At 40.2% G+C, this 144,179-nt stretch overlaps 2 protein-coding genes and 1 long non-coding RNA gene across 3 annotated transcripts in view; 1 reads left to right on the forward strand and 2 right to left on the reverse strand.

Annotated features, from left to right (window-relative positions):
* Nucleotides 1-6,866: 6,866 nt before the first annotated feature.
* On the reverse strand, nucleotides 6,867-66,290 carry LOC126913398 (uncharacterized). Its single transcript, XR_007708618.1, has 3 exons — nucleotides 66,076-66,290; nucleotides 16,744-16,860; nucleotides 6,867-7,120 (listed from the first exon to the last, which is right to left on the reverse strand). It is a non-coding gene; the product is annotated as an uncharacterized LOC126913398 (long non-coding RNA).
* Nucleotides 9,577-26,612, forward strand: CDC7 (cell division cycle 7). The gene is given in 13 exon segments (XM_035538017.2): nucleotides 9,577-9,660; nucleotides 11,475-11,575; nucleotides 12,854-12,904; nucleotides 12,907-12,936; nucleotides 14,775-14,910; nucleotides 15,537-15,630; nucleotides 15,712-15,854; nucleotides 17,220-17,469; nucleotides 18,059-18,154; nucleotides 18,934-19,112; nucleotides 20,413-20,495; nucleotides 23,393-23,542; nucleotides 24,581-26,612. Coding segments are annotated over 12 exon segments (1,683 nt in total). The 5' UTR covers nucleotides 9,577-9,660; nucleotides 11,475-11,481; the 3' UTR covers nucleotides 24,958-26,612.
* Nucleotides 66,291-75,341: 9,051 nt separating the features above from the next.
* The window catches only part of TGFBR3 (transforming growth factor beta receptor 3), a 123,051-nt gene continuing 54,213 nt past the window's right edge, over nucleotides 75,342-144,179 (reverse strand). Inside the window, exons 4-18 of the mRNA XM_035537418.2 lie at nucleotides 128,063-128,200; nucleotides 115,927-116,110; nucleotides 109,996-110,164; nucleotides 107,348-107,495; nucleotides 102,912-103,101; nucleotides 101,362-101,672; nucleotides 100,452-100,601; nucleotides 98,582-98,713; nucleotides 98,131-98,307; nucleotides 94,966-95,265; nucleotides 93,777-93,897; nucleotides 89,370-89,406; nucleotides 88,150-88,217; nucleotides 87,172-87,279; nucleotides 75,342-80,667 (exon numbers count right to left, since the gene is read on the reverse strand). Coding sequence (XP_035393311.1) covers nucleotides 80,549-80,667; nucleotides 87,172-87,279; nucleotides 88,150-88,217; nucleotides 89,370-89,406; nucleotides 93,777-93,897; nucleotides 94,966-95,265; nucleotides 98,131-98,307; nucleotides 98,582-98,713; nucleotides 100,452-100,601; nucleotides 101,362-101,672; nucleotides 102,912-103,101; nucleotides 107,348-107,495; nucleotides 109,996-110,164; nucleotides 115,927-116,110; nucleotides 128,063-128,200 — 2,352 coding nt within the window. The 3' untranslated portion in view covers nucleotides 75,342-80,548. The remainder of the gene's footprint in view (nucleotides 80,668-87,171; nucleotides 87,280-88,149; nucleotides 88,218-89,369; nucleotides 89,407-93,776; nucleotides 93,898-94,965; nucleotides 95,266-98,130; nucleotides 98,308-98,581; nucleotides 98,714-100,451; nucleotides 100,602-101,361; nucleotides 101,673-102,911; nucleotides 103,102-107,347; nucleotides 107,496-109,995; nucleotides 110,165-115,926; nucleotides 116,111-128,062; nucleotides 128,201-144,179) is intronic.

Raw genomic sequence — 144,179 nt, forward strand, 5'->3', positions numbered from 1 at the left:
CAGGCTTCCCAGATCATTGCATCATTGTCCTCCTTGCGCTAGAGCCTCAAAAAGGGCTTCTGCAGTACTCTGACACAAAGCTACATCTGCTTCGAAGCACAGAAGCCACAATGAACTTCAACATTTTCCTATAACAGCTCACAGAAGTTACCACCTCTTCATGTGATCAGGAAAGTCAGTTCATCACAGTTTTCCATATCATAACAATTAAACTTGTTTTCATTTCATTACCTGTAACTGAGAGTAAAGAAAAAAGAAGAAGAAAAGACAATTTTCTTTAAAAATAAATGAAGCAGTCAAGATGCGGCAAACTACTCACAAGAGAATTCATCCTTGGAATTTAATATAGTACAAGCTCTGCAGTGCACCAGTACACACTTTAAATAATGCTTTTCCAAGACACATAATCCCTCCCTATTAATGAAAGCAAGCAAACAAACAAACAAACAAAACCACAGAAGGCCATATATCTAAGTTCAGTAACTATTGCCACTACAGTAGCAGGTACACATTACAGTAGTACTGGAGACAGCTGACTTAAAGGTATGACTACTTTCAGTATGAGCAGACTACAAGAAATGAACTGCTTTTTTCAGATTTTAGTATTGTAGCCCCAAGGAAAAACTGAAGTGGTGACAGAAGAATGCTACAAGTGTATCACAACACACACTGAATAATTGTTCTGATTTACTGCTGTGCTGGGAGATCCTGAAGATCACATCATCTAGTTCCTAGACTAGGTCTTATGGTTCCCTGATTTAAATTTCTGTATTTGCTGCCTTTGGCAAAAGCACCTGGGAATATGAACCAGGAACACATACAATTACAGAGAGCTGCCAGGCTGGAAACACAGACATCAAGGCCTACCTATCTGGAATGCTTTCATGAAGAGCCTCTTTTGTACATTAGCTGTAACAGAGGAGAGAAGTGATGGAGGACTGAGATGGTGATTGCTGGACTTCTTCCTCAATAAAATCCAACAACCACAACATCCCCATCAAGGCACATGGAAAGCTAGCAGCTCTAGTGGTGGGAGTCAGGAAGAATACCCAGGGTGGGTAGGGCAGGGCAGGACCTCACCAGCCAGGAGCAGCGCAGGCAGGTGGGCTGAGCAGGGGAAGCCAGGGGCAGCCCCAGCACCCGCCTGACACCCCAGTGGGGCTGGGAACAGTCCAAGGCCAGGCTGGGACATCAGCCCCCAAGCCCTGCCCAGCTCCGTGGGGCTATGGCTGGGCAGGGCAGGGCTGTGGGGAGCTGAAGTTGGGTTCTGGGCAGTGGGCAGGGTGGGGGAGAGGCCCCAGGTGGGGCTGATCAGAGCCATCTGGCCCTGATCCCTGAACCCTGGCAAGTATGAATGTACACTTCAGAATGGTTTCCGTAATGAGGAAAAAAAACCACCTTAACAATATCTCTGGTTTTCCTCCTTTTAGAGAGCTAGGAGTAAAATTCCCATCCATTTCAGTACTGCATCTATTATTAGCATCTATCCTCTATCAGGAGGGGAAAAAAGGAACTGTCTCTTAATTTCTGGATCTCAGCTCTTCCATTCAGGCATTCAGAATGATTTTAATGTTCAGATGAAACTCACAGTGCAAGATCTTGCACTTACTCTTTCAGTGGGTGAAACTATGTAACTGAAGAATACTCTATGAACATTTTCTGCCCTCATCTGTACTTCTGCTTCCAGCTTTATGAGAATATTGTAATAGTCTACAGCTTTACTTTCTAAATCATTTACATACTTTTTTTCCCCCAATGCTTTTTTCCCCCCAATTTTCAGCCATGTAGGATCAAATGTACCAAAATTAGTGTGCCCCTCAAGATTATTTTTTCTCTCCTTTTACTACTCTTTTTTGCAAATAAAGCTTCATAACAGAATTTGAGTCTATTTTCAAAGATAAAATTTTTGGCTTATCAAATGTCTGTAGACATCAAAATTGCTTTTCTTGCCTACAATTCTGTCACAAACATCCCAGCAAAACAAAACAGATGTTTATACTTATATTACTTTCTGTTTTGACTCTGCTTATTGTGAACAATTCTGAACAATATTGCAAATAGGCAGCAAACACATACTGTTGAAGGAATAATAGCAATCTTCTGTTTAAATGTTTTAGCTAGTATTCAACATGTAGGAGACTAAAGAATCTTGAGATAAAAGTTAACTGTTAACTTTTTTTTTTTTTTTAATTAAAGTCCAGAAATGAGTGCTACATTACTGCTACAATATTGATTCTTCAAAAAGTAATACAGTGAGTACTTGAGGTGTAGTGCTTTCAGGACTTACTCAGTGTTATAATTAGCAATCGAATCTGTGGTTGTACAGGCTAGTGAAAAAAGTGCTTTTTGAGGAATTTCATAAAGGTTGGACTAGATGATCTTAGAGGTCTTTTCCAACCTAAATGATTCTATAATTCTGATCATGTGTAAGATATCACAGAATTAGTGTACAATTAAATTTTGCTCTGGCCAGCATTAGGTATGCCATAATAACTATGCACAGCTGAAAATTTTCAGAACATTCTCTGCTTCACTGATTCTATCAACCAATACAGGATCCTTCAGAGTAGTTGCAAGTAATTATTGAGGAATGCTCATTGTTGTTCTTCTAAATACACATGTGCCTATCTAGCACATGCTGCTATACGCAGCACACAACCCGATTCAATGCCTTCATAAATGTTACATGTTTAAATTCAAGTGCACACATAACTGCTTGGTTGCATGAAGTCTAAGACAGCTCACAGACCCTTATTTCACATGCAAAAAAAAACTAAAAAACTGTTTCAAGAACAATCATGTATACAATTACAGGTTAATTTCTCAGTCTTGCTAACTGTGATGTTGAAAGACTTCCAAAGGACGCTCCATGGTCTTGCTTCCACAGAAACAGTAAAATCAGCACTTGTCTAATTGACAAGGTCAAAATTCAAGCTGGCAATTTTTCCCACAAAACATCTTCAGCTGTCTACAAGAACTTAGGCAGCCTAGATTTACTAGACTACTTCTAATTTACAGTAGTTTTGCTACAGTGGATTTCAGAGGTGCAGTTGATGAAACTAAAATTCTACTTGGATTACAGCATATAGCAATAAAATAAAACTCTGTGGGTTGATCTGTAATACTCAGCAGGTATTTCACTTCTGGCCTTTTTCCCTTAATTTTTCATTGGTTTAGGTCATCTATAGGTACTCAGGTGCTATTGTATCATAGAATTGGACATCTCACAACTGTATTGTTCTGTGTGTCTCATTCTTCAAATCTCCAAGGAGAATTCAGTGCCAGTATTTCAACAAGTGTCTATTCTAAGAGCAATACACATACCTAACTCTGACAAAGCAATTTACAGAAATTTCATTTAGTCTCTATGGATTGCTCTGATTTTGCTGAAGAAAATACTCTGGATTCCTGAAGTCCCCCTAGTGCACACCTGAAGAAGCTGATGTCTTGGCTAAGCAGATCATCAGGGAATCCCTGTTCTGCCTAAACCCATCAGGAAGCTGCAAACCTGGCTGTTCCATACCCAGGACTCAGTGCTGGGGCTCAGCCCCACAGGCAGCCTCATTCACAGCACTGGTAGAATTGATTTCACCACAGGAGTACTCCATGGTCTGTGCTTGAAGGGAAAATTAAATGCTGGGTATTTAAATGATGGTTTAAAGGCCAGCCACTTTCAGGCTGTACACTGTAATGCCACATACAAAGTTATCCTAGGTCTGGAGACATCTCCTCTGCACAGAAGAGAGGCAGCATTTTCACCACACTTGTTTTTCTTAGGCATCTTTTCATTATTCAAAATTATTTTGTTGTGTGTGATCACAAAAAGGTATTAAATTGCTTTGTTTGTTTCCCAGGCAGTTCTTGGAACATAGTGATGGGGATGAGTTTAGTCCATTTTCCAGAAAGTGCCTCTACCAAGGAGAAAGGCACAAAGAAAAGTGTATTTCATCTGTATAACCCAATGTTACCATTATGATCACATAATATCTAATTATGTACTCCATAAATCTTCATATTTTGTTATGAAGCTCATAATAACAAAGTCTGATAAATAGATTCTCTTGCCTGGCCACTACCAGTTGAGTAGAAAAAATACTTATTTATGAAGCTTTATTAATAAAACGTGAATAATTCAAACAGCTTCTTCAGTGAAGAAACAGCAGTAGAGTATATTCTTATTTGCATATAAATGAAATGATACTTTAGTGTCGGAGTGAAGAATTAAATAATAAGAATTTTTACAGTGCAATCCTGACAGCCTCATAAATATCATGGTCATAAGTTGCAGTTTCCTAAAATCTCATTTTATCTTTTATTACAAAAATATGACCAAAGGGCCAAGTCCTCCTCATTTTACATGTGTGAATATTCCCAACGACAACACAATTATTCAATAAGTGAGGTTACTGGATCAGCCTTATGTCAGATAGTGGAAAAAAAACAAAGTGTTACCTACATATCTATTAGGAGAACAGAATCTCTCATTTAACCATGAAAAGAAACACCTTTTATGTTGGTAAAATATAGAGAAGGACAAAGAAAATGTATACTTTCAAACAGATGCTCCAGGTAACGATAATATAGAATATGAGGAAAGGAAGAGCACTCAGCTAATATGCACATAAGATACCAGTTTTCCCTTTAGTCACATAGGTACCATTTTGGCTAGGCACAGTATTCCTGTTAAGCTGTAAGCAACCTCAGAAGTTGCAGAAAACACAAGAACATTCAAATTACTTTAAATGGATTGTTGCTGCTGGAAGAAGCCTTAATTATGTCTATTTTAATTTTGTCTAAAGGCTGAAAAAGTCTCTGAAGCATAACCCCAGACCAGCTATGTTGCTTTGCTTTTGGCTGTACTCTCAATCATTTGCTGAGGCACATTTGATGAACTGACCCAATAAAAGGCTGCAGTAGTAGAGTATGGAAGGACTGGATTTGGATAGAGAGAGATTTGAGCTGGATGAAAAGCATTCTTCTAGGTGGTAAATAAAGGCAAGGGCCAGGGATACTACTTGAGAAACTGCTGAGATATTTAGTAATCTGAGCAGCTGGGACAAGAAGTGGGTGCAGTCATCTCCCCATTATCTGCAAGTGGTATTTTTCTACGCCACAGTGCTGTGCAACTGGGACAGGACAGTCAAAGATGGGAAAGGCATACACAGAACGAAAGGCTAGATGTGGGGTGGAAGTAAGAAAAGAATTATTTATTGAGTTCTTGGAGAGCTTATAAATACAGAAATGTATTTATAAAGTCTATAAAAGAGGGACTATTGGAGTATACAGTCTGCTGTCCTATAAATTACAGGCAAGTGCATTTAACCCAATTAGCCCTGAACTGTGCAGTACTCAAACACAGTATAGCTTGTGTTTAGCTAACTGCATGTTCCAGGAAGGCACTGAGCCCTGATCTGAAAACATCAAGAGCCCAGAAATCAACCACATTATTGTCAGTGGTACTGAACTGGGTACTGAAGGCCATACTGTTTGAACTTGCTTGATTCCAGCTACCACGCATTATTCCTTCTTACATCACTCTGTGGTAAATTCAAAGGTCCTTATATTCAATACTTCTTTCTGTGCGTGTTATGTATACGCTATTATAAACTCACCTTTCAATATTTTTGATTCAGTAGATTTTTAGTTCTTCTGTTACATGGCATTTTCTCTGACAGAACATCCTACAGCTCTTTTCTGTACTCATTTCTTTTTTTTTTTTTTTGTATCCATCTTGCAACATGAGCACCAGAACTATATAAGCTATGCCTGAATCACTCTCCGCAATTTGTACATAGATGTAAAAATTACCACCATTAATATCTGCACTGTGTCTGCACATCGAGGTTTGCATGGACCCTTTGTGCTACAACATCACACTTGGAACCTGTGTTCAGCTACTTGCCATTTGACTTACTAGTCCTTTTCAAACTTCTTCATTGCTTAGGATAACCTGCATTCATTTATTCCTAGGTACATGTCTTCTGTTGACTTTATGAAAGCATACTTTGTTTTAATGGGACCCAGTTTATGAAAGGTCAAGAATTCCTCTGCATCTTTGCCTGAAGTAATTTTTATGTCTATTTTTAACTCACTCTAAATGGGCTTCAGAGGCTGCTATATTCCAGTATATTTTCTGACACCACAGTAATTCTTGACATTTCAGATAGATCTAACTGATCAGAAAATACTGGCACAGACAGTCACTGCCACATCCGAGTGCATTATTCTAGGGCTTCACAGCATTGTGAAGTACTCATTTGCATGTGAGAGCAAAGCTGGCAATCTCAGCTTTCATGTAAAATGGTTAAGGTATGGAAATGGAAAATGAAAAACAGGAAAAAAAAAAACAACCTTCAGTCCCATGGTTTTCAAATCAATCTCTTCATGTTAGTGCAAGACTCATGAGTCCTGAATGATTGAATTTGACAGTATTCCTAAAGGGCACAACAGCATGAAGAGATTTGTCTCAACCTGGTGCTAAAGAGAGAAAAATTTGCCATAGAATCATATTGCTTGACAATAAGAGGAATTAAAAGTTGGGAAGCGTGACATTTAAGCTAACGATGACTGAATAACACATTTAACAGTCTATACTAACATTAAAATAGAATTTTATATATTGGTGTGTGTTTATATATATATACACGCATATTGCCAAGACAGTAATCACTTGTATTTCTTCATTTCTAAGTAGCTTCTAATTTCTCATTCTAAGTTTCTAATTTATGAGCAAATGGTCTCGGTAGCAGGGAACGTAAGGATCTCCTACCTCTGTCTGCACTGGAAACATTCATCAATTATCCTCCTGGATACCTCCTGTCTTTGTTTCAAGGCTGGAGCACAGTATAAACACAAGGAGACTTATGCTGGTTTAACAGGCCTAGGAAGAGGTTAATAGCTATGTTCTAGTGTCAACACAGACTATTTTAGATCTGTCAACAGACACAAAAATTTTGATTCACCTGCAGATTCTGGCAGCAGTGGATGCAATCACACAGCAATGTTTTCATCCTTTCTTGGAGAGCTCCCAGAGGTTGGCTTTGCAAATTGCTTGTCAGCCTTAAGCAACACTCAGCTTAGGCCTGGCTTGTCATTTGGCTTCTCATCCTTTAGATCCAACCTAGAGATAAAGCCACAAAGAGAAAACAGTTCAGCAGTTTGACTTGCAGAGCATTAGACATGCTGCTTTTTGTTTGTCATATTTGGTTGATGTAATTTCTTCTCTTTCCTTCTGAGAAGTTCTAACCTGGTACATTCTTGGAACTGGAAGCTCAATGTTGAGTAAGAAGATGGAGCCTTCTGTGCCCCAACAGCAAAGAAGGAAAGGGATATATACTTACCAAAGCCAACATAAAAGGAATGTTTCTCATGCTTTAGCAAAGGCAGAAGCTACGCCTTAGGCTATTCTACATTCATTCTGAATAAAACAAAAATAAGCTAGAGATAATTAAGTATTAAGGAAATATAGTGGAAATGGTATAAATAATCTATTACTCCTTAGAGAAGATGTACATGAAGAAAGACATTGCTAAAAAGGTGAATTTTGAGAAGATACTCTTATGAGGAGAGTCACAGCCAACTTGACTGATCTTCCTCCATAAATAGATGAGAAACAAGAACGTAAAAAGCCTTTTAGAGATAAATGAAGGTGAACATCAAGGCTGGCATTTCTGGCAGACTAAAAAGAGTAGGACAATAAAATAAGAGACAAATTTAGATTATATTGCAAGTGCAGTTATGATTGTGAGAACAAATAAATGTAAATTTGACATGATGGAGAACCAGAACCACTGGAAAGACAGCATGAGAGAGCACAATTCATTTAGATCAATAGGAAAGGAAGAAATGGAGAGGAACAAGTGATCAAGGTAGATAGATGAGAAGGTTATAAATGAAAAGGGTTTTAGGCATTGTAATGAAGAGAAATTGAGATATTGCAGGGAAGAAAACCACAGCTAAGCAGAGTCTAATTTAGAAGAGAAAATGAAAGGAATTTCTCGGAGAGAAAGCCAGTATTGATATCATTCACAGAGAAATGCCAAGAATGGAAACTTTACAGAAAGGGCGATGATTCAGTAGTTTACATTCTCACAACTCAAAGGCAGGCAGGCCAAGGAGGCAGGCTGGAGTTCTGACCTGGCCAGGAGGCAGCAGAGCTAAACATGTAACTCATAATCACCAACCATTCTGCAAATATTAACTTGAAAAAGTAATGCAACACAGTGCAGTGCAGTATTCAGAAATGAGTAAGATTGTCCCAATCTTAACTTAGCTAAATCTCCAGCTGCTGCACTGCTTTGTTAAAAGCTCTTAACAGAAAGTACAAATTAGAACAACCGTTGGAAAAAAAAATAAAACAACAAAACCACCAAAGTAGCTCAGCAACGTGTTTCAGCACCCTATTTCTAAACGGTGTAATAGGAGACTACACAACTTGATAAAAGTGGTGGAACCTGTTTCTGGTTTTAAAGTTTTTGCTAACCTAGCTGCAGCTTATTATAAGGTAATGGCCAAATTGCAATGCTGCGTTGGGAACTTTGGCAACTTCAGGCTTTGTTGTTATTTACCAAGGGCTGAAGTTAGGCATATTCAAATGCATAAGAGGAGCTATTCTTTAACAACTAAAAAAATGTTTTTCACCTTAAAATGAAAAGAAATAATGACCAAAAATATGAATAAAAGACAAAAAGTTCTAAATTATTCTATTTAGAAACATGCAACTGCATTGGTTTCCCTAATATTCCACCACTTTAAACAACAACAAAGCATAATTCCAATGAACAATCTCTTTTCCTTGCATCACTCAACAGAATTTGAAGCCCAGAAGTCCAGCAACTGATGGGCAGTGGACAGCGAAACCCAGAAGTTATTTAAAACACCTCTGCCCCACCGTGTGCATGCAGGGCTGCAGCTGACTGGCTAACCTACCGTCCTGCTTTGCACTTGCTGGGCCTCTCCTGCAAACCGTGGAGCCACAACCCGTAATGTTCCTGTTTGGTTTTGGTCCTTCAGTAGTCACAAGAACTGTTGATTTTAAACTTATGGCCACTAAAGTTCTGGTTTTCTTGCAGAGTGTAGCTTAGAAGAAAACACCTGCTGTGAGTAGGCTTAAACCCGTTCTACAAAAGTATCTCATGGGAAAGCTTTTAGGATGGCACAAGTCACAAGAATTCAAAGCCAGTGATCTCTGTCCTTGTCAGAGAAACAAAGGCATACGGAATCTTTTCCGTCACTGTTTCATGTTTTCCAGACACACTGTGATCCTGTGCTTGCTTGTTCCACAGCCAGTGGCTACAGCATAGACCGAAACCAAAATGCACATTTAATTTTGTATGCTGTGCAATCCCTTCTGTTACACAATTAGGTAATAAAACAACGGAGCAGGCCAAGCTATGTTCGCCCCGCGGCCGCAGCCGGGCTGAGGGGACGCTGAGGGGACGCCGAGGGGATGCCCCTCACGGCCCCTCAGAGCCACCCCGCTCGCGCCACCACTCGCCCCTCTGGGGTGCGCCTCTTCCCGCCGGCTGCCCAATAGCAGCGCGCCTCCCTCCGTGCCGCCGCCCCATTCGCCGGGGCCGCGGTTTCCGTCGCGGGCCTGGATTGGTCGCAGAGGGGCGCTCGGCAAAAGGCGGCAGCGGGCAAAACCCCGGCGGCAGCCGCGTGAGTGAGGTCCCGCGCGCGGCTCCCCCCTTCCCTCACCCCTCTACCCCCCTTCCCCCCCCCCCCCCGTACGGGGCGGCCACATCGGGCCTCCCGCGGCCATCCCCGGCGGGCAGCAGCGCTCAGCGGCGCCGGGGGCCCCTCGCCGGGCCCTGGCGGCCCGGCCGGCCCCGGGTTCGCCCCGTAGCCTGGGGTGTCGCCCGGTTGTCAGCTTGCGCCCCGAGAGGCGCCCTGCGTGGCCCGGCTGCGGGCGCTGCAGCAGGAGCCGTGCCACCAGGAGCTGCCCCCCAGAGCCGTCCTGCTGCCACAGGCCGGGGTGATCTCCTTTTGTCCCAGGCTGCCGGCCTTGTCCAGCCCAAACCGAAATTCGGGCTGTGCGGGCTCGGCACGGCTCTGCGGCGTCAGCTCGCTGCAGGGCTTAATCCAGCCGCGAAACTTGCTTTCCTTAAATAACCAAATATATATTTATATATATAACCGTTCTAAGTGTTCAGTTCTGCAGGTAGTAGCTTGTGTTTAACATGAACTGATGGAAATGACAGCCCGGGTGATAGAGCACCTTTACACTCGTGTCCCCATGGGGTTCTGCATGCAGCGAGGAGCTCTCATCCCCTGCTTGCCACAGCAGCTGCCTGTGGCCAGCTGAGAGGAACAGGACGAGGCCCAAGCTGAGGCCGGTGCGGTGCTAGGTCGCAGCGAGTGGGCTGCAGGAGGGGCCGCCAGAACTATTTGTGCTCCTGCCAAGGAGGCCGTGCCATTCCAGGTTTGGAACAGGCTCATCTGCCTACTCAGCACTAGCAGAGGGAGTGTTTACCTGTGAAAGAAAGACTGCAGAACCATCTCTGGTTCCTTCCTTTAGTTTCCAAGCCGCGCTCTCCAGCAAAGTTACCTCACAGAAAGCAGCTGTTGCCTGCCCCTGCTCTGTTGCATGCGGATGACAGACTGAAGGCAACCAGAATTCTTTGGGGACAAAACATTTACAGCTCCATAGCTGGAGCCGATAAATCCTTTCATCTGAAGCTTTTCAAAATACTTTTCTACCTTCAGCCAGAACTTTGTAGGTTTGACACTTACAAGCAAGGAACGTCTTCAGAAACTGTAGTGCAACTGTGCGAGGCGGTGCTTCTAATCTTGCTGACCGCTGGTTATCTTTCCCTGGTGTGCTCTCTTTTCTTCATGAAATAGATTATCTTTTTTTCTTTTTTTTAATTGTACAATATTACTACACACAGTATTAGTACATTGTAGTAATTTACAGTTTTATTTACAAGATTTGGCAAGAAGCATTTCAAATAAGCGTGTCCTATTATTGAGGGAGGGGAACAAATACTTAGGCTTTTTGTTTGTCTTCCCTAGAAGAGAGAGAAATCTCACATACTGAGCAGATTTTTTCCTCTTAAAATTGGTTTCAAGTTTTTTGTTTCTGTGTGGATGCTGCAGTATGCAATGCAGCTAGTTCTGTGTGGATCAGCTCCTTGCTTTTCAAAGCAAGCTGCAGGGAAAAGATAATACTTTAACGTGAATGAGCAAACACACGAGATAAAAATCATTTGTGTCTAAGCTTACCATGCCGTCTTCCTTCCCTTCTCCCTTTTCTCCTTTTACTGGGGATAGAGTGGGTTTACTGGTTTAGTTTTTCTCTGGGGTGATGGACGAGTCTTTGTTTTTTTAAAGTAGCACAGAGGAACTCCTAGACTCCCCAAATCTCATCTCAGAAACTGAATGCAGGGCAAGGAAGTGTAATATCAGATATGTTTGCTCCCTGAGGTGTCCAGAAGCAGTCCTCAGTCTTGTTTTTTTTTTCTTAAGGTTAGTTTTGTGATGGAGACAGCGTTGAGGTCTCATTGTGATGAACAGCACCCTCATCAGGCTGAAGACATAAGCAGGAAGCACGAGCAGAACAGCAAGCTTTCAGGTATGTGCTAAAACAGGGACTGGTAACGTTACATTTTGTTGCTGATGTGCTTCTTCATCACTTCAGGAAGTTTCAGCATCAATTATAAGTTCCTATCAGTCAAACTCAGGTACAAGCATTGAAACCGAATTGTTAAGCTGCTTTATTTGGAGCAGTTTGCATAGCAATCTAGTTCTAAACAAGGTTTGTTCTGACAGAGCTGTTAGAAATACATCACTGTTGAGAGCCATTTTCTAACTCTGTCTGATGGCTACTGGCCTCAGGATGAAGTTTGTATAGGATGTTTCAGAACTAATTAAGGTTAATATTTTCCTGAGAGGAAACGCCTACGTCTTACTAATCCATACTTTGTTACAAGTGTAACAATGATAGTTTGAAAATAATTCTCCTTGCTTGTGAATTATTGCCCTGGTAAAGTACAGTACACTTTTATGTACACAATACAATATATGTGTTTGTTAAATTGAATTTATGATTAGTTTTTAGGATGCAAAATGTATACACATTCTTTTTTTTTCCTCCATTTGATTGACTTTCCAATACCAGTTTTTGCATACTTCTTTATAATAAAATATTCTTTACGCCTGCTTTACAGAAATTAGTCACAGCCTCTACATACTTCATACTTGGCTTCAAAAGAAGTGAATTCTTAAGCAGGCTATAGAGAACACTTAAAATACAAGGATTCGTGACTTGAATAGAAAATTACATAATCTTTTGGAAGAATACAGTACAACATCCTTGTCATGCCATCTAGTGATTGCAGCACAAAGTGCAAAAATTCAAACGCAGAGCAAATGTTTTTGGTAGTTTCCTATTTGAGTAACAATCTATGAGAATGTGTTAGTAATCTTGATAATTTTCCTACATTTTTGATCCTTGATTTGCATCCCATGGATGTGCTCCTGTGTTTACGTAAATTACTATTATAGTTTTGTCTTTTATGAAATCAACATTGCACATCTCATGAAAACATTTATCAATGAGATGGAATGTGAATTCTTACTAAAAAGGCTTTTCCTGTCTCAGGAATTGCTAGGTGGCAGGTAAGTAATTTTTTTTAAAATGCTGCAGCATATAAGGGAATGTGAAGAAGGAGATGATCTTGTATGCAGCTATTAATGTCAGCAGGGATAAGTACCCCTCTGCTGTTTTTTCCTCTGTTTGTCGATTCACAATACTAGGAATTAAAGTGTGATTTGTGATCTGAAATACAGATCGGATATTGAATCAAGCAATAATAGTCCTAACTCATTTTCCTCATTCTTTCCAAAGCAGGAATAAAAAAAGATATTGAAAAACTTTATGAAGCAGTGCCACAGCTTGTAAATGTTTCAAAATTAAGGAAAAAATTGGAGAAGGTAAATGTTTTAACTTTCTTGAACTTACTTTTTTTGTTGTTGTTTTTATAACTTAAAAGGTATAAATCTAAGATGCCAATATATATAATCTAAGCCAGACACATTTCTGATTTACTTTTTGGTGTATGCAGTAATTCTAATAAGTTACTGAACATATAGGTGTTTTAGTTAGGAACATTTTCAAGAGATCTCCTTGAATATCCAGTGTATTAAAGCCTTTCATAAAGCCAGCATTCTAGTTTTGACAACTAAAATTTTGGGGGATGGATTCAAGCAAGTAAGTCTTAACATCCATTCTCTTTCCCTTTCCAACATGGGAAATCTATATGCATTTGTTTTGACGTATTTAACTACTGGTTTTGTTTCCACTGAAATCCTTTGGGCAGAAGTGGAGGAGGAGGCTGGAATATTATAACTGCTTTAGGTTTTTTTTTTTGGTTTTGTTTTTAAGACATACAGCATGGAATTTTGGAGCACTTGTGTACTCCTGATACTCAACAGATACTTCTTTAATAGAAGTTAGGTATTACTATAAACAGATTCTTAGTGGCTTCCAACTTAAGCACTTTTTAAAACTTTACCTTTTTGATCTCTGAAATGTGTAATGACACTCCACACTTCTAAACGAATATGTTTTTGAGAAAACAGGATTGCTTTATAGTTGTTTTGCGATGGAATACATGTGATGGCAAACTATGTAGATAAAAGTCTGTCTCTCCAAAAAAGAAGCCTCCATTCAGTACACTGATCCAGAATTTAAAGAAAATCTGAAGTTCTGGCTATCATAAATAAGATAGTATAATTAAGCAAAATCTCTAGTTATGGATAGTATTCCAATTTTGCTCTTGGGAGCAAACAATGCTCTTGAGAGCCAAAAATACCACCAGCAGTTCTGCAGCATTATGAGAAGACAAGCTTCAACTTAAGATTCTGTTCAGGAGTCTGTTTTGTTTTAGCAGTTCTCACTACCAAAACTAAGGTCTTTGGTCAACTTGGTAACCCGTGTTGCTATGAGCAATTCTACTGAATTTATGGGACTCTAGCTTTTTTATGACTGAAAGAAGTATTTAGAGTTTTTGCTGGCATTTGATGTATGTATACACTTACAGACTGTTAAATTTAGCACGATGCAAACACAACGCTTAAAATATAATCAAAAGTAAATTGAACTGGTTATTTATACGGAAGAATGTTTCAACTTACATTTTCAGATATCTCATATCTTTAGAATAAATTAACCTTCTCAGAGGTATATTAGGATATCTTTAAAACTATAACGTGGGAGAGTTTATTGTACAGTCTGAATAGTCCCTTTCTCAAATGAATCTATCTTGTTCTGTCTACATAGTCATGCTGGGGGCAAACAAATAGTAAAGTAGACATCAAGTGAGAATCTGCCTTACTTTATAAATAAGGTAACAGAATTAAGGGAGTGTAGCGATTTCAGAAGTGCTTTGAATAGCAAAAGCAGTGCTTTCCAGGTTAGCATTAGATAGCCCATTTACATTGCAGGGAGAGAAGAGCTGGATGTCAGATGAAAGTGAGCTACCTAAACAAGAAATCAAATCAAAGATAGGAAATTTACATTCAAAGAGCTCTATGTCCCAGGCAAGTTAGACAGTGTTACATTTGCATTTTTACTGACATAAAAAAGCTTGTACACAAGATCACTGAATTCAGTAATAGAAAAAAGGAACTGCATATTTTCTCTTCTAGAATCTGCTTTTGACGTAGTGTCAAGTGCACTGTAAGACTGTGAACAGTTGGATCATTTCTGTGAAAAGTGAATTGACCTAATTAAAGATGCTGAAGACAATGTTTTTCTCCCTTCTTTACAGGTACTTTTAGTTCTGTTTACTTGGCCACAGCACAACTACAAACAGGATGTGAAGAAAAAATGGCTCTGAAGCACTTGATTCCAACCAGTCACCCTCTGCGAATTGCTGCTGAACTTCAGTGCCTCACAGTAGCAGGGTACATAAACAAAAAAATTTGTGATTGTCATGAAGTACTGAATATTGTCTTGCTGTTCTGCATTTATTTATTTAAAGTTTTGGCACTTCACTTGTTCTGTTTTTTTAACCACAGAAATGTATGATCTTTATAGCAAGATCAAATAAGAAATGGAGTCTTATCTATAATGAATGTTCTTTCCTGCTAGTCTCAGTTTGCAGATGGTGCTATATTTTCCATCTGATTCTATAATGTATCTATGTGATAACACATACTGCAGTTCTGAAATGGTTGGAAAAAATAACCTCTTCATCAGAAAATACGTTTTTAGGAATGAATGCTTGTTGCCAGAGTGCTGAATAGCACCTTCAGAAGGAAGCTGGTATCATGAAGGTTAGGTTAGCTTTAAACACAGCAGTAACTACAAACCATGGCCCCAAAACCTGTGGAGCCCTCATTTGCGAATTGCAGAACTTAGATGGAACATAACAATGACATGAGAACAGCATAGTTATTCGCTGCTGGTAAGATTGCTGTCAAAGTATAAACTAGATATTAAAAGAAAGCCTGACTGAAGTTTATAAGAAATAAAGGAATATCAACATTAATATTCTGGTCTTTATTCAGTAACATTACTTCTCTTTTAGGGGACAAGATAATGTTATGGGAGTTAAATATTGCTTTAGGAAAAATGATCATGTGGTTATTGTTATGCCCTATCTGGAACATGAATCCTTCTTGGTGAGTCCCAGAATTTTATGTGTAGTAGAACCTCTTAGTTGAAAGTAGTTGCATAATTACAGTATCCAAATAATCTTTCAGGACATTTTGAATACTCTTTCCTTTGAAGAAGTGAGAGAATACATGTTTAATCTGTTTAAAGCATTGAGGCGCATTCATCACTTTGGTATTGTTCATCGTGATGTCAAACCCAGTAACTTCCTCTACAACAGGCAGCTAAAAGAGTAAGTGTGTCCAGATGACCATATTGTGATCTCATTTGGGGATGTGTGCCTTGGCAGAACAGAGTAAATCAGGCTTTTTTTTTTTTTTTTTTTCCTTTCAGCTGCATAACATGTGCTTAAGTAATAAAGCTAAAAAAGATATTTTTTTCATTTGTAAAACTTTTATTTCTGTGCTCAGGGATTTGAGTATGGAAAGATTTTTTTTTTTAATATTTAATGCAGTATCTGCCTTATAGAGTGACAAGTACCTGAAAAAATGAAAATTTTACTATTGAGTAGAAGTGCTACGCTTTTTGAATAAGAATTAAGAGAATAAAATCATTAGTTGTCTGAATAAAGCTAATGGTGACTTGGAGTGCATAGAGTAATGTTTGTAACTTTTTGCTCATGGACAGAGTAAAGCTGATACAGATGAGACTGTTGAATTTGGGTTTTTATCTTAAATTGAATTAATTTTTATAACTAGCACAATTGCTTTTTGTTTTTATCCTCTGCAAGTTACAATATCTAACGACTGTAAAAAGCAAGATACTGCTTTTTTGTGAAGAACTGGTATAGATAGATTAAAGTACTGTGTCAGTGCTAGCAGTCCTATGGCTGCACTGGTGAGTATGTGCAATTAGTTAAAGTTTGTTGGAGAAACGTGATTATATTTTGTCAAGCTCCAAGCTTTGAAATTTGAAAAATACTGATTTTTGTCTCTCAAAATGAATTCCTACATCATTTTGTTTTTCCAACTTTGTTTGAACCTTAATCTCTACTTAAGATGTGGAGGCTGTGGAATTGAGTTTGTCTGAGACCCAGGGACGGCTGGACTGTTTCAGTAATGGTTTTACCAAAAATGATTATTCTAACGACAAATCTGAAATATGAACTAATGTAGTCCTACCTGTTTGAAGAGTGAAGTAAATTCCAGTAGTAGTGCTTTAAGTTTGGCAAAACTCTCAGCATTGTTATTGTCTCATCTGTCTTCACTGCTGCATTTGTGCCTCTGTCCAGGGAAGTCCTGCAAGTATTGATTCATTTTTACTTGACTGTTTGCTGAGGTAGTTCAGAGCCATTGAACCAGAAGAACCCAGAAAGGAGTTGCTGGGAATAGTTTTTAAAACACCAGTGGAGAAATTTATACACTTGAAAAGCTTACAGAACAAGAAAAAATAAAGTAAGATAGATAGGTATAGGGTAAAAACAGTGGGAGACAAATATGGCAGGACAGATAGGACAAAAGGAGGAAAATAGCATTGTGATGCTGGCAACATGACAGATAAGCAACATATTGAGGAAAACACAGATAAACAAGTAATGAATAGTAGATAGAACTGGTTGATACTTTTTGACTTGTAATTCTAAATTTTTGTCTTTTAGGTATGCCTTGGTAGATTTTGGCTTGGCGCAAGGAACCCCGGATACAAAAATTGAACTTCTCAAAACTGCCCAGTCTGAAGACCAGCAGGGAAGTTGCTCACAAAGTAATCCCAACACAGCCTTGGGAAATGGGGTTTCTGTCAGTGTCACAGCACCTAAACAGATAGCTCAACAATCAGCCTCAAAAGCGTCTGATAAACAGTCCAGCTCACTTTCAAAAATACAGATTAAACAAGGAAGAGGAGGAAAGGTTCTCAGTCCTTTTCATTAATATTGTTGCATGTTTAATGTATTGCTTCATCCAACAGGGGGAGATGTTATACTTGAACAAAAGCTGTGCATACTTATCTTGTAGGGTCATAATCTGATGCACAGAATCACAGATTTTACATTGAAGTAGTGAGTTTTATATAACCGCTGGCATAATTCTGTAGCTGGTAGATATAATGCATGTTGAAGACTGCATAAAACTCTAGCATGGGTTTCTCTAGAAAGCCCTAAATCTTTTTCTTTTTTTTTTTTTTTTTAAATCCCAGGTGCCATGGAACTTCTCCCCAAACCAATAATTATTCATGTATGCTTAGTTGCATAACAAATGCAATACAGATGACATTTCAAATTGTCTTGGGGCACTTCTGAGGTGTGATTCGTTTTGTAAGCATGTTTGCTGTTCTGTCTAGATGATGTTTTCTACATCCACAGTAAAGTGATGCCTGAAAATGACTTGCCATGCAGCTGCTCTTGTTTTATGTCACTTCACGCTTTTTTTTTGAACTGTCAGTATCCAGCTGACTGTGTATTAGATAGGATCCTTATTGTCCTTTTTGTTGGTATTGTAGGAGGAATATGTGCACCATTCTGTCCAACGGTCTGTCTTTGGAGAGAGGAATTTCAATGTCTATAGTTCCACATACCAGGAGAACTCAAATACAAAAGTAAGAAATATGACTCATCAGTAAGAGCAATCTGTTACATATTTGAGAAATTATAGAACTGGTTGTTCTGTATGACTGGACACTACTACAGGACCCTGTGGAACTAAAAGTTTTGAGCAGAATATTAAAGCGTGTCTTTACTGGAAGGCTTGAAGATTTCATTTGTTTCAGTCCCTTTTGAAACTCTTAAAGAGCTAGTTACGTAGCTGTCTCCCTAATGCTAATTAATATCTTTTCTATATGTGTATCTGTGCAACTAAGATATACTTAGCCTTCCTTTTTTATTTTGCAATTTAAGTAATAAATATTTTTATGTATTTTTTATAATTAGGATTTAATATGACATGGGGAAAAACCCCAAGTAAATTAGAGGGTTGGTCTAACAGTGATCATCTTATTGTAGAATTAGAGTTAGTGCCACTGTGCTGTTGTGGCACTATTTCATACATTTTTTATTCTCATATTGAATTAAAAGAATGCTTGAAAAGCACTAACTTGAAAAAAACTTGTCATGTATTTTTAGAATATCTAATGGATATTGATTTTTGTAACCACTGAAAAATGTTTTCCAAAAGGGAAGGAGGGGAGATTAGGATACTTAGAAAGCTCTAGGATCTGTTTTATAGATGTTATAATATTGGTAGAAAGAGTTGCTATCTTCTGCTCTTTTGTAGCTCTTTGCTGATGAGAGCCTCTTCAGTTGTTTAGGGACTGATATATCTATATGAAAAGGGAAACTTCTTAAATATTTCACTGTCTCAAAAATATCTGTATTGCAGCTCATGAAACAATCAAAGGTGATCGATGTTTCATCTAGGAAGCTAGTAACAAAGAAGAAGATTATTTCTACCAGAACAGTGAGCAATGGGGTAGGCAGGAAAGCTGCCAGTGGTTGTCCATCAAACCTGACCTGTGACTGTTACGCAACGGATAGAGTTTGCAGTGTTTGCCTTTCAAGGTAATTTGCTTCAATAATGTTGTAAAATTGCTTACTGTGCTGTCAAACAAGGTCAGAAACTTAGATTTACTAGACAGCTGATGTAGTAGATGAAAGATAGCATTTGATCCATGCAACCCTTAAAACACTAAACATACTCTTTTGAAAAAGAATAGTTTGTGGAATTCATGGAGTAATTGTTTCACTGCTATCTGTGCCACAAGAGAGATTCACTGTTAATGATTTTCTGTTGCTGTTGTATTTAATTATCCGCCTACATGTGTTGTAGAACATCACTTGAGTTAATTACAAGGCTTAGAGTAGACAATACATCAATCTGTATTTAGTGGTTATCTTATAGGCCTAAATTATGCCAACTGCATTAAAATTCAGTGATCAGACTCCTGCCTTCTGAGGACTTTATGTTAAAAAGATTTCTCAAGCTGTTTGCATTCTGGAAGTCACAAAATGTAGAATAAAAAGGAAAGATGACTGTTCTGTATTTAATTTAAAATATGTTTACATTTTAATAGTAGATAGGTTAGAGAATCTGAGTAACTCCGTTCAAATCCATTCCTCTGCAACTGATTTCAGTTATCATCTACCATTACTTTTTATCCCAACATTGGGGAACGTGCCTTCATGCAGCGAATTTTGCTTGGTAGGCATAGTCATAAAACTGTGTGGTTCTGCTCTTAGACTGTCAAAATATGGTGATAGCATTCATTTCAGAAATTAAACATGAGGAATTTGTCAAACTAAAACGAAAAGTGGCCCATAGAAGGAAGGCACTTCATATTATATGCAAGAAAGCTCTGGAAAGATCTTAGTAATAATCACACAGCTTTTAGTTAACCTAACAAAAAGTAAATTATTGACAACACTCAGAAATAGTGAACCTTAGTTTGCTGTGGATTAATACAGAGCCAGAATGTCCACACCCAAAAATCCAATGCATTTTTGACCCTTAATTAGTCTTAACTTTAAAGTTCCCTTTGAAAACAAACTTTTAGCAGAAATTATGTTACCATTGAATGAAACTAAAAATGATCATTGTGACGGGAGTATGCAGTATTTCTGTGATGCTACCTTATGCTAGATAATATAATAAAAACATAACAAGTAATTATAATTAAGCTATTATATGAAGTAATAATCATACGCTAGATAATTATAAGATGCTTCAAAGCTCTAAAAACTGAATCAAGAAGTCAGGGTTACACATCTTACAGAAGTATATTCTAAAAATATTAAACATTATTACAGTTAGAACTAATTTCTCAATTTTTATATTCTAAACGTATTTGTCTCTTATTACAAGGTGTCAGCAAGTTGCTCCCAGAGCAGGAACACCTGGATTCAGAGCACCAGAAGTATTAACAAAGTGCCCCACTCAGACAACAGGTACTACACAACAGACAAAAACTAATGCCTACTTTCACCTTTCAGTCTTTCTCACTTATGCACACTACATTGTCTTTTTTAATGTGAGGCTTTCTTTTTACATAGGAAATTCAGTTTATCATCCATTCTAATACTTAGCAAGTATTTTCTAATTTTAATTAAAAGTTTATTACTCAGAGTAAGGACAAGTTAGGAGTATTTTCATCGTGTTTGAAACTTGAATGTGTCTTCATTCATTTGAGGAGTACGGCCATATGCAGGAGGTCAATAGCACACATTTTAAAAGAAAACAAAACATTAGTTTTATCAAGTTTCTTGGTTTATTGGCTTATTTATTCAAGAAAAATCTTGAATAAATCTTGGCAGGATATGCTTTAGACTTTTCTAGACAGGTTGTCACATTTGCTGTCACAGCAGACATAAGGAATAGTATGATTGCAAATGTGTTCTAGAAAATATTGGTTAATCAGTACTTTTAACCAGATTTTTCCTCTTTGCCAGTGCTTTAAATAGCTGATCTGTAAGTTTTGTGATTTTTTTTTTTACTAAGTTTTTTAATTACTCAGGGTTAAAACTTATCAAATTCAAAAGTTTCAGTAACCTGGTAAACATTGGAGCAGAACAGCAGGATGGTTAATGTATTAGCTGGTGAAAGTAGGATGGGAGAGGTTATGCATACCTGCAGAATGGAGGACCAGTGAAAGCAAAGTTACCTATTATAAACATCTGGTGTATGACCAGGAGTTTTGACTAACAAAAAAAAGGGGATAAATACAATTGTTCTCAGAACCTGTATTTAAAATAACTTTCTAGCCGCCTTTTTTTTTTTTTTCTGAATACATTCTGAGAGAATAGTCAATTTTCAGTATTTCACTTAAAGTGCTTATACTGGAATAGGCTTACAATACATTTGATTGTCATATCTCTAGATAGCTTAATGCTGTTCAAAACAGCATCTGTACTGTGAGCATGACTGGGATTTCAAGAGGTATGGCAGCCTGTTTGGAGTTACTGTGTCTGTGCTGTAACAGCCAGCTTCACGGACTAGAAAACATCCAGAAATCTAGGACAAGTTTAGACAATCCCTAAATCTGTCTAGACAGAATTTAGGCAGAAGGAAGACATACCTAGGAAATTTTGGACAAAGGGTAGTCTTAAATAAACTTTCAGACAGTGTTCTGTTCTCTAGGGTAATGGAGAGCAGGATTACAGAAAATATGGGTAAATCTGGAAACCCTGGGTTGTGACACAGCCCTAAAGGTACTGAGTCAGTGGCGCAGAGCTGTTGTAATATGTCAACAAAGTGCTTAATTAGAACTGGGTAGACTTATACTAATATTTATGAGATAATGCTATACTTGAAGTAACAAATTTCCTTATCCACTTCCATTTGGGACTGCTGTAGTCAGCTCCTTGTACTCCTGCCAGTCTTGCTACTAGTTTTGGTCTCTGCGCTGTGACCAAGTTACCAGCTGGATCCAGCTGACTCTGTCCAGAGCTACCTTAAGTAACCGACCTAGGTTTACAGCACAGGGAATACAGCCCAAACTCCCAACTTGGTCCTAAACACGTCCAGTTACATTTTTAACTTGGTTTGTCCCTCTGCTCCCCTTCAAGTCGATGTGCCTCACTAGTTAGATACTAACCACTAGACAAATGCACAGAAAGGACTCGTGATGTTGAGGTGCACAAGATCTTACAGTCTGCTGGTCATCCCAGCCCTACCAGAATTGTAGGGGTAGGATTTACTAGTTGTTCAGGTATATAATGTCAGTTAATTTCAGCAAGAGTTAGGTAAACATCTTTAAAGGCCTTGACCTTAATGACTGTCTTTCCTATACAGGGAAACACCTCAAGCATACATAACACCTCAGATAGTATGGTCAACATTGATACAGTAGTACTAAAACTTATTCACAAGATAAGATGAAAAATGTTTGCACTCTAAATTGTACCCATAATTAATTTGGATTTTTATTTTTAAAAAGACTTAAAACCTGGTTTTACAACTGAAGTCAACTTAGTAGTTACAGAATCCTGTGCTGATGGTGTTTCTAGCTAAAATATCAAAATTAATTACTGAAAATTTACCACCTATTTCTGAAAGATAAGTAGAATAACTATGGCTTTATTTCCCGACTGTTAATTTTTCTCTCTAGAGTTTGAGAATTCTTCAAACTCTCTCCTTCGCTTTCCTTGCCATCTCTCAAAATTTTCAATTTATTGAGCCAAAAAATTATGGCAGACAGGTATTCTCATAACTTTCAGTATTAAAGTTTCCATCATGCTTTGGCTTCTTTCTTCAGAGTACTCTGTGTACTCTTTATAACGCAATGAAAGTGATGAATAATTTCTAACTATTACAGTTCTTAAACTGGCTATCTTGTCAAGTGATTTCATATTAAAGAGCAGCAAACTGTAGTAGGATGAATTTTTTAGTACTGCCTAATTGGCACCCTGAGTCCCTGAAAATTAAGATTCGTGTTCATTTCTGAATAGTTTTTTTATTTGTGATCTTTATATAAGGCTTTCTTAATCTGAAGCAAACTTAAATGTTGAAACTAGCAGTTTTTCCCCTTTTCAGCTCCCTGAGTAAAATAACTTGAACGTTGTTTTGGTACTTTATTTAGGTTTTGCAAACTAATGAAATTACTCACATGAGAAATTCTATGGGAAAACTAAAACACTCCTCTGTATGAAAGCAGGAAACTTTTGTATATAATTATAGCAATTTACACTGTTTGCTGACATGTTATCTATGTGACCAATGTCAGTAATTCAGAACATTACTTTTTCTGATAACATTTCTGGTCATAATTTCTTTTTGAAGAAAGTTGGGATTTTGTTTGTGATGAAATTCTACGTTTACTTGTTACTGAGTTTGCTTTCGATTGCAGCAATTGACATGTGGTCTGCAGGAATTGTATTCCTTTCTCTGCTCAGTGGACGGTATCCATTTTACAAAGCAAGTGATGATTTAACTGCTTTGGCACAAATCATGACAGTTCGTGGATCCAGGGAAACCATTCAGGCTGCTAAAACTTTCGGTATGCAAACCTTAATTATGGGGAAAAGGGGAAAATGTATGCTTGGTCTGCTATTTCATACAGTGACTTACAGTCTAGTTGTGAGTTTTAAATTATAAATATATTTTTAAGTTCCGGGAGTCACTTTAGAGGTAAATCACACTTTTTGCATGTAAAATGCTATAACACTACTAATCTGTACATGCAGTTTTAAGAAAATTTTGTATTTTTCTATCTTTTATAATTTGTACATGGGGTACCTCATGCCATAGATTTCCCAACCTGTCCACAACTTTTCAGTAAGTCAGGGCCGCTTGAGGTAAAATATGCCAGTTAAATGCTTTCTACCAGCATTTGGTTAGAATTTTTGAGGCAATGTTTCTACTCCTGCAAAATCTGCCTTACAGCCTTAAGTCAATATGATTTAATATTTAGATGTTGTAAAACTTGCTTTATTATCTTCTCAAAAAGGACCAGTAAAAAACAAACAAAACAAAACAGAACAACAACAATTAAAAAAAACACAACACCAACACAAGAGAGGGTCTGTTCGGAGGGGGAAAAAAAGCACAAAAAATGAAACAACCATTCCCCTAATTGTCTGCAAGCCACATGTTAAAGCACTTGATACCTGGAAGTGTAAGTGACAGCATCGATTTTCATTCTCCAGACACGGGTGTGTAAATCAGTAATGTCAGTAATAAACTGAACTGGGTTTTTAATTTTCAGTTTTGTAAAGTTAGTTGACAGTGAAATAGAAAAAGATGCTGTGTGGACTGGGTGACAATTTGTCAATTCATAACTTCATGAACAAACAGAGATAGGTTTGCTCTGAGCAGAACTGAGACTGTACTTCTGGCTTGCTGGGGCCATCACTGTAAAACATAGGTGGTTGGTTCGGGGGGTGGCTCTTTTGTGTGTTTTTTGTTTGTTTGTTTTTGAACTAATGTCTGTCATGCTTCAAGATCTGAAATATTCTCTGAAACAAACTTAGAAGCTATAATTGCAGAGCAAGTATAATAAAATGTCATTTTCTGAAAAAAACAATTTTTTTCCTAGGTAAATCCGTTCTGTGTACTCACGTTATCCCAGCACAAAACTTAAGAGTCCTTTGTGAAAAGCTGAGAGGAACAAATAGCAGCTGTAGCAGATCCCTGCCTGATGTACCCATCAAGTCTGTAAGTGACTCAGCTTTGCCAGTTGAAATAGACAAACAGTGTGCCCCTGAGACACTTGGAAAAGAAATTCAATACTTAAAGGGTTGTCAGGAAGGTGATGGTGCTTCTGAAATTAAGGCAACAGACATGAAAGGATGGGATCAGGTTCCTGATGAAGCATATGACCTACTTGATAAGCTACTAGACTTAAACCCTGCAACAAGAATAACTGCAAAAGAGGCTTTGCTGCATCCCTTTTTTAAAGGCATAAGACTATGAGAACATATCCTGTTATTGCTTTGATACGTTATGTGAAAATGAGATTCTGAAGCAGTTTTACCCTGTTGCCATTAATGTTTACACTCAGTGAAATACCATGACATTGTGCACAGCACTACTGAAATTGTCTTGTGCAGCTGGACTGCAAATGTAAGTTTGCATTAAGAAATACTTACAGATGTAAATATTACATAAACATCACTAGCGTGGTCTTATCCTAAGACACTTTTGAGGTGTTATTACTGTGCATACCTGTTCTCTAAGAAAATTTTCCTTGACTAACAACTAAAAAGAAGAGTTTCTTGCGCTCTAAGCTTAATTCTTAAGATTCTCCCTAAAAACATACAAATTTGTGTAAAGGCAGGACTGAGATGAAAAAGTGCTTGAGAGGCTTTTTTCCATACTTTCATATCTCTGCTTTGTTCCTGAGTAGTACATGGGAGACTGAAAGTGGAACAAACTGCATTAATTTTGTTCAGACTATTTTCAGACAACAGTTTTACTTTGGGAGTGTTGCTAGAAGAAGGGCCAGGTACTGGAGGTTTTATCATCAAAAGAAATGCATAACTGTTTTTAAAGTACATTTTCTCTCCCCCCATCTGTTCATTCCTACTTAGGTAATAGTGAAAAATGCAGATACTCATTTTGCACAGCCCATATTTCCTCTGTGCCATGGGTAGCTGTCAATATGCAACAACTATGGCCTACGGAATGTCTTGTGTGACATGTAAAAGTGATTTCTGTTATGGAAGCTGATCTTCACAGAATATCTTTTAAATAAAGGATTTGTTTTTATAACTTCAGAACTGTGTCTAGAGATGCTTCTATAAAAATAAGATTAGTCGAGTGAAGTTTTCCTGTGGGACGTTCCTGCTCAGGAAGAATTATGCAGATTTGTTTCCTGCATAAATTCCTCAGTAATGTAAAACACTTTTCAGATAGCACTAGTGTATATAGCTGTCATAGTGGAAGTATCTTAATTATCAAGGAAGTCTTACACAAAGTTAAAAACTAGCTATTGTCTAGTCTTAAGTAGGAAAAACAACCTTAATAACCTCTACCCCCAAGTATCATTGTACAAAGAAATTTCCATTATGCTCAGCAGAGGTGCTTCTTTAAAAATGCATGATACTTATGGAGACTGAAATTTAATACAATGTTTTTCCACTTACATTTCTTCAAATGCTAGTGGAGCTGTTGCTGTAAAAGGTTACAAGCCATTCTGTGAAAAGATTACTGCTTTGATAGCTTTTGTACAAGCCTTCTCATAGAAGGTGTTTGTAATGTTAGTGCAAAGGTCATGACCAGTGCTGTGGCTGAACAGCAATTCTTTCAATATATTCAAAATCTTTAATACATACAAAGTGATGGTAATGTTGCTCTGTTCCTGGCATCAGCTGTTAGAAAAAAATATTTGCAGATGTCAGAATATTGATTGCAGAAAATCTTGAAACCCACAAAACCCTGGGGCCTCAGTCTTAGTAACGTTTGCTGTTTATATAATTTCAACAAGCACATCGCTGAGAAATTATTTATCTAAAGGAACTGTGGCCAAATTTGGCAAGCAATGCTGTCTGCCAGTGTCTGCAGATGTATTGTTTCCTCCTACGTTCACTCATGCTGTCTATGGTCTTATGAGAGCACTAGCTGACAACAAGCAAAAATATGTCAACTATCCATTATGAACTTTCTAAACCACTTCAGCTTTTTAAGCTTTCCTGCTAGTCACTGCACTGAGCAGCTCCTTGCAGCAGGCACTACAATAATTAACCACTGCCTAGGTTTAATACAGCAGGAACATCATTGCTGATGGTGTTTTTACCATTACTAAGAGTAAATAAACTTCTGTAAGAAACAATTCTAATCTCAGTATATTCAATAACAAGCTAGAAGAATATATTATTCTTTTCTCAGATACTTAAAACCTGAGTGATTGGGGGCAGAGGCGGGTGATAAAGTGAAAAGAAAAATGTTCAAAAAAGCACATGCCTACAAAGTACTTTTTTGCAGCATTCTACAGAAGGATGAAAACCTCAAGTAAAATATTAAATGCAATGGGATCTTAATGGGGAAGGAAGGAATAATAAAAAGGGGGAGGGGAAGGAAGGAGGAGGAAGAGGGTATGGTTAGGCTGGTTGGAAAACAGCAGGGAAACACTAGAGGTGAGCCATAGCTGCCACTGAGCTTTCTCCTTATCTCTTCATTGGTTCTAAGATTACAGAATCACAGAATCATCTAGGTTGGAAGAGACCTCCAAGGTCACCGAGTCCAACCTCTGACCTAACACTAACAAGTCCTGCACTAAACCATATCACTAAGCTCAACATCTAAACACCTTTTAAAGACCTCCAGGGATGGTGCCTGAACCACTTCCCTGGGCAGCCCATTCCAATGCCTAACAACCCTTTCCATAAAGAAGTTCTTCCTAATATCCAACCTAAACCTCCCTTGGTGCAACTTTAGCCCATTCCCCCTCGTCCTGTCACCAGGCACATGGGAGAATAGACCAACCCCCACCTTGCTACAGCCTCCTTTGTCTCAAAGCTTCAGGTAAGAACTGAGTACATAGATTCCTTTAAAGTTTAATAACATGATTTGACCCGTTTATAAACTGAATGTGAATCTGCTACCATGATAGTTGCAATTGGAAGAAACTCCAAGCAGAAACGAGTGCTACAACACATGTTCAACTTGTTGTGAGGCCACAGCTGGACTTCTGTTAAGTTCTAGACACAGTGCTATGACAAGGATATTAATAAATTGGAAAGAAACCAAGAAAGACAGCAAAAATGAGCATGGACTTGGAAAGATGAAACTGATAGGAAGAATCCTGAGAAAATGCTGGGAGCAAATCTAAATACATCTGTGTATCTAGTACAGCAAAGACAAGGTTATTCTTGGTACTAAGCAAGGCTAGGTGAGGAAATGGTGGCACATTTTAAGCGTACAGTATTTTTCCTATTTGTAAATGATAATTAGGAAAGAGGAGGGCATATAATTAGAAGTATTTAAAGAAGCATCTGCAGAACAGCAACAAGATTTTCTGTATAATACTGACAATAAGGTATACATGAATTTCTAAATCCTCCTGAGATTGCAGTCCTCCCTCTTTTGAGATCAGATTCAACGGCTTTTGAAATCGGACTCGAAGTGTTGAAGGGTTTATTTAAAAGTGAAATGTTATGGGGATAAGAAAATAAATAGTGCATCAATATTCTGAGAATATTCAGTATCCTTCTTATTTTATGCATTTGCCATACCTAGACTTTACATGTTCTTTGCTCTCCAAAAGGTAAAAGCAATGCAGAACCAATATGCAGCCAAGGCTTCTAGTGCAGGTGCAAAAGGATCCCCAGAATCTTTTTAGTGGCCTCTTGAGGCCACCAGGTCTGATGAGATTCTAAAATATTTCCATAGCTGTCCAATATCTAGCCAAGTTCCTAAGGTCAATTACTAGATTGGACCTTTTGGTTATTAAATTGGACCAATTAAATTTCCAAATTAAAGAAATTTTCATACCATGGCACCTCTGACATGGGTTATCTAGCAATCAAGGTATTGTGATTTTGCAAGAAGTAAAAAAAAAAAAAAAAAAAAAAATCACATCAAACTCATGGTGGACTTTGTATTCTATTCTGGCTACTGTGCAACATCTTATTTTGGTTATGACCGCCAAACAAACAAACGAAAAAAACATTTCTTTTACAAAGATGATATATTTTCTTAGCATCTCTCTAACTAGTCCTACTAATTGGCAAAATACAAAGAAACAAATATAAATACAAAAAAAAACACCTATAGAGTTTGCCTCAGAACTATTTGATGATGAATAAGCAGCATGTTCTTCTGAACTGATGACGTGTAAAAGAATGTTTGCATTTAGCAGGGTACACCTGAAATTTTCTTAAGTGCTGGAAACAATGTACAATACAATGGAAATAAAAAAATAATAATAATAAAAACAAACAGATTTCTCCCATTTATTTGATTTAGCATCTCATTTAAAAGACACTTTTGCTGGGAAGAGAAAGTCCCTAAACACTGAAGGCACCTAGGAGAACAACAGCATTTTAAATTAAATTAATACCTTGTATGGCTACACAAATCCTGTTTCTATAACCACACAATATTATATCTTGATCAGTAGGCTTATAGCAAGGACAGCTTTCTGAGACAAGACTCAAGCAATGATCTTTATGCGATACATTGCAATATGTCTTCCTTTATTTGCTTTTTAAAGTATATAGCCTAAAGTCATTTTTTCTACTAATGTAACTTCAGCTTCATCATGTCCCTTTTCCAAAAACAGTACATGTACCAGGTCCAATGGCAGTACATATGTGGTTCATGCTCTTTCTACTGCTGTGTTCCTGGCTGGCCAGTTCAAAGGGTAGTAAATATTTAAATTGGCAGCCTGCACACAGTGGGTGGAAATTGGATAGTCCCTTCGATCGCATGCCTGCGAAGGCTAGCATATAGAACTTTGTTACTCTGAAAATTTCTGGTACCAATGCGGTGAGGGCCCAGTAAACTGGGTATTTTGCAACAGAGGGTACAGCACAACTGAGGTAACAGGCATATTTAAAGAACTTTGGTTAGGTATTTAATTTTGCCTCTCCGTGACTCAGCCCTTTTCACTTTCATGTCCTTTTGACTCTGCAAGAATGTTGTCCCTATACAGTGCTTTATTGTGTCATGTTAAAAAACAAACCACCATGACCATTCCTGACTATCCCCAGAGAATTGTTTATTCCATTTCTGGAAAGACTTACATTATCCTGTGGGGATATGGCAGGGAAGACGGTGTTTTTATTACATGTCATTTGCTTTCTTGCATAAAGTTCTTCCACGGTTTTCAGAGAATGCAGATTTTAATCTAAGCCTTAATTATGCATTTGTTTCAAAAAATACTAGAGCTAAGAAGTATTTTACTTAAGGTATCCATTCTACAGTTTTCCTTTATATGGCATAATTAAACTACTTAAAACAACTAACGCATAAGCAGTTTTACTTCTTAATGCAAAGAGATAGGGATGTGGCCTAGCAATTGAAGTATTTGAAGAGAATTACCTTTTTGTGATGAAAGGTTATACAAACTGGTTTAACCAATATCTAGCAGGAGGCATCTTACTGATAAAATCTCAGGTACTTTCAATTCCTGTGTTTCCTCACCAACTCCCTCAAAAAGTCCTACCATATCAGGTTCCCCACACTGTGTTGCTGTGAGGTATTGGTCTTTGATGATTCTTTTGTTGCTCTGAATGTTACTGGGCATTATGTGTAAGTCCCCCAGTTATTTTCATTTCCAATTGTCCTATGGGTCTTCTCTCGAGTCCTGTTCCTGTGCTGCTGTCCGTTTGCTTGTTTAGATTTCAGCTCTTCTCATCAAAACCCCTGACTTGGGCTTGGCAGTGTAGGTAAGAAATTCTAGAGTTCTAGTGTTACATTTTTCTTATGTCTGTACTCTCATCTTATCTGATCTTGGAATACCAGTTTTAAACAAAGGAGGAAATCTATCTTTGCTGAAATGTCTACTAGATGTCTACACACCTGTCTGTCTTACACTGGAACAAAGTGGTAAAATGAGACAGTAACACTGAATTCAAAGAACACAGAACACAATGCCTTTTTCTTGTTTCTATAAAAAAATCAGCAGCTTCTTTTTCCTTCACCACCCTCCTATTTAGCTATAAAAGTCATATCAAATTCTGCTCTCTGATTCTCAGCCCACTCCCACAGCTCCTCGTGGGGCTCCTTCCACTTTTCAAAAATGAGGGGACTGCAGTTGCTGACTTACTGCAGGAAGGTACAAGACTTACACCAGGGGTCTTCTTGTTCCATTAGTACTTTTTGTTTTATTGAATTTCACTAGGGTAGTTTACCACGGAAAATTCATCACTGCAGATTTGTCCTGTATGCAGTTATCACGTAAGGGGATCTTTCATGTGTGCCATTGGGCCTACATTTTCCATTGCTGCTCTGCTTGCAACTGGCTCTGTAACTCAAGTCACATACACTACGGTTGCTTCATGAAAAAATCACATGTAGTTTGAATTTATAGGTATTGCCCCCAGTTGTCCTTGTAAAAAATCACAGTATTCTGAAATACTCACATAAGTGAGCACAGCCCATGCTGAGAGGGGAGAGGCTCAAGTTACTTCCTGATTGCTAAGCTTTTCTTTTGTTAAAATCAATGACTTCATTAATTTGATGCATAACTTAGATATGGTAAATGTCCTAACAGCTAGCAAAATGAGGTCTGCAGAATCCTTGGTAAAGTATTTTGGACATGGATGAGGATATACTGCACCAACACTGCTCTAGAACTGCAGTCCCTGGCCTTCTTTCAGAGCATATAAAATGAGACCTAATGTAGGGCTTTTCCTTGGAACATTCCCATGAAGATTCATCATCTATGCATTTCATAGAGCACATAAAGCTCACAGTTTCTAGACATATTAGATCCTAATGAATTTGGAATGACATTACTGTGCCACTTCAGCGAATCGCTGCTTCTGCAATCATGCCGCCTTTAGGACTCCTGACTGGTTCTGGACATGCTTTACTCTGCCTACAGCCTGCCTATAAAATTTAGGGTAAAAATTAGTACTCTGCCAAATCAATTACTTTTCAAGAGTTGACTGTTCACAGTCGTAGAACAAAACAATACCATTTCACAAACTATCGTGTATTAATTATTCAAAAGAAGGAGCCATACCACAGTGCTTACAACTCACTGTTTTTATCTCTGAAATATTCACACTCCATGGTCGTGAAAGGCTGACACATACTGCACTCTTAAGCTGTAGCTTGTAAATTGAGACTGGGTTAAATCAGCTTTAGATTTCTCTACTGTTTTTTGTAGTTTTATGTGCCCAGACTGAAAGACAACCAATGTCCACAGCTCTCTGATTTGTCTGGAAGGCTGAAGGACAGGAGGGGCGTAGCCTTACGCTACCTGTGCCAGTTTCAGGGTTTGGGGCAACTCATGGTCCCGAGAGCACTGCAGCTGGCACAGGTTGGAGTGTCCCCAGTGATCGCCTCCCGCAGCTGCCCAGGCCTGGAGAAGGCCCCGCTGTCGGGCGTGGGTGCTCCTCAGGCCTGGCTCTGCCCGGTCACCGCCAGGAGATGCCCAGGGCCCCCAGCCGTCTCGCTTGGTGCAGCAGCCTCTGCCTCCCCACCGCACAGCACAGGCGGCAGCCCTCCCTCTCTCTTCTAGCTGATCTGTTTCAGTTTATAAAACTGACAAACGGAGTAATAGATAGCTTTTTAAGATACACGGCTTATTTTTCAGGAGGAGCAGAGCTGGACACAACAGCGCAGGATTTTTTCCTTATCGAAGCAGGCGAAGAGCTGAAAGATGGATGTTACCAGATACCACAATAAATTCCAATTCCCATCAAACAGACTGTAACGAGCCATTAACATCCCCGGCTCGGAGGGAGGGAGATCTTCCTGTTGGTCTGTGCTCCTACACTGGGGTGACTTTTTCCTTGAACTGCACCACACAGTCAACAGAACATAACTCCTGCTGCTAAATGACAGGAAAAATTATCTGATTTAAGCCTTATTCCCCTTGGTTCAGAAGGAAATCTTTACAACAGCAGTAAGCAAAAGGGTTGTTCCCCCCTCTCCTCGCTCCCACCGCCTTGACTTCTACATTCTCCTTCCCAAAAACGTGTTTATTGAATTTATAATACGCGATTCAATATACCAGACCTAAGCACTGAAGGGATCTTTAACAACTTTTCCCAAACTTGCTGGTAACCAGAGAGTTGGAGGAGGCCTCCAACCTGAGCTCCTTGATCCGGGTGGAACAAAAGAACAGTTCCCAGTGCCAACGAAAAGCCTTCAGACTAGCCCTGTTTGGCCAGTAGCTTTTCTGCTTTCCCATCAGTGTCAAGGCAAGGATGTGATTTCCTCCACACATTTTCAGCCACAGTTCTGCAAAGAGAGCATCTCAGTTCTCTTTGGCCCTGCTATCATGAGAGCTAGGACAAGTGAGATTTTAATTCGGAAGTTTATTGTAGAATAATATAAAAAATACATGTACACAAACTATTCCAGTTAATAATCAGTGTGAGTACAGGAAGAACCTGAACAGACAACAAGCAGAAAACAGATGAGAGCAGCAATAAAATGAAACTGAGATGGAGTTCAGTGCAAAAGGAAGAGCTATTTGTTTTGATAGTTTAGAGGAGTAAGAAGGAGCAAGCCCACTCCAAGTTTTCACAGCCAGTCTCTCAGATAATTGCAGAAATACCAATCAGCCTAAGCACCAAGGTGTTACTGAATACATTACACCATCTGAAAGTGCAAGGCACTACTCTCACGTTGTTGGCTATTTGCCTACTAGTGGCAGACCTGCACCCGGCAGCCCTGTGGTCCCAGTCCTTATCTGCCCAGATTGCAGACTTACATGGCCAAGCTACAGCTGTTAGGCTGCGCCACCCTAGGTTCCCCCCCTTCTAAAAACCTGGCATATGGGGAGACAGAAATGGAAAACAGGTTTTGGGACTGCATGCCGGCATCTCACCGCATTATGTGAAGGCAGGCTGAAGCTAGGGGAAAAAAAACCTTCCATCCTGGTTGAAAAGTGCTTCCTAAGCATAACCTTGTGAAGTAAAGCACTCTGAATAGCGATTAAAAACAAAACACCCCCTGACTTAGAAGCTCATGTCAAAGAAGCTTAAGCACATGCCTCGAGTTAAACAGATGTTTATTAAGTTTTAGCTCGAGTGGGGCCTGTGCTGACTCGGCACTATTGCAGATTTACAGGACTGGCTAGCAGCAGCACCGTCCCGTAACACTGCTGGTACCTCTGCTCTACTGATATGTGCTCCTTGGTATGCACATACTGCAAACACTGACTCAGATGCCAAATTTCTGTAACATACACAAAGCCATAAAAGTACTTTGCAATCTCTAGCAGTGTATTTGACTCAAATAAAGCATCTGCATTTCTTGATAATGAAATACATATATATATTTGTGTGCTACAGAGGTACAAAATGTTTTCATAACCTGATTACTGACCCAATGAAACTAGAATGCCACATGAAACCAACAGTGGGCAAGGAAGAAAACACAGGAGGAGGTGAAAAAATGTAGTTTGTTACAAGATACTTTTCAACTACTGACGTTAAAAAAGCATTGTATCCACAGCATCTAGAAATGAATACATGTGTTACAAATACTAGACTTTTAATTTCTAAACTTTTCTTGAAAACTCTGCCCTTTGCTAGCCCAAAGCGCCAGGTTATTCCAAATGGACTTTATCTGCTTTAGAGACAAACTCCATTGCAGGGGGAAGCTCTAGTTGCCAAGTACTTGGCAAAACAGCCTTGCAATTAGGTACTTCCCTCTACCCTAGGGAACCTGAACTATAAAAAGAGAGCAGGAGACAGACCCAGATTTAACTATATGAAGTGCACTTACTCCAAAAGCAGCATGCCAAGTTTCAAAATATTCTGGCTTGCAATAAAGCTTTAAAGATAAGTTTCCAACAGCCATCTCAGAAGCCTGCTCAATACACACACAGTTTTCTTACAGAAATACAGTTCAGAGTGAGGCCTGGGTACTGCAACTTTTGCCAGAATCAGGACATATATAGAGAATGTGCTCATGCACTGTCTGTAAAACTCAGCCCATTAATTACAGTTGGCAAATAACACATATAGGAGGCAAGGGTGATTGTGAAATAGATTGCAAGATCTGCTGTTTTTTGTTTGTTTTAAAAAAAAGTCCATGTCAGAGGTAGATAAACATTCTGTGAATAAATAAGCATATCCCTGCAAAAAGTGACTGAGAAGACACACTGGCACGGAGATCCTCAGCTGGTGCTCCATATGCACAGCAACTGACTTGCTAATCAAGTTACACTGAAAATACCTCTTTCTTACAGTGTTCTTTTCCAAAAAGTTGCAGATGCACATATCCATTGGGAGAAAGCAGCAAGAGGATCACAAGATGCTCAAGTCTTGCCACACTTTAAAAAAGTATTTTTTATTCCTTACTAGTTTCTCAAGCATAGGATGAAGAAGCAAGTAAAATGATCCACTTAAGAGGCATCTGTGGAAGAAAGCCTAAGCCTTTATCTTAAAAGGTTACACGAATTTACTCCTTTTACAAGTGAGGGCTGCAATGAAATGTGCAGTCCCTTCCTTTCCTACCTGGTTGAGATTGCTGAAACAGACTGGTCCCCCAAAAACTCTGGCTGCACCAAATAAGATCATCCATCAGACAGCTAAATGGACACACACAAGTGTAAGCAACCTAAACAGTTCTCGGAGCATGAACTTTAATCCCACTGTTTTCCTCCATTAAGTAGTGTTCTCTCCCCTCTCCTTTCCCAACACCAGAAAAGCTTCCCATGAAACTCCATGCAACAGTGATTGCAGACAACAACAACAAAGAAAACGAGCATTTCTCACAAAATGGCAAAGAACAACAAACGCTCCAGCTGACGGGTAGCTCTGCCAGCCAGCTGCATGCCAGGGAGCTGCAGGAGTGGGACTGCAGGGGTAGGAGGATGAGCCAGGGTTGAGGTGCCACGGTGCAGCAGGGGAAGGGACCTTGACAGCCTAATGTACGGCAGCACTTGCATTTGTAGCTCAGCTCCACAGTGCACGTCAGGTTGAAGAGCACACGTTTTAAGAGTCAGGAATACACCCCAGGTAGAAGCAAACGCAATACGGAGCACTGAAGTGTACTGGGAAACTTTTTCATTTATAGTTCTAAAAATGCAGACCAAACAAGAAACACTCAGCTGTTTATGTAAAATTCCTTCTATTAAATACTCTAGACCAGATTTTAAAATGAGATCTAAAAGTGATCCAGCAGCCTATATATGTGTTGGCTGTACCTATCCGGTCAGGTCAGGGTGAAAGACCAATGCACAGCTTGACAGCTCATACAAATTGTACAGCTTTTATACGAAGAGAACCTGCAGCAAAATACAAGGGAGGAGACAGAAGATCTGTAGCAAAAGGATTAAAATTCTTTATGAAATTGCTGAAGGCCCCTCTAGTAGCAAACAATCTGAATATCTTTTCCAAACCTGATTTTTCCATTAGCTTTCATAATAACAAACAGTGCTAGAAGTGTGTAAGATACCTCTTCTCATCCCTGGAGAGCCACAGTTTTTAAGTGATCCCTCAGATGAGGCAGCACCTGAGGCACCAGAGTTCTCCAGCATCTGGTTAACAATCCTGTCACAGGAACTGGAGAGTTTACCCCAAAAGACACGGGCAGTACCTCCTGACCTTCTCAATTCCATAAATGTATTTTAGCCTGTTTTTGTTGTTATAAAACTGTGATACAAGAAAAGTTTACAAAGCATCCTTCTTAGGGTGTTGATGATGATAGAAGTATGCCATTTCAAAACACAAACAAGTTTAGTTCATCCTCAAAGAATGTACTATTCTGATAATAACTATCTCCAAGTAAACTGAGGAACAACTGGGAACCACAGCTCCGCAAAGCTCATTCTTCTCTTAAATCCACAGGAACTGTTTATTTCTTCATGTGCTCAGATGGGATCTGGATTTCCATTTAGCTATTACTGTAGCAAAGTGAAATGAGAGCTATAGCATCCTGCTAAATCAATTACGGCCCACTTTCCCCCACCTTTTTGTATCTTGACCACTGCTACGGGGTAGACTGGCTGTTCGCTCCCCCTGCTATTTCCAGCTAACCTTCAGAAAGGCCCACCTTGTGCTTGAGGATTCACTGCAATACCAATTGTCCGCAGGAGCCGTGTTTTACCACATGCTCCGTTCAAAGCCCAGACAGCATTTACTCACTGCTCACCAGATGAAGCCCAGCCGTACCGTTGGGGCTGCAAGCCCTGCTGCAGGTCAGGCCAGCCTGTCTGCAACACAGCGGCAGGACCCCGGGGTAAGCACGGTGTTAGGAAGCTCGGGTGGGCTGTGCCAGGAGAGGTGTCACCTGCCAGGACACAGAGGCTCCGGCCGCACGGCATCGGGCAGGGAACACGCACACAACACCGGCTGTTAGTCCAGCCTGGCCTCACCTCCACCTGCAGCAGCGTGGGGGTCCTCGGCTGCCACACTTGCTCATCTGCCTTTTTTTTAGGTTGTTCATGCCTGAAGCAAGCAGGCAGGCACTGTTATTTTTGCATTCCAGCAGAAGAGACCACAACTGTCCCAACCCCATATGGCAGAGGGCAAGCGTCCCCCAGCTTTCACACCAGGTATAGAGGCAAAAGAAGTTTCCTCCTTGTATTGTCTCCTCTGATTTATTTGTTTACAAAACCAAGACTGAGGCATCTTGGCAAGAGACCTGTCTTCTCACGTCTAAGATGTCTACAATATAGCAATAGCGCGAGGCCAACTCCCACCAGCTCCTGCTGCAGCCTGATGCAGCGCAGGAGAGGTCAACGGGCCGTAAGCAACACGGTGTGCCAGCCATGCCAGCTGTCCTGCACCTCCCAGCCTGAGCCCCAGGCATGATTTAGCAGTCGCTAGCAAGGAAATACCCTCTGAAGGCAAGGAAAGGAGTGGTCAGGGAGAGCAATGGCAGGAGTTGCAAGCAGGAGCTGAGCTGACCACAGCACACACTGTCCCCTCGCCGAGCCCGGTGAGGAACAGCAGGAGCTGGAGACGAGGCCGCGGCACAGATGCAGGGCCCAGGCATTAGGCAGGGCCAGGCTGGAGACAAGCACACGTGCGGAGGCTGAGCCGAAGGGCAGCCCCAGCTGTGGGCAGCAGCCTGGGAGGCTGGTCAGGGCCAGCAAGGGCAGTTGGGAACCCACCGCTGGGCTTCCAGCCCCCACTGCCCCATCTCGTTGCAGGGTTTTAAAACTATCGCAGTCCTATTGCTTTTATCATCATGTCTCCAAAAAGAAAGACAGCTGCATCAAGACTTCTGTCTCTCTTAGAACGGTTTCTAAAACAGCTGTTCGGGTAATTTAAGCTCATGCTGTCAAATAAATTGACCATGAGATTTTTGAGGTTTACCTCATTTATACCTTTTAAAACCAGCTTCAGGGACCTCGGAGTTGCTGTTCAAAAGAGTATTCCATCGCTCTAATTTAGTAATGAACACATGTTACTGCCACCTTTCAACCTCTATTTGTCCCTGTCACACAAGCCGCTTCCTGCCACATCTCACTCGGTCACTTCTGGTTTTCTGCACAACGAATGTCACAAGCCCCGCGTCCTCCCGTTACGTAACCTCCTGCTACCCGGCACAGGAATTTGGGCTGCTGAGCAGCTGCACTTGGCAAGCTCGGATTTTGCTTCCTGTGAAAGTGGAATGCAGAGCAGCTCTCTGGGCTTCGGAGTTTGTACAGCAGTTACTGCATTAAAGAGTTTGTCTGGGAAAGGAAAATAAGGCAGGCGTTGAAGCAAGGCTACTGCTGGGTCTGCAGAGCAGGACTCTGCCAAAACCCGAGCATTGTGAAGGAGGGCAGCACACAGTGCTGTCGATACGAGCAAGTGGCCACCAGGGTCAAACTGTTCTTGGGTCACTGGGCTGCAGCAAAAGGCCTGAAAGCAGGGCTCCGACCCAACGCGATCTGGAAGAGTCAAACGTCTTGTGACAAGGACCAGAGCGGAAATACGTGCCTGTCACTTCATTCTTTTCCCTTTCAGGCTATTTATTCAAATAAGACACAGTTTTTTAACAGTAATGGAAGAATCAAAACGCAGGAGCAGTCCTAACTTGCATGAACAGCCTCTCTGGTGGCTTATTGTATCCAAGATAAAAACTTCCACAGTTTCTCCTGTGGTCTCGGCTTTATGGAAGCATCAACCTGGCCATAACAACTCTGCACTGCCTCATTCTCCTTCTTTCATTACTATTTTTTTTTCCTAAATAAGTCTATTCACGTGAAATAATTTTATATTTCTATCATTCTGATTTTGTGGTGGTCTTTCTCTGAAAGAAAACCAACCCCAAAGTTTTCCTCACACAGACCCTCAGTCAGCTGGACTTGACCCTCTATTTCTGCACGCATAAACATTTGAGCCTTGAAGCAGCTACAGTATATGAATTTATGTAAGTTTCGTGCAGAGGTATGTTGAGATTCTACCGCTCCTGGTTCAGCATCATCTCCCTTTCTAATGAGCTTCCATCCAACCTGCCTGGCTCCTCCTCTTCTCCTAACTCCTGTCCCAGCTTCTACGTGCCCCAAATACTTTAACACTGCTTCATTTCTAACCAGGCTACTGCTGTGAGCAAGGAAAGGAGAGGGAGTTTGCTTTTGGGAGGGCTGAAGCTACACAGAGGTGTCTGGTGCTCAGGTCCTGGTACCAAACACCCCAGAGGTTTCCAACGAGCAGAAGTCACTGCAGGACAGCCTGCTTGGCTCCAGAGTCCCAGGTTAGGACCCGGACACGATACCTGCTTTCTCCCAACACCTAGTAGCAGTGTGGAAACCGAGCATATTAACCAAAGAAAGATGACAGAAGAGGATTCAACACGCTAAATTCAACGTGACAAATACTTGCAAACTGAAAGAATTGTGCTGACCTGCTGCACCCAGCTGTGAACCGCTCAAGATTCTCACAGGTAATGTCCTCTCCCCTACACCAAGTCCCTTGGTTCATTTTTTTATTTTTTTTCCCCATGAAAGCCCAAGTATAACAGGGATGGCGAGTTTCAGACTGGCCATCTAAGGCAGTGTTACCTCCACCATTGGGGACTCTGGAACAGGGAGGCTAATTGAACAGATTTTACAAGCAAAGTTGCAAGAACAGCACGTTATTCTACATTTAAGCTAGTACAGGTGGCACAACAGAAGTGTCTCATTCAAACACCCCTGCAAGGGGGTTCCTGTTGTACTGGTGGCACTGGAGAATCCACACACCTGCCACCCCCAGGAAACTAGACTTCCTGAATTCCACTGCCCATCGCATTTCATCCATTTCATGCCTGAGGGAGTGCTCGGGTTACCACCAGTGCCTCCTGTTCCTTACTAAGTAAGCATTAGTGCTCATTTCTGCCTCTCCAAGCAGAGACCGCTTTCCCTGAGAGCTAAAAGCCACAACACCTCTTCATGACAGAAAAGTCTGTAGCAGGATCAAAGTGCCATAATTTCTTCATGGTCTGAGGGTTTCACCTCTCTGCAGAACCCAGCAGGTTGCTGGCACACAGCATTTCTGCTCCGCTCTGGCAGCGAGCCAGTGATTACCAATTAAGGGCCATGAACTTCTCCATTTCTGAAAGGAGCTGCCCGGTGGCTGGAAGTGAAAGGCAGCACACAGCCACCCTGGCTCACACCTGCCCCCCTGCTGCTGCCCTCTTGGAGCAGGAGTCACCACCTGAGGGCTCCTACTGACTTCAGGCACTAGGTGGGTGGGAAGCTCCTCCACCCACCACATTTTATTCATTTAAAAAATCCTAAGAAATAAATAGTTCCGTTGATTGTGCTACAGTTAGAAATGAAATCCTCAGAGATTTCTGTTAGATCAGCTTTTCTCTGTATTTTAATAAATTGATGTTGTAAGGGACACAAGTAATTTCAACTTCATTCTCCAGAATTCAGGATTTTCTCCTTCCCCCTTCCCCCGACAATTAGGAATATAAATACATCACTAGTTAGGGACAAGATCTAGCAACGGTTAAATAGTCCTCATTCTCCTGAAGATAATGGGATTACTCATATGAGACCATTTTGAAGCATAGCAGATTTTTTTTGGCTTAAAATATTTAGAATAAGATCTCCCAATTTTCCAGGAACACAGCTGTTTTATGTCTGGCTTTAAACCCAGATTTGTTTGTACCATACTAAGATTCCCAGTGAATAGCTGCCTGAATAACTGCAAAACCTCAAGGCTGATCTTCCTCAGCATTGATTATTCATCTCTTAATCAAGGATTTTTTTTTCCCCACTGTGGACTACTTCAGTTAAAATTATTTTCATTTTATAGCAGTCCTTTGAGGATGCATTCTGTCAAATAGATATTTGCTAAGATTAGGGGTAACTCAAGTCTCTAGTCCAAAACCTGAAAATGGTAAGATTCGCCTAATGTTTCAGCAGGAAGTTTTCATTTGAGGAGAAAAAACAACCAACCAACCAACCTGATTTATCAAGAATTCCTCATAGAGAAAAGCTATTTTTAAAAAAACGTCTTGATCAAAAAAACCGTGACCACAAATAAGCTCCCTCCCCCCTCCAAAACAAAACCAACTTAGACATACCCAATTTTGACATTTCAAAGTCAGAAAGTATAGTTTGGGTCCAATGTTATATATACACTCTGAATTTTTTGTTTTGATTTAAAAGATCAAAATATATACTTTTATTGACAGAATTTCATTAATTTTTCTGATCATCAGCATTCAAAAAATTGAAACTAATGAATTTGTATCTACAGTCTCATGGAGAAAATCAGGGTGGGAGATTTTAACTTCTCTAGACATTTTCTTGTGCTTCTGGAATAGATTTTCTGGATTCACCACGTCAATTTATTTCTTTGATATACCAATAAAAAGGAGAAAAAAAAAACCACCTCCCTCAGTATTGCTCTTCTATCTGTATGCAGGAGAAATCAAATTTATCCAACAACCTGCAGACTGCGTGAAAGCAGTGGGAAGTACTTGGCCATACTGATTTTTGTTCCTGACTTAGTACTTGTACTACTTGTCCTACTAACTTAGATTATTAAAAACTAGGATCTGGGCTTGCAAGCTTTTCAGTATCTTTACTTCCTTGGGAGCTGAGGCAACCACACAATGAACTTTTCTTCTTAGTTTAACTTTACCAATCATTTAATTTTCTAAAGTTTAGTATATTTGACCACGCCTTAATAAAAATAAAAAACTCTAGGCCATAGAAGAATCATGCAGAAATATTCTGACCAGAGCAGAAGCTCCACAGATTAACCATCTCCTGCACTGACTGGAATTAAAACTATTTTGATCTACATTAAATAAAATGACAACATAAACAAATAAGATACCAGCATACAGTAGGGCATGTGTTTTGCCCACACTAGCAGCCACCATGGGAACTGGTCTCAACTTCCCCACTCCCCCGGTGACTATGCTGCTTCAGCCCACCCAGGTGACACACAGAACACATGCACCTTCACCACAGTAGTCCCATCTCTCTGAAGGTGTCACAGGCAACCAGAAAGACTACAAAGGTGTACAGTCAGGACCATTTTCCAAACCCCGCACTGCACTGTCTCATCTCCAAGTTCAGCTCACTGAGTCTGCAATTCTTGCCAGGTTTCCTGGGCTAGGTACAGTATATCCCACATGGAAGCCATTTCCCCATCCTCTTAGATGATAAAGAGGAGTCATAAACAATGCAGATTTTCTGAATAAAAATCTGTCTTTGAACAAGACATCCAGGGTTTCTACATCTCAGAGCATGTAGCACTCCAGCCATCACAAAGAAGCATTGCTTCATGGGATATTTTCAGTCAAAAATACAAAACAACAATGCGGTCTTTCAGCTATCGGTTTCTGACTCTGTGGGGCAACACTGACTCCCAGATTGACTCACTTGTGCCTTCTGCTGTTGCTCCTATTAATGCATCTCTACAACTGTGCAGTTTCGTAACTCAGAAGTTCCCCTTGCAATTAGCGTATTACAGACACGCCAACAGCCTCCTGGCAAACTGGTGTAACTAATCTGCTAATTTCCTTGCTCCAAGACTCTTCGCAGAAGCATCTTGACTGAGCTTTTTGTGTTTCCTGACTGCAATTCAGTTTCAGATTCAAGTTAAAACTTAAACAAAGTAGGAATTGAAGGATAATCTCTCTGTCCTAGGGAGAAATGTCATAGACCCTTAAGGCCAGAATTCAGCACACAACTTCTAGCAATATTCCTGAAATCTGTTGGAGGGTCACTTAATTTTTTTTTTTTTTTAAAGGGGATAGTGAACTGTAAGGAGAGCACAAATGGGATGAAGGGACTAGAGTGTGGGAGAGCCAGGATATTTTTTCTAGTCATCTTTGCTAGAAAAGCAGAAGTATCAAGCTATATTTTCAAGTTCATTTAATGCAAAATAATGGGCAATGCACAGCCACTGAAAAGGGCACATCAAAGTCCCAGTCTGTTCTCAAGAACATCTATCTAGAGTCCTGCTTATCATTTTTTAAATACAGAATCTCTCTTCTGTGTGGCTCTATGCACACTCAAGTCAAGTTTTACTGGAAATTGGGTACTACAACTGCAATGGTGTTGAGTCTGAAGGTCAAACCAGAAACATCAGATTAAATGTTCAGCTTTTGGAGGATGTAACATTGCCAAGGTAGTTTATAAGCAGCTCACTTTCCCATCCATTCTTGCTTTCAGAAAGACAGCAAAGCAGCTTTACCCAGATTATAAAGTAAGGATTTCCACATAAAAGTAAATATGCAAGGAGTATCTCCTCCATTGTAGGGCACTGGCATGCTTAGAGTTGCTCTACTTTGGTTTGCTTCAGGCTTTCCAATCTCTGCATTTCCGCTGTAGCTATGATTTCCACCAATTTTTTAAGAAGTTTGCGTTGTCTCAATTCCAAATATACAATGCAGGTTTTTGTCACGCTACTTTGGTGTGTTTCCACATTTTTTTGTCAAAATATACTGCATGCCTATCAAATATTTGCTTTCACATCGTGTGGAACTTGGGGTGCAGAGAACTAATAGAAAACAGGAATTGATGTCATCCGAATAGTATATTTATAGTGAATATTCTGGAATTTCCTCATCAAATATCATTTGCTGGAGCATATCTAGATTAAAGTCATTTGGCTGATGCTGTTTTTCCCACTATTTCATTCAAGTCAGCAGATGAGGATGTTCTCTTGAGAAACTCTCAGCTTTGCAGAAATTCTGACGCTATGGTCTGGCGTTTTGAGTGTTACAATTAAATGAATCCCAGCCGTTCGTTCCCCTGTCCAACATGTTCTTTCACTCAACTCAACACACCCTTCAGTTCAGCAATGACACATTTCTCTCCGCATTAGTTAGAAGGCCTCGCTTTTTGTTCTGGTCTCCTACCATAAGGAGGCTTTTAGTTTTCTTTTAGTTTGCACTGTTCGTACATCTACCATTTGTTTACTTCTACACAAAATGTCTTTTGACCTTTTCTACCGTATCTGCTAAGGGGCAGAAATCTCCAAGATTTGTTGATAGCTGGCTCACAGGCAGCAAAGCCACCTACATTCGTTGCCCATGAGAAGACCATCTGCAGCATGTACGCAGTTGCAATACAGGACAGCAGGGAACCCACCCAAGAGCATGTAAAAAAACCTGTGAGCAGAAACTCTGAAGCCTCAAGTACAACACCCACGCCCAGCTGGATTCCCACATGCCCAACCTGAACTCTGAGAGTACTGACAGGTATAAAACACATTCATGCTTTAAAATCTGCTGACATTAAGCCATGTAGAACATGCTACTGGCAAACTCCCAAGGCCTTGACACACATTAACTGAGTTGCACAATCTGGCTGTTCGCTTTCTTTCCTGTTGTCTGTTTTCAGTTTTTTCTCCTAATTTTTCAAACCCTTTAAGTTTGCTGCTATTGCTTGTCTTCCCTTTCTCCTACTAAAACAACACTTCATTTTGCCGTTGTATTTCACACTGCCTTAGCACTGGAATTGCCTCTCATGTAAACAGCGTCACTGGTTAGGGACAGCCATTTAACCATTATTCACTGTTCTACGGACATTAGGCAGGACCTCTGCTGTGCAAACTGCTTGCAGCAACAGTATTTTCTGTTAAGCACAAACTGCTAATGGTTTGATTTTTCTTTTTTCAAAGAAGAGTCCAGGTAGAGTCTTCTATTTTAAGCATGGCATGTGTTTCATTCACCTAGTTATCTACTCCCATCTTTGTGCGTTGTTCTTTTGAAGTGCACTACCTTCTGCTGCATTCCTCCATAAAAGGTAGGGTTTACAACAGAAAATTCTGAAACTGCCTTTATCTTTTATTCTCCAACCCCTTAACATTACTTTGTTCTACTTCCATTTAACACAAGCTTATTGTAGCCAGCAACAGTGACTGTTGCTATGTTTTTATACCCCTTACGTTTGTTTCCATTTGTACTGGTCTTATTTCAGTCACTTGACATGTTTTCAGTTGCTTCATCTATGGTTAATCTCTTCATTGCATCACTTAGGTATCTTTTGGATTCAAGTAATTTGATCACATATCTGGAATACTTCCAGACCTTTAGAACAATATTATGAGAGATTACGCTCATAGTTAGATGGCAGTGTAACTCTTAGCTAGCCTCATTTTCCTAATGGGTGACTGCAAGAATTTTTAGGAACGTAGCATACTCCTCTGGCTGTACCAATTACGTTTTTGGTCTTCAACTGAAAATATTTTTATATCCTATCACTATGATGTGCAGATAGGCAGAATTTTAGGAATGGAGTAGGAATTTTTTAGAATGGAGTAAAATAAAATGAGCACCCAGCATTTTAGTTCATGGTTCTAGCTTCTGGTGCCTGGTAGCTGGCACTTAGGCTGGTTTTCTGACCTTGCCTGGAGAACACAAAGCTGGAACCTTTCTTAGGCTCAGTCACTTCTGCTAGTTCCAGTGCTCACTATAGAGTCCTGGGCCCAAATCCTGTCAGAGCAGGCCATTTTCCCATCAAGAGAAAAATGAATGGATGTGTACTTGTGATCAACACCTCAGCACAATATGCCCCTACTTCCTACTTTGAGCAAGGTTGGACAAAAACAGGAGAACTACACAGTAGAAGTTACTAGCGTTGGTATATTCTTATTCCCATAAGCACTCCCACTAGAGCCAAAGAAATGACCCACATAAATGCTCACCATCACAATTGCAGATTACACAATCAGAATCCTAAAAATAGGAGCAAAACTTACACAGACACAGTACTATTTTCAAGTCTGTAGCCAGACAGTTCAGCCTTCAAGTTTTCAGGCCAAACTGCTTTTCATACACAGACTGTCTGAAAATACTGCTGAGTCTCTGTTTTAATCTCTCTCTAACATAACCCAACCTTTTTTTTATGGGAAATTTTCTATCAAATTTAATCCTCCATTCAGCTAAAAAGCACTCTGGTCTTACAGTTGCTAAATTTTGAGATATATTAGACAAAAGACCACCAAGCAGAAGGTCACCCTTCTTGTGAACAATCATTGCCTAACCTGTTCATCAGGGATGCTTTCTGAAACCCATCTGCTAATACTTAGTAATGTTTACCACTTCCCCATCCCCATCTCATTTCTAATTCAGCTGAATGTAGAGTGTTAACTGCACTGAGACCTAATCAAGTAATTCTGCTCTTTCCCACATGTTACGAAGTTTCCAAGCTGAAACTGTACTTTACTTTTCGTGTCTATGTAGAACGGCCTTATGCAAGACTTCTGTGTCTATGAGAGAGTAAGTAATTTTATTTTATAACTCCTTTTTAGCATGTTATTCATTTATTTATTAGAGAACTGAAAAGAATCACACCTTTATGATCTGCTAGGTCAAAAAGACACACTGGACTTGGCTTTATCAAGTCACTGTCACCTTGTTTTCAAGAACTCAGTATTTTTAACATTTGAATAAGTTTTCCTGGTACTGTAGTAGTACTTATAGTACTGACCTGGTACCCACGTCCAGGATCTCCTCAGCGCTTTTTAAAAGTGAATGGCAAAGTACATTTACCAATCTTCTTGTGCCTTTTTTGACTGCAATGAGAATCTTTGTTTTCTTATGACCAGGTTGGCTGACTTGATTCCATTCCCAAATTCCGCTGGAACTCAAAATTTAATATATAGTATCTGTTACTGGTAACATGTTGTTAGCAGGACAAAGTTCTGATGATGTTGTATACAACATGACAGAGAAAGCCAGAAATATAGGTACTCCCACCTCTGCCAGATCAGGGAGAAAGTGAGCATGTTTGCTTGACAGTTTATTCTTACTATTCATGTTGCTTTATCTTATGCATATTCTCCAATACTGTGTTTTTAGATAATATGGTTTTTGTTCTGCACACACAGAGAACATGCTTGGATAAAAGGCCACGAGCCTTCTCTTCCAGAATGTCCCTACCCCTCCCTGGGTTTCCAAGTACTTTCTTATCAGGGAGTCAGACCTTGCCATTTACGATGCTACCCAGAACCAGAATATCTAGTCAAATCCCACAAACAGACTCACCTTCCTAATTAAATATTTATTTAGTGGTAAGGTTCATGTATAGTGTGTCTATAACATATCTCATAATTTATTAAGTAGTGTGCTTTCTATCAAATTTTTATAGGGAAAATTGACTTTGCCAGAAAAAGAAAGTTCTTTTTTACTAGTGAAAATCACAATGGAAATCCTGCTATTAAACCCCCTCATAAACACTATCAAAGAATCATACCAAATAAGGTTTGTAAGGATCTTTTATTTAAATAAGTAACAAACTATTTATACTTTTACAAGAGTCTGTCCTATTTTAGTAAATATTTGGCAAAGTTATTTGATTAAGAGAGCAACCTGACCCTCATTTAACATAGTTATTTGCCATAACTTAATCTTCCATCATTTCAGTTTAACTACACAAGTACTTTTGATATCTTTAGGTTAAGTAATACTTTTTGATAGCTTGGTTAAGAGAGAAATTAGTGAGATAAGTGACCAGGTATCTTTGGAAAAACCTTTATATAGACGTCTTAAAGCTGAAATCACTCCCAGCAATTTAGTGATATGTGCTACATGGAAAAGAGTGTGGTCACTTTTTATTCCATCACTAGATGCATTCCCACACTATACTTTATTTTAGAGGCTTCTCTTCTATACAGAGACATTTTTTGATCTTTGGAAGAGTTTTAAAAGCTGTGATTTCCACTCTCTGCCCAGAAACTGAGACGTGCCTGGCCCCTATGGCACGCTACCTAACGTAGTGTCACAAAGTGACTTATCAAAGTCACTTGCACTTATCAAAGTCAAAGGAGAGCTTGGCACTAGTGCTGCAGATGTATGAGGCAATGAAGCACCAGCAGACATCCCGCAGTCACCTGCGTGCTGTTGCCTTTTGGAATTTACCAGCCAGCAGTACCTGGGCACATCGTGCTCCTCGGGCGGCAGCAGCTGTGCACGGTGTTTATAGATCAGCCCTGGCTCCTATCCCACAGCACCATTTTGCTCTCTAATACTACGTCTGACTGCAACGCACTTGACTTTTCTGGAGGAATTCTAACTGATTTCTACAGAGAACTTCTCTCTGATAAGAATGGAAACTCAATTACTCATTCCTTGCACATACAAAGACACTGGTTTCAGTGGAAATACTATATGTACAGAAAATGCAGGGTTAGTTTTAGAATTGATTTTTGAGATGGACAGATTTTTCCAGCCAAGCTTTTGGAGAGTATAAACTCATTTTTGGCACTAACTGTACAAGAGCTGTAACCGATCAGTGGACCCCTCTGAGGAGACAAGCACAGGCTGTGCTCCTGCAGCTTTGGGAAGAACACATGGAGTGACTGACCACAGCTGCTGCAAAGAAAGCTGAACTCAACCAAGAGGGGACTGGAGTGTGCCCTTTGTCTTAGACAAATGGCTGTATCATGTGAGTGGATGGGCCACCTGTCCCTGAGTTGGACAGGAGTGCAAATGTCTTGCTAAGTCACCAAGGCCTGTGGGGTCTAAGGCAGCTATGAAGTGCTCAGCCCAACATGGAGTACATGAATCAATGAACACAATGAACTTTGAAGAGAGCAACCTGTGTTAGCCTGTTTCAACCCACACATTCCTTTCTGAACTTGTAATGCCCGATGTGATGGTGAGCATGGTGGCAATCACATTTGTAATGCAGTTCAACTCTGCTAAGTCACAATCCAAGCACAATGTAGGTATATTGTGGTAGGACACTGCTAAACCAAAATTCCACATAATGTTAGATAACCTCAAGTAAGTAAAATTATAGTAAGCATTAAAACCTCCACATAGGGAACATCCAAAAGATCAGTCAGAGAACATTGGACTCTTACAAGAGCCTAAGCCAGTCCATCCAGATGAAATGTGTTTCATTATATTTCAGCCTAACAACATATTAATATTTCTTTTTCCAGAGCATACAGTGGCAACCATATTACAAAATCATTTCATAATGCAAAGGTAATGGGTGATTCACACTACAAATACAGTACAGCCAAGAAACTCTTACAACGCACTTCAAGCAGACAAGCTTTAGCCTTATCAAGACCCTGTTGTGATGGATTGTAGCTGCTCTGCAATCATTTATGAATACTTGATGTTTACATAGTTACTGGGATGTTTAGTGTACAAATAGACGAGAGGAGGGCATGGTATGGTCTTTTTTGTGAACACTGGAGAGCTGATAAGAGACAATCACAGCTGATGGTCCACACACATGGGAGGTCAAAAGGATTAGAGTAACTTGAAATGGACTTTCTCAAAGGAAAAAGAAACAAAAGCACATATTCGGTCGGCTCCACAAGGTGCTGCGTGTAGGGAGGCGCATCTGAAGTGCTTCTACACAAATGCACGCAGTATGAGGAATAAAATGGATGAACTAGAAGTCTTGGCCCAGTCCCGCAGCTACGACATCATCGGCATAAGCGAAACCTGGTGGGATGAGTCCTGTGGCTGGTGTGTTGCAATAGATGGTTACAGGCTCTTCAGGAGGGACAGGCAGGGTAGGCGAGGTGGTGATGTATGTGAAGCAGGGGCTGGACTGTGTGGAACTTCAAGTTGCCAATGGCAAAGTTGAGAGCCTCTGGGTGAGGATTAAGGGATGAACAAATAAAGGGGATGTCGTCGTGGGAGTCTATTACAGACCACCTGGCCAGGACGACAACACCGATGAATTATTCTTTGCAGAACTGAGATGCCTCGAGATCAACTCCCCTCGTCCTAATGGGGGATTTCAACTTGCCAGACGTCAACTGGGATCACCACACGGCTGACACGAGCAAGTCCAGGAGGTTCATAAAGCACCTAGATGATAACTTCTTGGTGCAGGTGCTAAGAGAGCCAACTAGGAAAGGTGCCCTCCTAGATCTGTTGCTGGAGAACAGAGAGGGTCTTGTGGGAGACGTGGCAATTGGTGGCCGTCTCGGTCATAGTGACCATGAAGCGGTTGAGTTTAGAATTTATGGTGACAGAAGGAAAACTGCCACCAAAACTTCAGCCCTGGATATGGGGAAAGCAGACTTCAGGCTGCTCAGAGAACTAGTCAGCAAGGTCCCCTGGGAAACTGCTTTTGAAGGCACTGGCGTCCATCAGTGCTGGTCAATCTTTAAGCACTGCCTCCTAAAAGCACAAGATCAGGCAATTCCAAAATATCAGAAGTCAGGCAGGTGGGGCAGAAGGTCAGCCTGGCTGACCACGGATCTTCTACTGGAGCTTAGGTGAAAAAAGAAAGTGTACGGCTGCTGGAAGGAGGGTCAGGCGATGAGGAAGGAATACAGGGATGCTGTTTGTGTTTGCAGGGAGAAAATTCGTGTGGCCAAAGCCCAACTAGAGTTGAAGCTGGCCATGTCTGTGGGAGACAATAAAAAAAGGTTTTTTTAGATATGTGAACAGAAAAAGGAGAACCAAAGTAAACATAGGTCCGCTACCAGATGGGGAGGGTCTCCTCACAGACAATGACACAGGCAAAGCAGAGACATTTAACGCCTTCTTCGCCTCTGTCTTCAACACTGATGATGGGCTTCGGGACCCAGGGTGCCCTGAGCTGGAGGACCATGACGGTGGGAAGGACAAACTCCCAACCGACCCTGAACGTGTGCGGGATTTGCTGCTCCACCTGGATCCATACAAGTCCATGGGTCCGGACGGGATTCATCCCAGGGGGCTTAAAGAGCTGGCTGACGTCATCGCAGGACCTCTCTCAATTATTTTTCAACGATCTTCGGAATCTGAAGAGGTCCCACTGGACTGGAAGCTGGCAAATGTTGTGCCAATTTTCAAGAAGGGTAAGAAAGAAGACCCTAGCAATTACAGGCCTGTCAGTCTCACGTCAGTGCCTGGTAAAATTATGGAGAGGATGATCCTTGAAGTTATTGAAGCGCACCTAGGGGACAAGGCAGTCATTGGTCCCAGCCAACATGGTTCACGAGGGGTAGGTCCTGCCTAACAAATTTGATTTCTTTTTATGATAAGATCACCCTTCTAGTCGATCAAGGGAAACCAGCTGATGTGATCTTTTTGGACTTCAGCAAAGCTTTTGACACGGTTTCCCATAGGATCCTACTGGACAAAATGTCCAGCATACAGCTAAACAAAAACATCATACGATGGGTGAGCAATTGGCTGATGGGCAGGGCTCAAAGGGTTGTGGTAAATGGGGCCACATCTGGCTGGCGGATGGTCACTAGTGGGGTCCCTCAAGGCTCCATTTTAGGGCCAGTCCTCTTCAATGTTTTTATAAATGATTTGGATGTAGGACTAGAAGGTGTTCTGAGCAAATTTGCCGACAACACCAAACTTGGAGGAGTTGTGGACTCGGATGAGGGTGGAAAGTCCTTGCAGAGAGATCTGGACAGATTGGAGAGCTGGGCGATCGCCAACCACGTGAAGTTTAACAAAAGCAAAAAATTCAAAAAGCAAAAAAAAAAAAAAACCTGGGACGGGGCAACCCTGGCTATACGTACAGACTGGGCAACAAGACGCTGGAGAGCAGCCCCACAGAGAGGGATCTGGGGGTTGTGGTTGACAGCAAGTTGAATATGAGCCAGCAGTGTGCCCTGGCAGCCAGGAGGGCCAACCGTATCCTGGGATGCAGCAAGCACGGCATTGCTAGTCGGTCGAGGGAAGTGATTGTCCCGCTCTACTCTGCGCTGGTGCGGCCTCACCTCGAGTACTGTGTGCAGTTCTGGGCACCACAGTACAAAAAGGACATTAAACTGTTTGAGAGTGTCCAGAGGAGGGCCACGAAGATGGTGAAGGGCCTAGAGGGGAAGACATGAGGAGTGGCTGAGGTCACTTGGCCTGTTATGCCTGGAGAAGAGGAGGCTGAGGGGGGACCTCATCGTAGTCTACAACTTCCTCGTGAGGGGGAGTGGAAAGGCAGGTGACCTATTCTTCGTAATCACCAGTGACAGGACCCATGGGAACGGTGTTAAGCTGAGGCAGGGGAAGTTTAGGCTGGACATCAGGAAGAGGTTCTTCACCGAGAGGGTGGTCGCACACTGGAACAGGTTCCCCAGTGAAGGAGTCACTGCACCAAGCCTGTCTGAATTTAAGAAGAGATTGGACTGTGCACTTAGTCACATGGTCTAAACTTTTGGGTAGACCTGGCAGGGGTGCCAGGAGTTGGACTTGATGATCCTTATGGGTCCCTTCCAACTTGGGATATTCTATGATTCTATGAAAGGAAGTAGAAGGAGCAGAGGGACACATGATCTTGTTGGGATGTCTATGGAAGTTAGGTCTAGCATGCTACAAGAGACTTAGCCTTCAGGTAAGTAACAATGTACGCAGACTTCAATAACCACTTATCTCCACATCCCAAGCACTTTCGTCCTCCTGATGAATGAAAGTATCTGAATTCAGGATGGCTGCTCTTCCACTGCCCATTGCAACTTCCAGAAAGAGATACTATATTCTCAGGACTCATTCAGGTTACAGCATTGTTAGCACACATTCATAATTTGATCTCCAGGGAGGTAAAGGGACAAGCCCTAGAAAGCTGCACTCAGGAACCCAGTAGCAATTAAATTATTTGTGCCATTCCATGGCTTCCATGGATACATTGCAATCAGATCAGAATACAGCTACAGCCTCAGAGCATGTTGGAAGGCCTTAGGAGATCTGAAGCTGTTAAGAACATCAGTATTTTGCATGAATTCTGTAACACAGACTCTTCATTGTTACAACAGATGACAGGACAACTTTTCATTCACCATTTTTTACTACACCAAACACTGAAAATGGAAAACCAAAAGCTATGGAGAACTGTGCTTCTGCTTCTCCTGAAAAAAATTGAGAACGGTGAAGACTGGGTTTTGGGCAGCAGTTTTATACTTGTTATATGCTGACCTAAATGCAGGCTGCTGTAAAAAGAAGTGATTTTATGTTCTTCTCTTCCTTTTCCAGTAGCAATGGCAGTGCAACCCCATGAGTCAAATCAGGGAGCTGACCTGGCTAAAAATTAATTTTTCCCTCTATTTCCTTCTGCTCAAAAAGTTTAGATTTCATTCATGTATCTGCTCTGATCAGGTTTGCCAGCCAGTCATGTATGTGAGCACCAGTCCTGGGCAAGGACAGGTACAAGGCAGGTTTGCCCCACTTGCAGAAGATGAGTCTTCCATCTGACCAAAGCGTCAGTGTCACCATGACCCAAGTTCCCCAGGGAACGATCCAGAGGCTGTGCTGGTTTCTACAACCAATGACTTCTAAGAAGTGAGGAAAGAGATTTGCTTTAGATTATGAAATCTTGCTAATGCTATTCTTCCTGACAGAAAGAGAGGGACTCTCTTTAGAGTAATCTTGTTTGTTTCTTCTACAGAAGCTGCAACGTATAGAAGCACATACTTGTTTACTTGCTGAGAGAAGCAGCCTCACTAAGTATGTACAAATCGACATTTTATCACATGGAAAGTCTCTGACGGATATGGTGAGACATAAAATGTGAAGTTTTTTTCAACCCCTGGGCTGGTGTAATCCAGAGGTATAAGCAACTGCTCTGGAAACGGCTCTTCCAGAAGAGAAAGAAGCTGTTTTAGGCGATGCTTCTCTCCAGTAACACAGCTTTTTGCTAATAAGATGGAGAATGCAAACTCATCATCATAATGGAGATTAACTGTCTCCACTGAAATAGACTATTTGTCTTTGTTGCTCATGTCTAGCTCACGTCCTTTTGTAGGTTCAGTTCTCTCTGGATACACAGCTAATTGCTGTGAAGATGACTATTTATCAGGACATTACTCCCACATAGTTGTTGCCATCTGTAAATATTTGGGCATATTCCCAGAGCTCTGAATATGCAAATTTCTTACAACCAAAATAAATCAAGCCATTTTTGTAAAAAGACTCAAATTCAAGCGTAAGAGTTGAAGAAAATATGAACTCCCACCCTACGAACTCCCACCCTCCTCAAGCATAGACTTGAAAGGAAAACGTGCTTATTTCTGAAAATGAGCTTGTCATAAATTTAGTGCAACTTTCTTCTCTAGCACAGAGAAAGCATGCAAAGAGGTTTTACTTTAAAGAAACCAAGTTGTCAGTGGGCATCTCCAGCACTGGGGAGAAATGTCTTAAAAGATCAGCACCATGTGAAACGAAAACAGGAGACTGAAGCAAGTGGATTTCACAGCTAATAAGCAGGAAAGCAGCTCAGGTCCTGCTGGAAGAATGGGGTTGCTGCTGTTCCTCTGTTCTCTACATCTCCTTATCTGCCAGAATCATCAGAACAACCTCACAAGGTTCAAAAGACAGATCTCTCTACAGATGGCTGATGAGATCATTCTAATGAGGATTTCAAGAGCTGCTAGTTACAGGCATCTTATGAAAATGGATCTCTGCACCACAGGTCCACAATGATTTTGAAGATGCTTCATTTAAAAACAAAAGAAAACAAACACCAGACCAGTCCCTTTTTACCTTCCTTGGCCACAAAATAAAAAATACACCATTTTGCACTGCACTAAAAGTAGCACCCATTTCAGAAAGCTTCTGATTCTTCAGATTCATCCTAAACTACATTCAAACAACCTGGACAAAAGTGTTTTCTTGATACTCATCCCAGATTTCAAAATGGATTCAATTTTTAAACAAATGCATATACATATGGAGATGTATGGATATATATAACTAAACCTGTGGATGAAAACACTGAAGTACAGCTGCTGCATTTCGCGGTACTTTGCACCACTGCTGGAGAAGCAAAAATTTCTTAACAATTTTAAGTTTCCTGACAAAATGTCCATACATGAGAGCTAGTTGGGAACAGTTGAAGATACATCCTATGCCAACACGTAGTAAGATTCACTCTCTAACAGAGGGTTAGATATCTGTACTGAGAGGTTTTGTTACCCAGAGAGATTACTTCAGCTTCAGAACACTAAAGAGATCAATTCTATAAAGCAATTAGCATTTGCTAATGTACCCGTTCTTTCAAAATATGGTCATCCACAGGCACCTTATTAAGCTTTATTATGAGTGTTCCTCAGAGTGGGATTTGCCCTTAATGGTTCAATCCTGTGTTTTTCATTGTTTTTGTTTGGCTTTAGTTTTTTGTTTATTTGCTTTTTTGTTGTTGTTGTTCTGATACTTACAAGGAAGATTTTATAGATCCTACAAAACTCATGAACTGCACTGCACAGTTTTAGCACCTTCTTCTACAGGATATTTATCTACCTCCACAGGTGAATAGGACAGATATGATGTATTACCTGATTCAGTGCCCACTGATGTCAGCTGGAACATCTCCACCAACATTACAGAGCTTTGCACAAGACCATTAAAAGAGGCTTCCAATGAAGAAAAATGCTGCACACTGTCAGTTCTCATGAGCATTAACAACTCTAAACTACAAACCTGTTAACATCTCAGGGATCTCAGAACAGCTGAATGGGAGCAGATAACATGCAGTCCCTGTGGGGCTCAGGGATGGATTTTCCTTTGGAAGCTAAATTTGCATCCCTTAAAATGCAGGGAGAAGGTGTCTCTTTATATAACTTTATATATAAAACTTTTTAACTTTTTAATGTGTATGTATTTATGTATAACTTTTTAATTTTTCTAGATAGAGTCTGCTGCACACTATCTCGCTCTTTCTCAAGAAACCAATGTAAGCACATGTCAAATTCCCCAAGAGAGCTGCCTTGCATGCACAACAGAAATCCAGTCCATGCTCCATGGAGTTTTGCAGCTGGGGTGGTGGTGGCAACCTTGTCTGCTGTGCTTAGAAGTCACTGCAGCCAGCCCTGAGAGTGCACAACCTTCGTACTTAACATGCAGGCATGTCTTGTTTATAAATACGGCTTCAGTTAACATCTCAGACAAAAAACAGGCCTATAAATAAAGATGCAATAAAGCTTCACCAGATAATGCTGAATAATGAAGGGAATAGTAACATGCAACAGGAACCTCGTTTTTAAGCTCTAAGCAACTTCCATAGGGAACTGAGGGCATTCAGCAACTATCAGCTTTAAGCCATCGATAATTCTCTCTTTTCCTGTTCACGTCAAATTAAACTTCCAGCATGAATCATTATCCAGAACATATGCCTCAGATCCACATGATTATTTACACAAAATTCGTACTTTCCTGCAAATTCCACATCTTTGTGTCTATTAAGCACAACTCCTTGCTGTCAGTTGTACTCTTGAGACGCACGCAGCATCAAATTGGCTCATACAGAGGCATTCCCAGCGCAAGGAAGCTAATTACAATAAACTGCTGACAGAGCGCCTCTGCACATGAAGGAAACATGCTGTGGTAAAAGCAAAAGAAAAGGAATGTCAGGGTGGAAGGTGACTCAATAGTTCACGTATTCCCAGGCTTCACTTTCAGTTAGAATATTTTTTCTTAAACAGATTCCTCTAAGACATTTGAGAGTTTAAACTGTTCACTGTTCATATTTTTCTCTTTTTTATTAATTTTTCAAAATTCTAGGATACAACTGGAGGTGCCTGTGCAGTGCTCTGGGCATGCGTCCCACAGCATTCAGAATTACAGCCTGAACATATCCACCTCAGCCCACACCCTCCAGCAGGCTGCACGAGAGGGGAGAAGATGGCCTTTGCAGGACGCCCTGGGAGCTGACACGTCCAGCACCTGGCAGGCTCTCGGAGCAGCGTGTTCCCAAAGAGAGCCTTTCGCACGGAGAACCAGACTGCCCCACCGGTGGCCCTCCCCTTTATTTGGGGAAAGTCCAGCTCAAACACCTCTGCTGGTCTCCAGGGAGGCAGTACTTTGTCCCAAGCTGCTTAAGATTTTATATTGCAAATATAACAACTTATAATCCTGTTATATTTAGTTTGGTAAGTTGTTATGATTACGCATTCAACTGTAGTGTAAACCGCTAAAAGTATCTATCATAAAAAATCCGCTTAGAAATTCCTGGGAAGACTGCAACAGCTAACTGAGCTGTGAGTGGAGGTGCGGGTGCTGGGAGGCTCCGTCCCTCGAGCAGGCTGCAGGCAGTTCAGCAACCCCACCCCAGCGGGGCAGATACAGGGCTGGAGGAGCCAGGTTCACACCAGAGAGGAAAGGCGCTGCTCATTTTCACTAGCACCTCTTATTTGGGGGCAGAGAAAGCACGGAAGACCTCAGAACACTACTTTGGCACACAGGATGAGGTCCAGGCTCACACTGTAACATGTGCTTTGCAGCAACAGCGCTGCTCATGCCAAGGCAGTGGCAAGCTCTGCCGACCCTTCCGCCCGTCTCCCACCCACCTGCTTCGTTCAGCAGCCCCAGAACCTCTCCCCCAGAAGATCTCAGCTGTTTCATAAACCTTAATTATCCTTCAGCACTAAGGAACAGTGACAGCCTCCTCTTACCAAAAGCCAAAGTGGTAGGAGTGGAAGATAAGAGACCTTCAGCAACTCACCGCAGCGCTACCGCTGCGTGTGGCTCCGCCAGACTGACAGTGCTGGCTGGCGAGCTGCAGCGGTGCGACAGCCCTGCTGCCCTCACCAGCGCCATGCTGCTCCCTGCCAGCAGCGCCACTGGACTGGTGGTGATGTGCACAGCCTGGGAAGCTTCACTAGAAAGTAAAATATTGACAGCTATAAATATTTTGTTAATCTCAGCAGGGTCTGTATATTTATAATTGGCTTCTGCCTCCCTGAGTTCTCAAGTCTTTTGATTCCAGGAAAGGATGCATGTTTATTGGAAGTTACTCTGGACCAGACCAAGCAAATAGCAGGCCCCTCTAATCTTACCAAGTTAATTAGATTTTCCTTCCCTTGCCCCTTAACTACGTTTTCTCCTTATGCAGGATAAATTTCTTTGTTATTTCTGGATATAAAGAGGTTTTGTTCTCTTCCTTTTGCCAGTGACATTGCCCTATGTGCATGCACACCTCAGACCATTTAAGAACCAGGACTGCTGCCTAACAGCATTCAAACAGGTTGCTGGTTATTATTTTTCATAGTAAAAATCACAGAAGCGTTAAATAACCTGTTCTAGGTTATCTAAAAAGTCATAGGGCACACATGGGAATAAAACCAAAGTCTCCCAAATCACAGCACTTGTCTTCCTCAGACTGAAAATCATCCCTTCTGTTATGAAGACACGACTCACCCTATTCAGAAAAGCTGGCTTTGCTATTGGGAGTCCAAAAAAACACACATCCCTTTTGAGGCGACATATACTATACAGAATTTTGTATCTTGTTTTTCCTATCATACCATCATCTATATCTTTCTTACTCTAATTGTGTATTTCAGAAGCAATCCAGAAAGTTTGTGCCTTCACTCTATTTGGTCTGCTGTTTGTATGTTCTCCTTCAGTGGCACTTATCTTCATCTATGGCACTTATTTTAGCTCTCAGCATTTCAAGGAAACCAGGAAAGATTTTAGTTCCTGGTATCTGGAAAAAACGTCTTCAGACAAACCCCTGGTAGTCTGCTCAGTCTCAGCTTTCTCTCTGTGAGCATCTGCAGCCAGCAGGGTACCCTGCAGCATCACCCAGCTGGCACACAAAGCATCAGGCCAAGGGTTTTGAAAACTGTTTGCTCCTTTTTGTGGATAAAAGTTTGCTCCTTCCCAGGAATAACCCAGGTAGTTTTTTCAAAAGCAAATGCTTATAAGTGACAGGATTTTAATTTCAAAAAGTTTCATCTTAGAGCAAACAGACAGCTCCAGTGTACTCCTCTCTGGAGAAGTACACCTCCCCTCTTCCTGCCCCTCAGAGCAGGATAGCAGCATTCAAAATGGTCTCTACCTGCCACCCTGGTGCAGCTCTGTTCACATGAAGTAATCTTCAAATAAAGGACAGAAATGTAGTAATGGCTAAAATATGTACAATAACCATTGTAATCTTTTCTAGGCACATAGGAACCCATATTTTCTGCTAATGTAGTTTGATAGGCTTCTGCTAATGGCAGCTTGTATAAGCAGAGACCTTAAGTCAAGAAGGAAATCATCCCTCCTCCAGAACAGCAATTTCCAGCACCAGATGCTGCAGATCAGAGTTGATGCAAGGGCCAGGTTGGAGCAGGAGGTGTCTACAGTGTTTTCCTCAGTGTTGAACAAAGCAGACCTTTGTGAATTACACACAGACAGGAAAAAACATTTCAAGACTGAGCACATCTTAAAAACAAATAAACAACAAAAACACCACCACCACACTACCTAAACACGAACAAACACACACACAGCTGACCACTGCTAATGAAAATCTTTCATGAAAGAATACACGAGGAGAGGCATTTAGGAGAAGCAGACAGCCACAGCCACTGCCCAGGACACAGGCTGGTACGTGGCGAGCCTTGGGCTATTGGAATCTGAAGGGTTTGGCTTCAGCTGCCCCCTGGAAGGGAGCGCGGGCAGGCAGCTGGGGCACTGGGCAGCTGCATGAGCTCCGGCAGGGAAGGAGCCGGGGCTGCCCGGTGCCAGCAGACAGCGCGAGGCAGGCTTGGGCAGCTGAGCGAGGAAATGGCCTTGTGCTCATTTCCAGCGTTTGACGAAAAAGGACATCGTGTACATTTTGGGGGGGTGAATGGAGTGAGCTGAATCCCTGCCAAGGGAACACACACTCCTGCCAGCAGCTCCTACCAGAGCAAGCACTGACCGGCCTGCTGGGCTCCAACAAGAGCAAGCATGCGGGACTCCTGGCACCTTCGCCTCCTCCCTGGCTAGCGGCATTGGCAAACACGGTTATCCTCATCGGTTCTTGCTTTGCCAGAACAGGCAGTGTGCTTAATCAGCTGAGCACATCGAGCGCAGAGACAAACGCAGGCTTTTTTATTGCAAGCTGAAGTCAGATTTCAGTCTGACTGGTTAATGTGCTCCGGTCAGCTATTTGTTTTCTCTTCAATTTGTTCCTGACCGCCTTGGTGAGGTATTTGTGTCTCTTTATTATTTTTATTATTTATATGAGACATAAACCAAAAACACTTTCTGCCGTAGCTAGCAAAGCAGCCCAGAGTGCTGTTTCTCTTGCACAAAAATGGTCTCTGGAGGCGTGACAGCTATCTTCCCTCTCGTTATGTTAGCCCTTAAACGGGCAAGACTTTCTGCAAGGCTAGCTGTCCAGATCCATCATCGCAGACACTGTCAGCAAGCTCATACCAGCAGATCAACGTGACAAAGCCCCAGTTCCTGCCTGCCCTGTACCGTATCCCCTACCCTGTGGGGTTCAGCACCCTTGGTGATGCGAGAGGTCAAGCATGGCCACAAGCCCGCCCGCCAGGTTTTGCACAAGGCATTACTCACTTCAGTAGGGGCAAAGGAGCAAGTGAGTAACTGCCACAGACAAAATTTACCGATCTAGCCCTGTGCTGCCCTGGAGGTGCGACTCTGGAAACAGCGGATCACAGACTGTTTCCACATCCCGAAGTTGTTCTGACAGAGAAGCAGGGAAGACCTCCTTGGAAAGCTTTCTGACAGGCTGAAAAGATGCTGAGCAGAAACGGCACCTGGCTTTCCTTTCTGCTGCGCAAAAAGCTGTGATTCAGAGTTTGTTTCAAGCCTATGTTGGCAACTATTGTGATTTTATCACCACTCTGCAAGTTTGTCCTGGAGACGTATTTCATAAAACCCTCCATTTTCATTAAAAAAGAATAACTCCAGTTCCTAGCTGTCCTTGCAGGGAAACCTTAGTTAGCTCTGCAGTACCTGCCATGCAGATAAAGGACCAGAAATCCACACCAACTTGAAGCCAACCAGCACGGATAAGAATAACTTCTCTTCCCAGCACACTTTGACGCAGGCTTCCAGACCTACTGCAGAAGCTGCCCGAAGTGGTTTGCTCACTCTGAGCTTCACATTGGGCACATCTGTTGAAAACAGCACTACCCAGATGTACGCTTTCAGACCCCTGCACCACAACGCTTCAGCGACTGTTAAGTGCCTGACCTCCAGCTGAATGACAAGGGTTTGAGGAGGGGCAATGCGAAGGCCTGGCACACAGCGTTAACCACATGCCACAGCCAGCACGGCTTGAGAGCTGCAGCAGGCAAGGGGGTGTTGTGGGGAGAAAAAAAAACAAAACAAAAACAAAAAAACAGGTCAGTAGAAAATACATCTGGGAAAGGGGGAAATAAACCTAATTAAGAGCAGGAAAAGCTTTGGGAAGCAGCTAGGGACAAACAAATGGAGGAAATTGGTGCTGTCCTGTTGATATATTGACATACTCACAGCAAATTCAGACAAAAGGACTTTCCTTCCCCACTTGTCTGGGCTAAGTCACTTCCACCAGGACGCAATGTTGTTGGTGCTGGCTTTGCCTAATTCACCAGCCCACAGCATGACAACCATTCTCTGGAGCTGCAGAGAAAACATTTTGAATCTCCCCAAGCCCTCGGAATATCCCTTCTTGTTAAAATAAATTCCCTTCAGCCTTCCACCCAACCACAGAGGGGAGAGGAGGTGCAGGCTGGGAGGTGCACAGACCCAGCAACTCCTCACATGCACAAGTGCCCATGGCGAAGGGGATGAGCACAGTACTGTACAACGTACATGAGCATCCTCCATCTGCAGCCTACTTCATCTTCCAAGGTAGAGTAAACTTCATCAACAGCACGGATGGTTTGAAGAGTACTCAGCTCTTCAGATACCACCACTCCACAACACTCTTGTCCTTACACTCAACTCACCACCAGATACAGGAGAAAATTCTTACGGTCCCAAACAGTAACAGTAATAGCATGTTAAGCCCAGCACTAGGAGAAAATTGCTGAACAAAATGTACTCTTTCACATCAGGATTTGCTTCTAGCAGTTGTTATCTCAGAGAGTTGTTGTTAATGACCTTCTATATCTTAATTGATCTGAGCTGCCTTGGCCAAGGCCAGGTAGTGTGCTTGCTAGACCTTGGGTTAGCAGCAACGGGACTGCTGAATACATGCTTATCTTATCCATGTTAGCACAACAGAGATCTAAAAGCTCAGGACATAGCCTTGATTTTTATAAAAGTGAACATGCATAAGAATCCTACAAATTCCTATTAGATTACAAAATGCAAAGCCTCCAATATAAATTATAAAACAGACTCCTGAGAATAAGCTCAATGGCTTTAGAACCAATATTCCACAGAGCACTAATTGTTGCAACAAAGCTGTGTCGAAATTCTTGCGTCCCTGACGGGTTTCCAGCTTTCATTTTCAGCTGTAAACATTCAAGGAAATAATGTTTGAGTTCCCCGTTCTCCCTAGAGGAAAGAACACGTAGAGCTTTCCAAAGCTTTGTGAATTCCTTCAGCACCTCCTAATTGAGATCTCCCCTTGCCAAAGAATGAGTATTTTACCTTGTGGTTGTTCTGAAAAATGTGGTATGATGTACTAGACATTTTGTCAGCGTTACATTCATTAGTCTGTTTTCATGTGCTCGACAGTGATCCCGTCCCCAGCTGAATGGCTTAGGTCAGTAATCATTTATGCAAGGGTATATGTAAAATGGAGCTAGTGAGCACAATATCACAATAGTGAAATATTACAGGTACCCAACCTTCTGAAACTGTCTGCAAAGGGGCTGCCAAAAGAATCCGTCAGCTGCTTTGCACCACTATCCCACCTGGAACCCTTGGCATTTTTTGCTTCTAAGCCCAATTCTAACTCTAGGCTTGGTCTTAGCCACGTCCTCTAAGATCACTGGAGCTTTTTGAAGACCTGATTTTTACTGCTCTTTTTTATAGTATCACTCTGGGAGCTGATTATTTCATCCCTGAAGACAGGCTGCATTTCCCTGTCTTCACCAGCTGGAGAAGAGATGAGTAATTAGAGTATCTGTGAGCTCACAAAGATAGACCAGCTTGCAGTCTGCCAGCACTGTGGTAAACTATATTCATGGCCATTTTCTTGTCTTAGCATTAGTATTTTATGAAGTTAAAGCACAAATATTAACCCTGTACTGCTTGAATGCATTAACTGCTTCCCACTGTCACCCCTCATTCTGGACCCTCGTCACCGATGCTGGAGTAGGGTGCCAGAGAATAAATAGCCCTGGAATGCTACAGTGCTTGCTGCAGTCCTAAAATAGGAAAGTGGGTGAGATGGTGTTTCTGTATACCACCAGACTACTTGCACAAGAAAAGGGAAACAAACAATACTGTTGATGCTGTCAACGGTTGCAGACCTGGACACACTGAAATAACTAAGGCAGCTGGTGAAAACCTCTTGAAGAAAACTAAATCAAACTTGTAACTCCAGAAGCAGAAATAGAGATCAGTTGGCACAAATAGCATATTTTATGCTGGGAAGAAACAGTCAGGATTCCTTGGGGGTTAGATGCATTTTGCAACAAACAACACCTGCAAGAGTAACATGGAGCCAAGGGATACAGGGGGTAGAACAGGAAAGGGGTGATGATAGAAGTCTCGCTAGGCAATCCCACCACTTTCAGGAAACATTACAATACCACACACCAAAGCACCTGGGTTGTTTTTCTTGCCTTATCATTCAATTTTCCATATGGTTTAATAATTAACCACCTTGGTTCGTGGTACCATTTAACATCTTTAGGAAATCTGTCGTATAAAACATTTCCTCAAAGAATTTTGTGAACAGACAACAGAAGTTACAAAACACTGACTTTGTATGTATGGCAGCGACACAACTCATCTGACTCCTGGAGGTCTGCCACAAGGCTATGCTAGGCAGGAAAAGTGGTATGGAAATATTGGCCCAAATGGCCTGGTTGTACCACTCTCCTGTAATTCCATCAACACCAAAAAATTAGCAGGTAGCAATAGGGCACAGGTAGCAAACCCCACATTTTTTGACCAAACAAGCTAGTTGTTATTAAAGCAGATGTTCTGTCTAGGTTACTTTCCATTGTACAGCAGAAGTATCTAGTGAGGTCAGGCCATTGCACAACACTGTCTGCATAAAGAGGGAGGAATTAGTTTTTCCAGACTTGGAGCTGTATCAGAGACAGCTCAGATGCATCCGCAGCTGGTTCTTTTTGGACCCAGCACTGACGCGAGTGAGCACTGAGCAGCAAGTGATCTGGTGCATATCTGTCAGTGGAACTAGAGCCAACCAGGACACCACAGCCATATAAAAAGTGCCTCAGACACAGTTACAGTTTGGCCTTTCTAAAAAAAAAAAAAAATCCAACACAGATTTAGTCATCTTAAAAAGCTTAAGCAACAATAAATAAATTCAGCAATGGCATTACTTGGCTGTGCTTCCTTATTGACATCTATAGCTAAATCTGATTTCACCTCAGGCTTTCTGCCAGCACTGTGTACCAGTTCCTCTGCTTTTTATTAAAACCAAGATCATGTAGTAAATTAACCAAGTTTATGCTGCATTTGAATCACCCTTTGTCATTGTCCTCCTTTTTCAAACTTGATGATATTTGACTGCCTCCGCATGCCTGTGCCAAAGCTAACAAATCTTAGCTTCTTCCTAGGCCTTTCAGTACAGATCAGTATTCTTGATCCTGTGCTTTTTAGAAACATGGAAAAGTAAATATATTTTCATATGGTTTCATATAAATACATTTTTCATGTAAATACATTTTCATATATTTTCAGAGTTGCAAAGCGAAAGAAGCGTATTTGTCATAGCAAAACCTATTTGTGCTTCCCTGCACTAATTTCTTTCCTCTGTTTACCTTTTCTCTTGAAACCTCATTCAATGACCAGAGTTGCTTAGATAAACAACAAAACATATCCAAAAGAAACCAGAGAAAGAGTCAAAGAAAATCCTTAGGTCAGCAACATTTTAAAACATCATTGTTTCAAACCACCACCATGTTGAACAAGCCAACATTTCTTAGATCTCAGCATTAGTAACGCACTTGTTCGAAGTTGCATTTTTTCCTCACTGAGCTGGCAACGCATTTCATTTCCTATATGCTAGCAACGTGACGTCTGTGGGAACACCAGCTATCTTTTAATCTTTTATGCTTTAAAATAAAATCATCACAGGTTCAGCCTTTCACCAGTTGAAGTGGATGAGAAACCATTTGCACAGGCCCCTGTTCAGCACTGATAAGTCTGCAGCAAAGCTCTGGTCACCCCAGCCAGTGTTTGCAAGCCCCCTGGAATTGCTTTGGCTGCTAAAGAGCGGAGAGTGGTCAGCACCAGCTGTGCCGTGTCCTGTCCCGCCTGTCAGCGTGTTTCGGTGTGTTTCCTCCTGAGCAATGACCCCGGCCTGCTCGGGTGTCAGGGCACAGTGCTGTTCCTCTGCAGAGCTCCCGGGGAATTCCTCAGAGCTTGGAATCAGGAAAATAACAGATTTACATATTAATATGAACTCTGAAGTAGTATGAAACCACAGGAAAATGGAACCAGCCCTAAGCCCGAGCAGCTGGGCTCAGCTTGGAGAAGACAAACTCAGTATCCAAGCCCTGCCTGTTGGCTGAGGAAAGGAGGAGCAGTGTTACCTTGCTCCCAGGGCTGGCTGCCCCCCTCCCCAGACTGCCATGTACACACACACAATGTCCACGGGGTTGTACCCGGGTCCCAGAGGACAGACGGTGTGAGCAAGATGGAAGTCAGTGTGGCATTCATTTTTAATGCAAGGAAAATGGAAGCAGACAGAAAATTAAGCCATAACCTGAACACCCACTCCATAAAAAACAGTTTTGCAGGCTTCAGAAGAGATCATCCTGACATGTGAATTTATGGAAGATTTTTACATTTCTATTTCCCTTTGCTTAATATGCATGTTTTTCCCCAGATAGCATACCCTCAGCCATCAAGCCATCTGTCTCTTTTGTGAGTAAAGCGGCATATATTTTTGCTGTGTCTTAAGTGAAAATAAAGGAATGCAGTGCTTATCTGATGTTCTGTTTACTCTTATATATCACCATCGTATAAAGCCTGTAAATATTTTCCATATGTTAACTAAAACAATTCCTCCATTTCAGCAACTGAAAGATCTGTCCATACAGTCTCTCAAATTAGCATTAATACATTAAGTTGACAAGAGTTGAATAAACACGGTTCCAGGGCTCTATTTTTCTACCATCCCACTACAGCTTTTCTCTAACATGCAAAATCCCCGCAGGGCTAACATCCACTGCACACCTCAGCAACTTCAGGTTCAAAGGCCTTGTTTCAAAAACACAAATTCAGCACATTAATTGTTTTAAGATGCCTTACCTTTGCTGGCCAAGCTCAGAGCAGTCTCTAACACCAGGGTCAGTCGCTCCCTGCTGCTCGCACTGCACCAGCCCCCAGCCCAGGGCACACCTGCGCAGCATTGGCTGGCTCCTGGGGTGCAGGTGCCAGGCAGTTGGCCCCCTGGTGCTCATGTGATGAATCCTGCAGCTCAGCTGGGGAAATAAGTTGTGCTCAGTTCTGCTAGCTGAAAGGGCAATACCAGGCACCTAGGAGAAACCGACATTAAGTAATTTAAAAATAAAACATGTTTTTTGGTGCTGAAAGGTCAAAACAATTCAGTGTGCTGACCTGGTGAGGAAGGAGAAGCATTGAAATAACTGTATGTAATCCTGTTTCACCAAAAGCACTGCTCAATGAAGCAGGGTGGCCTCCCTTCTGGAGGGAGTCCTTTCTCCAGGTGCAGCTTGTCACACACAGCGGATTTTTGTGCAAAATAAATTCTTACATCCATGAACAAAAATTAAAGTAAGATTTCTGAATATAATGTCCTGTGTAAGCAGATACACGAGTAAAACCATGGATGTTAGTGTGTACTCAGTGCAAAAGGGTTAACTTTGGAGGAAAAAACAAACATGAGACATACTCCCGTACCTATTGATTAAACTGACTGAATGGATTTCTGTTGGGATCATACCAGGATGACTACGCTGTAAGAAAGTATTTATACAACTCCAAACATCCATAAATTGCCATGTATTAGACACTGATTTTAATTCACCTTTCTATTGCCCTCCACCTCTCCTTCCTTTGGTGTTTACTCATCTCCCTTGTAACCCTTATTTCAATCTGGCTGCACAGATGGGAAAATGTCTTCCTTTGCAAGTGAAGTCATCGTTAGGCTGAGAATAGGATGAGCAGATTTCTCTGAAAAGTTAAGACAGGAATCCCTCGGAGAGGTTACTAAAGAAAACTCAAAGCCTTCTGCAATGATGCAGCCAACATCTCTTGTTTCTTTCACCCCTCTGCGCCCAAGCAGCGGGTGAGTCACCCCCGTAAAACATCCAGCACGCACTGATCAGATCACACAAAATAAATTTCCCCCAAAGCAATCTGTGTTTAACATTGTAGTCCAAGAAATCTCCAAAACAGTTTGAGTTGCCCCTTGCCATTTCTCCCAGTTTCTCCCCCTAGTTTCACAGAAGTCATCATTGATGAAGCACACACATGGAGTAAAACTTCTGCCCAGTGCTTTTTCGCTATTAGTTACTCATTTATTTGAATGTGCTTGCTTTCTAGGCTGAGCGGAATACACAGTGGGAACAATTCAAAATGGAGAAGAGAGCGCCCTAAGTCTGACCACAGATGGAGAAAGGCACCTGGGACAACCCTGCCCACCCTGAGCTGTGCCGTGCACCCCACGGCTGCGCCCTGTGCGAGGGGCCACATGCCGGCACGCGTGGCTGCGTGGCAGGGGAAGCGCTACAGCCTCACCCTTCCTTCTGAAGCCCCTCTCCACCTGCCTGGCCCCAAATGCCAAAAGCACCCTCGGTGTAGAGCTGCCATGTCCAGCACAGGTATCCCACGCAGGAACAAGGCTCCAGCCTGCCACAGCAGGGCCAGGGGCTGACAAACCCCAAGGTCGGTACCCCTGGTTCCTCGAAAGGCAAGAGTCCCATGGTGCCAAGCCCCACAAACGGAAGGGATTTTGCTGCCCAATGTTCAGGCTTTCTGCAGACAAAGGTTGAGGAAAGTAAACAGTGGTGTGGAAAAGGGAAACCACTTATCCAAATTATGCTGCAGACAGAGATTAGGGTCAGACCGAGGTATCCCAGATCCCAACCTGGTGGTCAACCTCAGGCTGGGAGCTGGGAAGCGCAGTTCTGACCCTCAGCCACCTGACAGGCTTGGCTGCAGGCACGCAGGTCTGAAAATAGAAGGGTACTTTGTCCTGATTGTCTCATGGGGTGGTGTGATTCATCTGGACATCACGCAGCATTCATCCTTTCAGCACGAGTAATTTTGAAACAAACTACCCTCGGTGTGTAATAAACTAGCTCCAGTGTACTTCAATATCCTTTAATCATCCACAACGACCATTAGACTAAGTCCCTCCACCAACAAACACACTTGATTATGCTGGAATATTTCCAATGTCCATCATCTACAGAACATTCTTCTACACAAGAGTGAAAAGTGGTGTTAAATGATACAGGGCATGGCATTCATCTCTCAGTCAAAGGGATCTCAGAACACGCAATTAGTTTTGAAATACGGAGTCAACAAAACACAGTTGTTTTAGGTTTGCCCTGGACAACAATGTTTCCTCACCACATGAACCCCTTTGTGATGCCTCTCATTCCTGGGAGTGCTTACTTTACAGCCTGACATTCAATACTTGTGCAGATTCGCTCTTCCACAAGTTATGCATGTTGTGACAGATGCTCTGTGCTGTAAATACACCAGATGCTCACTGGGAGCAGAAAACAGAAGGAAGAGCCTCTCATATCCTAGGTACTGTCCTTCAATGTAGCTTACGTGTTTACAAGTGGACAGTGTTTAGAAACAGAAAATAAATAATATCAATAAAGGGATTGTGCTCATAAAATAACAGCTCCCAAGTTCTACTTCTTCATTGACGTACCTGTTGTTAGTGATAAAATTGCCTCATTTATCTCTAATTTATGGTGTTACTTGCAGTAGGAAACAGTATGGAATATTTCACTGTTTTACTTTTGCAGATAGCATAGGGAAAATAACTGTAGGAACAAGGACTCCATACTTCAAAAACGCAGGGAAACTTTCTTGATGTAATGCTTTAAATATATACTGGAGGACTAGAATTTTTTGCATCTGTCAAAATGTGCCTTTCAGCAAGCGAAGTAGGAAAACACCTAGAGCAACGTGTTTTTAATCTTTAACAATTTACTGCAGATGGCTGAAGAAGTTAAAGTATAATAGAACTCAGAACGTGGCTGTCAGATGTGCACTATCTTTAATGTACTGAAGTGGATGTGAAAGCCTCACGTGAAAGAAAAGCGAGGCACAGACAGCAAAATGGCTCAGTGAGTTTGCTGGTAGAGCTGGGAACGCAGCTAGATTTGCTTGGCACCTAGGGCTGGGTTCACCACTGCCCTGTGCCCTGCAGAGTGGTTGTAGTGCTCCATGGTAAGTAAAAGGATGTCGTTCCTGGGACACCATTCTTCAGAGCAGTTGCCTAAATGAAACAGAGCAGATTTGTGCCAAAAGACCTTAGAGTAGATTGTATGAATCTCAAGGAATGTAATAAAAAGCCCCCAAGGCCCTGGATTTAGACTTATCAGGATCTGCTCCAAGTTTCCTGTGTCTAGTCAGGTAAGACTCAGGAGCTGTACCTCTCAAATCAGCACTAATTCTCTGCTATCACATCTGCGAGTCCTCCAGATGTCTCAGACCTGCAGGCAAGGTGGCCTAAACACAAATTTTCTGCATCCAATTTACAACTTGTGATAAAGGTATTTCCACTGTATCGCAGTACCTGGAATACGCAGAAATAGCAAAAGCTAACAAGAGACAAGCTACTAAGACTTATTCGTCAGTGTGAGGATTCAAAAAGAAAGGAAATATGCATGAGCAGCTTTTATTTCAAAATGAACTCAAACTGTGAGGAGGAAGATACACAAACAGACATCAAGAGGAAAGAGTTCGGCTGATCTACAGGAGAGAGATTTACATAGGAAATTCCCACTGGAGCTCAGACAATTTATATGCAAAAACCCACGTGTGTTGCTTGGGAAACAAACCTGCAATATCAGACAGTACTGACACACTAGTAGGCAACACAACTTCAGCTCTCTGGCATTTGCCCACTCACACTTGCCTGAGGGGAATGTCAAAGAAAAACCACTGCCACAGAGAATGTTTTCTTCTTAATCATCATCAGTTAAAAGTTTGTATTACTATGTTACGGAGAGGAAATCCTAATGTTTTTACAAGACTTACATGCTAGCTTTGGTCAAACACTCTTCCTCAAGAAAAAAGAGCAAGACGCATTTTGTTGTAAACCAAACAACCCTTCCATTGGTGTGCTTCTGCTATCACAGTGATATCCACATGGAGTTACAAAGCTCCTTTAGGAGAATAAAACAAAGGTGCGTCTCTTCTACAACTAGATGATAGTACGTGTCTGAATTCACAGACAGAGGCATAAAGCTGTGCGATGCAATTCAATAAAGCAATTCAAAACAGGCTTAATTTTATCACTAGGATTCCTGAGGAAGATAAAGCAAAGTTCTGGGGAAGATGAGAAATTTCTCATGAAAGACTTGGCCAGGTCCCTGTTTGACCCACAGATCACACGAACCTTTTGCCTGGGTTACGCATGGGGTCCATCCATGGCAGCTGCTCCCTGAAGATGAGAAGTTCACAGAACATCCCTGCAGTGACCTAGTCCTGGACAATGAAACACAGAGTGTGTTGAAAGCGCAGCCCACGATACACAAAGAGTGTATGATTCCCTTAAATTTGATGACTGATAAAAGAACTATTTTATTTCCTTTAGAAATGTTTTTAGCACTGTGCAACAGCTTCGTATGTCTGTATTCATAGCTTCATATGTCTGTATTTATAGAACTGGACAGTATTTTCTGTCTACAAATTTAAAATCTTACCCAGAGTTCAACACAACCAACGTATTTAGCCCATACTGTGGCTTTGCCATAGAATATCTCTGGGACTAATTAACACATTATTCATACACTTGTGTGCACACTGCTCAAAACACCTGCCTCAGCCTTCTTTTAGGGGCTTTATAGTAAAACTTACACAATTCACTGAAGCCAGAATAGCTCCAGTGCATTGATACTTAACAAACCCTGCCTGGAGCAGATGCATTTAAAAACTGTGCAGCATTTTGCATTAGCTAATATGAAACATAAGACTTCTTGACTTGAATGCAAGCAGCAGGACCAGCATTGCAGTTGTCTGAACTCCAGTTGGAAATAAGAGCTTTTGTTGCTGATTAGAGTTGTGAAAAAAGGCTTTACTGTTGCAGAGCGAAACTCAGATGCCTGGAGAAAGTGGGTAGTTTGTTCAACTTGGGCTGTAAGAAGTATGACTTGAGAGACTAGGGAATAAGTCCTGTTTTCAATAAAAGTCTAAAGAGGGAGGGAAGAGCTGGGGTTCACGGAATCATCTTTGGATCTGAAGTACATTGGCAGCTGTTCAAACTGGCTGCTTGCCAGATTATATTGCTCCTATTCGGTGCTAAAGAGCAGCTTTTGCACTTGAGAGATTCTCTGCTGGTGTAAACAGACACAGTTTGACTGAAGTTAAAGAAGCTGGTTTATACCAGCCGAGAATGTGGCCCTTGATTTGCTCTAAAAATGAAATAGTGACTCTGAATAACAACAAACTCTATTTTTCTTCAAATGTGGCACTGAGCCTGGGTACTGGCAGGTGCCTCCAGTTTTACACACATTGGTTTATTTCAATGCTGTTAAAAATCTTCATAAAGCTTTGTAAGCCAGATGCAACGCTTCCGTTATCCCAGCTAGAGACAGAAGCTGCATACCTGCATGGCATCCTTCCACATAACCATTACCTCCATTGGCTGTGTCACAGGAAATTTACAGTCATCTTCTTACACCGGCACCACCAGCACACACCAGCTCTGAGAATTGACCTGTTCATTCCCGTTCAACCACAGGATTTTTGTAAGAACTGCTCCCAACGCTGAGCAAAGCTGTCTACAGAACGTGGGCACCCAGCTTCATCTCAGCTGACTTCAGGTGCTCAGTTCGGAACTGAGCTGCTCTAAGATCTCTCCTGTGCCACATATAGGACACAGGCAAGGTGTGCAGAGCTAGCCCCCAAGAGTGCCTGTCTCCAGTGATCATATACGAAACATAGGCTGGTGGCTGCCCTACCTTCTTGAGCTAAGCAAAGACAATGCAGACCTTTGAAATTTGAGAAGTGAGCACAATGTAGAGTCATATCTTCCAGCTGTAGAAAACTTGTTAGCAGGAGCACTGGCCTGGATACTCTAGGTGCTTTCTGGACTCTTCACATCCACATGCATTTATTCTCTAAGATACGCACTGGTAGTTCTCCCTTTTGAGTTCTTCTATTACTTGATGGAACAATGCATGTTTGTATAGCCACAGGCATTTAAATTTAAAAACATAAATGTCTGAGTAGCTAGCTTTTTGGTATCACAAGTTTTGTCTTTGTTCAATAAAAGCATCGAAAAACTGTAAAATGTAGCTGAGGCTCACATAGCCATATTATTTGTCATTACACAAAAAAAACACAACCTACAGTAATTAAGATTTCTTGCAGCTTCTAACAGAGAAAATAGCAAACTTGTCCTTGTTTCACAACTGTTTAACCAGATACTGACTAAGAATTATGCACTCTAGAAGTATGAGGTCTGACTTTCAATATCTTGTATTCTCAGCCTATGATGTTCAAGCTTTTTTGTTTTGTTTTTCCCCTTTGAATAAAATAGCAATGCCATAAATGAAAGTTTACAAAAGAAAGCAATGGAACAATCTTCTGCAATTAGCTTGGCATAACGCTTCTACCATTAAACCAGAAACAAAATTAATTGCACACAGTGCTGTGCCAGAGCCAGACTGCTGATTAACTGTCACCTCCTCAGAAGGCTGTCCCCAGGTGCAAGTGATGCTCACCACCCGAGCTGGAAAAATTGCTGCTGGCACACAGCCCACAGGGACAGGGGAAAGGCCAGCCAGTGAAAGCCTCTCGGTTTATGACAGACCCTTGCTGTCTAACATCTACTAAAACATGACTCACTTCAGGGACACACAGTTGAGGAAAATCACAGAAAAATTAAGTAAGCAGTGCCAGCAAAAACATGGGTGTACTTACACTAGCTTTGTAATGGTACAAAAGGTGTCAGCAGGGTATATGTTTTCAAATATAATCATCCCTCAAACCTCCCTGGACAAAACCTTCACTCTCCTCTTCTCATGCTATGATACTCATGATCATAGCATTGATCCAACTTGCTCTCTCAACTTGACAATAACCTCATTGAGGATCTCCTCCTTTTTCCATCCATAATTAACAACACCCTCTCCTCACATCCATGCAGACTGAGGGCACCACCATCTTAACCTGTATAAAATAAAAATACAGCCTCACCTTTCTCCTCATGTACACATTCATGTCATCCTATACCAGCTCCTGTCCCTCTCAGAGCTGCCCAATGACCCCCTTGTGTGGCACTGAGAGAAAGTTTGAAGCATTTCACCAGAGCACCTGGACCCAAAACAATTGTTGGGTCTTCTCCTAACAGTGAGAAGTTTTGAAACAAAAGAGCGAGGGAAAGTCTGTTTTTTGATCAGAGTCCCAGAGCATGCAGGTGCCATCTGCACCATGGAGATGTACAGAGAGAAGGAACAGAGACCAGTCCCCACACAGAAGTTTAGTTAGATAGCAATTTAACTATTGGGTTAAAAATGGGAGTTGTCCCCCATGCCCCCTGTCCCTCAACACCCACACGTCCGTCAGCAACAGCAATATTTAGTCAAAAAACATTCACAATGGCTCCACCTCGCACCTCACACACTCCCCCTACACTTACCCTGTCTGCCATGTTTGTCCTCTTACAAATCTCCCCCTAACGCTCCCTTCCTCTGAGAAGCCATCGTCGAGCACTGCCATGCACCTCCAACTCCCCGTGCTGCCAACCACCTCCCCTCTCGCTTTGTCCGAGCTCCACCACAAGGGGCGCAGGACTGGGCCCCTCGCCGCCATTTTGAGCCGGCCTGACAGACTCCGCTGTGCAGCCAGAGAGACGCTGCTCCTGGCACTGCCCCAGCGGCCGCCCCTCCTGCCCCTTAACGAGAGAGACACAGACAAGGAGGAGCTTGTTCTCATTCATGACAAGAGATTCTTTTTTTGGACTCCTAAGCATGTTTTTTAGCAGTCAAGGAGTTACCTAGAAGGCAGGACTAGTGCTTTATCTGTTCTCTTTGCAACGTGAACTAAGGTCAACGTAAGCATTAGCACTTCAGTTCGTCATTTGAGTTAGTGATTCCTAATGGGCATTATTTGTATTTCATTGTCCTTTCCCCTGAAGCATAAGGAACAGAGAACTGCTTGGCTTACGCAGAAAGCTGATTTGTCTCAAAATGGAAGCACCTGTTACTAAAGAGCTTATCGAAAGGCTAGAAGTACCCCAAAGTTAGTATTACCTGCCAGTAACAATCCTGCTTGGTTTGCTGATGCGAAGCAATTCGTTGACATGAATTTCTGGTGATATGTAACGTGATCTGCAAGCCAGGACTCCCACCTTGCAGTGGTGCAGCTCATGGCTGCATCCTGCACACGACAGCCGTGAAGGCTGGCAGCTTGCTTCAGACTGCAGCACAGCACCCGTCTTCAGTGCCAGGTTTCCACGTGCCTTCCAACTGCTTCCTTCAGGTCGTTTTATAGTTTCCTGTCAGCGATTTAAACTTTCTACGAGACACTATGGCACTCAAAAATTTTGTGAAATCCTAAATATGTCCAATGTAAATGCTCTGTATGATCCTTTTAATCTTTCTGTTTATGTTATTTTCCATGCTTAACAGATAATGTTACTAAGCACTTTTAGGATCACAGACTACTAAAAATACAGTGTAGAACAAAGGCTTTTCCTACATCCTAATTCTTATGACTCCTTGGGATATGCCTATTTGCACTAAAGGACAGACCAAGAACCGTTTGACCCTTTCACTCCATTTACTGAGAAGATATGGAAGTTAAATGCTTAAAGAACTGGGAACACAACAGTCCCTTACAGGAATTGCTCTTTGATGCAATTCCTGGGGGATTGGGACACCATAAAAAATTGCATGACTGATAAAATGCAGAGCAAGCTTGCTGAGACACTTACAGTGCCTTGGAATACCATCAGCTTTCTCTGCTTAACACTCGGCATTATGATCTTTAAAATACCAATTTAATTTTTTGCAAGTACAGTATGTTCTTTACTAGAACTGACATAGGCAGTTTACAAGCAGCAATAACTAACAGCTGAGCAAAAAGGAGACTCCACCCAAACATTTTTTAACCAATTTTTCAGATATCCATGCCAAAATAATTGGATGGAAAAAGATTTGTCATTTTAAAAAGAGTGCAAGAGTAACAGTTCCATTCTGCTTTTCTTTTTCAGCTATCTGTAAACCATCTCTTTATGCTGTTTCTAAACAAAGTAAAATTGCAGTGCTGTGCAGGACTAAACACCAGACAAGTGAGACTTGCTGCACAGCAGGCCTGAAGGCACCTCAGTATGCAACATCTTCCATACGTGTTGCAGTGAGTCCCTTAAGGCTTCTAGCAAATGAGAATCTATAAAAATGTAATTTAAGCTGCTACCTGCTTTGGGTAGGTGAACTGATGTAATTTGATCTTCCTTATACAAAGAATTCAAACTGTAAATGCATGTAGGTTCACAAGGCTTGCTCTTGGGCTGAAGAACTGGGAATACAATATGAAATCTAAACTGCAAACAGACTTCCAAGCCTCATAAATATCTGCTTTACAATTACAAAGTGACAACTATGAAAATGTATCAAAATATTGGCTCCTTTTTCTTTTATATTGTCTTGGACGGAATGTTGTGATAAATTTAATTCTGTTTAAAATAGAACAGATCTGGACTGTGTTTTTCATGAAACTGATGAAACTGGCACTTTTTTTTTTTTTTTTTTGACTTTCCCAAATGTTTCTTTCACTCACAAAGGCCTGGCAGAAACAAACGCTTACAGTATCAACACTTTGTAATATGGTAAGACTCAATGTAAAAAAAAACTCATGCAAATATCCTATCACAGTTTGCTGACTGTTAAATACATTTTAAAATTAAATCCTCACATAAGACAGTCATCATGCTTTTATATCATGTTTCATTCAAAATATATATCTTAAAGATGAAGTACAGCTCCAGTATCTTTTGCTGAGTCAGCTTTAGATAACTCTGTTTGAAAGGTAAAAGTCTTAATGCAGAAACTGAAATATGGTTGCTAAGAAGCAATAAATCTATTGAACCTCCGTGAGTTATGTCATAAGCAACCTGTAAGCTTACGATTGCTTCTAATTAATAGTCTTTTCTGTACTGAAGGAATCCTGCTATTTTAAAATTATTATGAAACATTTCAGATTCCTTTCTTAGGGAACTTTATTTTTTGAGTTAATAACCACAACCTTTGAATAACCCAAGGAAATACAGCTGAAGCTGGCTCCCCCAGACTGCCCATAAAGAATATTTTTGCACATGAAATACAGGAAACAAAGCAATAACTAGGATAGTAAACATACAAATCCTTGCCCTGCTGGCACATGGCCAAGCTATCTGCTAGAGCAGAGCAAGACCCTTCGGTAATGAAAATACATCTCAGTCTTGTTCATGCATTTCCAGTGGACTTGCAGTCAAGGGTACAACAGACCAAGGGAGCTCTGCTGCTTAAGATGGAGGACTATCAGCTTACCTCAAGTCTTAACTGTGTTCCAGCCAGGCTTTGTGCAGGATGGGACTTAAGTTGCTGTGTCGACATACAACTGAATGCCTGCAGTATCTGAACTTTGGACTTTAAATTAGACTGAAGAATGTCAACATTCAACTAAATACGCCTGCTGGCTTTTGCAAGCAGCTGTGATACTGAGAAGCTAGCCAAAGTCACTGGATAAAAGAATATACAAAGGAGAAAATGAAAGATATGAAAAAATCAAATCCTGCTTTAACACACACAATTCTCACTGAAGCTTACGGAAGAGGAGAACACGGTAAGCATATTTCAATCTACTGCTTTTGGCAGTTTGTTGTATCTTTACTACTTCAAATAAATGAACCACTGCATCAATTATTAATAAATTGATATATACTTTATTATGCACAAGAGACTAAGATGACATGACACTGTGGGTATCAAAACTGTACAACTAAGCACTTTCCACAAGTCTCTGAAATACTGAACATAACATGTAGTACAAATGGGGTGTTCAGACTGGCCACAGGTATTAGCAAGTAAATTTCTCCCATTCTTCAATTAAAAAAAAATATCTAGAATTGGGATCTTAGAGAATCTTACTTATTTATTTAAAGGTGAGAATATTGTGTCTGGAACTGGTAGGAACATGGCAGCAAAGAATGTTAACTCTATGAACATCCCCATGAATGATGAACAACAACATGGCAGAACAGTCACCTCACAGGAAGGGCTGTCAGCACAACCAACAGTACAGTCTTCTTGTGAAGCATGAGGTAGATATACGTAACAGAAAGAATGGTACATACAAAAGAGAAAGGGTTAGAAAAGGGCAGGGGGAAGTTTACAATCATCAACATCTACAGACATTTTTGCAAACTCCATTTCCGTGTGGAAAATGCTACAAAAACAGTCTAACACAGAAAGCTCTGACTTTTTGTAACATCAATATAGTAATGTCCAACACCAAAGGCTGTAAAAGGTTAGTGATAAGGCAATGCATGACAACAAGCAGTCTGCTTCAAAGTTTAACTATGTTACTAATAGCTTTTTGGAGAAAGAAGTCTCCTTTTAACCCCAGTCCTCCCATTCTTACAGAAGACGTTCCTTTGGAGTCAATTTGGTTATTCTGAAATTCTCCACTGTGACAAGAGCGGGCACATGGCCAGCTCCTCAGAAGCCCTGTTTAAAAGGCCCACACTGGGACACAAGCAGTACAGAGGTGTCCTGCTGGCCTCCACACCAGGCAAACATTAGCCACATGAAATTCAGTGTGGCAAGACCAGGTTTGACAGACTTGGGAACCACTGGCTTTGTAGTTACACATTCAGATAGCTTTCCACGCTAAATATAGAAACTTGCAGTAGATATGAATGACTGTTATAAAAGTAGAGCTTAAAGGTGTATCAGTACTCTGAATCACAGCAACTTAACAGCTGCTAGAAAGTACTATATGTTTTTGTAATAAAGCTATTAACTGGGAATGCCCTTTTTAGTTCTCTCTCTCACACACATCAGAAATACTCTTCCAACTGCTAAATAATCACGTGTATTTTTGGTAACCTCCAAATAATTCAGATTGATTACAATTTCTGAATTAAATAGCTGAGTACACCAAGTTCAGTTAGTTAAACTATTTGAAATAGAAGCCAATAAATTGAATCTTTGATCTTTATATATTTTTGGTTTATCCAACAGTAAATATAAATCTCTAAATTATTTTAAAATTAGAGTAAATTTTTGATAAAACCATTGATAATACAGCTTGTTTCTCTCAAAAATATACAGTTATCTATTTTACATAAAAGTTTTCAACCTGTTCATCCCAACAACCACATCTAATAACTTCCTATGAGAAACTGCTTAATAAAATATCTGAGGAAGGAAAGGGTTAAAACAGGGAAAAGAATTTACAGAGTATGTAAATTTCACAGTAATTGAAATTAAACATTTCATATAGAGTAACTTACATTTATCTAAAACATTTAAATATATCTTTATACACAAATTTAATGTAGTAAAATATAGCTATGATTGAACTTAAAGACTCTAGTCTTCTTTGAAGACATCTTTAAAGACTTTACACATAGAATATGCTTATACAATACATTCTGCTGAAGGTTAGGCAAAGCCCTTTCTTTTCAGCCACACAGGTAGCACATTCATCCTCCTGACACCTCATAACAGAGCCAATCCTGCATACTCTTATGCATGGGGATAACTACACTTACATGACAATTCCTGTCGATGCTAATCGGGACTACTCATTGGCCTGGTAACATAAAACACTTTTCACATGTGTACTATGCACACTGTACATCTCCACTGATTCTGAGAATACCCATAACTGTAGAACTGAGCATGTACTTGTACTAGTAAGATGATGCATGTAGTTACTCATATGCATAAATGTTTGCAGGATTAGTAACAAATTTGATTCAAACTGAGTAATATTCTTCTACCTGATTCTGGGCACTTACATCTATTGCATATCTTGCACTTTGACCACCCTGGCATCAGCAAGGCACAAGTGTAGAAACAGCAAATCTGCAGCTCAGACTTCAGAGCAGGCTATCACTCTAGTGTAATGAATTCCCTTCTCCTCTTGTAGAACGCGGGTAACCTTTACTAAAATTAATTAATTAATTTTAAGAGGAAAACAATGCTCATTTTTCCTTAAAGGAGAAGGATCAGTAGGACACATTACAAAGTGGCAACATAACAGTCAAAGAATCACACATTCAAAATTACACATTTTTTCTTTTCATTTGGCATCTAGTCAAAGGTCAAGATATGGCAATAACACTAAAAAAAATACTGTGAAAACTAGTACCTTTTTGCCCTTTCCGTATTCCAACACTACTTTGGAACTATCCAATTGCAATGTTCATACAACACTTTGGCACAAACAACTGCACAGCTATCTCAAGAGAATAGCTTTGTTTTATAGGTGGTATTTTACAAAAATGATAGGCTTTACTGTACATTCTTTGTGCCCTCAAAACCATCTCTTATTTCAAAGGGAGTTTGGGGGAACTAAAAGAGTAGAACTATGTCACCTTTTTATTCTCTCTTCTATCTACCAATTATAAACCAAAGAGCCAGTTGTTTTATATATCTGCATTATACATTTTATGTATGGAAGGAACACTGAGCACATTTCCCAGTTGCTGAAGGAAAACGCTTGGCTCCATATACTTAGGTATACATCTATTTGCATAAGAGCGTTGCCATTAAATGTACACACACATTTATGCTAGTGCACAAGAACATTATTATTTATCTTAATGTTTGTGTGTGCCTTCATTTGTTATAGTAAATTAAAAAAAAAATCTCTTATGAAAGAGCTTTGGCCTGGAAAACTGGAAAGGGAGTGTTAGAGTGTGCTCTTCTCCACTTACCAACTCAATGTGCATTAAAACAGAAATACCTGGAACAAACCTGAAGCTGCAAACACAACAGAAAAGCAAATGAGATGCTGTAGCTGTAAGCTTAACAAAATAAAGGTTACTCAAAAGTGGCTAACATAGCTGAAGTAATAAGATGTTATTAACCACAGAGATCTGACCTTGAGATTTTCTTGCTTAGACAAATAGAAATCCTTTGACCTGATATCATCTTTGTTCTGCTTATCTTGTTAAACTCCCTCAATGAATACCTTGTGTCAATGAGGCGGCTTAGGGAAAGAAAAAGTCATATAGACAAAGCAGCATTTTTCCAAACTGGCATAGATTTCACATTGAGGGCCCAGAGACCCCTAAAACAGGTTGCAGTACTGTAAAATTAGTAGCTTTGTCACATGTAGCATAACACTCTATAGAAGATCCAAAAGACTGTGCTTACCCATGCACTGTGTGCACATACACACACACACACACAGCGGCTTCCCCAGAAAAAACAGTCTTTTCGTAGAATAATCTCTCCTCAGTTTTTCAAAAGGAACTGAACTAATTCTTTTAGCTTTAAAAAGCTGATGTCAACACACAATCCTTTGAACCTCTGCACTCCTATGCTGCTCCTCAACTTTGCTCTCCCTGGAGTTAGGTTGCACTGCTGCTGGAACAGGGGGTACTCTGGGTGCTGCCAATGCTGTGTGCTGCACTGCTGTTTTCAGAGGCTGGTGGGGATGTAGGGACCTGCTGTCTTCCAGCTGTTTCGCCTGAGGAAAAGGGGAGAGTAAAAAGGGGTTGAGAGAAAAGAGAAGTAGAAAATGTTAGTTGTCATAGAAAATAAAACTATTCATTCCCAGTCTTCCTCTTCTGGTGGGATTTATTTCCATATAATTAATTTCTTGGGTGATAGACCTCAAAGAGTACTGTTGGGAATGCTACTTTTCTTTGTCACCTTAGCATTGCTGTGCACATTGGAAAAGTAACATTACTGTTTTCTTAATCACTATAAAAGCACCAAACAGAAACGGCCAAGATGGACACCATCCATCTTCTGTTGTCAGCTGTCACTCAAGCACGTCTTGCTACATGATTCAGACCACTTCATAGCTTTTCCTGTTTCATGGAGAAAGGCCAGAGAAATGCAGACTTTTGTTTTAATGCCAGTTTATAGAGCAACATATTTATCATAAGTGTGAAGCTGGATCTAAAGACATTCTTCAGTCAATTGGATACCACATATCCTAAGACATGATCAGTTTTTTAGTGTAAGAAAGACAACAGGCTACCCTGCAAGCATGACTTGATGTACTCTGAAGATAACATGTAGGAAGCTTCCTTACAGCTGCCACAGTAACACTTATAACCTGTAGTGAGAACAAGTGTCGCCATTTCTTGTAAGTTGGTTATTGACAATAAATTAAAAGCCCTTTGTTATTTGGATTGCCAAATCAAGCAATTCAGGAGTTAAAGACTGATTTATGACTCCTGGTAAAATCTAGATTTTGTCGTCTTTCTCCACGTCCCTTCTGCACACACGGCAGGAATCTTATGGAAAAAATCCAGCTCTTACTAGAATGGAAGTAAAAATAGTGTCACAATGTGAATGTCCAAAAGATCACACTGAGGCCACATAGAAAATCATAACTGGGATTTTTTTTTCCTTTTTTTTTTTTTAATTAAAGTTTCAGTGCTCAAATCTGCAACCTTAGTATTATTACAAAATAGCCTCTTCAGGACAAATAAAAAAATGAAGTTTATATAATGTGCACTGCAGCTGCCTCCTGCCTTGAGATCACCAGGATGTGAACCTGCGATTTCAGCATGGTGACACAGAAACCACTGCTGCTTGAGGCCACAGAACTAACCATGGCAGCCAGCAGCATCACAGCTGCTCTCCCAGCAAAGCTGAAGAAGGAAATCTTTTCCCTGACCATGGGCAAGAATGACAAGGAAGAATCAGAAGCTGGTAGATCTCCTGCTTCATGAGTTTAGGAGGCCATGGATTTCCTGCTTCGTGTGTTGCCTGAATTGGTCTGACCCCATGGGCCACATCTACCAGTAGCTCAAGAAAGGTAGAGTCCATTTTTTTCTTCCCTGCTCAGAGAGACTGCTGCAGTGACAGGCTGATGGCTGGAAGCACAGGCTGCCTTCAGAGAGCTGCTGAGCAGGGACAAGCCTGTTTCCTCCCGCAGGAGCTCTCTGGCACATCCCCATGCACCGGTGCTGCAGCCCAGCTGCCAGCACCCTGTGCTCCTCAGCAACAGACCCACAGAGGAAGTGTGTGTTTAATGCTTTGTATCTCAGGTTAAAGCCAACAGACCCACAAGATGAAGAAAACTTACTTCTGCCAGCTGTGGAGTCTGCAAAGGTCTGCTCTAAACAAGGGAGGATTGAGGATTTCTCACAGCAGAGGCTGCAAGTGTTCTTTGTAGTGGGAACTGCCAGGGTCACTGTAAGCTTGCACTGTAGCCACAACTGTAAGCAGATGCATGGCCCCACAGCATTCAGCATCTGCCTTGCACCCCAGTGGTCTTGGGACAGGGAGGGAAGAAGGAATGGGACAAGACAGGGGGAAGAAAAAAAAAAAAGGGCAACCAAACCACTAGAAATAGATTGCCCAGGAGGCCAATGAAATGTTGGAAAAGAGGGCCAGAATCTCATTCTTGCAGTCAGCACCAAGTCCAGCCTTTACTATTGTGCACAGATTTTTCTAAGTCTGCTTTTTACAGTGTAAGAAATAACCACGTAGCCATCAATAAGCTGCAGATTTCTGCTTACAAGAGACAGGTTAGAACCTAACCCCAGTCATACACACATAAACTGTGTCTCAGCTCTAACTTGCATTCGAATCAATGCTTTTTGTTATCATACTGTAAAGGCTTTCATAAACCTTGTTTGGATATTCTTCCCTCCTAACTTGCTCCCTTCTCCTCCAGTTGTTTGTGTACAAGCCTTCCTTCCTTCGTACAGAAGGATATATTTACAGAGGCCACGATAAACAAACTCCCTTTCGCTAAAACAAAACAAGAAAACCAAAAACATCAGAGGAGTGCGAAGTGGCTAGCCCCCGCCTGGCAGCATGGCAGCATCAGAAGGCACTGCTCCGGCCTGGGTGCAGGCTCCCCCCGCGGGGCCCCCACAGGCCTGCCAGCACGGCCCTGCAGGCCCCGCCAGCCTGCGCGCACCTCCCTCGGCTCTCCTCTCTGTCACCCATTTTATGAACCTCACGGTTACACACAGCTCTGCGTCAACCACAGCATGTCACAGTGCCATCTGGGTGTATTTAACTAGAGATTCTTTTATAAGCAAATTAAAAGCTAAACATGTGGTGTTTTATTTACAGAAGAGCGACAGGCGCAGTCACGGTCTCTCTGTGCAAGCCCAATGGTGCTGCCTGCTTCTCTCAGCTGTCTTGAAAGTGTCCTAGGAGGCATCTCCCCTTCAGTTTGGGATGACAGCCCCTTTCCCTCAGTAGCACCCCCCCCCCCCCCCGGAATTCAATTTCCTCTTCAGTATCTCATTTCTAGAGCATTATCAGCAGCTCTTATATACCCCAGTCAGCTGTGGAACAAAGACAAAATTTCAAAGTCCTCAATAAAAGTCTCTAAATCACTGTGATGTTATGAACACAGTCAAGCAATTGTATTTAGACTGGCTAATTTTTTCCTACACCTTATTTCCTAAATGCCCAGAAAATCTGCAGCACATAATTTTTAAAGAATATTCATGAAAAGAACTTCAAGAAATGTAAATTATTGCTAACGAGGCATTCCCCATCTGTCTTCTTCATGTAAACAGCTTCATGTAACCAATGTTATTGAACCAGAACTACTCAAAATGGACATGTCTATTGACAGTAAACAAGCCTTTACCCATCTGAACATGACAACATGCACTTTATTATTCACACTCAGGAAAGCTGCCAGTTGTACTCCCTGTCCAGGAAGTCTGAATGTTTGCTTTTCTATCTCCATTTGCCAAATATAATTGGTTGCTATGTCAGTTTATTTTAAATCAGATCCCATAAAGAAAGGAGAAGTGGGGGAGGAGGGATGCTTTTAAATTCTCAGATTTTGGAACATTTTATCCTGCTAACTTGCAACACTGTCTGATAAGAAAAAAGCACACTTCCTAAGAGAATGAAGCAACTGATATTCCGGATAGCAGCTTTCAGTTTACATGGTCAGAGATAGGTTTAGCAGCCTCAGTAACTTATCAGACTTGTGCACGTCCTTTCCTAAATATAGCCAATTATTCCTGTTAAGACAGATATGAAAGTGACAGTTAATTCTGAAGGGTTTCTGCATCCACATACACTTCAAAATTTTTGCTCCTTCATAAGACACCCAGGTAAATTGGGTTAATTTTAGCAAATCTCTGCTACTTTCTGTTTGTTCTTGAGTCCTTTCCACTCAGAAATAACACTGCCATGGAAAGCTTTCAGCCACTTTTCAAGTCGTTTAACCAACTGGACAAAGGATCAAAAGTAGTGAGTCCCTTTGCAGAAAGGTAGGCTAAAATTCCTCCTCTAAAGTCATAATTATAGCTTCCCTTTTCTCCTTCCCTACTACCTGTGTATCTTAGGATGTCTGTACTCCATGTTGAATTGTTTCATTGAATCTAGAGTACTTTAAAGCACAATTTTGATGCTTTGGCAGAGATCCCTTTTTTTTTTGCATCACTAAAAACAGCATAAGCCCTACATGAAACAAAACCAAAACAACAACCTCTGCTTAATATTTTAAGATTAAATTCTACTTTTTTTTTTTTTTTAGTTCTTCTCTTCTATCAATTATTTGAGGTTTTAATGCTAACAGCCTATCAAACTAAACAAAGGAGCTCATTCACGTAAAGCTTTCTCTGTACTAGAATGAGTCTGCCAATAGAGCCATACTGATAAAATTGCATCAGCAAACTTTCTAACTACTGGCGAAAAGGTGTCTTTTTGCTGTGTTGCATATAGCATCACATTAGAAAAATAGCTTACTTCACACACCCCAAGCTGACATTCTACACCAGCAGTAGCTTTTGTCCATGATCTGAGTATCCCTAAAACACAATTTTAGAGTTAACTTGTCTTTTCCAACTTTTGGGCTAAATCAATGGGCTATAAACTCAGTGTTACATAAAACAAAATATGAGATTTCAGAGCACAAGTCAACGATGGATGAATTCTCTAATGACAAAAGACAGCCACTCTGTAGATGATATTTAGATTACCTTTTTTCCTCCTTACTTTAATAAAGTCTGCAGCTGACTCTAAAATGTTTCCACTGCAGCTGGATTATCTTGTCTGTCACAGCAGTTGTCCTCTAAGAGGCCGTCCCTGCCAGAGCCTTCATTGCACTCTGCTGCAAGTTCTGCTTCGTAGATATAAGTTGTTATGCATGGAAAAATTATGGGCACAGAAACATAGGTCCACTTTCAAAATCTGACCCAGATAACTTCCTAGATATTTTTCTTATATCTTTTCTGTGATTCTCTGATCTGATGTGTTACAGTGTCCCCTTCCTTTCTTTTCTTCCAAGTTCTTTTTGTCTGGCCTTTGTCTTTAAGAGATGAAAAAAAATGGAGAAAAAAGTCAGAGCAGCTGTCCTCTTCACTACTCGTACATGGTAACTACGACTGATGTACTTTGTTAATGTAATTCTTTTAATGGGATTGGTCCAAGTCTTGCTGAGGCTGAAGGATTTATCATGTTGGCTTCCAAGTGTTCCTTTATTACTGACACACAACATGTGGCTATAGATGGTCATGTATATGAACTGAATTTCAACTTTCACAAATGCAGGACCAACAATATTAATTTAACAATTGTTTTAATGTTTCTGTTAATAAAGGCTGCTTATTTGGAAGTTACCTTCTATTTACCTATTGAAATTACACTTACATTACTTCCATAATGCTTTATTAGTAATATGAAGCAGAATTATGCTGCTTATGTATAGGACCCCTACATTTAAAGCTTCCATATTTGCTCTGAATTCTAAACAAGCTTCATACACAGCCTATGCATTAAGTATTAAAGTGCTTATACGAAGCTGCTGTACTGCCACTTGGGAAAAAAAGTATTTTGTTCCATCTTAACATAAGCTCCTAGGTTATAATATCTAAAGTAGCTCTGACCTGACAGGGACAGATTGTCTCTCCTACATGGCTTCCATGAGGTTTTAGATGCTATAAAACAAAAAACAAAAAAACCCACCCTGTAATGCGCTATGGGAAAATTCAAGGGCTCCAGAGCTGCATAGGTTTGGAGTAATTAGCTTCACATTCTCCCCACCTCCCAGAGATCTTGGCAGGGTCTTGCAAGGTCAAAAGTAGAAGCAGCTGGAGTCCAGCATGCTGCAGGGATCCTGAAATACCCAGTAATCCACAAGCAGCCAAGGTCACATGCTCCAAATCAAGGCCTTATCAACGTCCACTCTTTGTCCATTCCAAACTGCAGATTACATGCAGCAGAAAGCTCCCTAAACAAACTCTGCTTCCTACAGTGTTATATGTCTGCTAACTTATTTTAGTATGGAAAAAAAGTGTGAGAAGGAGATACTGAAAAATTATCTATGCATAAAGACTGGACCAATTCACGCACATTCCTGGTTATTTGCATAGGCTCAATTAAACGAGATTACACATGAGTTCTACCATCTAGTCCAATAGTTGAAGAATGAAGAGATAAATAGTAGAGGCAAAACTTCAATATGATCAACTTTTTCAAATTTAGTTATATTCAGAAAATGTCAGTGCAAGTAAGGCATTCTCTTAGCCATTTGGCCTGCTTGAACTGATCACATCATATCCCAAGTCACATAAGCCTAATTTAGTAAGTTAAAAAAAAAAAGAAAAGGAAAAAAAAAGAAAATTAAAGAAGAGTAGTATGTGAACCAAAATGGATCCATTAACTGACACGTTAACTGAATTTGAAACAGAGATGCTATTAATGATAATGCAACATGCCAGGAAAATTCAGTTTTACTCTCAGTTGAGTTTTGAAGAGTCGTGTTTAAAATTATTTTAGCAAATTTTAAATCACACACATAAGGCATAACACCTCCCTTTAGGGAAGGGCAGTATCAATCTGCTCATGAATACCAACAGGCTCACGTGAGGAGTTGCTGGAAAACACTATTAAGAACAGAGAGCAAGAAACAAGGGCAGGATGGCTATTGATAGCTCCCCTTCCCTTTCCTCCCTCTGTGCAAGGACACAGACCACACTGCATTTCCTGCTGCACAATCTACACTGAGGTCTGTAAGAGCCCTTACACTTACCTGTGTGAGAGTAGATAAACCACAGTGCTCCTGTTAGCAGGGCTCCAATTACAAATGCTGCAAAGGCAATGCCCACAACAGTCAGAGTGTCCAGTCCATAGAACACAGCTAAAAGGTAAACATACACAATAAGAGCTCTTCATTGTCAGTGACAAAGTGTTCTACAACAATTACACTTCATGGAAAAGTGCTGTGTGTTTTTTTTTTGTTGTTGTTTTGTGTTAAGTTAATAGTTAATTAAGCACCACTTTAAGGAAAAGATTAGCAGACTTTCATCAAGGAAATAAAAATGCTTTCAGAGACTGGTTTCAGTCCAACCAACTGTTCCACATCACAAAGCAAAACCCGAGCTCTGCACACCCAAATCTGGAAAAACATTGCAAAAATTAAGCATTTTCAGTTGGCCCTTAATAACTTGCATTCAATTAAATATCCATTCATCTTAAAGATGTGTTTTTAAAAAGACGGAGATTTTTGTCAAGAGATGCTTTTCATTTAAATGCCTTAACATTCAAGCAAACTTTCCCCTACATCTCCTGCACGTTCAGTCTGAAATCTAGGTGGAGAACGGAACTGCTGTTAAGAGAAAAACGATGCCAGCAAACAGTCAGCGAAAACATAAATAGAAACAATTGTTTTCCACATTTGGCAATCTTTTCAATAACTGAAATTAATTCCAGAACACAAAAATAGAACCACGCACACAAAATCACTTTCTAGGGGAGAGGCCCTTCTGCACTACCATTTCAAGGGTAACAGCATCTGGTTCCTGGATGCATTGCCCCAAAAGTTAACCATCCAAAGAGAGAAACTTCCAGCTTTTCTGTTTTCCTTTTTCATCATTAGAAGCATTTCAAAAATCACTCTTTCATCAATCATTTGGGGGAAAAACTCTTCTTAGAAAACTGAATTCTAGTTTCAGTATTTTTAATATCTCCCAGAACACAAAATGGCTTAGGCCAGCAAATAACATTTTACTGACTAAACTGGCTGGGAAATGAGATGACTGGATCTTCTCAATAGTATCCTTCAGTAGAATTCCAGTTCTCAAAACACAATCAACATTCTCACTTCAGAAGTAACTACACATGTTCCTGCATTCAACAGATATCCCTGTAGACATCTCCCAGCCCACCAGCTCCCGAGATCCTCAGGGCCTTTCCCCTTTTAAAAATATCCTCTCCAGCAGTTCCTGTTGGCAAGGGCCTTCAGGACCCAGACTGGGTGCCTGTGACCAAGTCTGCGTGTGCAAAAACAGATGGACTGTGACTTGAGATTTTTCTCCCATTTCTTATGTGGGACTAATTCTTGTTCCTTTGGTCATGCTTGGTCATTCTAAATGCAAAGCAGAGAAGAATCTCCTAAACTCAGTTTTTTTTTTTTTTTTTTTCCACAACATACCAGCCTAGTATCCTCTCCTCTGAGAAGACTTACTGAAGAGGAGAAAGTCAACTGGAGGCTAAAGCATCAGAAGCATAATTTTTCATTCCCTTAGTTATTTTGAGCAAATTCAGTCCCAAAGTCATAAGGTCAGGAATAGAGGAAAAAACCTTCTTTGCACTTCCTCTTCTAATTTTCCTTTTTCTCCATTCATTCTTGGTTTTCGCTACAAATCACCATCACCCTCCTGTTTATTGTTGCCTTCTAGTGCTGCTTCTCTTCTTTTCTCCCCCTCCAGGGTCAGTCACTGATGACCCCGGTTAAAAATAAAATTAACTTTGTCAAGACAACAGAAGAAAAAACCCACCACTACCACCAAAAAAAAAACACAAATTAATCCACATCAATTCAGTGCTCTCATCTGCAGCATGACCAGCGTGCTGGTGCCACAGTAACTGAGGATGTGACTAGCTGCAGTGCAGGATATGTGTAAGGCTTAGAATAGGATACAGGAGCTCCTTAAGATGGCATTGCTGCTGCAAACCTTATACTGGGAAGTGGTGGCCTTGGCAGAGGAAGGGGAAATAACTTACATCCATTAGCACTCACACTGAGATTATCAGCGGTATTTTCCCAAATTCAGTTTTCACATACACGTATGATCACAGCTCTTCTCTTTAAAGGTCAATGGGAACGTCTCTAGCAGCACTAATCAGAACTTTCAGAATTTAACACACACACTCACTATAATTCAGAAAGCTTGAAGATAATTTTCTTCACTTACTTAATACTAAAGTTAGGGTTTAAAAGTTACTTACGTGACTGTCCTCACGTTTGACTTTGGAAGGGAAGGATCTGTTTTAAAACAAAAAAGAATTAATCAGAATTCCACAAAGAACCTACAAACTATGCAAGAAACCTTCAGGATCTGATCTGGCAGAAAGACATGAATTGTAATCCTTGAAAACCAGGAACTTCAGGAAAAACAGTTCATATTCAGTAATCTTGCTCAGCTTAGAAAAAGTCCATTCATATATTGATCATTCCTCAGAGGAACATATCTACAGTATAAGTTCATGCATCATGTATTTTGCTGGCAAGTGCATTGCAGCCTTCCACACCCAGATATCACCAGTTCTGACCTGCAATAGCTCTTGTAATCCATACAAGGAGCTCTTTAAGGGCACAGATAGCCAGAGTTATTTCAAGGTGACTACATTCATCTGACTACTCACCAATCACAAACATGATACCAGCATGCTAAAACACCAAACAAAAACACAAAGCAAAACAAAAACTCAAAAATATGGCTATCAACTCTAAAGAAAGGTCAGAATTATGGCACAATACATGCTGCTTTGTCCAAATTACATGAGTATATATTGATTCATGCATTTTCCTACATCCTAATTGGTATTCTGCTTTGGATGTTGGCTTTTTATTTTGTTCTGTTTTTAAAAATATATATATAGGAAATCAAAGATCATCTATTACACCAAGCCTATTTTTCTTGGCATTATCATCATCACTATCAGCATGTAGCAGAAAGTAAATACGTGTCAAGAATTGAAGAATTTTCCCTTCTTTTGCTTAACTGTTCCTCTTATCTTTCTCCAAGAATGCCACCTCAAGCAGAAAAGCTAGAGATTCTGGCTTCAGACCCAACGCCCTGTTTGGTTAGCTGGAGTTTACTTATGTGCTGCCCAGTAACCTAGGGATCTTGTTTAAATTCTGGCATATTTGAGTATGTTCACTACAATAGCTGTAAAAAGACTTGATAAGACAGTATCCCAATACTTGTTTTTGTATCTTTAGGGACTGGAAAAAAAAGTTTGGGAAAAAACAAGTTTGTTTGCAGTGCAAACACAGTGGTACTAAAGTACTGAAAACAAGTATGTTATTTAGAGTATTCTTAAACCAAGACTGTGCTTCTCACTTCTAAAACTCTTGTGGGAGCACTAAACTGCCATCTGTACCCTGTATGATCATTATACTCTCAGACAGGTGCCTACAATATCCAAAAAAGCACTTTATTCTTAAACTGCATTACTGTCAGTTACTCTAACACCTAATTATCTCCTCCAGATTAGTCTTGGCAGGATAGTAGGAAACAGGTGGAACAGCACTAGGAAACAGGTGAGAACAGAGGGTTTTGCGTGTACTTGTGCGCATGTGCACACAATACACTGGAAAGGCATCAAGCACACATAACAGCAAGAGTATAACTGAAGGTAAGAGTTGTTAGGAAGGCTGGACTGAAACAAGGGAACATTAAACAGTACAAACATGGGTAAAGGCACCAACAGATTGTCCAAATGCTCTACTAGCATATCCCAAGTGCCAGCAACATCCCTTCTGAGATGAGGGGAGAGAGAATTTTCCGTGCTTATTCTGTCACTGGCCTCTGTACAGAGAATATAAGTCTGCTAATTAATGATAGGCTCTGTAGCCCGTTATAAATTCTCCCCACTGATTCAGTTCTTCTTTTAATGTGGGTGACTCTGAACAACACAGGAACAGTAGGAATCCTTGAAGTCCAGGGAAAGCATCTAACTTAAAAATGGCAGCAGCTGGCCTTTAAAAATTATCATGATGCTTTAAGCTTTTTCAGGACAGAGTAACCCATTAGCTGCTCAACTTGACCTCCTTTCTATGACTTGTCTCCCTTTGCTGAAATAATGATGCTTGCCAAAAATTCAAAAACTGAAATTAGTAGACTATTTCAACAGAAGAGCAAACATTTCCTAGCATTTAAAAGGCTAGCTATATGCCTTTCACTGACTTGGAGCTGGGGCGTTAAAATGCCACAGTGCACAGGAAAAGTGCATGACATGAAGCTTTTATACACTTCCATTGGGATCTATTGCAATAATGTTAGTAACTGAGCTCATATAAAACTAACAAAATTAGTACGGAAGGAAGAATTAGTCTCATATAGATTCATATAATCACATGCAATTACATTATAATTCATGTAATACTTCATATAATCTCATATAATCACAGTTGGGATTTCTTCTAGAGTTGATGACAAGTCATAAGCTTATGTCAGAAGAAAAGATCACACCTTTGCAATGATCATGTTAAGACTTTCTAAATTTCAATCACATGACTTTGGCTTACAGAGCAGCTCCAATAGCAGTAACTCAAATAATATGACTTACAACAATGGAAGAAAATGATAAACACCACCTCTGAAATGTAAATTCTCCTGTTCAGTAATGCAATATGATTTCTTCTTCAAATCTTAGGTTCATGGACAACAATGGCATTTGGCTTTTAGAAAGGGGTCATTTGATTCACTGCTGAATAACTGCATACCAACAAAGCTACGTTGTTAATGTGCCACTTCATATTATGTCTGAAAGCTGTGATATGCTGGCGGAGATTTCCAAACATCCCACAATTAGACCAAATCACCCACAATGCAACAAAATACTCTATCACACTGTTGTCTTGTAACTGATCTTTATAAATTTAGCTCGTCTTTGCACACTAAGACCTTGTGCCTCTCACAAAGACAACATTCTGAGTGCAGTCCTAGATGGGAGCTGCACACAATGCTCTACACATCAGAAGGGCAAGAGAGCTCAGAGAATAAGTCTGTTTATTGAAAGATGAACTTCAGTTGCAGGATTTACTCATTCCCAATAGAATAGCAAATGAGAAAGGGGGAGTTCTATTAAAAAGAAAGCACAGAATCAGGCCCCAAATACAGTTTTAGTTGTATCAGACAGATCAAATACTTACTTTAATTCGTGTTGGATTTGATCTGTATTAACAAGAAATTTGTAAAGCAAATAATACACACTTTTGCAGAGTTAAACAGAAACAGTTGTTGCTTATGTCCCCTAGCAATGCTGTATGGTACTATAAATTGTTTGAAGACTAAAAAGCATGCACTGTACAACTGAGTTTAAAGGATTTCTCATGCCCATCCATTGATGTTCCCTGAAAAGCATTCCAAAATTTCAAGCAGCCTTTGTACACAAATTTAAGATTATGATGTGCATGTGAAACCACTGAAGCTTCTAATTAAACTGCCATGCTAATACAAAAGGAAAAGATAATGCACACACACTTTCTCCTTTAACGGATGCATCAAAACATGACTGATGCTGTTATCAGAGGGATTCACCAAGAAGAACTTTCAAATTACATGAAACTGTGGAAATAGTTCTCAGTTCCCATCACTCAATAAACACACAGGGCATATCTTAAGTTGGAGCATATTCTCATCATGCCATTTTCTTCAATGGAGGACTAGGACAACTAGCAGGACTACCCCAGAGGTTCAAAATTGCCTTTAAATAGATTTAGCTACCACTAATGTGAATTAGAGAACTACTCTATTAGACATGGGTGCAGAAATGAGCATATTTCACTTACATTTGCTATCTTTCAAATGAAAGCAAATCTTAATAGTAAGGTACTAAAAACACACTCTTTGTTTTTTAATGCCAAAAATATCTATCATACTAGAGACCCATGCTTGGGGCTATGTAGGTTTAAGATGGGAAAATTATCTTTCACCATCTCCTTATACCTGTATGAGACATTAAAGATAAGCAATAGCACATTGTTACATTGACTGAACTAAAAACAGTAATAAAATTACTCTGCAAAAGATGTGAATAAGGTGTTTATTAAAAACCTCCACAGAAATAAATGTCCTACACTGTAGCAAACAGGAGTTGCATAAAAGCTCATCTTTTTTCTTAGTAGCCTAACAATCTAATGAGTTTCTTTCTGGTGGCCATTGCTTTGCTTTACAAACTTACTGGGCTTTAGCATTCTCAATACTTTGTAATTCTATTGCTGTCATTCCTAAATAAATATTTACAACCACAATATAGAAGTGATATAGCAGGGAACAGAGCACTGTCTTTGATCTCTGGGCAACAAGAAGCTGCTGGAAGTAGCAGTGCTATAATTATGCTTATGAAACCCGTATTTGTTGCACAGTACGGTATTCCTTTCTTAATGCCTTGCAAAACCACATTTCCAGGGATCAATAAAGCCCATTAAAAGATGGCAACAAACTACCATGATGACTGCTGCCAGGGACAAGCCTAAACAAATAACATCTTACAAACACAGTATTACCACGATTTTACACGATGACACATACTTGGAGTATGCTTGTTTTACCCCATTTTAAGTCGCTATATGTACACAATATAATATATATAGCTTTATTAAACAAGTCAAGCCCATTTTCATACCTTCTGGTTTTCCTTCATGAGTTACTACAACAAGGGGCTTGGTGAAGGTTTTTTTGTTGTGCATCATGGCCAAGATCATATCCACATTCAGAGAGGTGCAAGCTTCATCAGGAGGAATACACTGCAGGTGGAAAGAACAGCAAGTGAGGTCGGAGTTACTCAAAATAAAACACCTGCAGTGTCTGCCAGCATAGCTCTGCCAGCTGCACAGTTGTCTCATTATCAGTTCTATCAAAATTGCTTACCACAAAAAAAAAAAAAAAAAAAAAAAACAGGAGTACCTCCAAACAACACATGTAATGTACTGGCAAAGGTAACTCTTAGCTGTGCTTCAGGATGCAACCTTTGCCTTCATTAAGGATCCTCTAACCTTTATGAGCGTGTTAGTATAGAGCTTAAATTGTAGTAATTACTTTACTGCAGAATAACAAAACAGTCGCTAGTTTTTAAAAACCCAGTGGCCAGTATTGTAGCCACAAGTACATGCTGATCAGTATGACAAGTCGTCTTCAAAAAAAAAAAAAACAAACAAAAAAAACACACTTTGAGGGCCACTTACAGAAGTCACCAAAAGTAATAATAAATTCAAAATTCTTACAATATATTCTCTGGCAATGAATTTAAGCCATTTTCATTAGTCATAAAGGAAAATTTGGTGATTGTCTTTTGTAACAATCAGATAGAAATTATGAATTCTATTTAGAAACATCAGAGCAGTTCAGGACTGTTTGCTGTAAAAACACACGAGATGATATGGTACCAAAGTGTAGCAAACATGCCAGCATTTACTTATTTTCTACCCAAGTTCTAGTGAGACATGCTAATCTCAATTCCTAAAAGAAGGGTCAAACACACTTCCAATATTATCCAGTATTATGCATGTCTTTGGAAGTTAAAACTAACATTATTTGTAATACTGTTATGTGATATTGATAGCAAAGATATATCTGAACCATGTGCATAATGAAAAGCAATTTCTATTTATCCCATACGATAAGATTTAAATAGAAATAGTAAATGTTGCAGTCAAAATGCATAGCATCGTGACTCTTATCCATTGAAATCTTGAGTCTAGATCTATCATATTCATTACATCAATCCAACAGCAAAACATTTAGTCATTTCAGATTTTAAAAATAAATCTTATTTTCTCTTAAATCAGAAATTTAGACTTTAAAAAATTACTGACCTTAGGCAGTCCTTCAGTATCTTTGTCTTTATTTGTACACAAAGTCAACTCACAATGAAGAAAGAGCAGTGAGATGTTGAATATTGGTTTAAACACAAAGCTAAATCTTTTTTTGTCCTTCTGTGCATGTGCTATTGGGAAGTTCACCTTCTCAGTACTGTAGAATTTAACAGATTCATCCTTAGGACAAATATTTTCTATAATGGTGTAATCAGACATTCTATCTGGATTTGAAAATGGGGAAACAAAGCATGTTTGAATGGCAAAGCCCAAGGATCTGTCAGCTTTGGTCACAGACACCTGCATTAAAAAGAAAAAAAACATAGTAAGATCTCAGAAATGACATTTTTAGTTCAAGTTTCATTCACATTTTCAACATTTATTTAAAGCAGTGATCCATTGACACTTCCATGTTGAACTGTTTTGAAGGCTAAATGTTAAGGGCAGGCTGTCAGACAGAGAAAATCTATGGTTTCAGAAGTAGCAGCAGCTTAATGGCATAAACATGCAAAATACAGCAATCCCTTATCTTTTCAAAATCATATGAAAAATCCAGACTAGATATGTAATTAATGAAAGCAACTACTGAGATGGAGCTGCTTCCCTTACAGCCAAACAGCTCATGAGATTTCTATGAAAGGTGATTTCTAAATCCACGTCTATTTGAAACTTTAACAAAAAATAAAAAAATTAAAAAGGAAATGGAAAAAAGCAATACACAACAGAGAAATCACCCCCAGCCAAGAGTGGAATGCAGAGGCAGAGTGGAGGTCATGGTCTGATGTGTGGGTGGCATTCCTGGACTGGGGGTGGGGGAGAAGTCTACTAAAAAGCCCTAATTTTTTATGAAATTTGAGTCTGAAATTCATATTCAAAAAATGAAAAATAACTAAGACTGCAAACTTGCAGGGCACTAATGTTGTTCACCTGAATTTGAAGACAGACAATAAATGCTACAGAATAATTATGAAAAAAATGGAATTTGTAACAAATGAAGCATGCTACTTCTAATAAATAACAGGAATGCTATGCCTAACCATTAACACTACGTGATGAAAACAGTTCCACAAGAAATAATTTTCTGCTTAGAAAGAAGAAACGTGCCTTAAGTGTGTACCTAATCTTTACGTGCTGCATGTATATTTAAGTGAAAGCCTGCCTAATTTTCCTGTGGTCTATACAGAAAAATGTTTGGATGCTCTGAGTTCTGCAGTGAATAATGGCATTTCTCATTTTTCTCTATGTGAGCAGTAATCAAATTAAAGATGAAAGGATGGGCTGAAACATCTAAGCAAGAGATACCATCTTATAAAAAGAACAAACGGGCGAATAAAAATGAAGCCACTGATATTGATAGGTAAACAAGCTGACTGTGTAAACTAGTTTAAAACAGAGATTATGACAAGGAGGACAAGTATACTACAGCATCATGAAACTATCATGTAAACAAAAGGATGAATGATATCTCGAGGAAACAAAAGAACTATAGCGAAGGTGAGACCAGAATTATGGTAAGAATATGAAAGCCAGGAATGAGGAAAAAAAGAGCCAAAATATAAAATACTGAACACATTTTTTAGCAGAGAAGGAAAAGGCAGATAGAGTTCTTACAGATTATGACCTAAGTAATTTACTGATCAAAATTTATATTTATATATATATACACACACACATGTATATATAATATATATATATTAGCCACAAAAGGAAAACAAACAAATGCAAAAAAATCTGTCAGATAAAAATGAAATCACAGAAGTCCAAAACTGATATAGATTTTCCACTGTGCAAGAAAAAGAAACAGGAAAAAAAAAAAAAAGGCCTGTGCCAGGACAGGTGATGAAGAAATCAGAACACTTGTTTGAATTAGCAGCTCCAGAATCAGACCAATCCAAAGAGCTAGGAGCCAAAGGAATTATTCTGAGATTGCCTGAAGGAAGCAGCAGGTTTTATCCGAATGAAAAAAAAATGTGTCTTTTATAAACATTCTTGAATGATGGTGACATACTTTCTTTTTGCTTCAACTGTCTTAAGTACTTTTCACTATAGCATTGTTTAAAGTCTTTTAGGCAGAAAACAAACAAGTGTTAGAGATAAGTAGATCTGTTTAGATCTGTTCACTGCTGTAACGGGTTTAATTTTAGCTCTGAGGATATGGCAAAGCTCCTGTGGTACTCTTATCATTGTTTAGTCAGTATTTTAGTCTCAAAAAAGCAAGAGAAAATGAACAAAAAACAAAACCAAGGACCTTCACAGATTATCTGCTGTCTAACAGCCCTGAAATGAATGCAATAATTTTTAAAGTAAGGAAGTAGAAGAGGCTATAGTAGCAGATCCTATAGTGTAGCAGGAGCAGGGGAAAAACAAAAACCTGGAGCTCTGGCACCACTTTCATGCTTCTGTTTCCATCACACAGTGTCTTCATGCTGTATAATACTACAAAGACCAAGAGAAACTCCTTTAAAATTACTATACACAATAAATTTTCAAGATGAATCTTTACGGTCTTTTATTCTCCAAAGAAGTGGAAACCTCTTCACTAGAGAGAGAATGAGAAAGTGTCACAACACACTGAAACAGCAATGAAAACTGTTCTAATGTCAAACAAGCCACTATGCGCATGGCTGCTGACTTTGCTGGGCTTATTTACCTTCTACCCTTAGATCTCGCGTGATGAGCACAAGACCTGTAACTGGAGTTTGTAAGTGGATCAGAGAGAGAACAGAATCTGTATTAACTTTACAACCTAAGAACACTACCATGTGAAAGACAGACACTTGTAACCATTTTTTCATGCCTACATTGTTCAGATGAGGTTCAGCTGTATTACCCAGTAACATGAACCCTGAAGTCTTCACCAGAAAATGACAGTTCAGAGCAAGAATTCAGAGACCACCGTAAGTTCTGCACAGTAAAGCAGATATAATAAGAATGACTTATCTACCTTGTACTGAAGTTCATCCATTCTGCAGGAATCCTTTGATTTTGACCAAAAGCATTGTCCTGCTTCTTAACCCACATTTTGTCTTCTCCATAGCCCCAAAACCTCATACCTGTCTGTTTAAAGCAACTGCATAAGGAGGCCTTTCTACCGACAAGCATAAATTTGGCTCAGTTGCATGACCTTGTTTTTTGGCTAGTTTGAAAGCCTTTATCATTTGTTACCTCTACGTATATTGGCCCGTTCTCAGCAACAGAGAAGAGTCCTTGGGACGGAGCAAGGAACAGATCTGTTTTGTACAGCTCCATGTTGAAGGTCACATTGGTGACATGTGGTTCAGGAGGCCAGAACATGGCAGGATTAAAAAAATTCTTCTCTGGCTGGTGCAGTGTGCAATTAAACTGAAAAATAAATAAATAAATAAATATGCCAGTACAAATACATCCTGAGTCAGGGATGGTAGCTGGATAAGGACAAGTTTGGAGTGTATAATATTGGCCCACCCACATTCCTTCCATTTAGTGCCACTCTGCAGCGGGGTTACAAGAAACGGAAGTGGGAGGAAAAGTGGTAAAAGACAAATTAATTGCTGTTATTATTAATGCAATTTTTGTGAGCTGCCTATTACAACAGGTTTCTCCTCCATTGTCAGGTACAAAACCGAGAGTAACATACCGCTATTTCAGGCCAGCTTGAGAAAGTAACATCTCCCTCATCAGCATCCCCTGGAAATCCATTATCACCTGATTCCATGTCATCATCATCAAAGCCGCTGCTTTCAGCTGGTGATGACAGCTGAATGACAATCTGCACAGAAGGTATTGCAAATGCATAAAATTAGATGATAACTGAGCACTCTGTGGTTATTATTTTCTTCTCTCTTCAGAGCAATGTGAAGGCCAAAAGAAGCGCACCAGCTAATCAGATGGTGAAAGAACATCTTAAATGCTTGGCACAAAAGCTGCTTCAGATACGTAGGTTACGTTTTGTGAACACCCTTTAGTTTGTTTTCAGAATTCAGAAACAGAAAAAACAATAAAAATGCTAGTCTGGGTGTTGGTATCTAAATGAGCATTCCAGCATTTCCATTCTGTTTCTGGTATTTGTATAACCAACACTGATTTTAAAAATGGCTTTCTAAAGTGATTTTTCACGATTTACAGTTTTCCTTAATGCACTCACGGAATATCATTGAAAGTATTAGGGTCATTAAGGATTTTTTCTTCTGTCATTTCCATTTATATTTTTAGAGATGTAGACCCCAAAACATGTCTCTTTCTTCATTTTTCCCTTTTTTTCCTCGGAATTTCTACTTAACATCCCCTCGTTTTTCTTCCTCCTTTCCACATTTCTCCATTTCTTCACTTGACAGTTCCTTTTATCTCTTAGCTATCTATGTCCTGCAGTTCCTCAGCTAGACCCCTCCCTTGTAAGACTTTCATATTTGTTTTCTTGAACATAAAGCAAACAGTAAGAAGTGACATATACTCTCTTTGAGACTCCATTCATACTATCCATACATGAATCTCAGTTTAAGTGAGTAACCAGACTCGTAAAGACATGGTGGAGAAAGGAGAGAAGCAATAGCAAACACCCATTTTGGTTTCGACCATAATAGAACATAATACAGGGACAATGACAGTATTTAGCTCCAGACACGTGCTATTCTTTAGTTTGGAGATGTTTCTATCCACAGCCTGGGTTTGAGATTGTTTCTAAAGTTAGGTGCTACAGACTTGCCAATATAGAACAGTTTTAGCCAGGCAAGGTCAGATGAAATTGCCTTAGCTGTGTTTGGGTTGGACCACAGGCCTTCCATCATTTGCCAAGGTTATGTACTGGAAAGCTCAGCAAAAGAAACCTGTCATTACTTTCCAACCCAGATTAGTCACAATGTATTTAAGGTCATAAGCTGAGCCAGTGTGGAAGCAGTCTCTAGAACCTATGCAGGCTTCTTAACATCATCACTCACATAAAAGTACTCAGATTCCCTTCATCACATACATCCACTGATAGCAAATATGAATCAAAAATACAAGAGAAGCATGCACAGATAATCTCTTTTCCTCATTTTTTGAAAGACTTTCACCCACTAATCAGAAAGAAAAAAATCACCTTAAATAATTCAGCATGTGAATTAAATGGTATTCCTCTCTGCAATCACAGAACTTCATTCCTATCCCTCCTTATAGCTATGTAGTATTGCTTATGTGTGGGCACATTAAAGCTGCACAGGGAAAGCATGTGCAAACTCTCTGAGACTGGTACAGATGGTCCCCAAACTTCAGCCCTATAGTTTTGTAAAAGCACATAACTTCAGCTCGTCGTTTTCCCTTTGGGATAATATCTGACCACAGCGGTACACTGAATGTATGGCCTTCATACATCCTTGAATACAGGGACTGTAGCTGCAACTAGGTTTGAGCTCTACAGGAAAAATATCAGGATTCCTCCTTTCTGCTAAGTCTAAAGCTAACTACAATGGCTTCCTTGTACCACTATGACATGCAGCAGAGAAGAAGGCTCCTCTTTCTAAAATACTCACAGAGTTAAAATAAACAATCTTGTCCAAGATATATGCTGTCCGTGTCCCGCATTTATTCGGTAAAGACTCCAAAATGAAATGGGTACCATTCATCCTGGCCTTGCAAGAATGATCCAGCAGTGAGAGCTCTGTCCTTGTGTAGCCGCTAGCCTAAAACAAAGATGCTTTGTAAATGGCTGAAACCTCTGCTGAAATACAATTGTGTTAGACTCTTGCCAAGTGCAGCTCAGAATACAGTTCATGACCACTTCAGAGGAAGTGAAGTTCATTGTACTGACATCCAGGGAAGGTCAATCTCAAAATGCTGTTATACATGACAGACAGGGAATAAACGTAACATGGAACAAAGGAAACAACAGGTTCATTATTAATCTGCTGACACAAACTCTGTTTGGTCTAAAATGAGCTAAAAATGCTTTAGTCTGTATCAAGCTCTTTTCCACAATGCAAATGGGCACAAGCAACCTTTCAGCTGCTAAATGGTCAAGACAGAATAAAATACCACATAATGGGGAACAGTGGACTACACAGTTTCACCCTCTAACTTTCCATCCCCTTAGCTGCTGCTTCACAGACCTATTCAGGTCTTATACAGCTATTAGAAGCAGCTTCTTTGTATTTTGGAGATTAAAAATTCTGACTGATGGTTGAATACAGTAGTTTTTGACAGAATCAACTTGGCAAATCTTTAACCAGAAATCCCTCTACAAACTACTGTATTGCTGTGAAGAGGAAACAAGACCCAGCATTATGGCAAAGGATATCCACAGTATAGTTTCCTCAAACAATTTTTTTTCAGGAGGTGAGGGTGGTAATATTCCTAGAATATTTATTTTTAAAATCAAAATACAAACAAAATGGCCTGCCCAAAATAGTTTGCCCAAATTTGACACTATGAGATCACACATACCTGTAGGGAGTCTTTTTCTACAGCCACTGTCATGACTTTGTCATCACACTTTATTGACAGGGCTACATCAGCACTGCCCTGAACCTCTTCAGGTTCTTTGTGCTTTGGGAGGGAATGCTCGAAGTCATGGTTTATTAATGTGTCCACTGAATCCCTGGATGGGAAAATTCCTTCTCCCACTGTGTCATGCCTTCCTCTGTTAATGTGAAAAGGAAAAGTCAGGCCATCATTTAATGCAGGATTCTTTGGGGCAGGCAGCAGTTCTGTCAGCTCTGGAGGAAGAGAATGGTCTTCTTCATCATTCATCTCTTCTAAAAGCAAAAAAAAAAAAAAAAAAAAAAGTAAATCAGGTTAGTAAATATTTTTTTCACAGAAGAATTCATAACTGACTAATTTTCATGCCAAAAAAAATATTATCCAGAAAGGAAGCCCCTGAAAGACATCCGAAGTAGCATCTTTCTACTTTACAGGTAACCAGCCACAATTCCTCTGCTAAGGGTTTAGTTGCTACTGAGGCATTTAATCTTGGTATATTTAATCCCTTCTAGAAATATGCCTCACTAAGAGTTAACAACGGACTTTGAGGAGTGGGCGTCACTGTATACAAAAGGCAACCACAAACATAAAGGAAACACCATAGCCCAGAAATACACTATTTTAGTGCTGTTGAAATATCATCTGTTCAAATCACTGACTGAAATTCTTCTATTACCTGATGGCACAACTTCCACTGTTGAAGTACTTCCACTGTGGAAGTACTTATATAACCAAAGTGAAGTTAAATGAGAGTTAACTTTATGATGAGTAAATGAGGACACTATATATCTCCTGGCTTATAGGCAGTACTGCTCAGGACCAAAATCTCAACATCTGACCCAAGAAGATAATTATCTGGACACCATGAGAGTGCAGCTGATAAAATCTGTGTAAATATAAGTGTTTATCAAAACAACTAAACAAGATTTACAGGGACTTAAATTCAGAACTAGTGCAAAAGCAGATGCAAATCTACTACCTTCGATGGACCAGGATATATTTGCATCAGCAATGACTTTGGCCAAGTAAATTTTTTTAATGGTTGTATTTATTCCATTTGCTCATACTTTTCTGATAAGCCAGTTTTGTCTGTAAACAATTTAAAAGTTCATTTAACTGTCTCAAGGAAACATGTTCATATTTTTGATAAAAATCAAAACTGAATTTATTAACTAACAAAATATCCAGTCACTAAAGTCCTCTCATTCCAGCAAGCACTGATCATGGTCAAGCTTCTGAATTGAACAAACTATAAGCATTTAATTCCACCAACACTTCAGGACATAATACAATTTCCCTGGAATTTTCTGATCAAGAAGCCACAGATTTTTTGTTGTTGTTTTTAAACCAGCAGTTAGATGTATGCCCAGTACAATTAATAATGAGCGGTGAAGGGAGTACAACAGCCAACAACAAAGCTTTAAGACTGAGAAAGGAGATTTCAAAGCATCATACACCTGGCAATACAGCAAATGTTTTTTTTCTATATAATAAAAGTCCATCTTTAAGCTTACCTGTATCTTCAAGTTGCAGGTGAAATCTGTTAGCAACAGGGGCTTTTGTGTAGGAAGTAACCGGACTATATTTATGCTCGTAAGCCCACTTGATCAAACTCTCATGAGATGAAGGAATATCAGGTATTACTGATTTACTCATAATCATGGATCGTTCTGTTTCCTTTCCAAAACCAATACTGTTTGATGTCTGCAAACAAAGAAAAACATGGTTCATGATCTACCATTTAAGGATACTTGACATGAAATATCGACACTGATTTCACATTTTGGTGAGAAATTTTACTTTATCAATTAACAGAGCAGTTTGCAAATGGAGATCACCTGGGAAATAAAATAAATCACCATCTTAAACACAGAACTGCTGTACACCCAGAGAAAAGCTCTGCCTTCCTCCCAGCCTCTGACTGGTTCAGGCTGTATTGGAGTAAAGTTGGTCAGATGTAGTTAATCCCTAAACAAGAGGGGTGTATTTATAGCCATTTGTTTAATGCTGCATTTTCTTCAAAATTGAGAAATGCTGAACAGTGAGGTGAGAATATGCACCTTTATGACAGACCAAACTAATTAAAAGACAACATATACTTTCTATACCCAAATAAAATTTAAAGAGCTACAATATAAGTTTTACACAACTACATTGCTACAGCAAACCCACAGAAGTACACTTGCCAGCCTCTTAGTTGTACTGGTAATTACAAATAATGGCCATGGAATACAGATGAGTGCCACAGTAATTTAGCTTTCATTTTACTGTAAAAGTGTGGCAAAATTTCAAATTTTCTTGTCCAGAGAGGCAAGTCAAGAGGATACAACAAGCATCTCTAGCTGTCAGGGGCAGATAGAAAATATTCACTGATATTACATTTTAACTTGTGTTAAGTGCTTAAATGTAAATATGTATTCCCACAATGTTAAGCCCTTATATATTTATGGTATTACTGTTATCACTATAACAATCACATTAAGAACTACAGAACAAGCTAAACACGCATAGCAGTAAAGGGCACAATGACCCACTTATCAATGATTCCTGCAATGTGACTGAACTGAACTTTCTATACGCAGATTACACCATTTAATGCTGTACAGCACACACTTTCATTTCCATTCCTGATTACATTCTCCATCATACAGGCTGCATTTTATTTATTTTAAATCCCCATTAGTTTCCTTCAACATGAAAACAGTGTTATTTTTCTCTTGCTCTAGAACTTCAAAAGATTTACTGGGCTTCTGCCCAGCCTGTTTTTAGACAGTGGTCATATGGTCGTACTGCACAGGGTCACGGAGGTGGGTTATACTCCTCTACTTGACTTCAGAAACAGAGCCTTTGAACAAAGCATTCATTAAAGCTCATGAGTTCTGACAGAATAATATAATTTACCTTGATCTCTCTCTCATTTCTTCCTAATGCAATTTTGCATTCTTTAAGCACTCAAATGTTCACAACTGAAGTTAAAGGGAGTTTTAGGTGCCAAGTGTCTGGTTTGAAGATGCTGTTAGCAGTACAGTTATCAATGACCAGCAAAGGCCACTGAAGAACAGAAATATAAAGGAAGCAATGGGTATCCTAATTTTAGTGCTTTATTACTGTTTTGGATCAAATAATATTTTATTCTTCAACAGATACAAATCTGGATACAATTTATCACATGCAGCTTTGACTGGCTGGAATTATTATGCTATCCCAATTCCGCTGATCTCCCTCTCTGCTTTCCTTTTCTTTTTTGTCAAGATTAGACAGCTGAATAAATATTATCCCAGAACTTTATTGTCTTAGCTGGCATCTGACCATTTTCAGGGCTTGTTTATACCTCTCCATGCCACAGTGAGCCTGTAAATGTTCAGTCCTGCATTGCCTCAATGAAACAAAGCCAAGCACAAGGGCTTGCAGAAATAGGCACACCTTCCTTCACTTGCTTGTTCTGTCAACGCCCTCACACGTAGTGCGGGCAATCAACAGAGCCACCCAACAAACTATTCAGAATAAAGAGAGATGATTTCAGAAATTGGTAGGCACTTCTCCTCATTTAAAGATCAGTTCCTCCAAGCTTCTGAAATCTTCAGATTTCTTCTGTGCATTTCACCTCTTTCACTCTTTGCCCCTCAGCACACTCGTTTCTTTGAAATAAATGGAAGCTAATGCAATTTATCAAATCTTTTTGACATGTCACTTCTTTGTGCACTATACTATCTATAGTTTTGTAAAAAGACACCCACTCTGAAGGAAGCAATGTGAAGTGTAGATAATCCAATAAGCACAGAAACTGAAATTTATGTAAGGACATACGACTGCAAACACAGCCTGTGAGAAAAGCACTACACACACATATTTTGTGTAATTCTTTTACTTAAACTACTCACCTTTTACTCAATTTTGTGTCCATCAATGTTCAAGAAGCATACCAAGCTGGGAGATGAGCTACATGACCCAAAAAGTTTTTTTGTTTTGTTTTTTGTTTGTTTGTTGTTTCCACTTCTTGTCTAAGAACCTGGACCTTAACTCACAGTGCTGGGTTCGAGGCAGCGCAGCATTAACCTTTCACTCTCAATCTGACAATCCCCTCAAGACAATCCTGACTTGTGTTGAGGGCAAGAGGTTAGGAAAATTGAAGTGCATGGAACCAATTCAACTAATAAAAAAGAACATTGTGAAACATTACCTAATTGTTTAGTAATGTTTTTACGCATTGTCTAAATTTGGGCTTGGAAAGACCTTCAGCTTAATAGAGATATGAACAGATCATAAATCCTGGATGTATATGCTTTTTTAACGGCAAGCGGGTGTTTAGTTCCCTCCCCTACTCCCCTATAAATAAAGTAGAACGAACATACATTCAGACAATGGGACATCTATATGAATGAAGCAGTAAACACCCACAAATCCTAACATAAATATACAGCCTAACATACTGACATTTCCATATATAGTATTACTTTCTTTTTGCTAAATAAAACGTTGCCTTTTGCCACCCATTACAGAAAGAATTTTTACTTATACTGGCAATAATTACTAAATAACATTTTAAAATCCCCTAGAAATCCTCGCTTGGAAAATTCATCATCTACAAAGAGGTAGCTTCATAGATATGCAACGCGTTACCTTTGGGTATCTGCAAGCATGAAGTGAACTAACGCACAATTGTCTGTCCTGTTAAAGCAGGCCCACACAGCACTGGCTAAGAGGTCTAAATATACAGGGGCGATTTTTGTGCAATAATCCAGAATGAAACTTTAAAGTCCAATGTTTTTAGGGCTGGTTAGTTAGGACCAGAATGTCCTTTCCTGTCCATAAGATAAAGATGCACCAGGGATCAGAAGGGAATTTCATCATCAACTCTAGAAAACATTTTCAGACAATTTTCTAAGCAACACCACCGTTTGTTTCCTTTTAAATCCCTCACTCTCAAAATCAAGTGTCAAATTATAAGAGAACAGAGTGGTATGCAAAAGATTTAGATCAAGCAGCCTTTGGATCCTATCAGTATTGCCCTGCATGCATTGAATGGATAAAGCTACTAAGCAAAGTGAAATTCTTATAAATATAGGTATACTTTCAAACTCTGGCTATCTTAGTTATTAAAGAAACTGTTAATCAGTAGGACACTGGCTGGTCCTGAACCAACATTAAGATCAATTTTACAACGCAATCAATTGATCACTTAAGAGAGAAATAAGCCATGCATTTATAGGCCATGAGATCAATCTATTTTTTATTGTTTTCTTTCTTTTTTCTCTTTCAAAAAAGGGAAAATGCATTTTCTTAGTAGAAACAGTGTTGAGCCACAGAGTCTGTGCCAAAAATCATTCTGAATCTGAGCTTCCAATTATGCGTAAGTGTGGTTTCAAAGGCTTAGCTTTATGGACCCTGGTTTTATTTTTTTTAAAAAACTGTTATTTGCGGTCTGAGCAGAGGTGAGGTCAATTTGACCAAACACTTGCTGGGGACAGAAATATTGGTAGGGGAGAAGGCTGGAGACCACTAGAATCACAAGGAAGGAGCAAAGCAATTTCCACGTCTAAAGCAACATGGGTGTATGACTTGTATCTAGAATTATCCATTCTCAATTCACAGGCATCTTTCCAACTTCTGAGATAAACCTGTAGATCCTCTCACCAAAGTAACAGCAAGAAGGGAGATGAAGATCCAGCTCAATGTTTAGGGTACTTCAACAGTCAGGAAGGCATAGACCCTAAATCCTTGCACTAACATCCTGACTTCTGTGATGTGTTGGTCAGTACGTAAAGGAGAAAAAAGTACATATAGTTTCTAAATTTACTCCTTGAAATGTAGTAATAATCCAAAAAAAAAAAAAAAGACAACTAAGAACACATTCAAAAATCAATATAGGACAGTACTACATCATGTTCAAATAGATTCTATACTGCTGCAGCACGGTATATCTCAAAAAATAAAAGGTGCCTTAACTTACAATCACTTCCAGCTTTCCCTGGACATCGTGTGACTTGATAACCCAATTGACAGATTTTTTACACTTGAGGATAAGTACGACGTCTCTGATGAGCTTGGCGCCTGGTTGAGATGGTTTAATGTCAACGATTATATCCACCTGGAAAGCACTGTGTGTGGAAAACAGAGAGAAAGTAAGACCAGAATGCCAGAAATTTTCAGCTATCAACCTTCTTCCAATCCATCATGTTTCCACTGTCTGGCCAGCTGATTAAAATGCTGGAGATTATCCCAGACAACACAACATGTGCAAAACAGATTGTTATTCCACATACTCTTAAATGATTTTACATAACAATAGACACAACTACTCTTCAACTACTCTTTAGACAAATAATATTTTTTGTTTCTTTGTTTATGAGAAGTGTGCTACTCATTTCAGTTATTGTTTGGAGCAGGGTAGTTTTATGAGTACCATTTTTGTTTTATACAGTAAATACTGTTTTCTTATTTCACTGCAGTGGTGCCTAAATACAGCTGTTTGAGTTTCTTCTGGGTATAACCATATTAAAACTCAAAACAATACCTTAAATAAGCAAAAATACAAATTAAGCAAGTTAATACCAAAAAATGCACAAATACTGTATTAGCCAATGTCTCTGCCTTTGCAGTTAAATTGTGGAAATTACTTTGCATAGGATCTTGTGTGTGTTGAGGAATTAAGCCGTCGTATTTAGTTTCCAATACTTCTGGATATATACTCACTTCATAACGAAAAGAAAACAGATGTACAGCCTATTGATTGCTGGAAAATAGATGAACACTATCCAGATTTTCAAGACTTCAGTAAAAATAAGGAGGCAATAATATCTCATCATGCAAAATATTAACTCAGAAGAAAAACCTTTACTTCCAAATCATCTTATAGGGACACGTCATAAGAATGTGCTCATCATCAAATACCATGTTTCAACTAATCTTCTGCATTAAGACTTTATATCTTGGGACCTTTTGTTTCATCTCCTGTAGTTTTACACATATTCAGCTCAGCTTCTGTACATTTCTACGTGGATAAACTCTGTTAAGATAGTTGTGGATAATATTTATAACCAAGAATGAAGCAAGAAGAAACTTAACACCCTTAAAGTCTTTTTTAAATTTTAATATTGTAACAATTAAACACTTTGCAGCATTATCATCTGAAAAACAAATTCCTATCATGCATTCTCAGCCAAAGTCAAAAGCCAAGAGGGATGAAGACATGGCTGTCATCATTGCATAACGCTACAAGGAACTTATTGTGACAGTGATGTTGATGCCAACCATCAGCTCTATCGAAGATGGGGCTGCTGCCCACTGCCATATACAGGCAAATGCTTTGGACTTAGCTACTCACCTTCCAACACACCTCAGCACATTCTTACTCTCCCAAGGTTGCTACACAAGAGAGCATTTTCAGGCTCTGGGTTTAGCATCTTGCAATGAGATAATTACCCTTCTTGCAAAGACCCCTCCTCCCACCTCCGACTCCCTGTGTGATTTCCTGATTAGAAATGGGATGTGCTCAAATGTAATGCATGAGGAGCAGAAGTGCACAATGCTGGAAAGCCAGTGCCTGCAGTAAGCAGACAGGATTTTAATTGTATCTCATCTCTGATGAAATTGTACTTTTCTTCTTATAAGAAACAAAACCATGCAAGTTTCATGGCAAATTTCTGTTCTAGCAACTCAGCACTTATGAAAGGCTTTTTCAGGTGTGATCATCTGAAAGCAAACTCTAGGTCATGTGCTCCCACTAAGACCTAGGAGAGACAGGCAAAGGCTGAATGTTTTAAGTCATAACTCTGAAGTTTACAATACCTTTGACAATTCAGATAACCCTAATAACACATACAGAGTTAAATAATTTCCCCTAACCACTACACTTCACTATGGTGCTCAAGACCAGGTTGGACAAGACCCTGGGCAACCTGATCTAGCAGGTGGGATCCCCACCTGCAGGGGCATTGGGAACTAGATGGTCCTTAAGGTCCATTCTAACCCAAGCCATTTTATGATATAATTTGTGCTTATATTCATAAACTCAACCCTTTTTCTTACAGATTTTCATACAGACTATCAAGATACCCCTTAAACTCAAATGGAAATGTTACAGAAAATCCTGGTATGATTCTGCAGACTAACTGTGGATCATTTACCACAGATCACTTGTGACCTCTGGATCTCTGTTTGGGAACCAGTGCCCTTGGCTTTGCTACCAGTCATCATTAGCTGTGACAGGACAAGATTACTTTTAACCCTTCTCTTACCTCCTCATACAGTGGGCTCATCTTAATCCCTGTCTGTAAGATTCTGTCCTTATTCATATTCCCTTATACACCTTAGCCTTGGAAAACTTCAGTCGACTGAGCAAAATTTCAGTCTGCGGGAAGGCAGGATATAGTCCATGAAAACTGTGCTCTACAGTCTTGTCCAGAAAAATACTGGAATCATGAAGCAGAATCCAAAATCTTTACATGCTGAAGAACTAGTTTCTACTTAAGGTAAAGTACTAAAGGCCAAGCTCTTCTTGTAATGATGAAATGACTACCTCCATTTGATTTCCAACAGACAGATGGAATCCTTAGATATGATTTCAGACAGATTTAGTCAACTCAGAGGATACTTTACCTGTATGGATTGGAATTTGGAGTAATTAGCTCAATGATATGAACTTCCCTTTCTTGGACTAAGTTAGACATAAGGCACCCCTCTGCCGTTTTTGGTTGTAGGTATCCCGCAAGGTAATTTAAAGAGAGAAAATTCTTTTCTATGTTGCACGAGGGAGGAAACACTTGATCTGGAGAAAAAGAAAAAAAAAAAGAAAGAAAAGCTTCATACATAAATATCAATTTACATTCATGTATGTATAGCATCTACTTCAGTGCAGCACTGTATTTTATGGCATAGATCTGTAGGCCAAAAGGTATATTTATTACCTATTATAAGTACTTAAGAGAAATCAACATAATGTTGAAAGGGAGATCACCATTGCAAAAACATAGCACACCTTTGATGTAACTTCTGTTAAATATTTAAATCTGTAGTTTAGAAGTACTCTGTCCCCCCCCAAGAAATCTGAAAACAATACTCAAGTATGTAAGCATTTTTCAAAATAAATAAAATATACTTAATTTGTTCTTCGCATATTTAATTCCAAAAGAAATATTTTTTATCTCATAGAAAACACCTATGTTCAACTCCTCCCTTTAGAATTTTTTTTTTCTTATTATAAACTTGCTGTTTTTAAAAGATCACAGAAAGTGAATGTTCCAATTCCATTTCCTTGCTTTGTATATTTTCCTACATTTCGTGCAGTCAAGAGTTGGTGTAGAAATACTACAGTTCTTTAGTGCAAGGAAAACTGAATGTAGCAAGATAATGATGACAAATTATTGATATAAAGGAATTCTAATCATTACACCCACAACTGAAATGGGGAAGTTCTATTGTATATAATCTCTTTTGGTTTTAACTACCTAGCTGATCACAAGCATTAATTACTATACAAAACAAAAAAAAAATAGTCATTTGGTATGAAGTTCTCAAGCACAGCCTATATTACTGCACCTCAAGAAGCAGTATATCCATTGAAAAATAAGAATACTTTGTATTTCTGAGATAGCTTTACATATGAATTATCACAATACACAGAAAGACTACGTATCATACTCAAGACAAAGTTTTTTGAGAACAGAACTTCAAACAGTTGTGTCTTTGACCTTTGCTTGATAAAGGCGGCCTTCCTATTAAGAACAGTAGCAAGGTAAAACAAAATTACAACAAACATAATAAGTCGTGTATGTAAAGCTGTGGATGAACTCCTAGAAACTGAGCTGAGACCACTGTTTGCATTTGCTCTGTAAATTAGAGCTGAAACATCATTCCTGAAGTGCATTTACATGTGGTACACAACTTTTCAGAGAGACCTGGGACTTCCGTGACCCCAGCTACAATGGAAACAACTAGGAGAGTTTCTTCTCATCTTACACAGCGCAGTCTTTGAATATTAACCTTGCTGTCTTTTGTACAGAACCTGTGAAAGATGTATGGGACTGTAACAATTCCTACTGCGCAAGGAAAGCACTCCTCTAACATCTGGTGTGTGCCCTGTCAGATTAGCCTCGAATGCAGCTGCAGTTCTGCCAACTCCTCCCACAACAGCAGAGAATGGAAAGTAATCCCAAATGATCTATACTGAACTTGAATTTATATCTATCTACAGAGTTATACATACATAGATAATATGTATTTGCTTCTCAGTTGCTATGCTACAACACGGGTCAAGCCATAAAATACTAGCCTCTAAGTAGTTTGGGGATAATTACCACAGGTGCTATCATTAGCCATTGCAAAGAGCTTGACTCCAGCTCCCGGCACTTCCACGCAATGCCCCTGCAGCTCTCAAGGAACCCCTGCTTTCACCACCACCAGCACTGAGACACCCCAGCCTGCGCCCCTGCTCGATAGCACGCTTTTCTTCTGCAGCTCATTTTAACTGTCACTGGCTACTTGACGTACACACTTAGGTCCTCCCCACACACCTTTAACTAAATGTATTTAGTCTTGTGTCAGCTAGTTACCAAGATCTGGGTTGTAACAGAAAAGAAAAGGAGATCCATTTCTATTTTCTTTGGTCACTACATTTTTTTTCTTCTTCTCTTTCTTCACCTCATATTTGTTTACTTACTTAAAAAAGGTACTGGAAGTGTCTACAATCCATTAAAAAGCTTATTAAAGCAGTCAAACAGCCAATTTGTGGGCCCTATGCCTCTCTACTCTCAAATGACTACCAATAAGTAGTAGTAACTGGAGTAACATCAGGCAAGGCCCTGGCGAGCAGGCGCAGAAGCTGGGGAGCCCCACCGGCCAGAAGGCAGGCACTGCAGTTGTGTGCAGCTACCAGCCCCTGCCTTTCCCTCCAGCGCTCACAGGCTGCTCCAATTAAGACTGTATTGAACACTGGGAGCTGTAGTTTCTGTGGGTAGCACTTCCATTTTAAAGAGGAGGACAGCCACTGTCTGCTGTCTTCTGTACAAATTATGTGTCGCCCACGGACTCTTGGCTAAATTGGGTAAAGCTTGAGTATCCCAGCTTAAAAGATTTTGGTGCAAATGAGAGCTGCTAATCAGGTGTCACTCTCCAAGACAGGCGCCCTTGGCAACAACAGCTTAATTCAACAATAAAAATCTGATCCAAGCAGAGCTTGGCTTTCAGAAGTGTAAGCTGGGGATGAGCAAGATGTCTGGGATTTTCCACTGGCACTCAAATGGCAGGGCTTTTTCATAGGCATTTTGCAGTTTACTGGCCCTTAGCACTAAGGAGATCAGCATCTCAACCTTAAAATGGCACTGTGTTAAAAAAGGGAAGGTGTCTGCAGTCTTTGTAGGGAGGTTGGAAGCTCCTACCAGTCAGTACTCACCCTAGAGCAGCGAGCTGTACCAAGGAAGGACAGAACAAACCGCCAAAGCACAGCACAAAGCACTCACCTACAAGTATTAAACCCAGCAAGTCTGTGTGCAGGACATGTGCAGTAGCGTGCACAGGGTGCAAATTCAGAGTCAGGACTGAAGCTTTAGCTTCTGCCAGGACAGGAGCACAGCGCTACAGTTTGTAAACAGATTGCACATGGAGTATTTTTCAGCTTGTTATTGTGATGGTTGACTTTTTTCTTATTTAGAAATGTGTTGAAAATAATCTCCCTCCAGGCTAGCACAGCTGCCCTGGACTTAGATTGGTGGTACTGGATGCATTAGGTAACGTTTAGCTAACTGATAAGTCTTCCTGACCTGTATAATCATATCTTATTGAGGCATGAGGAATGAACTGACTTTTCTACTGAAAAATGTGTACTTACACGACTTTCACTATGAGCAGTCCAGCTTTGTAGAATCTAATAGCAATTACCGTGGCTATCACTTAGCCACCTCCTTTACTACACAGATCAAAGCAAGAATGAGACCCTCACTTCATATGCCTACTGGCTCAAACCCCTCTTTCCAGCCTGTTGGTTTACATTGTGCTCACCATCCCTGCGCAGTGTTTGACCAGCCACGCTCATGCTCTTGATGGACACTATCAACAAGATTCAGATGCATTTGGCTCTGATTCAGTTTTTATAGGCTTCCACCACATACTCAGCTCCCTTTCAGTTGTAGCTTCAAAACTGATTTCAGGGACTCAGAGCATCAGAAGCAGTTTTATTCTATGAAATATCACCCTTCTTCAGATTTTTCTTTGTCCTCTGTCTTGCATTTTCTTTTTGCTTTATTCAGCTAAAGCCTCAGCATATAAAATGTTAGATCTTCCAGTTTCAGATTTTTCTAACTTGAGTAAAGACAAAATGTAGATAATTAAATGAATACTGCCATTAAAATCTGTATCAGTCATATGTATCAGCAGGGAATGATTTCATGCAACCTCCTATAAATTACAAGTACCACTAGTTGTGATTCACAGACTAGCAGCTGAGGGTACCTGACTGAAGCACTTGAGTGGTGTGATTTTTGTAGGAAAGGCTTGAAGTGTCCATCAGCATACACTGTTGTTTGTGTAATTCTATTGTTTATTCTGCAGAGAAGAACAGGTCCACGTCCCCTGTGTTTTTCATAGAACTTCTTGCACGACTGCTGCAATTCAAGAATTGACCCTCTCCCCACCCCTGAACACATGCGTAATTCCCCCACATGCAAACACTCATATTAATTCTTCTGCCAAGAATTTAAATCAAAATCAAATATGGTTACAGTTGAGCTAGTTTGTAGGAGTCTTCTCAGAAACTGTCTATTTTGGTTGCTTGCCAAGTTCAATTTTGTGTACTTACTCGTAATTAAATTGTGTGTTAATACATTCTAAAGATAATGCAAAACTCACAGATATTCAGCTACTTTGACTGGAGATGTGCAAATCAACAAACTATTTAATCTGTTTTTTGACACATCTAATTAAACGTTCATCCCTGTAACACAGAGACCACTACTCCCATATAAATGTTCCAAGAGCACTTTAATAAGCTAATAAGTGTATTTCTGAATGATCTTCTGGCATTAAAATACAAGATTGGTGCCAAGTAGAACAAAAACCACACAGGGGAATCCTGTACAAATTTGGTAGGTTTTTGGACAAAACCAACACAGCCACGTTCCAATTTTGGGGGGCAAGCCTCATGCTTCAGAAAATCAAATGATTACATGCAGGTAGTTAAAAATAAAGTTCTCTCTACAGAAGGTTTTTTGGTTGCTTGCTTGCTTGCTTTGTTGTTGTTGGTTTTGTTTGTTTGTTTTGGTAGCCAATTAGTTCAGCTATGCAGGAGTCTCTCTATAAAAATTGCTGAAGGGCTACTAAATTAGACTAGGCCACTGGCGCTAGTAAATGCTGAGCTCCCCAGTATTTGTTGGGTGTTGCCAAAACGTTCTACTCATTTCTACTATTTCAAAATAGCTGGTCCCCTAGTTGCAAAACAGTTCAGAACAGTTCTACTTCACTTCTACCAGTCTTTACTCCTGAAGATAACATCTTCAGAGATCTAAAAAGATCACTGAAACAGGCCATTAAGTAACAATCACTAAAATCTTAAAACATGCCATACCTGCAATAAAGCAAAGTTCAACCCTCGTCATCCTGTGCTATAAGGAAAGTCTGCTCTCCCTGATATATTCCTTTTGCTAACTATGTATTTTCCAGAAAACAAACTTGAATAGAGATATGTATAAAACTCTCCTGAACTGACACTCTTGCTCCAAGACCATAGCGAAGAGAAGAGCCATGTGTTAGTTATCCATGGCTTAAGAACAGCTCAGGTGCAAGTCCCCTGCAGACAATATACTTTGTGACCAGCAGCCAGATGAGGGTAAGCATGAGCCAGAAGGTAATGCACGGACCCATACTTTATATTGCTCAGCTACACAGCTACAGCCAAAGCCCTACCCTAATATGGGCCTGTGAATCCCTGAGGAGTTGGAGTCCTCTCCCAGCTCCCCTTAGCCATCTGATGAATTTGGCATGCAGCTCACAGGGACAGGAAGCCTTGCTCCTTGGGGTGAAAATACACAGGGTCATCAGAATGGGGCAACTTACCTTCATGAGGAAGACAGTAATTCTTTGCTCAAAATACTCTGGATCCTTATACAAGGGTATACTGAAAAAAATTTAGCTCAGGTCTTTCTAGAAATAGCCCCCTACCTCAGGTTCTCCACTTCAGTTCTTTACGTGAAGGCACACAAACAATCACCATGAGTAGTTTATTCCTTTTAAAAGGTGAAGATTAGATTCCTGTAAGATTCTAGCTAATGATTTTGCATCTGTATTTATGAACATACAATTATGACACCAGAATCCATTAAAAGCTATCTAAATCCAAGGTCTGGTCTTTAGACTTGCTGATATTTCTCTGCCTTTCCCTTTCATAACATATCTTTTGGGAAGTGAGAGGTATGCTTAATGATCAGAATATTAAAAAAAAGCTAAATACTACTACAATGAGACATTCTGAACATTTAAAAGTATCAATTGATGCTGTTGTTCATTTGTGCTGTTTTGTTGTTGTTTTTGTTTTGTTTTTACCTTCTCCTACTTTAATATAGATGTTTCTTGATATTTTGAGTTCGGTGAAAGATGTAACTGCTCCATATTCCTTCTGGGCCCACTGTAGCAGATATTCATTTTTCTCAGGAAAAAGCTTTTCTTCTGTTTCTGCTGACAAAGAGAAATTTCCCTTCTCAAACTGAACAACAGAACCTAAAGACACCTGATGGGAATAAAAACATATTTTTAATATGGTATATTTATCTGTACAGACAGGTAGCCTGTTAAAGCAATGTAATCTGGCACACCCACATGCATTTACTGCAATTACAGCTTGCTTCCAACACTGCCTAAACTTCATATGTTTTAACATCTGCATAATGATTCTTTTTTGGATTTTTTTTTTTTAAGTGGCTGTTTTAAACAGCAGTGTTCCCAACCTATCGGCCTGGCTGGGTTGCACAAGGCAGCTGAATAAACGGGGGCTCTGAACTGCTCAGATGTTGTGCTGCTGACAAAAGTGGTGCAACAATGCTGCAAGAGGGAGGGCTGGAAGACAATAGGGAAAACAGGAGGGGAGTAAGATCAACATGGTCCAAGTAACTGAAGGGAGAGATGTGAAGCTCAATAAACCTAGGAACTACTGAAGTAAGTCACTCCCAAATCAGAAAGAATGAGTTCAAGCTCAGCAAAAAGACCAACGGAGAGAGAGAAAGAAAAGAGAAAGGCCATGAAAAGGAAATATTTACTGTTGTTTTACTTACAGTAAGAGAAAAATACGCTTTGAGCTAGCACAAAGCAAATGACTTGCATCTTTAGAAAAATCATTATAAATAGATCATATTAACTTAGGTCTTGACCAGAAGTACTAAAATATTGCTTTTGATATATTAGGTCTTGCACCAGAGTACAAGTGAGAAAGAAACCTGGAGCAAGAGAATATACTCACTCTAATACATACTGCTGCAATATCAGGTGTTTTTACTGGATCCCAGACTACCTTTCTACTAAACCAGATTTCTTTGGTGGAAAATCATATTTTTTCCTTTAACTGAAAATCCAAAACTACAAATGGTAATGATTGGAAGAGTGAAAAATACATCATAGCAATTTCCAACCCATTCTGAGAACTATTTACAAGCTATAGCAGCATAATGGTAATAAGTAAAAACCTTGTAAAAACCACAATATATCAACAACATTTATTTAAACAGATTATCTGGAGTCAGGTTCCAATTAGATAAAATTAACTAACATCAATCAACCATTATCTTCCCTGGAGCTACTGTTTACTTCACAGCACCATTTCCTTATGTCCTCTATCAGTTTGTTTAGTACATACAAATATTTGTCAAAGTAGACATATAAATTACGCCCTTTGGCACGTAGAATTTCAGAAGTTCTTCTCCATGCCTCCAGCTATTATGTTAGCATTTATTATGCACATATCACATACTCTCTCCTCTAAGAGAAGACCCATGTAATTCAGAGTTCGATTTGATCAAGCCTGCCATAAAACAACAGCTCAGGAATCCTTTATGCTTTTGCCAGAATAGTTTTCAAAGTTTAAACTAACATCTTTTCCAATTCTGAATGATCTTCCTTAATTGTTGTTTTTCATATGACTACCAGAAAATATTTCTTTTAAATTAAAAAAAAAAAAAAGGTCTTTATTCAGTGTAACACAGAATATACCACATTACTATACTTCCCAAATAAGAAATAAAACTCTGCTATAAAAGAAAATCCAGAATTTTTTAGGAAACCTTCCTACAACATCAGGAAAATATAGAAACACATTTATCTTTAAAAAGTAGTATTTAGCAAATAGCGTTCACTTTGTAATTCCACTACGTAGAAGCAGATACACCATGGATTGATTTTGTGGGGCATCTCTATAATGCTCCTAACATCAGATTTTATAGTGTGCACAGCCTTGTAGGATGAAGAATATTCTAACAGCACAAGACAGGTCATGCAGACAGCGCTTACACAGCACCTCTTAGCTTTTCTGAGCTTACATCTTTTGTATCTAAGACAAATGGACACGTTTGTAGACCCCTAGCCTATCAAGAAAAAAAAAAATACCGTGCATAAAGATTGGAGGATTTAAGGGGCTTAATTGGTTATTATTTTGGAAGGATACTGAATAAATGCTGGCAATCCACTCTCAGGAACCAAAACTCCTTAACTACCTCAAAATAGTACAGTGCATCTAAGAACTACAGCAATTGCTTATCATTTATACTATTTCATAACGTCTCTAGTATTTTTTATGATCAGTATCAGAGAAAAGAATTATCAGCATAACCTTTTAAGACACTTGAGAAAAACCGAGAGAAAATATTAATACTTCTAAATATTGATTAAAAATTATTGATTATTTGCTTGCAATAACACATTTTCACTGCAATTTCTATTTAGTACTTAAATGCCTGTTAACAACAGGTTTATTCCTCAGAAAACACTTGGTTTTCCATTTATTATTAATTAAAACTTGAAATCATTTTGCATCCTTCTGTTGCATGACAAATGTCTTCCTGTAGGACAGGTTCTATCAATGTACCCCAAAGTTTTTGAGTCTTACTAGGGAGGATCTGACAGACAGAAAGCAGAATCATCAAAAAGTCTGGCACAAATATCCTCAACTAATGATCATACAGTAAAATCTTTAAGTGAACACAAACCTTATCATCATTCACTTTTTAATCACATACCGAAGTCTATTAGAAATGGTGGTTCCACTACCATGTTTTTAAAAGGAGTGCCGAGTTCTGCTGTTCCTGCCAATGTTAGGATTTTTACTACATGGACCTAAGGCAAGGTTAAGTGAGCCAAGGACGTTATTTTTTCTGGAAAGAATTCAACAGACTCTTCCAAAAAAGGCAACCGTCACTGTTTCAACACCTGCCTTGAACATTAACTACTTACTCTTCAGAACAAACCAAAAGCTGCTCTCTTTGAAGTACTTAGGACATGTCAGTCTGAGGATTCAAACCAAAGAATGTTTTATATATTTAGGAATATGTCAACAAATTTTATATGAACACTCACTACACAGCCTACCGGGTAATTAAGAAACTGCTGCCACAGGCACTCTGTCTCCTTACTTCATCTTCTTCAGTGGTTACTTTCAGAGGTTGCAGAGTGGAAAATGTGCCCCAGCTCTATTTCTTCCTGTTGTTGTGAGGACATTAAAGATGACAGCACCAGAAACATCCCCTGCTGCTCAGGTCATCTACATGCCTTGCCACATTTCTGAGGCTAAATGAGGAATTTACAGGCCTGACAGGGAAAATCAGTTTGCAGGCCCAAAAATACCAACCACAGATAGCAACCACAGTGAGGAATGCAGTTCAAAAGGCCCTGCAGTCAGAGGGACCATGGATCAAGTGTAGTATCGTGCAAATCTGTAACCAAAATCTGAGAGTTCCACCAAGGAACAAAACATTGTTTAGGAACATATTTTGATTACATACGCTACTACCCACTGCTGACCACTGGAGGAAACAGGGGTTGCAATTTTCTTTGCACGGTACAGAAACAAGGAAACTTATATCCCCATCCTGAGGGAAAACAAACAAAAAACCTTTATACATCTCTTAGGAAAACTTTCTGGTCTCACAAAAATTGCTCTTGCAATTCTGCCATGGTACTTCAGGACATCAGCTACCTGGCATAAGTGCTAAATTGTGCAAGTTTCTGTTCCTTAGAAGGATCATGTCTCAGAAGCAACCCTAAGTCACCTCAAATATATACACTGGTGAGCATGAGCACTGCACACACTCAAAATAGCGTCTTCTGTTTCTTATTTCACCTATTTCCTTCTCTCTTTTTAAAGCTTTATTGCTTTCTTTTCTTTTTCTTTGAACCTGATCCATTGGGGATATTTATTTTGTTTGCTTTATGACATTTTAAGCATTTAATGTAGCTGTAATTCAGAACACCCAAGTAGGAAGCAAGCTTGTAATTTAGCCTTAAGAGACAGGTAGGCACCTTTGGGAGATGACTCAGAATACAAAGTTTAGTCTGCAGCATGAATCAATCCCTCCCCTCACAGAAACAGCCCCTCCAGCCCAAGTGACAAAGCCATCATAATGTAGAGAATGAGAGAAACAAATCAGAAGGAAAGCAGCACACTTCATATTTTTATATAGTGTCAGACCTGTGACAGAACAAGTAGGAAAGGAGTAAATCTGCTCAGAATAAAATTAAAAAACTTGAACCAACTTTCAGAGCACCCCACATAGAGTTGAGACTCAGCCAGTGGTTTTTGATAACATATTTTGATGGGCTTTGGTCCCCTTATAGAAAAAAAGTGAAGCCATGAACGGAGAAATACCAGGTACTCTGAAACTCAAAAATACTTCCTTTATTGTTCAAAAATTCGCATGCAGCATAATCACCAAGAGAACAATTCTCTTTGGTAACAGGCTAAGAGACATGCTGCTTTTGAAATAAGATGCAACAAACATGCTGCACATTTGTGAATCATCTATCAGCTTTCATATTCCCTACCAGCCACAAAAATAAGATGCTTTCAGGTAGTAGTATATTTTTTCATTTTCAGTTTAGTGTTCATTTTTCATTTTCAGTTCAGTGTTCTCAAGACCACTTACAGTCATCACAAAATTCCGCTTTGATTTTTCAAATTTTTTAAAACATACATGTTAAAGAATCAGCAGTTTCTTATCTACATATTTTAATTCTGCTTCCTAGGAGATGCTGACTTCACCAACTACCACAGATCTTGATAGGAATTAAGGCTGCTCAGCTCTTTCTCGGGATGAACACAGAACCTTGTGGGATCACTCATGCACATTTATATGCATCTAGAAAGAAAATCCTGGGATTTTCCATCGAAGTTGAAACCATGTCAAAGCAAGTACAACTTTCAAAACCCCCATGGGAACAGTTACTAGAATGATAAAAAAGGAAAAAAAAAATCACATGAAGGGGAAATCTATCTGCAAAATTTAGGGCTCAGCAGGAGTTTATTAATCGTACACAGATAATTGTTCACTCACCTGACATTAACCTGACATCTAACATCATCTTAATAGATGCAATTCACTGAGTTGGTCTGAACAAAATAAGGCAGCAGAAGCTTTTTCAAGAATTCTGTTTCAAGTTAGCCTCAATTTAGTGGAAGGAGAGGAGGGGAGAATTAAAGCATATCTATGCAACTGCAGCTATAGTTTCCAGTGGAATCAATGACTCAGTAACATGACCTGTTGTGATTTATCTCCTCCACATCACTAACACCAGCAGTCTGCCAAAATCTCCTGCTTGCTTCTGTAAACTTCCACTAGCTAAAGCCCCCATTTACGGAAGCAAGTGAAGACAGGATGGTGCCATGACAGTACAGAAGAGACAAGACCAGCACAGATACCTGCTCCAGACACTTCAGCCTGGGTCTGGGAACACACTCCGGTCTCTAAATGCCAGAATATTATTTCTTTCCTTACTCTTGCAACTTGGTTTAACATAAAGTGATGAAGCCTAACTTTTGAAAGATGGCTTAAATCACCTGGGACAGGAGAGGATCTAACATGAGCTATGTGATATACTCAGCAAACCAAGCTCCAAAAAAAAGTGCAGGGCTTAAGCATCCTGTGAAAGGAGAAACTAAGGCACACAGACCCGTCTTGCTTCTGAAATTTACCAGCAAATTGGGAATTTTGAAATACTTCTGCCCAAATAAAAGTGCTTTGCACTGAAAGTAGAAGACAGTTCTGTATCATGAAAGTTCCCCGTTCTGGGACATCACACTACCACCTATAGACTTTTTTGCCTTTAACTACGTATCACTTCACAAGCAAAAAATACCGTTTCTATTCTGTAACACCTTCATGAAGCAAGCTTTGAATAAAAAAATAAAAAAAAATATCTAAGTATTAAAAAAATGCCTTACTAGGGTTACTGTGCTCTTAAATTTGTTTTTACTGAATGCAGCCAAAGCATCACTTTTGAACATGTATTTACCACCCTGTCATTTCCTGCCATCCCTGCTGACAAAATTCTTCCAATCAATTGCGAAAAACAGAAGAACCACCACATGTAGCCTGAGGTCCCCCTGATGTATCTGGGAGTTAACCAGTTACACAGACTAGAAAAGCAGCATTCTGTAAGGGGGTGAATCAGGCCACATGACAAAGTCTCTAGGGAAAGTTACTATTATGAAAAGCACAATAACATTTACTGTTAACTAAATACTGTTTTTAATTAGACAAATAATGTTATTTTCCCATTCTTTCAAAAGGCAAGGAAACGGTGTGAGGAAGAGAAGGGGGAATATGAGCTCTGCCAAATGGAAAAGGGCAACTATGGGATTATTTCCAGCTTCCGAGTAGAAGAATGATGAAGATTTAAGCAAAAAAACAAACCCAAGATTCTACAGAAATGTAAATGTCATTTTAAATTCCTCTTCACACTGTTACACAACACTGAAAATCTACAGCACTTTACTTTGAATAGTGAAAGGTCACTATTTATACCAAATTTATCACTAGTCATGCATTTCCTATCCTCCCTCACTCTTCTCCTAGCAGAGCGCTCTGTTCACATCTGGGTCTGTTTAACAAGTGATTGGAAATTTAGCCTCCTGATTTCCCGTTAAATACTAGGCACAGGAAAACAAATAGCACTTGTTTTTCAGTGAGTTTTGTCAGTCATCCAAAATCTAGTGCAAACCATAGAACAGCCTGTGGTTTGGTGGCAAAGACCCAAAATATGTGAACCATATTTTCATGAAGTAAAAGGAATAAACCAGCTATTGGATGAAATAATAAGAACATAGCTTTTTTCTTCTTAGAAATACACAAATGACTAATAATTAAGGTCTTAATTCTATCACTTATTTTTCCTTACAGCTTTTCTTCTTTCTTTTCAAATCTCAAGACAAGAGCCCATGATCTGGTTTTGTATTTATTATCACTACTGTTGTTTCCCCCCCATTTTACAAACTTAACACATATTCAGTCCTTTTAAAGGGGATCTTCTGAGTAAGGTTATTTGCTTGCTAAGTGTTTTTGCATCTGTAACTTACTCATTCAATTGCCTGAGTAACCAACACAGAGAAAGAGCTGAAGCATCACATTTGTAAGCAAACACTATAAACAATCACGTGTGTACATATATATATATATAATCTATTGTAAAAGTGATTTCTATTGGGAAATCAAAAAGGATTGGGTCCATTTTTTCATTGATTTAATTCTCACTAGTTTCACTTGCCCAGCAAAGATATTCCTAGGCTATAAAAACAATCGAGAAAGTTACCAAATCTAAAGAAAGAAAACACTAGTGAGCAGCATCTGTAAAACCCTCTTTCTGGGCAGCTCCATAAACCTTTTGGTTTTCTGCCAAGACATGTTCTCAATGAACTGCTTTTAGGGAAGGAAAGAAGTAAGGACGTGAGGGGAAGAAAGGAAATTATTTTGTTATACAGAAATTTAAAAGTGTGGTGATGGCAGAGGTCTAGTAAGGTTTTTCTCCAAGATTGACCTGTAAGAGGATCACAGGTAAAAGTACTTTCTGCAGGTGTTGCCTAGCTTATGTAAAATTGAGAGCTGTTATAATCTAACCAAGCTAATCCCCATTGAGGACGTACTTCCCACTCCATCCCACTGACCCTTTCTGATATAGTTTTGGCATTTACTTCCTGCTGAGAAAAAGAATTATTTAGCACAGGTGCTAAATATTCCCCTTGCTGAACTGAGTAGACATTCCCATCTATGCGCTGCTCTTCCTTGAGTGGGCTGGTGGTCCAGCCCTGAAAATCTTCTGTTGAAGATTTTCTCTTCAACAGAGAATGCCCAATCCCCAAACTGTTGAGTTTTTGTGACATGTAAACAATAATCCAATCAGTAATATGACTAAATACAACATTAATTGAAGTGATGATTTTCAATTACTCATGTTGGGCAGAGTTCAAGCACTAAGCCAGTGCTTGAACCCAGTTTTAGGTGTTTTCAGATTGAAATACCATGATGCTTAGGTATGTTTATATTTTAACATGGTCAGAATAAACTCAGGACTTTCTGTACTAAAATCACAATAATTTTCCCAGCACCACCTACTTAACCCATCAAGATATATATATATAATTCACGTAGACTCTGAAAATAATCCTGTGTATGCTAGATGCAGCATTAACACCATACTGTGTAGTCACCATACATTTACTTTCTGTAACTCACATAGAAATTTGCCTTTTTTGACACTCCCACAACTTCAATAATTACTCTCCATCCTGCTGTTCTTTCCCAGTTAACCTCAGAGAACTCAGCTACAACAGTGGTCAAAGCTCAAGATACCTTTGCTTTAGAAAAACACTTGTGCACTAAAACAGTGCCGTTAGAAGACACCTGACCTCCTTATCTTGCACAGCACTGAAACGGCATTATGTACACCAGGCAAATACAACATTACAAGTTCTGTAAACCTTACTGTATCACTTTTGACTTAAGGTTATAAAATATATGTAAATTTTACTTGTTTACTGCCACTCCCTTCTCTACATGAAGTAGTAGCCTTTTGACTCTCAATATTGCAAATTAGTATGTCAGTAACTCAGCTGAATATAACCAAGGCAGTTCAGAGTGCATTCAAGAACTGCATTTATGTTACTAACACAGTAACTTATTTACTTTGCAGCAAAATAATTGTTATTTAGATCTTGTATGTCAGTTTTTAACAAGATGCCAACATTTTTTCTTAAGACCATTTACTAATGCTTTCTCTGCTTTATAGGTGGGAAAGAAGCACAATGACAACACAGTAAGGCAATGGACAAGTAAAGAACAACTCCCTTTAGCACCTCTGCACTGTCCCAGAGAGCTTCCTCCAAAGTACCATAAGCATCACTCTCAGAGTATTTTCCTTATCACCCGTAAGTTCCAGAAGTTAACAATTAAACTTCTTAACTTACCTAACTAGGGATCAATCAATAAAACTGCACAATTCATACTTTACATACAGTATAGTAATAAAATTGTGAATGATTGTATTGTATGAGAAGCCTGAAAAAGGGGCTGGAAAGTCAATGGTTATCCTGCCCAAGGCTTCCATAGAGACAGACACAATAGTTATGACACTCCTATGGTATGCGTGACACAGATTTCTGTTTTGAGCATACAATTCACGGACATCAAAAAAGTGTTGTTGTTTTTTTAATTTGAAATCCTTTATGATTCAAAATATTCCATTTTCTGTCTTGGCTATACATTTAATGAGAATGAACAAGACAGAGCTGCAGAAGTACTCTTATAAGCCAAGTATTTTCAAACAAGGGCCAATGAAGTGCAGCAGTTCTGCACTCTGCACCCCTTGCAGCTGTGATTTACACTCTTAAGCTTAATTCTCTGAAATTTGCTCAGGGCTCTGGCAAGGAGGTATGGAATCTTTCCACTACTAGAGCTGAAGCAGTATGTCCATCTGCTCCACGACTCACCTGGAAATCAGAACCCTTGGTTCTGCAAAGGGGCAGGCAGCTTCTTCAGGCCAGAGGTAGTCCTAGTGACTGCAACCTGGCATGGCCTGGCACAGACAAGCAGCCGTGCTGCAAAACTAGAGCCGATCTAGTTCTCTTTGGAGTGTTGCACTTGTCCACGGGTGCTGTGGTTAGGACTTCCTCAGCATTTCCCATAGTTTTCTGTGATGCATGATTCTGTGCTCTTTTTTCAGAAACTGGTTGGGAAAGCAGTGCATTTGGCTTTGTGAGCAGGGCAGAACTGTGAAAAGGCAATGGACAACCATCACAGGTCAAGCCTACTAACCCAACTGTAACAACTACTGAGAACAAGATGTGGGAAGGCTTATGAGACCCTGAGAAGACATTTAAATTCATTTATGTTTGCTGCAAAAAATACTGTCTTAGACAACACATAAGATGAAAATGCCAGTGTGAGAGGGACTCTGAGGACTAAACTTGGGGCAGTACCCCAGTGGTGTTTTTTTTGTTTCTTTTTCCCCTGGAATCTTGTTCTTCAAGCTCCTTACAGAAAACAGAAACCAGAATGTGGTGGAAGGAAGACTATAAATTATTTACATGGCACTTGAGATCCCAAATTGTCAAGGAGAGCTCTTCAGATGTTTAAACATGATTAGGGACACGTCAGCACTGAGAATTTGTTCACTCCTTGCAATGGAAAGGCCGTATCTCCTATCTGAACAGCTTACTGTGAGCAGTGTTACCCCTGTACCACCGCTGTGTGGTGAAAGGACAGTGTGAGGCACCACAACTTCCAGCCCTTACCATCACCAGTGGAGCTGAGGAGGCTAGAGTACGGAGGAGGAGGTGGCTCAGCCCCACCAGGGGGGAAACAAATCTGCAGCATCTATCAGGTCCTTCTGCCTCACCTGAGAAACCACCCAGCCCTTCTTGCAGCATCAGTGGCCATGCTTGCTGTGGTGATGCTTGAGGTCAGACAACTTTTTTGGCGTGAATTACAACAGCTGATGCTCAGCTCACATTTTCGCATCTTTTTTGTTTTCAAGCCTGTTTCAAGCCAGAAGAGCTTGAAACAGTTTTCTGAAGCAAACACTTAGCTAATCATATGGTTTTGGCAGCTGAGGCCTTAGGCACATTCCTATTGTTCCTATGCCTTACTGCAGCCCACTGAAGCCCTGCTGAGCCAAGCCGAGCAAGCCCAGTACAACCACAGTCTGAACGCTGGCACGATCTGCTGAGCGGAAATGGATGGCTCTCAACAGAAAGCCTCTTCACTTCCAAAGCCAAGGCAAGGCAAAGGAAGAAGGAAAATCTGAAGTGGAGGAAGAGAGATAGCTGAAAACAAATTAGCTGATATGAAATGGGAGTGATGATGTCAAAAGTAAACTGAAAATATGACCAAGTCTTGATTAACTGGTAAAATGTGCTGATTCTTTTGATCAGAAGAGGAGTGAGGACTCTTATCATCATCTTGTTCCTCAGTCATTTTCTGAGCAGACCTGAATTGTACTGGTTGCATTAAGGGCACATACCAGGAACGGTCAACAAGAAGATAATAGTTAAGAGTCTCTAACAGATTGAGAAAAACTGAGATTGTGAACACCTCAGAATACAAGCCAACCCATGTTCTTTACACCAGTCAGTAACAAATTGCACTGGAAACAGGATGGAGTCCTTCGCAGTTCGAAGTACCAAAGGTACTCCTACTCTTGTACTCTGATGACAGGAAAAAGAAATCTATCCCTGTGAGCAATAGGTCTCTTGGTGCACTTAATGGCGTCACCATCGTATCAGGTCAACAAAGAGAAGTATCCCTTCCCAGTGTGCTAACTGCTGCAGTCCTGACCATCCTCCCCTCCTGCAGATGTGCAGTGACCCCATTAAGCTCCCTTCAGGTACTGCAGAAGCAGTCACTGCCTACCACAGTCAGCTGTGCTGGAAGAGCAAAGTTAAACCCTATAAGGATATAGCTAAAAATAATCGAGATTAGTTCTGCAATTAGAGTTGAATACAGTAAAAGCTGCAACTGTAATAAAGACGACTCATGATTAGACATGATGTCACGCATTAAAAATGTAATCCAAACAACTTGTCTGTTTCACTACAAATAGCAAACTTGAATGTCCTGGCAAACTGTATGGACATGATTTACAAATACTAGGTAATATTTGGATCCTACATTACAAGCAGTGCTCCAGTCTTTCTGAGAAATAAAAATGACTTCATTCTGGGCTTAGCTTGGTCATTTCAATAGACCAAGCTTCATTAGAGACATAAACCGTAATTGTACATATTGAGCTCAATACATGCAAATTCTTGTTTGGTCACAGACCCTACAACTGGCATTCACCTGTAATATTTCTCATTGCTTTGAGGCTTTTTGCATTATATTATCAAACTTCTAATTAGGATTGGCAACCTTTTATAACCTCACAACTTTGTGAACTGGAATTACTGCTAGTGTTAAAAAAAAAAAAAAAAAAGGTAATTTTGGTTCCTTTTTCTTGAATTCACATAACAGGTAATTAGGTACTTTTTCCCCAACTGCTTTGCCCTGCCACCTAACTATACCCCAGAACCCTACACTGAAACTTGACCTTGTGTTAACTTTTCTTTTTTAAATGTATGTTTAAAAACTTTCCAAATTAATGCCATGAACTCAGTGTCTTGTGAGACAAATAGCTATGAAACAGAGCAGGCCGGAGGACTGTGTATACTTACAAGGAAAACTCTTCGGATTCCAGGTGCCAGTCTTTCTGTTTTTAGCTTCCAGTGCAGAGGCAAAGGAGAGTTGAGAAGAAACACCAGAGGCTTCTGGTGAATATGCACGGATGAAATTGGATTCAAGTGTAATGTGACCTACAGAGAAATACAGAAATACATGATTACTTCCTTACAAGTTTCAAAATCAAAGTGGAATTTGAAACAATGAATCAGAGGTCATTTTTATATATATTATGGCTTCCAGCACTAAGACCTCCTGACCCAAGATTATGGACTAAACTACTTCCCAAAAAATCAGTCAACAGAGCACAGATAAAGAATGAAACGGTTAACATTCGTGCTTTATGCTTGCAAAGCACTGCTAAAGTGTTTAAGAAAACCTTGGCAAATGCTGATGAAAAATAGCTTATGCAAAAGGTCAAACCACTGAGCTGAGAGCTGGAGAACAAGGAGATAAAAAGAATTGCAAAGAAAACTCTGATTTCTGATGGTAGCCTACAAAGCTGGCTTAGAGCAGAAACCTCATCTGCTAATGCTATTAGGGCATAAATCTAACCTGCAAAATATATAAAACTAAACAAACAAAACAGAAGAAATAAATCCAGAAAAACAAGCTAGAAGTACACTAGATTATGGAAGGTATTCCAACAGAAATTTGAACATACTCAGGAAAGAAATTGCTCATCTTCAGTGACAGAAAAGTGTACGTGGAGAATATGGTCCCATGGCATCACAAAACTAAGAAAAGCTGAAGAGATGACTCTTTAAACACCCAGTTTGTTCTTCTGGAAGCCCTTCCTGCCCCATTCTGCATGTCACCAATGCTGCCCCTAGAGAAAGGGCCCAAGGCCGGGCAAAACTCAGCACATGAAAAAGAACAACAGTGTCAGTTTTTAGAATACCACAACTTGCAATTGAAATCACGCCATCTTTAAAATTTCTAAAATGTTTTTTAAGCAGTCAGTACTTGACTTGATAGTTCATCCTGCTTTATAGAAGAAAAGCATTAGGAATACAAGTGAGGGGTCATACAGCACGGACACCAAGAAGGCGAGTCTGTGTCTCACAACTGCGGGTTGCCGCTAAGTTCCCTGACGGAGAGCCACAACTCTTTGAAAAGAGTAGAAAAGGAATAGAGGGAGCAAAACATGAACACAACCACAAGTTTCAGTGGTTGCTCACAAAATTGAGCATACAGGTAATTCAGAATGAATTTTGCCTTCTGCTAGAAAATCTGAGAGGAAACCTGAGACACAGCAACCACTCCGTATTGATTACTGTTTTATTCTTATATAGTGGTAGTGTCGGTTCATTTACAATTAAAATAAATGCAGATTCATCTAATTAGATGAAAGCTAGAGACCAAACTGAACATTAGCTATCCTCGATTGTTTAAAATCTTTCCAAAAGGGGGAAAAAAAAAAAAAAAAAAGCTTTTTTTTTCCTCCTCTACTTCCTTTACTGAAAAGCTCACTTTCAGTGCAAAGTGAAAATCAAATCTAGGTCTCAGGTCTGACAAGCACCTGGAGGGCAGAAGAAAATCAAAAACTTTTTCTGCTACTTAAAAACTTACAAAGAAATGACAAGCAGTTGGCTACGTGCACCATGCCTATCGGTTAGCCTATGATTACATGCAGAATTTACCTGACTCTTAAGACACACTGAATGAATTATCTTAAGTAACCACAGTGGAACGAGGTGTCAATCCCCACTGAACACACCTCTAGGAGCAATTCCATATTTATAGTAAAAACAAACCCAAACCCAAACTATAACTCAATTCCAAGATCCATTGCCAGCATCTCCTTTTCCTGTCTCCTGTGGCTATGGCTTTTTCCATACCAAGCAGCCACTCCTGATACCAAGTTAGAGAGGACCCAGTGAAGGTTGGAAGGGTTATCGGGATGCCTGGGAGAAAGGAGGCAGGAGTGCCCCTCCATGGTGCTGCCATGCTGTGGGGGGCTGGAATGGGACCCTCCAAATAAAACAAGTCCCAGTAAGCGGTGTCTGAGCCTCTGCTGCACCAAGGTTTTCTTCCAGCATGGGCTGCGAAAGGCACCTGCTCCCAGACACTAACCTCTCATTTCTTTAAATTTTTATTCCCCCCAATCCACCTTTTTCTCTTTGAATGAATCCAGAAACGTATAAGGTTTCCCCATGCACTTTCTCTAAATGAAATTTTACCATCAACTGGCTGAACCTGCACATCCGTTCTAAAGAAATAACCTCTTGTCTTTTCAGAAGCAAGCACACACTGACTAACGCTCACTCTGACTTGAGAAAGGCTGAGCACCTCCATTTTCCAGGTAAATGTAGTCAGATCTCCAAGTGCTTGATCTCTCTCAGCAGGAGGCCTGTTTGTATTTATGTATTTCCAAAAGAAAACATTAAGTACCACAGATTACCATGTCTTCCGGGGACTGCCTTTCTTTCCATTTTCTGCCTCAAAGGAATAAAATATCTCCCTTTAGGAAACTGCATGATATTAGCTCTCTGAATGCTAACAGGATGACAAGAGACTTCATATGCCAAACAGTCATGATCTTAGTTGTAGCCTGATGCTTTAAAGCAGGTTTTATAAAGCCAAAGTAATTCTTTTAGCTGAAAAAAAAAAAAATTGTTATTTTTCCCCCCCAAGGCTCCCCCACTTTGTTGTTCTGTCTAGAAATGGAAAGAGCTGAAAGTAGAAAGGAAAAGGTGTTTAGACCTGTTATTAAATTCACTGCCAAAAAAAGCTTTTATTGATTCTTGTGTTTTTTCAGGTGTAATCACAGCTAATTAGTAATGAGCTGTTTAAACTATTAAATATAATTACCTTGTTCTGGGGTTATGTAATATAGTTTTCTTACAAAGCAATAAAAATTTTGTAATCTAAATTTACCAAAGAAGCCAAGTTAGCCAAGTTTTATCTTTTGTAGTCCTTATCCAGCAAATATGAGTTCAAATTTTTTTCAATTTTTTTCAACTGCAAATGGCAGGAAGTACATTTAACTGTAAACTCTCCAAACTGTCAATGAAAAAATCTGCTGTGCTAAATGCAGTGAATATTACATATGTCCACTCTTATAACGTGAATTCATTGCCACATTTTCACAACCAAAGGAAAATTGGTTTCTTCTGATCCCAAAGCAAGTAAAGGCTAACGTAAATGTTTACAAAGTGAGCTATAATAAGTTTATGTATTTAAATAACCAAGAATAGAGAAACAGTAACAGCATCCTGATATTGGCCAGTAGGTGCACTTAGTTTGGGTTTGCACTCTGCTTGTGCTTTTATCAGAATGTCAAGTTAATTCAAAGAAGATGCTCCTACTAGAAATTTTAAAAATTCTTGCTCTTTCAAACCTCTGGTATTTATTAAAAACAGAAATGATGACAAGAAATATAACACACTTCATCTCAGAAATAGTTAGGCCAAGTCCTTCGGGTAATTAGAAAATGGAGAAGTATCTCTGTTTCAACTGATCTCAGACAGGTTTATTCAAAGCCAACTTCTCATCAGACAACACAGATGTTTTAGACTTCATGAAGATTTCTGCCTGTTATTTTGGTCACATGAGAGCATAAAACGAAATCATACCACCTTAGTGAGAAAATCAGACTCTTTGCAACTGCATCTCCTATTACATTTCCTAGTCATTATTCCTTTAGGCTTCAGAAATTAAATATGCATATAATGTACACATATGGTTATTTCCATACAAAGTTTGAGTCTTGCTCAGAAATAGTGGTATATCTATGCATGCCTTTGGCTGGAATTGTAGCATAAATTATATCACATAATGGAATTTTCCTACATTTCTGAATGAAAAATGCAGGCTGATCTTTAAGAAAAGTGCAGGACTTGAATCCAAAATCAATTAAGTTTTCATAAATAAATTTAAGCATTCTTGTAAAATTTTTCAGAATAAATGTGATTTTGCATTCCTGCACTCATTTTGATCACGAGCAAGACAGCAAATCACATTATGTGGAATTCATATCCCTAGTCCCGGACTTGCTAAATAATACAGTTCACATGCACACGCTGCTGCAGCAACCTCTGTCACTACACTCCTTGGCAAATACATTCCCTGTCACTATACTTCTCGGAGTCCTTAGCACCAGCTAGGCATTTTCTGGTTAAGAAATCCCACAGAGCTGCTCAACAACTGCTCAGCACCATCTTGGTCACATTCTTTCATAATTCATTTTTGCTTCAGAGCTAGCTCTGATGATGAGCACCTGGCCAGCTTAGCCTGAATGCAACTGTTCCCCCTGGGAAGGCCTATCAAAGGAAGTCTGACAGTGTAACTGCATCCACACCTAGTATGTAGAATTGCCCCATCATCACCTGTGCTTGATGATACACAACAGTGGCACCTATTATGGGAGACTTTTTCCTGGTCCCAGGAGAGATTTTCTGGGAAACCGCTGGGAATGCCTCTCCCACTCCTACCTTAGAGACTGAAAAACTTAATAGGACTTTAAGTTGTTATGAGCTCATGACATTGACACAACGGAAGTACCAAGCTTAAGCTATAACCAGCACATCCAGCACAACACTGCCCCTCTGCCCTCTTAAGCTTTCTGTTGCCGCACCAGTGCTCCCACCTTACGCCTGTGTGACCATCCAGCACGGCCTCCACCGCTGCAAGGGGTGGACAGGCAACAGAAGACCCTCATCCCTACTCTCCAGCAATATCTGTCACCAAAAAGTCATGTCTGTTAGAGTGTCTAGGAAACCGTATATTTGCTGAATCCTACACGGTGCTCTCTTTTCCCAGCCACATTTTCCTCCTGTCTCATCTTAGTTTGTGAGCTCTTCGACGCACGTCCTTTCTCAAATGTCTAGACGGTTCATAGCACCTTCTAAACACCGCATAAATTAATAGAAAGGTACTGGATCATTTCAAACCACCAAACAAAATGTTTCTAATTAATAGCATAAGAGCTAACTAGAAATTTTCCCTTTCGTTTTGTATTTTCACTGGCAGATTTCATATTATTAAGTACGTATGTTAAGCACTGCCCAGAAACCCCATTGGAAACCAGTCCTCCATGTGTGCGGCTCTGTACAGCCAGATACAGAGACCTGGTGCAAAATCCTGAACCCACTGAACTCAGTGGTAAATTCACTACTTCTCTGAACCTCCCAGTGCAGCCTTTCTACTTTTTTAAATGATGTATCTAAAAAGAGATATTCTCCACCCATTCTTGGAAGTTCACACAAACCTACAATACATGCATTTTGTGCTCCTCAGCAACGCACCACCACAGCCAAATCTTCTGCATCTCAGAAAGCTCTCTCTATATGAGCAGTTTGGTCAAACAATAACAAGAGAAAATTAAACCAGAGTCATTAAATGTACTAAAGTGCTTTTAGGTCACCTAGTGTGTTTAACAACCAGCTGCTATGGCTCTGTCCACATTATTTTTAAAACATATAAAGGAACAGCACGTTAACCAAGCAGACAGCAGCATAACAACTGTATGGGAAAATAAGACCATGTGGTCCAACACATCTCTCACTCCTTGCGAAGGGCTCATTTGATTACCGAGCTGATGTGTAGCCAGCATTTTTGTTGTGCAATCGGTATTAGGCCAGACCTTCTGGACACGTGTGTCAGCACTGGCTCTTTCAGGAAGACTCAGCCTCGGGAGTTGTTTGTCAGAGCAAGCTGCTCTTCCAGGCTTAGGTCTGCCCCTCCCAGTCTCCTTTGGCACACACTCGCTCCTCCAAATAAGTGACTAATTTGTGAGGAATATGACAACTTGGTCATAAGTAAATATTAAATACTAAGGCTATACTAAAAATCTGTAAAACAAAACGTACAAATTCACAAAAAAGTGCATTACAGCAAGAAAGGATGTAACTATGACTAGGAAATTAACCACAGAGAAGTTTTGCCATTTTTTATTGAATGAATCTTTCAATATGTTTTAAAACTGAAAAAAAGAAGACTTCAGGAAGACACCACGTTTTATAGGTGCCATGCCTTTTCGACACAAGCCAGACATGTCTGCCTGTGCACATGCCCATCACTACTGCCTGCACTTTGCAAAAGTTCCTTTAAGGTTTCTCGCAGATGCATGTGACAGCAACAAGGTTAAGGCGGCTGCAGAGGTTTCTGTTTCCCTGGAGATGGCAGTTTCATGGACGGCTGAGTATCACCACAGCAACCAACTGCAAAAACAGTCTACGGGCTCCTGCCCCACTACTCTGCTAAAGCAATTTGTACTACGTGAAAGGCAAGGGCATAAAAGCTGAAAACGGATCAAAGTAAACACTGCTGCTAAAAAGTACCATTTTGTTTTGCTGACTTCAAGGCATCAAATCACAGACTCTGTGTTTTGTTCTAAAAGATGAAAGGCAAGTGCCAAGGATTTGCGAGGTTGAATTAACTATTCCAGCATGAAGTCCTTGAGATAAATTCATAGCACATTTTCCAAAACAACCACTACAAATTTGTACAAATAAACCAGGGTAAAATATGCTGTGCTGTACTGAATTACACTGCCCAGGCTAGGACAACTGTTTCATAAGACAGAAGAGGAAAATTAATTTTAACCCTCAGATCATATAAACGGATTTTCTGACTTACAAATGATGCACTGAATATGGATTTATGACTTCTTAATTTACTGCTCAGCTGCAAAGATGAAGTTAATTAGTACCACGCAGACAGAAAATTGAAAATATTTATCACTGCCCTCTATAACTGTTTCCAATCTAACATTATATTTATATATAAGTTATTCTGAATTGCAACAAAAACTAGTATGAATATTATCTTTACAGATCATTGGTGCATACTATTCAGTATAAGAGGTTTAGAATTTTTACTGAAACTCACTTGAAAAAATTTAATTCCAATACATTGGCTGTAAAAGAGTTCAGTCAAAGATTAATCCACGAATCCACCTCGAAGGGTGGGACCTAGTACTCTATCACTTCTCAAAAAGTGTTTAGCAATTGCTTTGGGAAAAATCTCTAGGTTATTTTTTTGATTTTTAAGACAAAAGTAAAGAAAAGGTGTATTCTTTAGGCAGAGACTGGGAATTCAAAATGGAACACGTATTTTATCCATTTTTTGGTATTTTTGCTATGCTCTTTAAATATTGTGTTACAGACTCGATACCACGCCAGCTATAGTAGATTGCAATGTACAGTTTTCAGGAGCCAACAGCTTCTGGGAGAGAGTTTGCTGATTTTTCCAAGAAAGGCAAAATATGTTCTTATGGTATTACCTCTGAAGGTAATTTTGCCATCCATGCAGCCTTTGCCACAGACACACCAAGCTTTCTTCTCTGTCAGGCCAGCACTAAAGGACACTGCTGCCCAAGTAGCATGCCTGAGCCACACTATCACACAGTGAGCAACGCAACAATCCCCCCACAACTGCAGGGAGCAACATGGCAATGCCAGGAGAGAGTGGGTTGCTCATTTTATCATAAATACACAGCTGTAAGTGGACTGGCGTTGCCTGGACCTTCTGACCCATGTTCTACAGATCAACTGAACTGCAATTATAGTTCAGTTGTGAAAATCATGGGAAAGATTCACCCTGGCATAATTCCATTGAAGCTCATGGCATTAAGCCAAATCCCATAAGTTATCTAATAAAAACCGAATGCTGTTGTGCAATATTCTGACCCTTATGAGGTACCCCCCAAACTGGAATACTGGGCCCACCAAAGAGAAGGTATGAGAACAGAAAGGTTGATAAGGGCAACCCAACTGTGGTCTAGGGCCCATTGCGCGCTCTTCGGTAAGAAGCACTACCAGAAACCTTTGACCATAAGGTGCTTGAAATCTCTCTTTTCTAATTTGTCCTGCAACAGAAGCTAAAGGTCAGGGTGTGCTGTGCTAGACACAGTACAAGCACAACACACAGCTCCATCCTCAAAGAGCTTACAAATCAAGACATTCAAGTCCTGCACCACGTGTGTGCCAACATCCCCTAACAAACTATCCTGAAGCATGCATGACCTCCCCAGAGGGCGACCTTAATGCGAAGATGCACTATTAACGTCTAAGGAAAAATGGCAACCCCAATGTTTGTCTCTTCAAGAAGAATAACAGAGCAAAGCTTCCTTTGCCTTGAGTGAGGACAGAGCATAACCCCTAACCTTTGGTACCTGCTGCGCTTAGAGCAAAGGAATATATTCTAATGGGCACACAGACTTTAAAAAGGAGATAAGGTCTACCCTCAGAACTAGCTTGAAAGCTAACCTATCCACCCACTGACACAGTATGTATACTCATAGCCTGATGAAAGATTTGTCCATCCAAAACAAAAGCCGGGGAGCTTACAGCATATTTAATTGTTATCTGTAGTCTCTCTTCTCCCTCCAGCCTAAGTTCTGGTACCTTTCAAGCCCCAGACATTCAATGACCAAGCTGAGGATTTGTGTAACAGGACGGAATTACAGTGCATTTAGGTCTCCTCATAAGGATTTGTAATTCAACTGGTCCGGCTAATTGACTGAAAAAAATTACAAGTAAAATTAGTGCTAAAACATTACCAAAAACATCACAACAAGAGTATGTGGCACGCTGTATGGCACTAAACAAACTGCTCAATACCTGGCAACAGCGTCATTTGTATCTGCTTCACAACTGATGTTTTACTGCACCAGTGATCTTTCTCCTCAGAACTGCAAGGGTAAGCAACTGCACTGTAAGTTTTTACTGGAAACGCAGCCACTGAAGAGCCCATTCAGAAAGCACAACAGCTCGTACAGCATCAGAAAGTTCTGACAGAGACGTTGCAAAATAGTGCTTCTAATTTTCTGAAAACGTTGGATCATTTCTGCCCACAGCTCAGCCACATAATTTATCTTTAGACAAAAATGCAGCCTGCTCATTTCTAGTGTTCCAAAGTTGTTATTTTAAGCAGGAGCTGCCAAATGTAATCACATTATGTTAGATGTTAATCATTTATGCAAATACCTTAGTAATGCAAAAACTAGGACCAAAGCTATCCCACAAAAAAAACCAAAAAGACTTGGCAAACAGGCAGGACAGTTACTGAAGTCCTATTTGCACTAGCAAATGGTACTACTTCCACAGTGCAGGAGTAACAAAAGTGGAAAAAGGAAAGCTAGTTTATATAGGGAAAGGTATTTGAGAAGACAAAGGGTAGCAAGTCATACTTGCATTAATACAACTATTTCTGCAATGATTTTAAAATTATAACCCTAAGAGTTTATCACAGATTTCACGTACAGACTGTACATGTGTGAACTGCCTACTTTAACTTCCTTTACCTGCATAACACAACATCCAGCTTTCCCTGTGTGTATGTATCTCAAACCAGTTTTTGTCTTCAATGTTATCTCATCTCTTTATATAGTTTGGAGAACCAGAGAGCTGAAAAAATGTAAGTTTCAAAAACTTCTGGCTGCAACGAATAGAGCAGACAGTCAGTCTCTGTGCAAACATCTCTACTTTGCTCTCTACTTTTTTGAAGTTAATCTTCAGATGCTATCCCTGTTGTCTTGGGCACCTGCAGAGCAAGGGCTGCTCACAGCAACCAGCCCTCCACTGTTGGTGCAATGGAAAACCTGTGCCCACCACCATGAGGCTGGGACCCCTGTGCCCATTCCTGCTCTGACCCTAACTAGATGTTTGGGCTCCTAAAGATTAAGTGAAACCATTTGTGCCATCTGCCCTTCCACAAAGCAGTCAGGCTTCCCAGAACTTGAGACCTAAAAACACAACATCTCGCTCAGCTTTGCATAAATCAGTAGATGTCAATACTGTTCACATGCTGTATAATGAATCCCAAGAGGAAAGTCCTCCTTTTATACATTTTGTGGGAAAATTTCTTGTCTTTAGATCTGTCTAAGGACACAGGATCCAATCCTGCAAGCCTGAAGTACAGCATCTGCCCTAATGTTGTCCTATTCACAAAACGCTATCACATCAGACTTGCAAGTTTAACAATTAAGGTACAAAGCGCATAGAAATAGGAAATGTTTCCCCAGATTATATTCTGCTCTGTACCTACTTGTACATAAATAGTTTTTCTGAGCTTTTCTTTGGTAATTTACCTGGGCTGAAAAGTGAAATCTGATTTCCTACTCCTCTCCCTTTCCCCATCCCCCAACTATTATTGAGTACTTGCATCTCTGCATTAATGTTGCCTAACACCATAAAAAAAAAAAAGGGGGGGGGGGGGGGGGGAGGGGGGGGCATGAGAGGCTGCCATGTTGGAGGCTCTATGAGCCTCTAAAACCCAGCTCCTGTCCCAGAGAAAATGCTTCTTACATGAATAAAAGATCAAAATTCAGACAGGACCTTTTTCCTTAAAGGCATTTGGGGCATTCTGAGCAAATCTACACAGATTTTTCCAGGTAGACAGAAGATCCTGTAGCCTGTATTTTTAGCAACTTAGATGTGTGCTAGGCACCCACCTAGATGCTACACAGTACTACAGTGATGCATTAACGCAGCTGATACACCTTGCCTCTCACTGGGTCTCATTAGTTATAGTATCAAATTAATCCAGGTACAAAGACTCGGTGTCAGTGTTCTCTCATCTCTTACAAGCTCTGACTGTAGACACAGCAAGTTCACCTCAATTGGAAAACACCATGCAGACTTCACATTGCACACAGTGTTCTAAGAACATCATGGCAAAACTGGAATCTGAATACTGAATTTCCAAATCTGAGTGGAAATCCTGAACAGCTGAATGCCTGATTTTCTGCTATTTCAAAAGCTGCAGGTGGAGAAGGGGAAGATGCTACGACACGAAGGCTTCACAAAACAGGAAAAGATCACTTGCAACATATATGAAATAGATGATGGAAGACTGCAGGATTTCATCTGCAGTGGGTTTCACCACTCTGCGTGTAACACACCTTGCTCTTCAAAGGTTTTGCAGCCAGACCACACATAGGTGCAGATAACTGGAAACAGAAATGCCATTCTGCAGGTGTCTTTTGGAGAGGCCCAGTCAAATAGAGAAGTGTAAAATATGGAGCTCACATTTTTATTGGACATATAAAACCAAATTCTTGCTTTCCAAGCCAGGGTAAAGAAGAGCATGTGTGCGCATGAATCATAAAAAAGTCAAAACTTAAGCAGCAACACCAGATTTAAGAAACAGCTTTGTTTACTTTATTGTCAGTAACCCACCAGCCTGAGAGGTGATGCAAGCGTTTCTGTGAGGCACACACTCACAAGTGGTAACAGAAGATAAATACAAAGGAAACTGCTCTCAAAAGTTTAAACAACTGTAACCAATATATTGTCTTTCTACTCCCCTACCATCGGGTAGGTCTTCATTCTTTCCAAATTAGTTTTCATCCTCAAAAAAAAAAATCAGAACTTTTAGTCTGTGCAAACAAAACAGTATTCTGGGAATATTTTAGAGAATGAAATTAATTTCTCTAAATAATTATATAATTAATTTCATAATTAATTAAATTACTACTTTAAAAAGCTCTAAGAAACCAAATTTTCTCAGTTTATCAGCACTACCTATGTAGGTAGATTTAGTATACACTTGCAGAATCAAAGTCATGAAAACCTGACAAAATCCTCCAGAAGATGTAAATGAGGCTGTCATGCAAGTATTTTCATGAACAGTGATGGCATTCTAAGCACTTCTTATCTGCACAGTCTTGCTGATTCTTGCTTGAAAAGAGATTTAATGAAGAAAACACTGGCTTGCTTTCCAGCTAACAGTGTAATAATAGAGTGCACCTTCCTGTTTGCAATGTTTTTCCATAAAGCTTCAGGTGCATGCTCCGTGTCTATTTTACCCCAGTCTAAGTATCACTTGAAACCCAAATAAGCAGTGGAGGAAAGAAGACGTGTTCCAAGACATGTTCTGAAAAAAAATTAAAAAAATTAAAAAGCAAGTGCCACTGTGCTTCTCCGCTAAGCAATGGCGTACGGAGTAACGTCCAAAAAGGCCTCAAACTTTCACTTCAGCACCTGCATGCACTAACAGACTGTGTCCATGCAGAACAAATGAAAAAACTGCTTCAATTCAATTACAGAAGAGTAAGCTAGACTTCAGCTAATCTTCAGGACTAGAGAACACTGGTTGTTTTCAGAAAAGTATTAGGTTTTAGTACTTTTCCTCACTGATGAGATTTGGATCATCACTAAAAATTACCTCTCCTCCTGGAGATGCTACCACTACTGTCATGCTTAATCATATCTATGACATGAACTCCAACCACAATAAAAACATTTCTGTATTTTAAACTGCCAAGGCAACTGTTAAAGACACACTGTCCACTATAAACTACCTATAATTCCTTCGAACTTTTTAAAACAACCTAAATTTCATCTATTTGTACCTCATGGTGGTGCTATTTTTGCATCTTCTCCTTTAAATAAGTTTTACCACTGTGGATGCATTCTGTTTCACAGGGAAAATGAGAAACTTCTCTAGAGAAACAAACTTAGGTACATAAAAAGCATTAGCAAAAGCACAATTTACATATGCTTAAAAAAAAAAAAGTAAATGTTTCTTCCTCATATCTTCCCACTGCAAGATTTTACTTTCTCAGCTGATACAGGAGAACAACTGAAGTGACTACCCAGCACAGCAAGCTCCACACAATTTATGTTGGAAATTTTCCCTGCTGCTGGGAGGTTGGAGAACAATTCCAACTTTTGATTCAAACAGACACTCCAGAGAACAACATAAACATGGCCACTCAGGACAAGTGTTGCTTCAACAGCTCCCTCACACACACAAGCCCAAAGCTAGACTGGAACCTGCCAATCAAGCTTGTGATATAAATGGACTCCTGGAAATGCCATCACTTCCTTAATTATCTTTTCTTGGGAAAGTAACTATAGACAAAGCAGTGATTTATAAATACTCGAAGCCATGTCAGCCACTTCAAGCTTTAAGGAGGGAAGGGGAGAACAAGAATGTGAATCACAGCTTATGATCTAAATCAAAACATGTGCATCTGCCTGAAAGAACGTGTGCGCGCATGTGCACAGTGTGCTTATACACGACTAATAGAGAGGGAGGAAGAAAGCAAAGTCTTCTAGTAAAGACTGTGGCAGCTGCCCACCTCTCTTTACGATCCTGCAAGAGCAAATCAGTATCTGTGGGCACACGCAGTAGAGGAAAACAAATGTTAGTAAATGTTAGACGCTCCAACTTTCAGCTTCCAACAGGTCATTTTAATAAGTCAGCAAAACCAAGCAATTCAAGCAATCAGAAAAGTCATTCTGACATTTTTTTCTTTTGAACCCTTTAGCCTCTTGTGGTGGGCCTTGGCATTGCTTCACTCACAGTTCCAAGCAGCTCTGTGAAGCTAAGAATAAGTCTGGTTTTCTGCGTGCAGTAAACGTTCCCATTTTTAAAAACAGAAAATACCAAGGGTTTGCTCAGTGCTTTCCAAGTCATGAGAAGTCACTGTTGCCTCTTTAAGAGTAGACAGGCTTCAAACAATACTTCTGCAGGACACCAGGCTCTGCACAAACAAGCTCTTCCAGCTGACACATGACTTCCTCTGGCACTTCTGGTGGGCAGAACTGGAAACGATTGCCAAATTCAATGACCAGCAATTCCTGAGCTGACTGAAAACAACCCACAAAGACTGCAGTCCAGAGCAAACATGAAAAACCCACAGAATCACAGAATCGTCTAGGTTGGAAGAGACCTTCAAGATCACCGAGTCCAACCTCTGACCTAACACTAACAAGTCCTTCACTAAACCATATCACTAAGCTCAACATCTAAACGTCTCTTAAAGACCTCCAGGGATGGCGACTCAACCACTTCCCTGGGCAGTCCATTCCAATGCCTAACAACCCTTTCAGTAAAGAAGTTCTTCCTAATATCCAATCTAAACCTCCCCTGGCGCAACTTTAGCCCATTCCCCCTTGTCCTGTCACCAGGCACGTGGGAGAATAGACCAACCCCTACCTCGCTACAGCCTCCTTTAAGGTACCTGTAGAGAGTGATAAGGTCGCCCCTGAGCCTCCTCTTCTCCAGGCTGAACAACCCCAGCTCCCTCAGCAGCTCCTCGTAAGACTTGTTCTCCAGATCCCTCACCAGCCTCGTCGCCCTTCTCTGGACTCTCTCGAGCACCTCCATGTCCTTCTTGTAGCGAGGGGCCCAAAACTGAACACAGTACTCGAGGTGCGGCCTCACCAAAGCCGAGTACAGGGGGACAATCACCTCCCTAGACCTGCTGGCCACACTGCTTCTTATACAAGCCAGGATGTTGTTGGCCTTCTTGGCCACCTGAGCACACTGCTGGCTCATATTCAGCCGACTATCAACCCGTACTCCCAGGTCCTTCTCTGCCAGGCAGCTTTCCAACCACTCATCTCCCAGCCTGTAGCGCTGCTTGGGGTTGTTACGCCCCAGGTGCAGGACCCGGCACTTGGCCTTGTTGAACTTCATACAGTTGGCCTCAGCCCATCGGTCCAGCCTATCCAGACCTCCTGCAGAGCCTTCCTACCCTCAAGCAGATCGACACATGCACCTAACTTGGTGTCATCTGCAAACTTACTGAGGGTGCACTCAATCCCCTCATCCAGATCATCGATAAAGATATTAAAGAGGACTGGCCCCAGTACTGAGCCCTGGGGGACGCCACTAGTGACCGGCCTCCAACTGGATTTGACTCCATTCACCACAACTCTTTGGGCCCAGCTATCCAGCCAGTTTTTAACCCAACAAAGAGTACGCCAGTTGAAGCCATGAGCAGCCAGTTTCTGGAGGAGAATGTTGTGGGAAACGGTGTCAAAAGCCTTACTGAAATCAAGGTAGACCACATCCACAGCCTTTCCTTCATCCACTAAGCATGTCACTTTGTCATAGAAGGAAGATCAGGTTCGTCAAGCAGGACCTGCCTTTCATAAACCCATGCTGACTGGGCCTGATCGCCTGGTTGCCCTGTAAGTGCCGCGTGATGACACTCAAGATAATCTGCTCCATGAGTTTCCCTGGCACTGAGGTCAAAACTGGATTTTATGCAAGACTGGGTTTTATGCAAGCACAGATGCTTCAAACTGCTAACGAAGAGAAAGGACAGGAAGGGGGTTGTGAGAGATCCTTAAATGAAGGCTGAGGTGGCTTTTTTGTTTTGTTTTTTAAGAGACATGGCAATGCAGTGTCCATCAATTAAGGCAATTAAGTTACCAGTTTCACTAATCTATTAGTTGCATGGGAGTTGCAGCTTTCAGTAGGCATGGCACCCCCTGAGAAAGGCGCTGAAAAATTAAAACTTGTGGGGAGCATACTGCAGTATTTTTAGGCTTTACGAGCTCTATCTTGGGCTTCACTTCTCAGTCAGCCAGCCCAGTTCCATGCTCACTGCCCTACCCAACACCTGCCTGGACCCCCTAACAGCACACTCCTGGCTCCTGCAACATGCTGCTCTCCTCGTACTCTCGCCACCTTTCTGGACAGCAATATTGCCAGCTGCACCACTGCTCTCAAAACATCTCACTATAGGTACTTCATGCCATGCCTGGTTCAAAAACCCTGCATATACCAAACCCCGGCACATTCTTGCATTGCCACCTGCAAGTCTGCTGTCATAGCTAGCTATCCATTACCACAGCCAAGCAAAGGTCTTCAGAAAGTGGAGAGGCAAACTCAGCAAAATACCCTTGCAATGTTGAGATCCAGTCTGTACTTTGGCAGAGGCACAGTGCTTCATTTTTCTTTGAAAGCGTCTTCTAGAAAAGCAACTATTTTTTCTTCAAAACAAAGGTCTTTGGTCTACCAGAGCTACCAAATGTGCCCAAGTGCAGCAGCACTGGCTTCCCACTGTCCCACAGCTGATGAGCAGAGGGCAGATGCAACAAATTCTGGCAATACACTATCATACTAAAACAAGGGGCTTGGCAATGCATAGGATAATAGTCCAATTATTTTAATTTGGGAGAGGAAAGAATAATCAGATCAGCAAGTGGAGGTTGCCAAAAGGTTTTTAAGGCCATGCTGCAGGGTGCTTCAAAAATTCAAACCAAACTAGCCCGTCTTTCTGGCCAACTTGAAAGCATCTGGTCAAGCTGACATCAAGAGCTCAGCACTAAAAAGCAAGACTGGAAGAAACAGCTGATCTTATTTTTACTGTATCTGAGATTATAAAGTCCTAGAAAACACTCCAAAGTGGACGTTTGATTGCCA

This window comes from Cygnus atratus, chromosome 8 (genome assembly GCF_013377495.2).
Source record: "Cygnus atratus isolate AKBS03 ecotype Queensland, Australia chromosome 8, CAtr_DNAZoo_HiC_assembly, whole genome shotgun sequence".
Taxonomy (NCBI): domain Eukaryota; kingdom Metazoa; phylum Chordata; class Aves; order Anseriformes; family Anatidae; genus Cygnus; species Cygnus atratus.